The sequence below is a fragment of the Myotis yumanensis genome, unplaced genomic scaffold (genome assembly GCF_028538775.1).
Source record: "Myotis yumanensis isolate MYYU_CA2020_CCGP unplaced genomic scaffold, mMyoYum1.0.hap1 SCAF_3, whole genome shotgun sequence".
Lineage (NCBI taxonomy): Eukaryota > Metazoa > Chordata > Mammalia > Chiroptera > Vespertilionidae > Myotis > Myotis yumanensis.
The window spans coordinates 145,007,941-145,132,733 of record NW_027223754.1 but is presented as its reverse complement, the minus strand read 5'-3'; the positions used below and the strand labels follow the sequence as shown (position 1 = coordinate 145,132,733).

The 124,793-nt window shown below is 43.5% G+C and overlaps 1 protein-coding gene and 1 pseudogene across 1 annotated transcript; one reads left to right on the top strand and one right to left on the bottom strand.

Annotated features, from left to right (window-relative positions):
• Positions 1-8,023: 8,023 nt before the first annotated feature.
• LOC139005371 (non-histone chromosomal protein HMG-14 pseudogene) lies at positions 8,024-8,277 on the bottom strand (annotated as a pseudogene).
• Positions 8,278-10,763: 2,486 nt separating this feature from the next.
• Positions 10,764-108,548, top strand: TPH2 (tryptophan hydroxylase 2). Its single transcript, XM_070407634.1, has 11 exons — positions 10,764-10,868; positions 13,222-13,374; positions 16,085-16,268; positions 16,379-16,479; positions 21,923-21,990; positions 44,924-45,120; positions 48,631-48,766; positions 71,014-71,140; positions 98,567-98,662; positions 106,927-107,060; positions 107,194-108,548. The coding sequence occupies exons 1-11, from the start codon at positions 10,764-10,766 to the stop codon at positions 107,366-107,368; spliced, it is 1,476 nt and encodes a 491-aa protein (XP_070263735.1). The 3' UTR covers positions 107,369-108,548.
• The last annotated feature ends 16,245 nt before the right edge of the window (positions 108,549-124,793 follow it).

Genomic DNA, 124,793 nt, shown 5'->3' with positions numbered 1-124,793 from the left:
TGATACCTTATTTTGGTTTTGATTTGTATTTCCCTGATGATTAGTAATGTCCAGCATCTTTTTATGTGTCGATTGGCCATCTGTATGTCTTCTTTGGAAAAGTATTCAGATCCTCTGTCCATTTTTTTAATCCCTGTTCGTTGTATTTTTTATTTTTAAATCACCACCCAAGGATATTTTTCCATTGATTTTTAGAGAGAGAGGAAGAGAGGGAAAGAGAAATATCGACGTGGGAGGAACACATCGATTGGTTGCCTCCTGCACGAGCCCCAACCAGGGCCTAGTCCAGGGAGGAGCCTGCAACTGAGGTATGTGCCCTTGACTGGAATTGAACGCAGGACCTTTTGGTCCACAGGCCGATGCTCTATCCACTGAGACAAACTGGCTAGAGCTGTTTGTATTTATTTTTTTGATGTTGAGTAGTATGGGTTCTCTATATACAGGGTGTTCCCCAAAAATGTATATACACGTTGAATAATTATTAATTTCAGTGGGTTAAATCTGAAAAGAAAAAGTGAAATTAATAATTATTTGAACTGAGTACACATTTTGAGGGAACACCTTTTTTTGGATATTAACCCCTTATCTCATATGTCATTTGCAAATATCTTCTCCCATTTGGTGGGTTACCTTTTTCTTTTGATGGTTTCTTTCACCGTGCAAAGCTTTTTAGTTTGATGTAGTCTCATTTGTTTCTTTTGGCTTTTATTGTCCTCTGCTGAGGAGATTGCTTGATAAAATCTTAATCAGAGTTCACAAAAATCTAGTTAGCAAATATTTTGTAAACTTCAGCTATTGAGATTGCTGAAATAGTTCAGATAAATTTGTTAGTCTCACTTTTTAAAGATTTGTTTTTTAGTTTTAACAAGATGTTCTGTTCATACGTTGATAACATAAAATATATGCTGTGTTATGTGATGTTTAAAGTTGTTAAAGTTCAGGTAATGTCTAATTTTAAAAAGTCTTTTTACTTCTGATATAAGTCTATGGGAAACCTTTTTGCATTTAAGAACATCCCTAGTTTGATTGATTTATGTGTCTAGGATTCTTCATCTCTGTACCTTACGAACTTCAGCCTTGGTGATGACTGAAGTTTTTTTTTGAGTAAGGAAAACATTCTTTTGGGATAGATAGTGATTTTTGCTGAACCTGATTTTTCCAAGGTTTTTAATGGATGCCAACTAATTCTTATGGGAAATTCATGTAATTATGACCATTATTAAAGATAGTTTATACAAGTAACCCAAAATGTTTATTGAAGAACCTAGAATTTCACCTGATCCGCTTGCAACTATGTAACAAGGTAATGCTATTCTAGCTTGGATTCCTGTACTTGGGGTTTCCAGAAGATGCGTGAACTTCTTACCGGATGTGAAGTCTTGTGTGTATGCATGCATATTTTGGGGGAAAGGTCACATAATTTCTTAAAAGGTTCTCTGGTTTTCTCAAAAGTTGAGAACCAGTGTTACAAATATTTAATGTGAGAATAATATGGCTGATGCTAATAATTTTATATACTAAACCTCCATTAATTAAAATATCTTCAGAGTGCTCATTTCCAAACCCTTGATTTATATTAACAAAATTCATGCCCAGGCTCTACTTCAGATCTATGGAATCAGAATTTTTGGCAGGTCAAGGAACCTGCATTTTAACAGGCATTCAAGTGGTTCCCGAGCCTCCCCAATGAGAACTGCCATTATGTATTGTATTTTATAGGTTTGTGTTTTGGCTATGGTCAGGTAGTCAAGTCCCTAAGTTTTAAAAGTAGTTCCTTGGTTTTCTAAGGTGAATTTGCCCTAGTTCTGGTTTTTAGCAAAAAGTGATGTCAGTCATCTTAACCTGTTGCTTTATGTAGATCTCCCCTTTTCATTGTGAACATGAATTTTCAATGTCTCTTCTAAACATGAAACGATTAAGTTTGAAATGATTCTGAAAGGTTTTCATCAGTACCTAATGTCATTACGTGGTACTAAATATTTGTGCTTTTAATGTGAATGCACTGCCATTTGAATGATGCAGTGTATTTGGCCTGTTCTCTCCTTGGGTCCTTATAATGTGGGGATTTTCAATTGTAGTTTTTTGAAGATTGTTGATTACAAATATTTTTCATGCTGTTTTGTTATTAGACTTTTATTTTTCAGGCTATCCATCTTGTCATGGAGAAAAACTGTGTGTTGCCCTTAGATGCAAAGGTAGGGTCAGGTAGGGCAGTTAGACTGGACTGACTTCTATAACTCTTTTTGGCTACCCAAAGCACTCTCTCAGCCCATGGGAAATTACACTATTTATGAATGCACTGTAAAAAAAAATTAATATCTTTTGCTAAGAACTGCCAGAAATCAGAAATACCATATTTGCATAATGTAGTTCAATGCCTAAAGTTAGAATGTAATAGTTCAGCTATTCCTCTTCCTCTTCCTCAAATATCTATGTAGTATACTGCTTCTCACACATCTCTCTCTGTGTAAAAAGAGACAGAAGGAAAAGAACAAATTCCAGTAAGCTTAGCTATGATCAATGAGCAGTCCAGTTCTGGTTCAGCTTTTTTAATTAAAAAGACTTATTAACCTCAGGGATGGGCTTTTACTGTGACAGTAATAGATGTTTTCCAACACCACACTATTCTTATTGGAGGTATGCTAAACGACCCAGTGGGTTTGTGAACTGCTATAAAAACACAAATAGGGCCGTGTTTACATTGCTTTAGATGTCTGGCCTGGTTGTACAAGGGACCGGAATGTCTTCATGGTGATTGCAGGCTCACTTTGCAAAGTAATTTGCTCTAGAAACCGCTGACGTCATCCTGAGTGCTCAGCAGTTACTCTGCAAGCAGTTGCCAATGGTGGACACAGGATGCAGGATGCACCCAAAGAAAACCGGCCACATGCTTTTTGTTAGCTGAGTCAAGTGCTAAGTGTGCCAAAAGGAGTATTTGTGGACTAGAAAGTCATCAGTAGTTAATAGTATCTAACCCATTGATGATAAATAGATGATATAAAGACAAATCGTTCAGTTTTCTGAGTGAAATTGTACTTTTTGTACTCAATAGAAGTAATGCTATTAAAATACATAGATGGTCTTATAGCCTCACCACCTTTCTCCCCCCAAATGACAAAATTCAAGATAATGTTGTTCTTGTGTACATGTCAAGGTGTAAAGAAAGCAAGTTAGAAAACATTTTTGTTAAATTGCTCAGTTTAAATTCCATTTCTGGATAACTTTGGGACAGATATTCTTTTGATTTACAGAGCTTTTAAGGATTCTATATACAAGCTACTGGACTTTCCAAAGGAGGAGAAACTCAGCCTTGTGGTCCTCACTAGCTTCTTTCACATCCTATTAGCTAATAGTGTTTTTTAAATTAGCCTTTAACCATTTCAGTGTAGTATGATGTGCTGACGTTTCAATTGGCGAAGGTAGGGAAGAAAAGAAACCCTTTCATCGACATTTTATACCTAAGAGGGGTAACAAAAGAAACCTAGCTTCATAAACTATAACGTATGGAATGGATGGGTTAGTCCTGCCAGAGGCACATCTTAGGGAGGAAATTTAAGGAATAAGAATGCATCAACTGCCCAGCTGGCGTGGCTCAATGGTTGAGCTTAAATCTATGAAACAGGAGGTCATGGTTCAATTCCTAGTCACGGTATATGCCTGGGTCTGAGATCAATAGAAAAAAACAACCTTAAAAAAAAATGCATCAACTGAGGTCCAGAGGTTTGAATTAGATGGCAGAATCCTGGAGCCATTACTCAGCTTGAGCAGAATCCTTTTTCCTAATCTATTCGTGTGATCCTAACAGGACTGCAACTGAATCATTCCAGGTAGGAGAACTTATCTACCCTCTCCTTTTACAAAAAAAAATGATTCTTTACCACAGAAATTTCTTTTGGTTACTCTCTAAACTTGATTTTGTAATATTTTTCACATGTCTGGATTGCTGAGTTTTTCATCTCTCTCTTCAACTCAGTAGTTTGGAATTAGAATAAAAAGGAAAATTTACAAGAATGGAAGTTTATTCTGTGAGAGGGTTCAAATAATTGTGAGCATTTATGTCCCAAGTCTAATTTTTTGGGGTTGACTTTTGTGTATTGTGTAAGATAGTGGCTCCCAGTTTCATTCTTTTGCATGTGGGTATTTCATTTGAGAGTTTCACAGTGTGGAATGAATCCATGAAAGGCCATGGTCTAGGCCAGTGATGGCGAACCTTTTGAGCTCGGCGTGTCAGCATTTTGAAAAACCCTAACTTAACTCTGGTGCCGTGTCACATATAGAAATTTTTTGATATTTGCAACTATAGTAAAACAGATTTATGTTTTTGATATTTATTTTATATATTTAAATGCCATTTAACAAAAATCAACCAAAAAAATGAGTTCGAGTGTCACCTCTGACACGCATGTCATAGGTTCGCCATCACCGGTCTAGGCAGTGGTCGGCAAACTGTGGCTCAGCAAACCGCGGCTCGCGAGCCACATGCGACTCTTTGGCCCCTTCAGTGTGGCTCTTCCACAAAATACCGACTTCCGCGCAAGAGCCACAAAGTTTCCATCGCACTGTACGTGCACGTCCGCACGTGGTGTTTTGTGGAAGAGCCACACTGAAGGGGCCAAAGAGCCGCATGTGGCTCATGAGCCGCGGTTTGCTGACCATGGGTCTTGGGGGATCCCTCTTAGTCTCTTTTCTAAATTTATATTAAGGACTCTCACATCATCTGAGAGCATCACCATAGATTTAAAAATATATATCCTTTGTTAAACTTTTTAAAATCTTAGAAGCTTTGCATACTTTTTCTCCTCATTTACCTGCCGTCACTGCCTCAAAGTTTCTTGGTAACAATTCAGAGCTCCATACCTAGGTAAACATACATAATATGAGTTATGCTGATAGTGTAGCAGAGTGAAGTGCTTTATCAAGCCTGCTTTGTTCCCACTGCCTTCAGGCTAATAGCTTCTGCTTTAGACATGCTAGTCACTAGAGGAATTCTGCTTGGGGCTTGAGGTTTTAAAAGATAGCTCCTCCCATTTCCCCTCTTCTTGAAATAAAAGAAGCCTAAACTCTGTACTTTCTCTCCCCCCCCCCCCCCCGCGCCCCCCCCAATATGTTTTTAATGATTTTAGAGAGAAAGGGAGAAGGGGAGAGAGAGAGAAACATCAATGATGACAGAAACATTGATTGGCTGCCTCCTGCACACCCCGTACTGGGAATCGAGCCCACAACCCGGGCATGTGCCCTTGACCGGAATCGAACCTGAGACCCTTCAGTCCATAGGCAGATGCTCTATCCACTGAGCCAAACCAGCTAGGGCCCCTGTACTTTCTTAAGATGTATTTTAGGAACTACTAGGGCTCCCAGCTTTGTGATTGGTGCCTTCTTGATCAATAAAACTTGCCTTGTTGCAAATTCTGAGGTTCCTTTGAAGCCTCAGGCACACAGACTTAGGACTGGTAACAAGACGTGGTACTTCTGGATAAATAGTAATGGTAACTGGTAATAATAATAGTAACCGGAAACAAGTGGTGGCATTTCTGAACTAAAGAACAGTTTCTTTTACATTGTTTCCTCAAGGAGTTTGAGGTGGCTTAAGGTGGAGTGTGGATGCTTGGGTCACTTTATACTTTATGTTCTTGGCATAGAGGGAGAGTTTATTCTATGAGTTCCAGGAGTTAGATGTCGGGGGCAGGGACGGGGGGAATTCAGTCAAATTGATGGAACTGTTCATTACAGAAAATGTCCACTGTACTTATGAACGGGAAACAGAAGGGTTAAGCTATTTGGGTAAGGACACAGGTTATGGAGTCAGCTAGTCATGGATTTGACGACGTTGCTCCTTAGTTTTGTGATCATAACCATTCTCTGAGCCCCTGGTTTCTCATTTGTAGGTGGGAAAAATACTACCCTAGTTGAGAGGACTAAGTGGAGTACATATAAACTGTTTAATACGGGGTGCCTGGCATGATTAAACCTTAATAAATGCTATCATTATTATCTGATGGCAACCAAATAGATACTGCCACAGGCCATCTTTTTTAATCTAAAACTCTGTGGTTTGTTTTTCTTCCCCAAACATTCTATCCTACAGAAACAGCCTTGGGGCACCATTTGGTTTGTTTCCTGTTGACGGGGGTAATTTTGATTTCAAATCTGAACTGTATTCTGGTTTCATCTGAGCTACTGGCTCACTGATCCCAAAATACATCATTATCCTTTTTGTGCTTCAGTTTTATACCCTTCAAATTGGGCTTAAATATGCTGGCCTTTTATCAATCTCCCTTTATGAAAGTTGTTAGAAAGACAATGAGAACACTAGTATAAGATACATTTTGCTTATGAATGAAGTCTGATCATTCTCAAGTCAATTTTCTTGGTCAATATAGCAAATAATCATAAAAATTAAAATAATCACAAGCCATGTCTGCACTGAGCATTTTTAGTAGCATGGAAATTATAGTGACTATTAGTCCATGGACATTTAATCCCGTTACCTGGCTGGAGTCTAAATATGTGGCTCTCCTAAATACGAGGCCAGGCGTCTTCTCCTGGCTGGACTACTTCAAGTCCTAAGTGGTTTATGTCTCTCAGTCTTGTAGTCCTCCAGCCCACTACTTTTTAAAAATACCAATATGGTTATGCTATTGTCTTGCAGAAAACCCTTTCAATCATTCTTTTTCACTTGAAGAATGAGGTGAAGTGCAAAGCCCACCGATGCCATTCAAGGTTTATCAGGATATAGGCCCTGCTTTCCTCTTCAGCCTTATCTCTCACTGGACACCCCTGCCTCCAAACCATTCTCTACCATTGTTGAGTAAACACTGTGCTTTCCGTATTTTCTTTTTTCATAATTGAGATTTTATTGTTTGTTTTGAGGGTCAGTACACAAACATTTCAATTTGTACACGGTTCTGAACATGCGTACCAAAATTGTAAAGTCACCCAAGCTATTCATTTCTAAATAGTTACTCCAGTGACTTTCCAGCTTAAAATTTTTGAGGCTAATTTTCCTTAATAGAGTATCAAGTACCAATATCTTTAAATGTTGACACGCTATTACATCAAAGCCCCACTAATTTACAATTTAATATCATATATACTACATTATCAAATTTTCAATCTTTTGCAGCACATTAACAAAGTTACTAGGAAAATGACTACCACATTAAAGATACACAAAATTCTGGAAGGGAGAACCAAGATCAAGAAGTGTTTTGTTTGTTTTTAAGGAAACAATTCCAACCAAGACATGTGAATAGAAATAATTTAAAAATGTTCAAGACATAGCAAATGTACGACTGACTCTAAATTGCCATTTAGTATGCTTTGTAGTATAGGATATAGAACTTCCCCATCTATGGAAAGTTAAGCTGACACCCAAGACAGAGCCTCCCATGTTCAATTGAAGCATCCATCTTATATAAAAACTGCTGTTAGAAATTTTAAGCCTGCTATTTTGGCTTCTGTAAATACTTGCTTGCTTAAATAATAAGGAAATAAGACTACTCCCAACCTTCCCCAGACAAAGTTATCAGTGCTGGCGCCAGGCCAAGCCTTTGTTTGAGATCTCAAAGCCCCAGCACATAGGGCTCCTTAAGAACTTGCAAAAGGGAACTGGAAAAACCCCATATTTGGGAGACAAAGAGGGTAAAAAGGTATAAATACAGGAAACTTTCCTGTGTGACTTCACCCAGAATTCTACAGACATTTTTCTCTGGGCCCGCGTGTAATAATAATAATAAATGTAACTCCATCTCTCTAAGCGTTGCTTGGTTCTTCTTCGGTCTTCTGTAACACAATATCCCACTATTTTCTGGTTGTAGCAAAAAATAAACAACCAGCAAATGATTTCACCTGTTAAAATAGAAAAGCATTTACACTTAAAAAAATAGGATGAGGTGGAATTCCCGCCTTAAAAATGTTTCTAGGGCTACTAAAATATTTGCATTTGTAAAATAATTGATTAAAATATTGTTCTGGATTGACAAGAAGGGAGACGGGGACCACTGATAAGACATGGTCTATGACATTAATCAGACTTGGCTTCTCCTGCTTCATCTGAGGCGGGACTCTCCTCGTATTTAGTTCCTCCATTTTCTGCAGGTAGCTCTCCTTTTAGGTTCCTAGTCAGTCACTTTGGCCTGCTTTCCCTTTGCAGATTTACCCTTTCCTGCCACCTTTTTTGGGCTATGTTTCCACTTTTGCAGGAGTAGGTTTGGCTGTCCTCCTCTTGGGCTCCTCCTTGGCTGACCCTTTGGCAGAGCTGACCTTCCTCTTGGGCATTGTAGCAGTGGGGCGGGTATGAGCTGGGTGCCCGAGGGCCGCAGTGCACCTAGTGACTGCGAGAACCTGGGCTGCCTGGCTGCTGCCACTTTCCTGGCTGCCCAAGCTGCTCAGACCCCCATATTTTCTTATATTGTTTTCTGTAGATGAAATATGTCTCTGACCATTTCCCGTTCCCTTCTGACAACACAAACTCACTTTTATTTTTTAAAATATATTTTTATTGATTTCAGAGAGGAAGGGAGAGATAGAAACATCAATGATGAGAGGGAATCATTGATTGGCTGCCTCCTGCACGTTAGACTGAGCCCGCAACCCAGGCATGTGCCCTTGACCAGAATCGAACCTGGGACCCTTGAGTCTGCAGGCCAATGCTCTATCCCAGCGAGGGCACACCTCCTACAAGCCTCTTCTGACTCCCCTAAGGTAGCTTTAAGCACTCTCTCCCTTATTCTTTAATGTTTCCCTATGAAGTCAACATATTTTGTTCACTTATTTATTTGCATGTATGGTTTTTCAGCTAGTCTGTGATATTCTAGAAGGTAGGCACTGTATTTCATTCATCTTGCATCCTAGGATTCAGTTTCAATGCCGAACACAAAGTGAGTGCTTAACAAATCTTTGTTGAATTACACATCTTCCCAAAACCTGTTTTGCTGAAATAATCTATGTATGGTTTCCTGAGTTTAGTTTTTTTTTTTTTTTTAAATATATTTTTTATTGATTTTTTACAGAGAGGAAGGGAGAGAGATAGAGAGTTAGAAACATCGATGAGAGAGAAACATCGATCAGCTGCCTCCTGCACATCTCCCACTGGGGATGTGCCTGCAACCCAGGTACATGCCCTCGACCGGAATCGAACCTGGGACCTTTCAGTCCGCAGGCCGACGCTCTATCCACTGAGCCAAACCGGTTCCGGCTAGTTTTTTTTTTTTTTGTTAAGATGTTTTTCCTTGTTTGGAATATTCAAGAAGCTATCTAATGTAATAGTTGAGAGCAATGGATTTTGGAGCCAGACCACATGAATTTATATACTGCCTCAATTACTCTTTAATTGTATGAACCTAAATTCTTTGTGCCTTAGTTTCTTCATATGTGAAATGTAAATAATAGTTTCTGTCTTGTAGGTGCTTTTGTGATGGTGAATCTCTATTTTACCTAAAAATATGCTTAGAATAGAAATTAAAAAATGCTAAAAACTCAGGAATACTAGTTAATGTTACCATTATTTCAGTCGATGTATTTAAACTTGAATTTCCTCTTAGCTGGTCAGAAATAATTTTTAGAGAAAATGCAAGTCAAATAATATTTCCAAAATTAGATAAAATAATGTTTGCCCTCAAGACTCCAGGAACAATGAAAATTCAGTTAATATTAGTTCACCTATTTCTGTTTTGAAATGTTTAATATTCTTTTCTATGTCAACAAGCAGTGTCAGCCCCAGGCTTTGGTTAGTTTTGCAGTTAAACAACTGCATTTGGTCAAGAGTCATCCATCCACTCCTCAAGAAGGTGGCAATAAATGAATTTCATGACTTCTGAAAGTTTGAATAAGTATATCAATTGATATGCATTTCAAATTGAATTGTTGGATTTGATCTAGTTACAAGTGGAGAGGAAAAATTCACTAACCATATGTAATACCCTAATCAATAAAGAAAAAAATTTTAAAAACTCACTAACCATCAATAGCATCGAAAGAATGACTGAATGGGCATTTTTCTTCCTTTCCTTTTCACTTTGTGAGAAAGATTCTAGGGTTAGTGTCTCATATGGTTAGTCAAACATATGGCTAATCTATGTATGTGTGGCTAAATCAAAGCCTCACATTTTCTTTACAATTGCCTGACTATTACCACAAAATGGCATCACACAATTGCAAAGCAGTGCCTTTATGAAAGCCATCGCACATGCACATGTCCACACACAACACATCAGATCAGAAAATGCTTACTCATATAAAATAAAATGGCTTAGGGATTCAGCAGTGCTGATTTGTCTAAAAAATCTTTCCTTCTTTTGAAAAGAAAGCACAAAATCTTTGAATTCATAGTCACCTAAAGGCTGAGGTTAACTTGCCAGTAGTGGGTTTGAGAAATGAGAGCTAACATCAGGCGACAGATATTTTCTTTCACAAGTAACACCCTCTTATGTATTGTTCTCCATCACCCACGTCCAAACGGCTACTCGACCTATGAAACAAATCGCATCATGAGCACAGATAACCCCAGGCTTCAGGTCTGTAATCTGACCGTGGCCATCAACAGCCAGAAATGAGTTTCTTTCTAATCAGCCTTCCATCAGTCCCCAGTCACTCATATAAAGGAGCCCTGGGAGGGGAGGATTCACATTGCTCTTCAGCACCAGGGTTCTGGACAGCGCCCCGAGCCGGCTGCTGTTCTCAGGCTGCTTTCTCAACCTCCACCAGCGCAGCTGCTACCCCTCTAGTCCCCCCTGCTGCAGAGAAAGAAAATTACATCGGGATCCATGCAGCCGGCAATGATGATGTTTTCCAGTAAATACTGGGCAAGGAGAGGGTTTTCCCTGGATTCAGCGGTGCCCGAAGAGCATCAGCTACTTGGCAGCTTAACAGTGAGTACTGAGTATCTGGACTAGTCTAGAGAGTATTTTCTAGGGTAGCAATGGTCTCATCCTGCCATATTGTCATGTGGACACCTGGTGTAGAGTAAGCACACACACCTCAACTCCTTCCTCTATCTGTGCACCCTGCCTCCCTCCTGTCTGCCTCCAGTCTTCCTTCTCTCTCCATAAAGCAAAGCAGGTGTACTGATGGCTACATGCTAAACTTCTTTTCCTCAGAACGTATAAGTAGAAAGCAAAGAAGGTCCTGAACATCGACGAAAGGTTATATAGGCTAATGTTGTACACCCACACCCCCAAAAGTGTGTAGAATTTTGAAAGGCCATTTATTATGAGAAGAAACAGGGAGAAGAAATGAAATAGATTTTCAGGGTTCCTGAAAGATTACTGCATCTCCTATACCCCATTCCAACTACAGAGTCTTGACCTTCAAACACAGAAGTAATCTTTTCTACTTTACTCTATAGGTATTGGCTATTGGATTAAAAGAAAGATTGAGTTCCTTTCAACAGTTTTCCTGCATTGCTCAGTACTCCATTTTATTCAGTTTAATTGATGGACTATGAAAGCAACACACCACTTGTTTCATTATTTAAGATAGTTTTTATATTTAAAGATTAAGAGAATAAAAAAGTAATATTTTGCAGGATTTTAGATTCTGATTTGAGGTAATACCATGGAATTTAATTTAAAAAAAGACACTGAAAGAAAAATGTATTCATATTTCTAGTCATTAAAAATATTAAATGATATTTCATTATTGTACTATTAGACTTTATCAACCAATAAGAATTCAGTCTGTATCATAGAAAAATCTGTTTTAGTATTGTAGCTCCAACTCTGTGCCAGAGGGTTGTATTGTACTGGTGTATTATTACTGCTAAAAATGTTGAAAAGTAATCAGGGCAAGTTTTGTAGAACTATTTAAATCAATATGCAAAAATAAGACCAAAAAACTTAAACATAGATTTTCTAACATTTAAATATCATGAATATTTGGATGAGATATTGCATGGAGGAATTTTGAAGTTATACTGTAATGCTAGAAGGAAAACAAAGAAAACTCAGAGTTATGCTACTTAAATATCTAAGATCTCTGTGTTAGGTGGTGAGGAGGAGGCAGATGGTGAGAGTACTGCGACATTTGAACTTTTAATGGCAACATACTATCAAACTCCAATATCTGCATTAAACATTTTCTCCCTTAAGTCATAAGTAATAAAGTATTTGTACAGATATAAAAATCTAGTGAGTGAGACAATACTAACATGAGAAAATAAAGCCAGTAGAGAAAACAGAGGAAAACATGGCAAGTCACTATTCATTGGGTTCCATGTCTAAGGTACTTTCCTCAGTTTCATGAGGAACTAATAAATTGGTGAGATTGTATTGAATCCCTTTTTGTCAGGGATAAAGTTCTCTGTTTACCCAATTCCTCATTTGCATGTACAAAAGAGTACACCCTAGATTTGCTTTGTCAAATTAAAGTTTCCAGTTTTTTTTTATTCTGCATTTCTGACAATGTGACCTGAGTTTCTGGAATCTGCCATTTGTATCTTTAGCCAAAAGGACTAATAGTCATTACTTAGTCATATATATAGTCTCTTGAATGGCTAATAAAGTGTTAGTCTTTTTCAGTTTCTCAGATTCTACTCTTTGTGTCTAATGATTAGGTAGTGTTCTTCTCTCTCTCTCTCTCTCTCTCTCTGTCTCTCTCTCTTCCCCTCCGCTCTCTCCACACCCCTTTTCTGATTTTTTCCCTTTGTGCTGAACTTCTGTAGATAGATACCCATTGGCCATGTGGACCTAACTGCAGAAAGTGAGGTTATCAATGACAGTGCATGTCAGGACATATTTCAGAATAAAAGGAATACTTTGTTTTTAAGATTTAATCGAAACTAAAATTATTGTGAAAAATATACATTTGGTCTTCTTTGTGTTGTATTTAGTAATAATATAGTTTTCATATGGGTCAACTAGGCTAACAGTTCACATTTTATGCTGTAAAGTAAACTTAGAAAGGCAGGTGTTATTCATATATGAGATTTTTTTTACTTTATGATAGTCAGATGTTTGTTGCTCTTTAAGTGGATCAAATCTGGTCCCCCTTTTAATTGCAACCACTGGATGATGTCTTAGAGCTCTGGAAAATAGTTTCTTAGAGTCAATTAGACCAACATTTAGGATAAAAAGTTATGAACTGACATAGCACCTTCTTGAGTTTATATGATTCCTGGGGCTTCCAGCATATGAATGGAATCTCTGAAAAAAAAAAATACAGAGAAAGAGAACTCTGGAATCCTAACTAATATGTGTGCATGTGTGTGTTTCTACCTTCTTAAAGCTAAATAAAGCAAACTCTGGCAAGCATGATGATAAGAAAGGCAACAAGGGAAGCAGCAAAAGTGAAACTGCTACTGAAAGTGGCAAGACGGCGGTTGTATTCTCTTTGAAAAATGAAGTTGGTGGATTGGTCAAAGCGCTGAAACTCTTTCAGGTGAATGTACACTATCACTACATACCTTTAAAAGTGACTGTGTGCCTGGTTACAAATCTGTCGTCCGTTACAAAACATCACTGAGGCATTTCTGGATACTGTGTTGAAAGGTTCAAAGAAAACAAACTTCATAAGGCTCTACAAGGGGAGTTGGTCTGCCAAGCAATGGAATGAGCAGATTCGTGGGAACAATGTTTTATGAATTCAGAGTTAGCCTACTAGTAATTCTGCAGACTGTTGCCAGGTGAAGCAGTTAGTGATTAAAAAAATGTGAGCCTCACACCTGGAAATACAAACACAAAAAGAGCCAGGATCTCTTTAAATATTAAGAGCCTGCAGCCCGATTTGATTTGACATTTGAATCATGCCCATGTCTTGGAAGCACATTTACTGCATAAAACGAGATGCCTGAGTATAGGCATTTGGTATTCCCCTAAGCCTCCTTGTTTCATGAACTTGCCATTTGTAAAAAGATGAGTCACTTTCCTTATAGGTAAGTTCTCTCTTTCGCTTAAGGAAATGCAGTAGCCTTTTTTCCCCCCAGGCCTAAATGGGTGGTTTAAACACTGAAGAAAGAGCCTGGTTGAGAATGAGGTTAGAAAAATCCAGAAAAACTACTGCCTGCTTGCCAGGGCATACCCGATGGTTCCTCTACTCTTCAGAAGGCACCCTCCTTTACAAATGCATTATGGGGGTTGCTGATTAGATAAGATAGGGTGCCGATCTCTTTGAGGTGCCGGGGGCTCCTAGTGCAGTGAAAAGATGGAATTACAGTCAGAGGATTCAGACCTGTGTTCTCCTGGCTTGGCTAAATCATAGCTGCTTCCTATGTTCAATTTCTTCATTTGTGAAATAGCAATAATTCTTCCTACCTAACAAGGTTGTTGTGATGAAATAATATGAGTGAAAATGCTGGTCAAGTATACAGATATGAGGCATTATTGTAATGTCGCTTTGATGACTGTAGAGGGGGAATTAGCAGTCTGATTTGGCAAATATTTCCTTGTTCTCTTTTGACCTTGGAGAAAGGCTCAGGCACCATAAACAGTTGTAATGGAAATCTGGGGAAATATTTCACACATAATTATATCATCCAGCGCTGTCTGCATACAGTGCCCAATGGCAGGGCAATTCAATTAGACAGCTGGGTGCAGTGGAGAAAACCCTGGAGAAAAAGTTAGCAATCCTGCGTTTTCACTTGGCCATCAGCTAGTCATGGGGTCTTAGCTAAACCACTTAACCCATCTGGACCTCAGTTCCCTTGTCTACAAAATACCTACTCGGCTTCAAGCAGAGGACATTAAAAGTCCAAAGGGACACAATCTGCGTGAAGACTCTTGAACTTTGAACTTCATATTAGCCTCACCTTTATCATCGGCCAGTTTAGAGAATGTGGCATTAGCGCAAAGGTTAATCAAAACAGAATTATGGCATTTCGTTTCCTAGTCGCAGGACTGGTTTCTTTATACCGAGGAGGATGCTGTTTGACTGGCACTGGAAACCACCCCTCCTGCTCCTGTGCTGAGGATTCTGAGACCGCCCAGGACCGTGCCAGGAATCGTGCTGATAATCAGAGTACCATCTGGAGTGATGGGGAGGGGCCTGCTTATTTGGGGGTGGGTTAGAGTGAGAGGAGAACTTAAGTCTTCAGTTAACTCAGGGGAAAGGAAGACTACATCCCCGAGGAAATTTAAACCTGAGGTTCAAGTATTAAATTGCTGCCATCACTCAAACACCTTATTGTAAGGAGACTTTTACTCCTGAAATCCATCATGGGGTGGTGATTTCAACAAAGCGTTCTTGTATGAAGCTAGCCTGGAGGTTGCTGAGAGAACAGTTACTAAGTGGTCCCATTTAGGGTATTTTGTTTGCGGTTTGGTTTCTCTTGGCCTTCAGGGATCCACACTTGGCTGCTTTTCTTCCTTTTCTTTGCCTACACCGTGGGCTACACTTTGGCCCATGTTTCCCAAACTTCAGCCATTTCATAACACCATCCCCGTTTCTGCCTCTTGTACTATTTACTTATTTTTTTCAAAGATTATTTTATTTCTAAACGTTATAAAGTTCATTTTTAAACTTTAAATTACAGTGGAAACTTTATACCACTATAAAACCAGGGTTTTTAGTTTTAGTCATGTTTTTTTGGAAGCATATGAAAATAGAAATATAAATCTGGGCATTATATAACTTAATGCCCCTCCCGCTCCCCAAAGAATCAGTGGGATCTGGACTGCTCTGGGAAATGCCGATGTTTGTAATTTTATAGGGCCCTTTATATTAATGTCCTCCTCTTTATTATTGATTTCAGAGAGGAAGGGAGAGGGGGAGAGAGATAGAAACATCAATGATGAGAGAGAATCATTGATTGGCTGCCTCCTGCATGCCCCACACTGGGGATCGAGCCTGCAACCCTGACCGGGTCGAACTGTGACCTCCCCGTTCATAGGTCTACCGTCAACCACTGAGCCACGCCAGCTAGGCCCCCCCCCCTTTTTTTTAATGAGACAGGAAAACTGATTACAGTCTCTATTCCTATTAATAGAAACACTGGAGGAAACATATCCATGTTTTCATTAACCAAAGAGGGAGGAGGATGTCTCTTCTTCCTTTGTGGGTAGTGGGTGCCTTGTCTGAGTTGAAGGAGAGTAGCTGTGGCATTCCTTTCATTGTGCCTGGAGGTGATTCAGAGGTGTTGCTTATATCCCCACAGGAAAAACGTGTCAACATGGTTCATATTGAGTCCAGGAAATCCCGGCGGAGAAGTTCCGAGGTGGAGATCTTTGTGGACTTCGAGTGTGGCAAAACAGAATTCAATGAGCTCATTCAGTCGCTGAAATTTCAGACTACAATCCTGACGCTGAATCCGCCCGAGAACATTTGGACAGAGGAAGAAGGCAAGGCCAGTTTTTGCTTGTCGGGTGATTTTGCAATCTGACAAACGTTGCCAAGGGGAACACACAATCTGTGAGCTAACATGTTTGATTCTGCACTGTGTTTTCAACAGAGCTAGAGGATGTGCCCTGGTTCCCCCGGAAGATCTCTGAATTAGACAAATGCTCGCACAGAGTGCTCATGTATGGTTCTGAGCTCGATGCTGATCACCCAGTAAGTGTCCAGTAAAATCCATTCCACACCCGCTCTCCCAGTTCCCTCCACGTGCCAGGCACTGTGCCATGTTCTGTGCTGTCAATCCTGTACTGTAGAGCAATTTATTATTTATTCCCCATAACTGCGAGCAGACTTTTAGATGAGAAAGCTCCCCTGTAAATATGCGTTGGCTGGAAGCAGCTTAGAAAGATGGCATTTCCACAAAGCATTCATTTTTTAGAGGGTTGGACAGAGGCGGAGATTCTGAAGCTGGGAGATGATTTCTGTAGAATGAGACAGCCTGAAATATACGTGCAGATGGTGACCCTTGGAAGAATGACGAACTGAAATTGATCACTCTTTGGGGAAACTAGGGAGGACTTGGCATTATGGGGCTCAGTGAGAGCATAAAATTCTCCTTGCTATTTTCCTTGACGGGAGGTAGTTAGGAGTAGAGTAATGGAGTGGACCTCAGTCTCAATGGAAAGGCAGAGGCTATTAGAATAAGGCTGTGATGGAAGACGCATCTCTTCCCGCATCCGCCCGGAATCTATTTACCACCATCTCTCCCCTACGCCAATAAAAATGACCACCTGGAAAGAAATATGATACGTAGGTAAGCATTTCCCATGATTCCCTCCCCCCACACCTTTACATTCGTTTTTATTTAACACAAGAGACCGGGAACTTCTTTATGGTCAGAATGAAGTACAGTTAATAGTCTGGGAGAAATAAGCTATGTCCTCATTCGTTACAAGCATGTTTTCCCCCGGTGCCCCTTGTCTATAAACAGGCAGATAAAAGGGCGAAACCCAAGCAGATCGGTCATGCTTACAAGAGTGTTTGTGGTCTGAGGGCAATGGCTTATAGGTATTCATTTTATTTAAGCGGAGGAAGTCTGGAAATCTGATAGTGGGACTACAGGCAGCGGTTCTCAAGTGCGGTCCCGGGACCAGCTGCCTCAGGAGCTGTTGGTAACAAGCCCACACTCGAGTCTGGGAGCTCTGCTGTGAAGAAAACGATGACAACTTCAACAAGAGGAACATTTTCAATCAAACCATTTGGCATAATAGGCCCACTCAAACTAATTCATAACATATCGTCCAGACAAATGGTCAGACAGATCTAATTCAATTGCATTATTTGCATTTTTTCCCCCCAAAGTTGAATTCACTCAGACACAGAGTGTCATATCTGCCATCATAGCCTAAAGGTTCAGGATAATTCACAGGTAAGACTCCTGAACATTAAAAAAACACTCAAAAGCGCCTTTAGCCATCATCTATTTGTCATCTTCCCCCTCCCCACCTCCAGGGGAGTCGGAATTAGTACAGAGGTTTGATTTAAGAGCTTAGCAGTGAGATCACTGCCCAGACACCAGCTGTTCACTTGCAGGATGACCTTGGGCAAGTCTCTCTACCCCCTCTACCCCTGTGTCTCAAATTCCTTATGCAAAAGTGGAAATAAAATTCTTATTGACCTCAAAGGGGCATTTGAAAAGCATAGTTAATAAAACGAGTGGAAAGCATTTTGGCGAGTAAATACCCAATTCCAGGAAGGGAAGTGCTGCATTAAATCATCCAGATCAATGCCTGGGCAGTAAAGGATTTCTTGGTAACCTCTCTCCAAACGCTCCCCTCAGTCTAGTTTGAAAATTACTTACCTGGAGAAAGGGGGTCAGCCCTTTTGATGGAACAACCACAGGAACCACTGACCTTGCTGTGAAAAAATGTATTCAATACTCAGTGTACATTGTCCTGTGCTTAATTTTGTTCCATTACCCCTAATTACATCCACCTTATGATGCCTTTTCTTATTTTCTTTACAGCCACTTTAAATAATTGCAAGTAGTTAGCAACCTCCTACATCACTCATTTTTTTTTAACCACACATCTTTCTTTTATAAGCACACCAAATGTTCATTGTGCACACTTTGATATTGGCAAGTTGGTGTTTTTATGTTATTATTTGATGAGGACAGAAATGTTGTCCAAGGCCCTTTTGTGCTTCAGAAGAACCCCGGTCCTGAGAGGGGTTATTGCACGAGGATGGGCCCCCTCGTGCTGGCATGGCTCAGAAGGGGCTGGGGGTGTAAGAGTCAGCCACGGAGGCGCCCCGGAAAGGGTTAACTATCTCTCTAGGCCAGGGCCTCCCAAACACTAATGGACAAACAAGTCACCTGGAATATCTTCTCAAAATGCAGATGAGGTCCCGAGATTCTAGAGAGCTTCCTAGCATTTTCAGCGAGCTCCCATTCGAGGCGTATGCCGCAGGTTTGGGACCATACTCTGAGTAGCAAGGATCTAGACTGGTTCAAGGTCCACCCATAACATGCTTGTTCATGAGCTCTAACGTTTGAGAACGAATATCCTAGCTCAGTGCTTCTCAGCCTAGCTTTCCATTCAAATCATCTGTGGGGAATTAAAAAACAGACTGAAGCCAGGGCCTCATTTCAGGGTGCTTACATCAGAACGCCTGGGAATGCGCCTGGGGTTTGAGTCGTATTTAAAGCTCCCTGGTGCGTCTGAAATCCCACCAGGGTTGACTTACCTGGGGTAGCTCCTTGAGTGCCAGCGTACAGTTAGCTGAGCACTTCCGGCTGCCAGCCTGGCTTCAGTTTCCCTTGGCTGAAACTGAGAGAGGAAGGGTGGGTTGTCCAGCAACTACTTTCTGGGTGTTAGGGTTGCCAGATTTAGCAAATAAGTATACAGTGGGGCCTTGACTTACGAGTTTAATTTGTTCCAAGACCGAGCTCGTTAAGGAGCTAGTTAAGGAGCTCGTTAACTCAAATCACTCTGTCAACTCAATGCAAAAAAATCGGCCGAGAGGCAGCTGGTATCTCAAAAAACTCGTTAGCCGGGACACTTGTAAGTCAAGGCCCCACTGTATATAGGATGCCCATTTACATTTTCATTTCAAGTAAACAACACATAATTGTTTCTTAGAAGAATGCCCCAAATATTGCACGTGTCCCGTATCTCTATTTTATCTGGTACCCTTATCCCTGGCCTCACTCCTGGGTGATGGAATGCGGTGTCTCTGATCCCCAGGGTCGCCAGCATCCGGTTTGCTTTGCGGGCCCAGGATTCAGTCCTGGAAGCTGTGGATTGCCCACACGTTCATGTAATCGCCGCCACCCTGGGCTAATGAGGCGTGATGAGTGAATCACTCTCCGCATGCCTGGAAAAGGTGCAGGTGTTCGCTGAGGAGAGACAATCGAGAGTCTTCAGGAAGCCCAGCAGATTATGATGCTGTTACCATGGTGTCCGGTTTGGCAGGAACTGGGGAACAGATGCTGTGCTTTTCACACGGCTCTTTTCCTTTTGTCCTGGCCTGCTTTCTTTTTGAGTAATAAAGGTGCTTGGATCTCTTCAGTTTCGCCATCCCAGGTTGCCTGGCGTTCCCAGTGAGAGCTGAAACTCGCACTCTCTGTCTAGCAGGATCACATATCCCCTCTGCAGCAGGAGTTTTCTTTTGAGGACCCAGATCCATTTGTGAATGTGATAGCTCTGGTCACGAAATTTTGTATGCACTCATTTTAAGGCTTCCCACGCCAGCCTATGGGCCCCAGTTTAAAAACTCCCAATTCATAGCAAAAGGAAAAAAGTGCTGGCTTCCAGGGCGGGAAGCTTCGTGGCTGCAGGGGTCTGGGTGACCTCAGGGCCTTCATCTCCCTCCCCGTCAGTAACTCTCTTGTGCTTCCCGAGAGAAGGGCTGTTGGTGATTGAAGCTCTTCACTTCTGTCCAGCAGAGTCCTGGGAAGGTTTCTGGCTTGAAGGCCAGTTCTTCAGCCAGGAGAGAGAATGCAACGGTTTTCTATGCGTTTGAGTTACTGTTGAACAGCCCACCTTGCAGAAGTTGCAGCAGGCGGCGGCTGGGCCTGTGTGGGCCATGTGGGCCTTTGTGGGCCTGTGTGGGCCATGTGGGCTATGTGGGCCTGTGTGGGCCTGTGTGGGCCATGTGGGCCTTTGTGGGCCTGTGTGGGCCATGTGGGCTATGTGGGCCTGTGTGGGCCTGTGTGGGCCATGTGGGCTTATGTGGGCCTGTGTGGGACTGTGTTGGCTGTGTGGGCCTGTGTGGGCTGTGTGGGCTGTGTGGGCCTGTGTGGGCCATGTGGGCCGTGTGGGACTGTGTGGGCCGTGTGGGCCTGTGTGGGCCGTGTGGGCCTGTGTGGGCCATGTGGGCTGTGTGGGCCTGTGTGGGCCAAGTGGGCTGTGTGGGCCTGTGTGGGCCTGTGTGGGACTGTTTGGGCTGTGTGGGCCTGTGTGGGCCTGTGTGGGCCTATGTGGGACTGTTTGGGCTGTGTGGGCCTGTGTGGGCCTGTGTGGGCCTGTGTGGGCCATGTGGGCCTATGTGGGCCTGTGTGGGCCTATGTGGGACTGTTTGGGCTGTGTGGGCCTGTGTGGGCCTGTGTGGGCCTGTGTGGGACTGTTTGGGCTGTGTGGGCCTGTGTGGGCCTGTGTGGGCCTGTGTGGGCCATGTGGGCCTATGTGGGCCTGTGTGGGCCTGTGTGGGCCTCTATGGGCCTGCGTGGGCCTGTGGCAGCTCCCCTCTCAGACCCGTGATCTCAGTGGCCTGTCCTCTTGCCTGGCCTCCCTTCTCAGAGTGGCCACTGCTTCCTGCTTATCTTTTGGGGCTGCATCAATAGAAAGTTAAATTGAAATAATTCCTTCTGGGCTCCCAGCACTCAGAAGAAACACCTTCTAAAGGGAAAGAAAATGGAAAGCCTATTGACATGAGGGGAGATTTTCGAGTAAAACAAGAAGTCCTCTCAGAAGGATTCCACTTGACTGAAGAATGACAGACAGGATGTTTAATTTCCCAGGTGTTATGACAATGAATAAAAGCCTTGAAGTGGCTAAAAACTCATCAGACTCATGGGAACTCAGGATGGAATGGAGCGGACTCACTGTCCTGTGCATGAATCCCTTAAAATTGGTTTTGCATCGTGTGGCTTTACTCATAAGATACAGCAAAACCTCTTTAATCCATACTAATTTGGGGATTTGAATGAATGAGTTTTAAATAAATGAACACTTATTGATCATTTACACAAAGAAATTAAATTTAGATTAACTTACTGAATAATCAGGTTAAAGGGACCTGTTTTTATGGAAAGGATAATATTAATTTATGATGAAGATCAATTACATGCAAATGAAAACCAAAAGATATAGTCCACAGCATCAATTTGCTTAACTAAGCCACTCTGCCCACTTGGTGGAAAGGCAAACTTTAGCCTGAATTCCCGCACATCCCAAATTAGTACAGTCCCGGTTTAATGAGGTTTTACTGTGTGAGCACAGTTTGCTTCTGCCTGTGTCATAAAGATGTCATACAAGGATACACATTTACATTTGAATTGAGTAGTCAGTCAACACCACAGCAATTTTCTCTGAGGCCTTCTGCAGCTCACTTTTTGGCTCTCGGTTAAATAACGTCATCTCTTTTTCTGTTTAAGGGATTTAAGGACAATGTCTATCGACAGAGAAGAAAGTATTTTGTGGATGTGGCCATGAGTTATAAATAGTAAGTACCTGTGTAACTGTTTTTGGCAACTTGTCACTGGCTGGTTAGAAAAGCACATGCTATGTTAAACAGACCCACCTTCTCTTCGCTTTGACTTTTCTGAAGGCAGATAGGAACCATTTTAAACACTCTGCAACTCTGTGGGCATTAAATACCAACACTGATGTTTGACATCTGTGCACAACTGTGAAAGAATGAGACCTTTGGGCCTCATGTCAAGTGCTGAATTTTCACCATTGTGTTCACAGCTCCACGAAGGAGCCACTTTTGTCCACTCTGCAGGGCCCAGAAACTGTGTTTTCATTTTGCTTTTGATTTGAGTTTTCCGTAACCTCCCTCAATGTCTAGCGTCGCGTCCCTAATGAAAGTAGGGAATTCAGCAAGAATGGCGAGAGGGCTCATGTGAGCAGCTGAAATGAAAAGAGATGTGTTTGCTTTGTGTGGAAAGGGAAACTTCCTGGAAATTGGAGAGTTTCACACCCAATCCTGGCTCAGGGTGGGGAGGAAATGAAAGAACCTAAGGATTGTGGTGAGGACTGTGCATTGTGCATGGTATTAGATGGCCGTGACAGGGTACTGCGACAGGGTACTGTAGTGTGTTGACTGCAGGCCATGTCTAGAAAAATGGAGTATAAGATAGGCCTCTATGTATTCTGGTCACACCAATAAAACTTGTAGCCCATCATGGTGCTGCCTTTACTTTGTCTGGTATGTGATCAGCTACATAAATCTGTCATCAGGACAAAATATAAATCCTACCTGGCAGGAAAGATTCTTTTTTATTCTAGTTGAGACTAGGTGAGAAACTCAATTGTCCTGTGGGGCAAGTTTGTCCTTGGTGAGAAGTTAGGACATTACATGTGTTATACAAGGTATCAGTGTTTCCTTCCCTCCCTCCCTCCCTCCTTCCTGCCCTCCTTCCTTTCTTTCTTTTTAAGGAATATGACACATAGGCACTTAAGGCAAAAATGGGAGGATTTCATGCAACACCTCTGATTGGGCCAGTCATTTGCTCATTTCTAACTTCCCCGGATGCTCTGGTGCTCTTCCTTTCCTCCTACCAAACCCCATGCATCCTTCATTCTTCCTCTAGTATGTTTTTAATCCTGAAAACCAGGACTACTTGGCACATGCTTTTCCACACGTGTCTTCTCCATTCTCATCTCTTCTGTTCCACGCAGCTCCTTGACCCTTTTTTAACTACTGTGACCTTCTACCTCCTCGCAATGTCAGTGTGCTGATGGCTTGTCCAGGCCCAAGCCCAACCTCCTGCCCCCTTAAGCCCTCAGCACTGTCTCTCTCTAACCTTGTCTTCCAGTGTTTCCCCGTCAGGTTGCCAAGACAGCACTCTGATGGCCGTGCTCATTTTTTCAGATCAGGCCCTGATCAGTGGTCGTGAGTGTTAAGATGAGTTCCCCGCCCAGCGGCATGGCTCAGTGGTTGAGCAGTGACTTGTGAACCAGGAGGTCACCAGGTTCGATTACCAGTCAGGGCACATGTCCAGATTTCGGGCTCGATCCCCAGTGTGGGGTGTGCAGGAGGCAGTCGTTTAATGATTCTCCTCATCATTGATGTTTCTATCTCTCCCTCCCCTTTCCTCTCTGAAATCAATACAAAAATACTTAAAAAAAATAAAAAGACGAACTCCCCTAGGTTCACAGACCCTGCCTGTGGAACCAGGCCATGCCTGCAGAGGTGGGTCCTTAGAAAGGGGTTGGCAGGACATGCCTTTGGGACCTGAGGGGACACAGTCAAAGCTCAGGGCTTGGCAGAGCCTTTTCCTTCAGATAAAAGATAGATACAAATGTATTTCCTATGCAGTATATTATATATATGGTGGTATATAAAGGATTTTGTTAGCATAGTGATCAAGGAGCTAGCTCAAATGTCATTTATTTCTTCTTGACAGAGCCCACGCTGGACAAAGGCAAGCTGCTATTGTGATGACACTAATAGAATTGATATATATGCGTCAACCCGTTTTAAGAAGCATTGTTATGGGGGGTCCTTTGGCGTTAAAGGAAACATGTTTGTATAGAGAGGAGGGGAAACGGGCACATAGTAGAAATGATGGAGGACGAGGCTCTCAAAGTATTCACAAGTTTGCCTTTGCTGTTTTCCCTTAGCGCAAGAGGGACGCGGAGATGTGGTATCTATTGGAAACACAAGTCAAAATTGGAGGCTGGAAATGGTGGAGATTTTATACAAAGGTGGGCTGGCTGGGGCCGGAGGGAGTTGCAGTATTCCAGGGTCCAGCCCCAGCTTACAAAGTGGGGCTGTATTCAGGGTCCAGGGCCTGATTCTCCGGAACCGAAGGTTCAGGAGGCCGAGGTAGGCAGGGCACCGGGGAGTCATCATGTCACAGGGAGAAACTACTCCCATGGGACTCACGCCCGCTCCCTGTTGTCATGACACCAGAGAGGCCAGATGATAACCTGAAGGCTATTTTGGAGACACAGTCAAAGCAGAGGATATTAAGAGAGTTTGGGATCCAAGACCATTGCAACCCTCTCCCCTGGACAGTGCTGACTCAGGCTGAGTGCCCAGAATAACATGATGGGAAACTGGGCCATCGGAGCCAGACTATCTGGGGCTGGAGTCCTGATTCCATGGCTTCCTCCTGGGGTGATCAACATCACCTCGCCCCAGTTTCTTCATCGGGGAAGAGTGTCTAACAATAGAACCCGTCTTGCGGGGCTGGTGGAAGGACTATGAAAGAGAACCCATGGCTGTGCTTTGCACAGTGCCTAGGGCGTGATTTGTGATCATAACTGTCAGTTATTGTTCCATCCTCCCCTTTCCCTTGTCCACAGACTGTCTTCAGTTTCCAGGTGACCTACTGTTTAATTCCTTAGCTGTGTTAACACCATTGTTCTTGCTGCCACCTTAACAAATACTGTAGTTCAAGTGTCCCTGGAAGTAATCCTGGGAATAAAACTCCTTCCGTTTCCCACTTAAAGACTGTTGTGTCTACCGATGCATTTTGTGCTGACCGACATCCTTCTTTGTGGAGAGATTTCATAGCGAGCAGTTACGTTCCCATGTGTGTGTGTGTGGGAAGCTGCAAATACTGATAACAGATTGCCAGTTGCCTCGGGTGCTTCTTGTCGTGGACAGAGTGAGGAAGGTGGCAAGGGAGTGCTTCAGTCAGGGACTTGTGGGACGGAGAGAGAGAGAGCGGTCACTGCTTAGTGTCCACCATGCCATCACTGCTGTGGCTTCTCCGGGTATGAGTTAGGATGGATACGGGCCAGCCATTTCTGTGTGTGTAAATACATGTGTGTTTGTGTGCAAATACCTGTGTGTTTGCAAGCTGAGGGCAGGGCTCAGGCTTGTATTCTGGTGCTGGTGGGGGTGGGGCACAGGTACTAGCAAGTCCCTAGTGGGGCCTGGGTCACCATCTCCAGCTTGCCACGCGGTAAGTGAGGTTTTTATTTTATTTTTTATTTTATTGATTTTTTACAGAGAGGAAGGGAGAGGGATGGAGAGCCAGAAACATCGATGAGAGAGAAACATCAACCAGCTGCCTCCTGCACACCCCCTACTGAGGATGTGCCCGCAACCCAGGCACATGCCCTTGACCGGAATCGAACCCGGGACCCTCCAGTCCCCAGGCCGACACTCTATCCACTGAGCCAAACCGGTCAGGGCGAGGGTTTTTTTTTTTTTTTTTTTTTTTTGAGGTTTGCTTTTATTTGACAAAAAATAAAGCTACAGTTTCTGGTTGAAATAGATCTTTTTTCCAGTGCTAATGGCTTTCTGAGTGAGCAAAGGAAAAAGATGTCGATACAATAATTACTTAAAATAAGCGCGTTTGAGTGGCTTCTGGCCGAGTGCTGGAATCTGATTTCCAAGCCAAAGCTTGAACCACAGGTCTGAAAAGCAGATCATTTGAAACTGGGTGGTGCTGGAAACCCCCAGCGCGTGGGGTCCCTGCAAACATAGTTTGGTGATAAAATTAGAGACCAGTCTGACACGGGGAGACCAATTCAACTTCCTGTTGATAGTTCGTTAAGGCTTTCAGGACACAGAGAAGAAGTCAAATATATGGTCGGAAATATAGACAAAGACGGAGCAGAGGTGGTTTGGGGGTGCCGCAGGGATTGGCGGGATGTCGTCTGAGGGGTGCACAGGGGAGGGGAAGGAAAAGATATGAAGTACCGAATCATATCTATTGAAACATGGCCAGGAAGCCCTCGGGGGCATTTGTGTTGAATACTATATTTTCTGTGATAGTCTTGGAAGGATAAAGCAGGGGGGAAGAATCAACACATGCAGAGGAAAATGAAACAATTCCACTCTATGATGAGAAAACAGCAGGCTCGAAGTCCGTATGACCATGAGCCTGAGAGAGGAGAGGGCCTGGGGACCGTGCCAGCACACTGAGAACTGTCCATAGGTGCCACTCAGGTGCGTCCCTGATTGACAGCGCTGCCGAGAAACATGATTGATTACCCAGAGGTCCGCGCCGCCTGCAGACATGCCTGAGCGCTGTGGCCACGCGTGTCAGGAAGACCTAGCTGCCTCCCCAATAACGGCGGAGGAAGCATTCATTAGTGCAAATATCAGTCTCCCTAGAAGCCCTGAGAATGAAGGCCCTGGAATGACAGGGCAGTGTTTTAATATCATGTGTAATGGATGCGGGTCGCAGCCTGTCCTCCCCAACCCAAAGGAAAGAAATCGGAGTGTAAACAAGCACAGAGGACCCCGGGAGGAGATATGTGAAGCGCATACAGACTCGCAGTCACTGGCAATGGAAGTGCGTGGGGGGCAGACGGCATGTGGAGGAGGGGAAATGATGACTGTGGTGTTGGAGCTGTAGGTTTGTGTGATACTCTCCAGGTTTCTGTCATTGGCACCTTCATATTTTAAGCTTGACATTAGCTTTCCTGCATTTCTGTGGGTTTCACAATTCCTATATTGTTGGAGGAAAAATGAGTAATAGAGGTGTTTTTTTTTTTCTGGTTGATTAGAAATAAACAGATTTTTCTTTGGGGGCTATTATAATGATTATTCTCCAACAATATGCATGCATATTTAATTTAATTATATTAGTGGTGGTGGTGGTGGTGGGGTAGTTATTTCAATCTATCGTACTCTCTTGGAAAGAGGCCCCGAGCTCTGACTTTAATATGCCCCTCTTGTTTGCTTAAATTGATTTTGAATATTACTGTGATTGTGTTTGGTTACGAATGTGCTTTCTCCTCGTTGAAATTAAGGTGGTACGTGAACCTCATATTCTTCTCATGGGGCTGCCTCCTTTTTGCTTTCCTTATTTATTTTTTTGAGTCCATGGAATCTGAAATGCAAATAAGTAAAAGCAAATGTCAGTGGGTAAGGTAAACAGGGAGTTTCAACATGTCATAATTTGCTTTAATTAAAGTTGGAAAATTCCCCAATTTTCCAAGGAAACTCATTTGATTTCAATTCCAGGGAATCCACCCTAGCTGGTTGGGGCATGGACCTCAGTTACAGGCTTGATCCTCAGCGCTGGTTGGGCGCATGCGGGAGGCAACCGATTGATGTATCTTTCACATCGATGTCTCTCTCTCTCTCTCTCTCTCTCTCTCTCTCTCCTCCTTCCACTCTCTCTAAAAGTCAATGGAGCCCACCGGCATGGTTCAGTGGTTGAGTGTCGACCTATGAACCTGTAGGTCATGTTCGATTCCTGGTCAGAGCACATGCCTGGGTTGGGGGCTCCATCCCCAGTGTGGGGTGTGCAGGAGGCAGCCAATCAATGATTCTCTCTCTCATTGATGTTTCTATCTCTCTCTCCTTCCCTTCCTCTCTGAAATCAATAAAAAAATATATTTAAAAGAAAGGTCAATGGAAAAATATCCTCGGGTGAGGATTAGCAAAAAACCAAAACAGAACAAAAAACAAACCTAGGGATCCAAATGGTTCCTGGACACCTCTCAGCCTCAGTGTTCTCCTCTGTAAAACAGAGATAACAGTGTCTCTGTGCCTCTCCCCTGGGAGAGTTTTAAGGATTAAATGAAATCGATGGAGCATTGCCATGCAATGCACTTTACTAATAACTTTATCAAAACAATAATCAACACCTCCAGGCCAGAAGCCTGGGGTTTACTCAGACCCCTGACCTGCTTGCAAGGCTTCAGTTACTTTCTCCAATTTCTCTTTCAATCTGAGAGGCTGTGCCTGGAGTAATTAAGAGTTGTAGAAGTTACAGCTGGACTGCCTGGGGTGAATTCCAGCTTTATCACTGCCAGCCAAGGGACACCTGCAAGTTATTTGTCTTCTGTGCCTCAGTTTCCTCTCTCTCCTCTCTCTCTCTCTCTCTCTCTCTCTCTCTCTCTCTCTCTCTCTCTCCCCCTCTCCCCCTCTCCCTCTCCCTCTCCCCCTCTCCCTCTCCCTCTCTCCCTCTCCCTCTCCCCCCCCCTCTCTCTCCCTCTCTCCCCCCTCCACTAAGGAGAGCGATGAGATAAAATTAGAGACCAGTCTGACATGGGGAGACCCAGAGCCACCGGTGTCCTGCCTACGTCGGCCTCCTGAACCTTCGGTTATGGAGAATCAGGCCCTGGACCCTGAGTACAGCCCCACTTTGTAAGCTGGGGCCAGACCCTGGAATACTGCAGCTCCCTCCGGCCCCAGCCAGCCTACCTTTGTATAAAATCTCCACCATTTCCAGCCTCCAATTTTGACTTGTGTTTCCAGGTCGAGCCTGCTGTTTTCTCATCATAGGATAACCCTACTTCTGCTTTAGAAAATTATTGTAAGGGTTAAATGAGCTAATATACTAACAACACTTAGAATACTGCATAGGAAATGCTACTTTAAGTATTTGCTAATATTTTTATAACATTCGTTTTCTCACTTCAACCGATCTCGCCTTTTCCTCTAACATCTCCCAATCTTTTTATTACCTTTAATACCCTTCTCCACCACCTTGGCCAAGACTTTCTATAAGCCCTGAAGTCCGTCTGATTATTACACTGTATTTGTTATTCATCGCTGTGTAACAAACTACCCCCAAATTGAGCAGTTTAAAACAGCAAATACTCGCCGAAACCGGTTTGGCTCAGTGGATAGAGCGTCGGCCTGCGGACTGAAGGGTCCCGGGTTCGATTCCAGTCAAGGGCATGTACCTGGGTTGCGGGCACATCCCCAGTGGGAGATGTGCAGGAGGCAGCTGATTGATGTTTCTCTCTCATCGATGTTTCTAACTCTCTATCTCTCTCCCTTCCTCTCTGTAAAAAATCAATAAAATATATATATATATAAAAAAAAACAAAAAACAAAAAAAACAGCAAATACTTATTATCTCACGAAGTTTCTCAGGGTCAGGAATCGGGGAGCAGCGTGGCTGGGTGGCTCTGGGTCAGGGTTTCTCAGGAGGCTGGAGTCAGAGTGTTGACCAGAGAAGCAGTCATGTGAGGGCTGGACTGGGCTGGGGCTGGGAGACCTTTCCAATTTGGTCACGCACATGGCTATGGCAGGAGGCCACAGTTTCTGGCAACGTGGGCCTCTCCACAGGGCTGCCCTCAAGTGACCCAAAGAGATCGAGGAAGAATCCATCTAAACTCAGAATTGATATTCCATCACTCCTGATGAATTCTATTGGTTTCATAGCCCAACCCTGATATACTGTGTAAGGGGACTGCACCTGGGCATGAATACCAGCAGGTGGGGCTCACTGGGAACTGTCTTGGAAATTGGTGAAGACATACATTTAATTTGTGTTTGATATTATTTCTTTAAGACCCTCCCTAACTGCTCTTCCACAATGGGTGCTCATGCACTGTCTTTAGAACTAGACTACAGAAGGCAGGGCAGCATGGTGCAGCAGAAGGTGGGGCAGAATGTATAGGTGTTGGAGCTAGACAGAACTGGGTTTGAATTCCTGCCCTCCTCACAAGCTCTGCGGCCATGAGCATTGACCTAATCTCTCTGAGTCTCAGCGCTCTCATCTTAATGTGTACCTGGTATCATTGGGAGGATTAGCAATGATTACAGAGCCCAAATGCTGACTGGTGCAAGCGGGTGTGGAATCTATGATAATGTGATGATTATCATCACGGTTAAGTTGCTAATGGTTCCTTAGTTCCATATAACCATTTGTTAAGCTCATTTATACTGAGTAAAGGACTTTAAGGAGTGAATGAATTAAGGAATTTTTGGCTCCATGGTGGACTGGGTTAAAAAGGAGCTTTTCAAAAAATCTGTGTGTGTGTGTGTGTGTGCGTGCGCATGCAGTTTCAGTTTCACGTAACTCATGTACACAGCTTGCTTCTTCAACCTACAAAGTGACCCTCTGCAAGGCCTTCCCAGGTCAGCGAGTCTCAGCTACAGTTAGAGGGTCCAGGTGGGGGCTGCGCTGTGTGGGAGGCATCCCTGAATGGCTGATGGTGGTAGAAATGTTCACCACACTCGGAGCTCTTAGCTGGCTTATTTGGATAGCTTCCCTCAGTTAAATTCTGTCCCCATGCTGGACCCGTGTTAAATGCATTGCTTATGTTCTCTCATTTAACCTCACAGTGAGCCTCGGTGACAGGCGGCATTATCGTAACTTGGTTTGAAGGTGAGGAATCTGAGGTTTGGCGACATTAAGAGACTTGCAAAAGGTGACACAGCTGATTGTCATCCACATAAACACCAGTTGTTATTCCTTTAACTTCTCCAAAATCGAGCAGTAAATTGAACACTAGAACCAAAGCAAATATCTATAGTCCCAGGTTTATTTCCCAGATGACCAGAACAGTTTCAGAACAAGGTCGCTCTCGGGGGTTTCCAGTGTGCCTCTCTGATGGGATCTAAACCTCTCCTTAGCGCAAGAAGCCAGATTGTTTTTCTTTCTTTTCTTTTCTTTTTTTGGAAGTGGCTGTAACACTTCACTTGCCATATGTGTTTTCATACACAAGTTGAAAATAACACTGAAACAACTAAGTCAGTGACTTGGAATTTTAAAGAGTCATTCTCTACACAGAATTCTCAGCATATTTGAGATGCATCGTTCTTTTTAAAAATATATATATATTTTATTGTTTTTTTTACAGAGAGGAAGGGAGAGGGATAGAGAGTTAGAAACATCGATGAGAGAGAAACATTGATTAGCTGGCTCCTGCACACCCCCTACTGGAGATAGGCGTGCAACCAAGGTACATGCCCTTGACTGGAATCGAACCTGGGACCCTTCAGTCCGCAGGCCGACTCTATCTACTGAGCCAAACTGGTTAGGGCAGTGGTCGGCAAACTGCGGCCCCTTGAGTGTAGCTCTTCCGCAAAATACCACGTGTGGGCGAGCACGTACAGTGCGATTGAAACCTCGTGGCCACACTCAAGGGGCCAAAGAGCCGCATGTGGCTCGTAAGCCGCAGTTTGCCGACCACTGGGTTAGGGCAAGAGATGCATCAGTCTTGTATGTATTTAATACACTTGAGATATTATGCAGCCAGGACGCACACCAGCCCTGTCTGGCTCCAAGACCAAGTGCTGTCTCTCGTGGAGTGCGTGGGACATCTGCCTGGCCCTGGCAGGCGGCCCACCTCCTCGCCCTGCGCAGCAATTGTGTGCTCCCCTCTCAGGCCCTGTGCTCCCCGCCTGCTGGAAGCCTGACCCTCGTGGGGTATATCATGGATGGAAATAAACACAGCTGGGCCGAGGCTTGAAAAACAATGTTAGAGATTTGTCTTTCTCTGGCTTTTTCTAGTTGCTAGCCTATTTATTTCTTGATTTTTTGATTGACAAAATTGCACCCTTTGAGATTCATTTGCTCTGAGGGTAGGTACACAGCTAAACAGAGACTAAAACAAAACAGCCCCAAATGGAGACTAGCGTATTTGAAAAGTGCAATCACCAGCCCAGCAGGCTCATTCAATTTGGGTGAGCTTGTGAATATTCCACTCAGCGCCATTACAGAGGGAGCATTCTCTCATTCATCAGGGAATGGTGATGAGAATCTAACCTCCTCTCCCCATCAAAGCAGAGAAGGGCATTTTCCCCCTGCTACCCGCCTTCCTTTCCCCACAGCCCCACAGACCACATGCTGTCATAACAGAGCCCTCTGGGACTGAGATTCAGCAATATGCCATGCATTTTAAGATGCCGGATAGACACGAATGATGGAATGGATGAGCCTTGGAATAAACGTATTGGGCTCCTAAGCCAGCGCCTCACTTCTCAGGAGATCTTCTCAGTTTCCTCTTTTCCTTAGATGACTCGGCAGGAGTCAGCCACAGGTTGACAAAGGAAAGGAAGGAGGTGGGTGATCAGAGACAAAGGTAGGCTCCCTGGAGTAGAAGCGTTGGGCAGATATTGGGTAGAGCTGTTTGCTGCTCTGTCAATGACCTCCCAACGCTCAGCGTTAAAACAACTCTCACAGCTGGAAGGTTTTCTGAGGGAAAGGGGGTCTGGAGGCCTACGCTGGCCAGGAAAGGACCAGGTGCTGGGGCCTGCGGACTGAACCAGCAGCCGCAGGGCACCACGGACAGGCAACGTGCGCCCTGAGCTGGAGTTGACGGGCACTTTCATACGTTAGGTTTGGGGAAGGAAGATGTAAGTTCTGAAAGATTTACATTGGCTACAGATGAGGAGGGTGGGCGGGAAAAGGGGAAGCGGGGCAGTTCTAGGCTGGATGCATGGTCTGTAACAAGGAAACATTTGCTACTTTTGATGGCTGGTAGGCAGCAGTCCTGACCGTTCACCCGCAAGCAGGGTCCGGCGTCTAGTGGGCGGCTAATAGGCGGCCCGGCGGGTGACACAGAACTCCCACAGGCATTCGGGAGTGTGAGCAGTCTTTTGTCAGTTGTTCCACAGCTACTGACTGGTTAGCAATTCTTGTCTGTTTCTTACCCTCCGCCATGCTGTAATTTAATGTAGGACGCCTCAGAATTTTTCTCTTGTTACCAGTTCTGCGCATATTGGGGCTTCCAGGTAGCTGTGACGATTTAGCTTTTGTTTGGGCTGCAGGATTACCATTCATTGCGGAGTTTTTCCTAGGAGGCATTTGCAATTATTGCAACTTGCAGAAAAATAACTGGGGTGGCTCCACCTCTGCACCTTTCCAGAAATTTTCGTTGACCTTAGCATTTCTCATTTCATGCGAGAAGAGGCATGATTTATGGGTCCTGCTTGGTTTCAGAATGTAGCTTAAAGGAATACATTACTAACAGGAGTCCTGAGTGCTACATTGCCTATTTTTAGATAGGCGAATCTTAATTGGAAACAAAACAAATAGAAGGCAGAGGAAGAACGAAAGGGAAAAGTTATGCTTTCTTAACAGGGAAAAAAAAACTTAACTGGGGCGGGGGGGGTGGTGGTTGCAAGTTTTTATCTTTAATGTCATTTTCCTCATCCGTTTCTTGAATTGTGGGCTTTATTGTGTTGTGGGTCCAAGGTTTAATTTTTTATCTTCTCTGTCTTTTTGAGAAGAGGCACCTTAGAAGGCAAATATGTTTTCTTCTCGACCGAGCTAATTTTATCCCATTTCATTATCCTCCATTGATTTGCTTTCCCTGGTTTTGAATGAAGCTGAGATATATGTGGCTGTTTGGGTACTTTGTGACTCCTGCGTAAACACTAGCTGTTGATACTTTAATTTCTTTGAAATGGAGCGGTAAATTGAAAAGTAGAACAAAACCAAATAGTTGTAGTATTGGGGTCATTTCCCAGACGACTAGAATAGTTTCCGAAGAAGGTCACATTAGGGGTTCTAAGAGAATCTAAATATCGTTCTCTGCCCAAGGCCACACCTTTCTTTCTTAAAAAAAATAAAAATAAAATCGGCATAGCAACTTCTATTTGACACAGGTGGAATCAATCAAGTTGAAAACAAGAGCAACAGAATTAAATGGCTTGGGTTTTTAAAAAGTTATTCTGCTCCACAGAATTCTCGGTGTACATGAGTTCTTGTAAGTATTTAAACGAACAGGCTTTATGGGAGAACCATTTTCATGCCGAGCGTTTCTCACTACCCGAGGTTCAGCTCAATGGCGGGAAGGCAGGGGGCCTGAGAGTCGCAAAGAAAAACAAAGGGGAAAATTGGTTTGGAAAAGGTTTCTCCTTTTCATGTTGGGGGCTTGATGGGTTTGTTAGATGTGCATAAATGCCTTCGTGGGATGTTGTCTGACGACAGCATGGCTCCCACAGCTGTGAGAAGCATGAACACAGTAAGGACGGGTATTACTGACAAGGCCAGAAGCTGCACCAAATTCTAATGTTTCACGGGGAACGAGGTCTGAGTATTTTTACGGTAGAATGATTTCCACGAACTTGAAAGATTAAAATTACTTCCACAAGTCCTGTCCAAGACCTGAGTGGATTTACCCGAAAGACTGCTGCTTTGTCATCTCCAGACCTATTTCTGGCCCTGCAGGGAAGTGATGACATTTTATTCATTTCTGTACACCCGGAGGAAGAGACCCAATTATACTGAGAACCCGTTAGCTACTGGCCCAGGTGCTTTACTGAGGACATGTCTTTGGATCTGCTCAGTGTTGTGCAGTTGTCTTATTCTCCTCTGTGTCAAATGAGGAAGCAGAGGCCAAACTCCATGCAGGATACCATTAGGTACTCAGTCCCTGGCAGGGAGGCGTATTGGTTGAGTGGGATCCCTAGAGCTAGCCTTCTGAATTCTGAGTCCTTGCTATGCCAGTTACTAGCTGATTGATCTTGGGGAGATTACCAAGCCTCAGTTTCCCAACCATAAAATGGGGATGCACACAGTCATTTAATCCGCCTAGAAGGTGAGCAGCATATGCCATAATCCATGTCCTGTGCTATTATATTATTGTTGTTATAGTTAAATGGATGAATGAATGAGTGAGTGGATGCTATTGTTAGGCCATGAACTGTAGAATAACTGCATTCACACATCCACCCCACATCCTCAGTTAGTAACATTCTGTCCCTGTGTGTCCAGATGCACGATGTATGGGATTGGAAGTGGGCTCTGGGAGAACCTCACCTGGGTCTCTTCATCTTCGTGGCCTGAGACTGTTGACTATGGGGCGTGGCTACAGTGTTTGGACAGGTTCAAGCCTTGGACTGAGGGGAGGGCACAGTCCTCTCGTTGCCACTTGCAAGTCCCAGCTTGGAGGGCAGAGCCTTCCCAGCACAATTATAGCCAACAGCTGTAGTTGTAAGTTTGAACCTGTGGTCTGAACACTTGGCCCCATGTGCCTGTGTGATAGAGTTCAGGTGCATGTAGCTGAGTAGGGTTGAAACCAATGAGAATGTTGTAAACATCTTGGTCATGCCCTTACTTTGCCTCGTGGCATCAGCTATAAAATAAAGACACGGCTTGTGGGTGCTGGCGCTGTCCATCAGAGGGGCAGCATCCCACCGAGACCCAGCTTTCATTCTCTTGTCTGTCTTTTCTAAGCCTTTCATCGCCCCCACTCAGGGTTACTGAACCAGGCTGAGCTGGCATGAGTATGCCATGGCCGTGCTGGCTCCCCACATATGGCGCCCGACCAGGGACTGAGTTCTGAGAACAGGGCCTGAGTTCTGAGAACAGGGACTGAATTCTAGGACCAGGGACTGAGTTCTGGGACCAGGGACTGAGTTCTGGGACCAGGGACTGAGTTCTGAGACCAGGGACTGAGTTATGAGGAACAGGGACTGAGTTATGAAGAACAGGGCCTGAGTTCGGGCTCCCCACAGTTGATTGCTATTGAATTTAAACTTTTTTTTGGATGGTCTTTGAGTTTGTTGAGCATGCACATTTTAATGGCTGCTTGACCCATTGTTGTTGCTGTTGATGTTTAATTTCATGGTAGTTTTGGCAGGAGAAAATCACTCCTCTTGAATGTGCAGAGGGCTTTCTGCAAGGTGAGAAAATGGTGGGAAGCCCTATCCTGGGGCACAGGATAAATAAAAACAAACAATTTCCCGGAGTTAAAGCTCCTCTCTCCCCGAGGCTCCCTGGGTACAGTAGTTTGTTTTCATTATGTCTCTTACAAAGGCAGCACCAATATTAACAATAGGAACAAAACAGACGCACATTTTTTGCTTTCTAACATTGGAAAGTTCCTTAGGGCCCATAGACTCATTTAGGAAAATTCATGTGTGCAAAACTCATTTGCAAAAGCAAATAAAATATGTGATCACAAATGCTCTTTCCCCGACTGGCCTAGGGGGCCCGCTGGAAATGAGTATGCGCCTTGACAGTTCCTCACGTAGCTGAGCTGACGCAGGCCGCCAGTCTCCTCATCGAATGAACCCTATTGAGCCACTTTATGTCAGACAACTTGAATGATTGGAAAGCTTGGTATGGCTCAGCTGGTTGTTAAGTCACTGTAGTGATTCGTGAGTTTCCTTTTTGAAAAATAATATTCAATCCTCATGCCCTATGGCTTTGAACATATCTTTGGAAGTTCATTCATTAAGATGTCCAGCCAAGGAAACATGTCTGGGTTTAGTTAGGCTTGGCTTTTATGTCCCTTTGGATTGGTAGATGCTGCTTTCTTTCCCGATAAAATTTTTTGGCTGCAAGTGTGATGGGTGACAGTGCCTAGGAAACCGGAGTTGAGATCATTAGAAAAAAGGAAACGTTACTTGTAAACTATGTATACATAAGGATAAATGAAGCTACCAGCAATCTGATTAAAACCTCAAAGTCTTTGAGCTGCTTTTTCCATAGCAATTAAACTATATGAAGCAGAGATGAAGTAAGATGAGTACCTATCTTCAAGATTGTCTGATGAACAACTACAATTTTTCTCAACCTTTTAATCTGTGGCTTGTTTTGGCCTAATTGGTTGATTTACTTATTCCACAAACATTATTTACTGAACAGCTATGTATTCCAGGCTCTTCTCTGGGTGGCAGAGATATAAAAATGAGCAAAGCAAACAAAAATCCCTGTTTTCAAGAAGCATATATTGTAATGGGGCAATAGATTTAGCAGAGTAATATTTTAAGAAATTTTACTTCTTTTTTACCCTCAGGTATTACTGATAGTATTTTGTTATAAACTTACTAGAGGCCCAGTGCATGGATTTGTGCACATTGAAAGGAAATTAGTTAAAAGGTGGCCGGTGGGGTGGTATTGGATGAGATGGGCTGGACGTGCCCTGGAGCCAACCTCCCCGGTCCCTCCCTGGCTGGCTGCACCTGAGGCAGCTCCAGGGTTCAAAGGCCGTATGTAGAGTGAGTGGGATCCCTCCGGCAGGTGGAGGTCCCTCAGCCTGGCCTGTGGGGATCGGGCCAAAATCGGCAGTCTGACATCCCCGGAGGGGTCCCGAAGTGCGAGAGGGCACTTTGCAAAGTTGCTGTCACTCAGCAGCTCCTGCGTTGAGAATCTGCCCCCTGGTGGTTAGTTCATGTCATACCTACCAGCGGGTCAGATGGTTGGCTGGTCACTTAGCCTTTTATATATATAGATTGAGTATCCATTATGGTCTGAATTCTGAAGTGTAATTTTATCAAATGTGGGAACCTTAGAGTTTTCTCATGGACTCTTAGAAATCAGTAGGGAAAAAAAGGCATTTGCTTTATGGTATAACTATAATGGAATGCATCCATTCCACTTAGGATATATATATATATATATATATATATATATATATATTCCCCCCCCCCCCCCCCCCCCCCCGGCTTGTGGCCACATTTAAAAAACCCCCACATATATTTTTATTGATTTTAGAAAGGAAAGGAGAGGGAGGGGGAGATAGAAACATCAACGATGAGTGACAATCATTGATTGGCTACCTCCTGCACGCCCCACACTGGGGATGCAGCCTGCAACTCGGGCATGAGCTCTTGGTGGGAATCGAACCTGGAACCCTTCAGTCCGCAGGCTGATGCTCTATTCACTGAGCCAAACAGGCTAGGGTGTGGCCACATTTTTCCCAGTCTCAGGGACATAAGCCATCTTCCTGTTGAACACTCACTGACTACATGGCTCCACTCTGGAGATGCCTGGCTGCAGAGTACTGGGTCGCACTATAGTTCCCAGCTAGAGTAAGAGTCATAAGAACTGACTGACATTTCTGCACACTGCTGTGTCACCTCAGTTGTGAGACATGTAACAAACAGCAAATTTTGTGAATGCTAAATGTTTCTTTTAAATTAAATTAGGCCAAAATAAAGATTATTCTATAATAATGTTAGAATAACACCAATGTCGCTGTTCTATACTCTTCTGTGCTTTCTTGAATGGGCAGGGAAGACGATGAATTACAGATAGCTCCTTGGGGTTGGTGTAGAATTCAGGGTATGCTCATTGAGGAGCGCGGTACATTCGTCTCATAGTTCAAGGAGCAACAAAGATAGAGACCTCCTGCCTTCCTTTCCCCATAATCTTTCTCCAAAGGCTCTAGCAGACTAGAGCCTTGGAGGACCTGCTGATTGTTAATGAGTTGCGAAGTTGATGGAACTTCACATTCACCTCCTCTCCATTTCCTGCTGCAATCCCCAGGTGGAAATGTCAATCAAGAGAGAAATGTCTAAGATGGGGAAGGAGAGAAAAGATGAGGCAGCGATGAGAGAGACAGTCTATTCCAGGCAGATGAGCAGCTTTTGAATAAGTCAGGCGTCTCCTGCCCCTAGGAACACAAAATGAAATAAAACAGAAAATGAGTTCACTCCTAACTATTTCTATCAGATTCACCCGTCCCCTTAACCAATTCTCTGTTTACCTTCTGCTCTGTTTGGTCCTAGCCGCCAAGGAAATCCAGCTGTTTTCAAAGAACACAATTCACGTTGTGTTTCAGCCAGTCTTATCATCTTGATGTAAATACTATCAATTGCAGCCTGTCACATCTTCCTCCACTGAATAAGTGCATTGCTTGTCGACACCGGAGCTTCTCTAAAGATAACACAAGCAGAGAAATTGCATCTCACATTAGGCATGCTCACAGCAAGGGCTCCAGGAGGCAGCCAGGACACACCCCATAATCACATCTTTCCCAACCCCACCAAATTAGAAGAGACACATAGAAGGAAAAGAGCTTGCTGTTGGACCTGCTGGGGAAGAGGATCAAACAAATAGTCAAATCAAATGAAAGCATTGTTGCTTATTCACCTGGCTGTGTACAAAGCCCCAGCACTTCCGCCTCAGCAGGGTACGTGTCCCTGGATTCCAGTGTCAGAATGGCTTTGTTGAACAGCTCTGCTCTAACAAGCTCAGGGCTTCCATAGCAGAACTATCTGTACCTGCTCCCGCGCGCCCCCCCCCCCCCCCCATGAGGTTTGTCTGTGCACTTTCCAGTCTCTCCTCGCTGTAGGGACAAGACAGGTGTTTCAGAATCACCCCTCTGCCTCTAGGAAGAGTGAGGTTTAACCTTCCAGGCAGAAAGGGGCCTCCCACGGCCTGTAGTGTCTTCTTAGAGAGTTCTTCGTCATCTCTGAGTAACATCAGGCACCAGGGAGATTTCCCCATTGTCAAGCCGCAATCCCCACCGTGACCGCCTTCGTCCTCTTCCTGGTACATCTTGGTGAGCACTGGTTCCCTGTGGTGTCTGTAAGGCCTTCGCCTTCCTTGGCCAGGGGGCAGGATTGGCCGTGAGCAGAAACCTCTGAGAGTGACATCTGTTTTTCTCTGGTGACTTAGAGATCTGTGACTAATAATTGTGGTAGTTGTTGAGAATTCCAGATCCCAACGAATTCCATTTAAATGGAGGAACTCCCTAGGGACCTGATGATAATGTTTAGGTATAATGAGTTTCTTGAAGAGTCTCATCTTGTTGGGGTTTATACTGACATCAGATGGTTTTATTTTCCCTGCTCACTGCGCTCCACTGTATTGTGTTGAATCCTACTTTCCTGCTGGGGAGCTAGTTTCCTAGCAACGTCTAATTTCCTGTCATTTTCAATTATTAGTGCAGTCTCATTTGGGTATTTAAGACCTAGTCCCGTTCATTTAAAAAAAGATTAATATCAAACTTGATTCAACGTGTATCCACTCCCCACCTCTTCCCCTTGTTATTGGTAGTGTGTGTGTGCGCTCTGCTACCGAGACACCTTTTCCTTTCTTCCAGGACCTAGTTCCTCTGGAGCGGGGGTTCAGGAGGAAGGGGGGCAGTTGAGGGGTTTTTATCGGATTGTTAGAATGTCATAGGCGGGCAGGCCGGAGTCCACATCACCCTGGTTCAGACAGACTCTTTCCGATGGGGTGATCTCTGTTGAAATGGTCTCTGCACAGTGTTCTATGCAGTTTTCTTGGGGCGAGACCATTCCCTCCACCCCCACCCCTGCAGCTACGCACCCCCTTGACCTTGCCAGTGGTCACACCTCCAGCCCCTCTCCAAGGCGGGCACCACAGCTGGGCACACGCCTGCCCATCAGTGCCTCTTCTTCAGGGGTGATGGGACCCCTGGGCATTCTGCCTCCTAAGAACTTAGCAAACTGGAGGGGTGAGGCTTCCCCATCTTCCTTCTGGTACACCACAATGGATCCCATGGAAATCTCTAGATTTTGCTGGGCAGCAGGCTCCATGTTTACAGGAACCTCAAATTTCAGATGACACGCGGCAGGGATCCCTCCTCCTCCCCACAGCCTGCCAGACTCCCAGGCTTCCAGACACACCCCCAGGACTGGCTCTCTACTGCTCCCCTCTGCGGCAGCACCAGGGCCCGCCTGTGCCTCTGCCGCTCAGCAGGAGTCCAGTGGGCCGTGTGATGCCAGACTCCACTTCTAGGGCATCTGCAGTCCTTGTAAAGGGTTCTCATGGCGCAGCCCGCCCTCCTCACGCAGGGAAGGGGAAAGAACCGGCGTTTCCCTCGACCCCTGGCCTCCTCACCACCCTACACATCCCTGGTTCTCTGTTAAGACTGGTGGGTGGGGTCTGGCGCGGGCAGGGTGATGGAGAGGACTTTGTGGGCGATAGGGCCATTTCTGCTGCTGCTTACCAAGACCTCCAGGGAGATGGTTGGCTCCAGCTGCTGGGGCTTTCTCTAGAACGTGGAGTATTGACGTGACTTTAGTTTTGGACCAGAGGAGTGTTTTAGGACATTGAAATATATGCATTATAATGTTTATCTGCAGACAAGTACGTAATGATACATGGGTGTGTATCCTAGGCCCTAAAAAGGCCAGGACACTGCTCTGTCATCTTTTTCACATACGAGTCACAAAACCCCATGAATCCAAAGTACAAGCCAGTGCCATAAATTCTGATTTTCTCCATGACTACAAATCTCAAAGTGTAGAGGAAAGAACACAGGTGTTCCTCCATTCCTTGTTCTCTAAGCACAGGGTTATTCTGCAGGGGAACCCAGCACTACATCCCTGTCTTACTGAGAAGGTTCAATGAGTGAATAAATAGGAAAGTATCTACAGAATTATGTGATCTCCAAATATACACGAGCATCATGATTACATATCATTGTATATGCGATTTTTACATATGAACACACATACCCACAAACCTTGTTTTAGTTGGTGCCTGGAGTACCTTTTTTTTTTAAAAAAAAAAAAAATATTTTATTGATTTTTTTGCAGAGAGGAAGGGAGAGGGATAGAGAGTTAGAAACGTTGATGAGAGAGAAACATCAATCAGCTGCCTCCTGCACACTCCCTACTGGGGATGTGCCTGCAACCAAGGTACATGCCCTTGACCAGAATCGAACCCGGGACCCTTGAGTCCACAGGCCGACGCTCTATCCACTGAGCCAAACCGGTTAGGGCTGGAATGCCTTTTTTATTTCATTGGTATGTACTTGTCAATCAAGTCTCCAGCCAGACTGACTGAGTGGTAAACTTGACACTATGATTCTAGGCAAATAGCTTAATCTCTCTGAGTCTCAATTTCCTCATCTGCAGATAGAGATAATAATAGTGTCTACCTCATGGAGTTGCTGGAGAGTCTAATGGGTTAATTCATATAAAAACACTTAGCCTTACAAAATTGTCTGGCACCACAGTCAGCTCTCAAAGATGAGCTAATATTATATCCCTGTATTAACTCCCTAGAGAAACAGGAAATTTCTTATTTTTTCCTGTATTTTGGATATTTTAAATAGAAATTAAATGGATAAAACTAGCCTTTACTTTGTGGTGAAGCTGATTTTTAAACATTTCCCTTAATGACCTGGGGGAGGGTGGGGTCAGAGCAGTGTGAGCAATCTCATGATGGGACGGGCAGTCAGACCTACCTGAGGTCGGTCCAGGTAGCAGTGTGATTCGGCATCAGCCATTCACTCAGAAGAGCAGGCTAGTTAGCTACGCAGGCAGGACAAACAAGCAGCAACAAATGAGAATATGCATGACCATCTGCATGTCCAAGATTGCAACACCAGGCATTCATTACTGAGTGACAGATCTGTGCGCCTTTCTTTCTCCCCTGACTCACACTTGTTTTCCTTCTGCTGCTTCCTGTGGGACATAGCCCGCTCCCCTCTGAAAGGTGGCATGTTTGCAGATTGGTGTCAAAGGGAAAAGTTTGACCTAACGATTCTTTTCAAATGGCTTCTCAATATTTCATTTATCGTTTCAGCCTCATCGCTTTCTTACCTTCCCACTGTGCACAGCTCTGATTAGCTGTATTGGCTTACCCGACTCAAATTGATTTTGTTGAATTTTCTGGACCGTTTATATATTTATTTCCTATGTCCTTTCTATTTTTTTTTATCTGTCCATTTCAACCTTTCATTCTAAACTCATCCAGATGCTAAGTCTTAGCAGTCTTGACCTTCTCAGCCAATATTCGCCAGGTTATAATTTATTTGCTATCAGCAACCAAATTTAAACAATGCTAATCTTGTTCTAATTTGGTTTGTATCAGCCCTCCTCTTGGTAGTTAGAAAAAGCAAATGTTAATGTCTGGTTCTCTCTTCTATGGGTGTTATTCCCTCATCCTTCATGTACTGCAGTTAATAAAAAAGAGAAATTGGGGCCCTGGTTGGTGTTTCTTAGTGGTTAGATAATCAGACTGTGCACCAAAGGGTCTTGGGTTTGATTCCTGGTCAAGGACACATACCTGGGTTACAGGTTTGCTCCCCTGCCCCTGGTCAGGGAGCATGCAGGAGTCAACCAATTGATGTGTCTCTCTCACATCGATTTTTTGCCTCTCTCTCTCCCCCCTCCTCCCTTCTTCCCACTCTCTCTAGAAAGCAATGGAAAAAAATATCCTCAGGTGAGGATTAAAAAAAAAAATTGGGGCAGTGGGAACCACAATTTTACCTGAATTTTAAACAGAAAGCATTTTGGCAAGAACACGGAGTATGTAGAGGGTGGGGGGCAGGGGGCAGTTTGCAAGCCTTCTCTGGCTATGGTTCTCTTTCCCCATTTTACCTCTGGGCAGGGGCTGGAGTGGTGGGAAGTGGGGGTGGTCTCAGCTGGTGGAAGATGCCCCACAGCATCCCTGAGTGCCTGCCGCTGCCTGGGCACAGGCTCCTGTGGTGGCTGCTGCCACAGGCGGGATTATGTGGCCTGCTGGGGTAGAATTCCTAGTTTTCTGTGTATATGTTTGGGCTTCCATTCATTGTGTGCGTATATTTGCTGACTTCAGGGGCTGAATTTCTGAAAAGTGGCCAGGGTAGGCAGAGGGGAGCGCTGCAGGTGGCTGTTGAGCATGTCGTGAGAGGTTTTCTCAAACCCTAATTTCACTTTCCAAGCAGGTATTTTAATCAGAGGCTAAATTCAGATTCTGGACCCTCAAGCAATAGTTTGCAAAAGCTCACGTCTGTGTTCCCTTCCAGGTTGCAGCAGGAGCTATGCTCCCTCCTCATGGCTGCTGGCTCCTGTTAGAACAGCATTTCTTTCCCTCCTTTCTTCCTGTTGTGAACTCGCAGGTCATACCCGGCCAACAAGGCTCAGCTTACGTTGTGCCTCCTCCAGGAAGCTCTCCCTGACCACTCCAGTCAAGGGCCACCTCTCAATAGTCTAAACCAGGCATCAGCACATGCTGTTTGTGGGCCAGGTCTAGCCCACTGCCTGTTTTTGTAAAGAAAGTTTTATTAGAACATAGAGCTATGTACCTGAGACTAATACAAACTAATATTGCATGTAAACTGCAACTGAAAAATAAAATGCAAAAAAAACATGGATAATATGTAAGAAAACATATAGCTACATTCATTTGTTTATGTACTGTCTACGGCTGCTCTCAAGATGCAATGGTAGAATTGATCAATCGTGACAGAGACTATATGGCTCACAACCCTAAAATATTTACTTTCTGGCCCTTTACAGAAAAAGTTTGCTGACCCCTCTCCTCCACTGAGGGGCTTAATGTCTCTCAGCATGATGTGTAATAAATGCTCCTTTTTTACAGTTTGCAAAACTCCTAGTTTTAAACTTAGCATAGTCTTTTAGTATTTATCAGATGTTTTTCTCACTGGACAAATATCCTTAAAATTACACTTGGAGATTGGGGTGAGTTCCCCACACGGGACAGAGAACCCACAGGCAATTTTATTTTCAAGTGACAACATTCATTTGTTATTGTTGTCAGGCGATTGCCGATAAGGCTCTCAGAGCATAGCTTTGTACCGAAACCATTCCTTCCAACCCAGAACTCTTATTTGTTACTGATCTCAGAGTAAGAACATAAATCTTATCAAATTTCCATAAGGACAGGGGAAGCTGTAACTTAATCAAACCATTCATATGGAAGTCTGAAAGCACACGCAATTTTAGAAGGTTAGCACTTAACTCTAAAAAATAATACTGATGGGCCCGGCTGGCGTGGCTCAGTGGTTGAGCGTCGACTTATGAACCAGGAGGCCATGGTTCCATTCCCGGTCAGGGCATATGCCTGGGTTGCAAGCTTGGTCCCCAGTGGGGGGTATGCAGGAGGCAGCTGATTGATGATTCTCTCTCATCATTGATGTTTCTGTGTTTCTCCCTCTCCCTTCCTCTCTGAGGTCAATAAAAACATATTAAAAAATAATAATAATACTGATGGGATCCTCTTAGACACTCAGGTGTCCCACTTTGTAAGAATCTGACTTGTGCTAGGTATGAAGGCGAGCATACACTTAAGTCAGTGACCCAGAGCTCGAGTCATCCATTCATCTTCTCTCCTGCCTAGCGGCCAGCCCATCCCCAGGGTGGAGTACACAGAGGAAGAAACGAAAACTTGGGGCGTTGTATTCCGGGAGCTCTCCAAACTCTATCCCACCCACGCCTGCCGGGAGTATTTGAAAAACTTCCCTCTGCTGACTAAATACTGTGGCTACAGGGAGGACAACGTGCCTCAGCTTGAGGATGTCTCCGTGTTTCTGAAAGGTAAGGCTTCACACAGGCTTCCATCCCGGCCAGCATCCTCATTTGCCCTCCAAGGACACCCATGTCCTCCTCTGACTCGGACAGTCCCACCTCCCTCTTATAAGAAGGACCCTGGTGACTATATCAGCTTGACCTGAATAACCCAGGGTGAGCTCTGCATGTCAGGGTCCTTAACTTAGCACATCTGCAAAGTCCACTTTGCCTCGTAAGGAAACGTCTTCACAGGTTCAGGGGATTAAGGGCCATGGATGTTTTTTGAGGGCCATTACTCAGCTTACCATGGCCTCTTAAGTATTGCCACTCGAGCTTTGTGACCCATTGTGAACGCTCTTTTCTTCCCACTCCAATGCCACCACTCAAGTTGAAGTCCCCTTCACTTTATAACCTTGACGCCCGTGTCCTCTCCCCTCTGCTCCCCTGTCCACTGTTTCCAGATAAAGCGCCCTATCGCATGACTTTCTTCCTGGCATCTCTGCTCAGAAATATCAGTGCCTCTCCTTTGTTTTATTGGGGTTGGCAAACTTTTTTTTTTTTCCCCTGTAAAAGGCCAGATGGTAAATATTTTAGGCTTTGTGGGCCGAGAGGCAAAATGAAGGCTCCTATTTAGGTACTTCTATAACCATTTAAATATGACTGTTAAAGAATGTAAGAACTGTTTCTAGCTCATGGGTGTACAGAAACAGGCTGCCAGCGGGATTTGGACTACAGGCCATAGTGTGCTGGGTCTGGTTTACACGGTCAAGTTCTGAATTGCTCAGCCTCAATTCAAGGCCCTGACCCAGCTTTCCCAGTTTGTCTCCTGCTATGACTGAGCTGCTCACAGCCCTCTGTTCCAGCTGTGGGCCCTCACACCTTTGCTCAGGCTCTGCCCCTGGCTAGACAAGTCAGCCCATTTCCACCTACTCAGATTCTACCTACTCTTTGAGGCTCAGGACAAATCCTGCTCCTCTACGAATCCTGATCGTAACAGCCTTGCTGAGCTCTCCTAGATCACGTGAGTATCAGGAGGGAGGTGGGTGTGGTCTGACAGCTGGTACGCTGAGCACCACACCCGGCACCAGGGAGGGTGAGCACCACCCACGGTGTGTGTTACTGAGGGACAGAGATGGAGAATCAGCTTCTGTTATATTGTTTAACTAGATTACATTTCCCCCAAAGCCCTGCCTCTCTTTGTTTCCCACAGAGCTATGTGCATGTTACATATTTACCATGGGCCTGATTGCTCACCTACGGGGTTTGCTTCTTACTGCATTGTTTCTCAAGCCCCTGGAATTAGAACACCATCCCACGAGTTTTGCCACATCTGTCTCCCAACTTAGCATTTGTGTTATGAGAGGTGGAATAGCATATAGCACGGATTCTGGAGGAGCCTGCGTGCTGCCGGCTCCTAGCTCTGTGGCCTTAGATGAGTTACATTACCCGCTCTGTGCCTCTGGGTTTCTTCTCTGTGAATGAAGATAATACTATTATCTAGCTCATGAGGGTTGGGAGGGGAAACTCACCGATATAACTTAAAGCCCTAACATTATTGCTTGACACACATTAAATGTAGCGGAGTCTTAGTGATTATTACTATTATTGTTGTTGTTATTGTTTTTATTGCTGTTTCTCACGACCCTTGGTGAACTGGATACTGGGAGTGTGGTTTGCATCACTCATTGGTTCATAGCAAGCACAGTGTCAGTGTTTTTATTGCTTTTAATAGACTGACTTTTAAAATATCTAATTTGTTTTAAAAGAACACTTTTTTTTAAAAAATATATTCCATTGATCTTTCACAGAGAGGAAGGGAGAGAGACAGAGAGTCAGAAACATCGACAAGAGAGAAACATCGATCAGCTGCCTCCTGCACATCTCCCACTGGGGATATGCCCGCAACCCAGGGACATGGCCTTGACCGGAATCGAACCTGGGACCTTTCAGTCCGCAGGCCAATGCTCTATCCACTGAGCCAAACCGGTTTCGGCTAAAAGAACACTTTTTAAGCAATGGTATCCACAAATTCAAAGTTCTTGCCGTGGTAGGTACATCTTTTAAAAAATTTATATAAAAATAAAGTACATAACTATTAAAATAGAGACTGTTCCTCTGTGTACCACATTCATGTCCCCCATGAGCGGGACACACTGGCTTAATGGATACAAAATAGAAAAAGGAGAAAATACACTTCATCTTTCTGATATCCAGTGGGGAGCAACCCAAAGCGGAAGCTTTAGCATGAGCATAATATGTTAGAATGAGGGGTCTGAGGAGGCCTGAGGACAGGGTAATGTCCACGCAGACACCAGGAACTCCACGGAGACTGGTTTTATAAGCTTAATTGCTTTTTGTCCTTATAAACCATTTCGGGACATTCTAAGGTACTCTTCTAACGTGGGGAGGTTTTCAGAACGGGAGCCTTTGGTGTGCTGGTGTCCAAGGGAAGACGGGCCTTCCTGTGGTAAACGCTCTGGGCCTTGACCAGGAAGAAGCAGGAGGCAGCCCTTAACCGAGACGCTGATGATCCATCCACAGCCTAAGTGAGCTGGCAGCATAGAGCAGTTTCATAGATTTTATTATATTCTGCTTATTTGATTCCCTCTTACTATAAACCAATAAAGCATGTAGGGCTTTCATGTCCCTCTTCAAATTGGAGTAATTGATGTGACTGTTTTCATAATATCACAGAAACAATGATACAGAATGAAGGAGTTAGGTGGTATTGACAGTAGGAAGCTGGGATGTGAATTGATTCCATGAAGCTAGTGAAGGGAGTAAATGAGCTGTTAACTGACCACATACCCGAAGGAGGGATCCCTACCTGGGGGACGAAGGGGGGAGAATGGGGGTGGGGTGTGGGGGGGGTGGGGGTGGGGGGTGGTGGTTTAGAAAGATACCAGGTAACATCACTTTAGATTGTAATCCTCCCCTGTGTATTTAAGCCTTCTGGTCCTAAATTGGCTTCTGTATTTAAATCCTTCAATCTTTTTTCACCTTTTCTTTCCATTTTCATAGATGTCTTGTTCCCCTGGAAACCATCACTCGACAGTGTAGTTTAGTAATCAGAAGCCACTGACGTGATAGCTGTTAGCAATATAGTTGACCCTTGAGCAATCCAGGGGCACCCTGCACAGTCGAAAATCACATGTAACTTGACTCTACAGTTGGCCCTTCCCATCCCGGATTCGAACAACTGTAGATCAAACAGGATTTTTGATCTGCGGTTGGGAAAACACGGCGGGGACTGTGACAATAGTTTTTTTGATCGCAGTTAGTGGAATCTGTGAGTGTGAAACCTGCGGATAGAAAGGGCTGACTGTATTTATTGAAAAAAACCTACATGTAAATGAACCTGGGCACTCAAACCCGTGTTGTTCAAGGGTCAACTGTGTATGTCATTCAATTGTCAAGAGGTGTAGGACCTTGATTACTTTGTTTCCAGAACACCCTTATAAATAACAGAAAGCCCTGGTTGGCCCAGCAAGTCCTGTTGGTTTAGCATTTAGTTGGCTCTTTCTGTTGCCTCTTTAGAAAGATCTGGCTTCACCGTGAGGCCGGTGGCTGGATACCTGAGTCCGAGAGACTTCCTGGCGGGACTGGCCTACAGGGTGTTCCACTGCACCCAGTACATCCGGCACGGCTCGGACCCCCTCTACACCCCGGAACCGTGAGTACCCACATGGGAAGCCTGGGCTGGCGGGAGACACCACACTGTGAAGTGACCAGGCCCTCTTTCCCCCCTGACTTCACCCTTTGGCCAGTGAGGGGCACAGCACTCACCCCGAGAAGGAAGAGCTTACTGGATGCTCAGGCTCCTCAGCTGGGCACACGGGGCCTCTGAGAGTCACGTGTAGCTTTCATAAAGCCATGGTCCATATAGACAACATTTCACTGAAAGAAACGCGGAAATTCCAATAATCGGGACAATTCCTACCTTGCAGGCTCTGCTCTCATCAACTCATTTAAAAAAATGTATATTTTTAAATTGATTTCAGAGAGGAAGGGAGAGGGAGAGAGCGATAGAAGCATCAATGATGGGAGAGAATCATTGATCGCCTGCCTCCTGCATGTCCCCCTGAGGATCGAGCATGACCTCCTGGTTCATAGGCCGACGCTCAACCACTGAGCCACACCAGTCGGGCTCATCCACTCATTTAATCCACATGGCAACCCTATGGAGTAGGTACTGTTATCTCCACTTTTACTGATGAGAAGACACAGGCAGGAGAGGCAAAGCTAACGTTGACATGCGTGCCTCTTGCAGGAGCAGGCTCCTCTCACACTCACCCCTCCTTTGTGGTCCTCACATCACCCCCAAACTCAGAACTCTGTGCCATGCTCTCTCTGCTGTCCTAGTTTTCTGCACGCTCCTCCGCCCTACCCACCCCGCTTTAGATTCATATGGCGTTTGTGATTCTTCTTGGGCTCTGTCAGGTTTCCTCAAGGGAATTCGTCTTTGGGACTTTTATCCTATCTCTCCTGGACAGTGGGTGGGCTAGGTGTGCAGAGAGAAGTGAGTGTGTGGGCTAGGTGTGCAGTGGGTGGGCTAGGTGTGCAGAGAGAAGCGAGTGTGTGGGCTAGGTGTGCAGTGGGTGGGCTAGGTGTGTAGTGTGTGGACTAGGTGTGTAGTGGGTGGAATAGGTATGCAGTGGGTGGGCTAGGTGTGCAGTGGGTGGGCTAGGTGTGCAGTGTGTGGGCTAGGTGTGCAGTGGGTGGGCTAGGTATGTAATGTGTGGGCTAGGTGTGTAGTGTGTGGGCTAGGTGTGCAGTGTGTGGGCTAGGTGTACAGTGTGTGGGCTAGGTGTGTAGTGGGTGGGCTAGGTGTGCAGTGTATGGGCTAGGTGTACAGTGTGTGGGCTAGGTGTGTAGTGGGTGGGCTAGGTGTGCAGTGGGTGGGCTAGGTGTACAATGTGTGGGCTAGGTGTGTAGTGGGTGGGCTAGGTGTGCAGTGGGTGGGCTAGGTGTGCAGTGGGTGGGCTAGGTGTGCAGTGTGTGGGCTAGGTATGCAGTGGGTGGGCTAGGTGTGCAGTGGGTGGGCTAGGTGTGCATTGTGTGGGCTAGGTGTGCATTGTGTGGGCTAGGTGTGCAGTGGGTGGGCTAGGTGTGCAGTGTGTGGGCTAGGTGTGCAGTGGGTGGGCTAGGTGTGCAGTGTGTGGGCTAGGTGTGCAGAGAGAAGCGAGTGATGATGTTATGCTGCTCTATCATGGGGACCCGAGGGCAAGCTGTGAACCTCTTCTTGTTAATGACTTGGCCTCATGACACATGGCGTTGTATAGTCTCTCAGTATAAAACACCGTAGGTCCTTTTCTCGAACTTTCTGAAATTTCCACTGCCTTCAAGGTGAACAGTGTTTGTCTTCTCTGGCAAACACTCTCTCACCATCCTGTGCACAATCACTCCTTCAGAAAATTTGTCATTCATTCTCCTTATTACCCACCTGTTCCATGTATTTAACCATGCTAGCTTTTAACATGTTAAACTGTGTCTTACTGCTTCCTGGAAAGTGTAAAGTACTCGAGTGCTCTGAATTATACTTCTTTTTGTGCTTCCAACAAACATTTATTGGAAGACTACTATGTGCTTGGGTAGTCTGGGGACAAGACAAGGTCCCTGCCCTCCTGGAAGGATGGGAGACAGCATATACTAGTAAAGAGAGCAACGATTTTCCACCCTTTCTACCTCATGCACACGTAAACTAATTATTAAAATTCTGCGGCACACCAGAAAATATATTTTTTGCTGATATGACAAAAAATAGGTATATTTTTTGATTTGTTCACAGAGAATGGCTATTGTTGTATTGGCTGTCGTCAGTTTTTAAAGTTGACAATCAACGGGAAGAGAGGTTGGTGCCCTTGACTAAATAGTCAGGTATTGCATGTTTTAAAAATTCTTGTGGCACACTGGTTGAAAATTGCTGAGCTAGGTAGATAATATAGTAGCAGGTAAAAGTGTGGTGATGTGCTAAAAATGCTATGAAGACAAATAAAGCAGGTGATGTGAGATGCTTTTTTGGATTGAGTCATTAGGGCAGCCTCTTGGGAGGTGACATTTGAGTAGAGACCACACGGTATCATGGGGAACGTTCCAGATGGAGAGAGAAGAGCAAAAGCAAAGACCGAGGTTGGGAGCTGTCACTGCCCCCCTGTGCTCCATTCAAATGAGTGCCTCATCCTAATTTTAATCTAATTTGTTACCCATTTGTAATAATGTGATTTCTAGTAAGAAATGCATATTTGGTCTTTGCCCCCATTTCTAGTACAGAGCTTCTAAAACCTTTGAAAATTTCCTTCGTGAGAGAGAGAATGTCACATGTTATATTCATGAGGTAGCTTTTGGAAAATCCTTAGGTCATCTAACAAAGTAAGCTGGTTGTCAGGGGAACCAACCCTGATTGAAGGGTTGGAACTTTAAGACCCACTCTCCTGGCCTCGGGGAGTGAAGAGGGTTTGGAGGTTGACACTGTTGCCAATGGCCAATGATTTAACCGGTCATACCTGTGTAATAACCCAACAGGATGGTGTTCAGAGAGCTTCTGGGAAGCTCTTCACCCCACCCACATACATGCCCCACATGTTGCTTCAACTGGATGCTATCTGTATTTTTTATCATATTTTAAAAGATAATATACCAGTAATCTAGTAAATAAAATGTTTCTCTGAGTTCTGTGAGCTTTTCTAGCAAATTAATCGAACCTGAGGAGGAGTTCAAGGAAATTTCTGGCTTATAGCCAGTCAGTCAGAAGCATAGGTAACAATACGACTGGTGTCTGAGGCCCAAGGCAGTGGTTATTGGAGCCTCCAACCTAAAGCAGGTTGGGCTAGAGCACCAGCGACAACCTGGACTTGTGTGACTGGGGTCTGAAGTGGGTGGGGAGGGCAGGCTGGTAGGACTGAGCCTTTACCCTGTGGAACCCAACGCTAACTCTGGGTAGATAGTGTCAGCATGGAGTTAAATTGTAGGACACCCAGCTGGTGTCTGAGAATTGCTCCTTGTTTGCGGGAGTGGCCCCTCTCCAATGTTGGGATTGGGGCCAGGAATCCAAACGACCACTGTTGTTCAGGCCACTGCGGTTGTCACTTTACTTATGATGCTGTTTTACTTCAATAATCTTGTGATTAATGGACTGCCATGGTCTCACTGGGAGCAGAGAGCCCTTGGAGGTTTAAGCAGTTAAGTAGCTGATGGCGGAGGGAGTGGGCAGAGATTGGAGTTGAGCCTGCGAAGTCCCCTCCTCCTTTTAGGTGGGCATGGAGCTCACTGACCAGGTGGGTCCCTACAGAGTCTACATTGTTTTTTTTTTAAAGCTCCTTTCAGCTTCCCTGAAAGTGTTTTCAGGGTAAACAAAGGTTACTTATAGGACTCCAGACACTTGGAAAAGAAATGCTTCTTAGAGTGGAGTGAGGGCTCAAAGGAGTGTTGTCAGAGTTGGAAAGGCAATCTCTAAATCTAGCCCAGAGGGTTTACAAATGGCCCTGTTTACAAATAGTAGGCACTTTGTTAGTTCCCTTTGAATACCTGGCCCTCCTGAGACCAGTGATAGCGTGCCAATTGGTCTGTGTGCGAGTGAGAGGGCAAAGAAATGAGATTTTAGCCACAGAGGTCTATAAAATTTTGGGATAATGTGTTACATTTTTATTGAAGTACTTTTAGCCAATTCATTCAGCAAACATTTATGTGCAATGCTAGCAGGGAGGTGCAGTGGATTCAGCGATGAATAAAATATAGCAGGTGTTTTTTAAAGCAGCCCACATTCTGGCAGAGGAGATAGAAGCATAAATAATTATAAGAGAGTGTGGCGAGGGCTATAATGGGCTGTGTACAAAGTCTTAGAGGAGCACAGAGGAGAGAGCTGTCCCGAAAGGCTTTTCACAAGAGGTATCAACTGAGTGGGGGTGGGGGTGGGGGATCTGGAAAGGGAGATAGGAAATTCTTTTTTGGACAAGGCAGGGTGTGAAGGGAAGGGAAAACTTTCAAGTCAAGGAAACAGTAAGTGCAAAGTTGTAAAGGCACGCAGAGGCATAAATGATCGAGGCTCGTTAGACCAGAGAGGCCAGAGCACAGGTTATGTATGAGGGATGAAATGTTTCTTCAGGCCTCAGTGTAAATGGTTATTTGTCAAACTAGGCCCTTTGGGTTTATTTATGTAGACAGGAGGGAGCTATCCAAGGTTCTTAGGCATGATTGGATAATCTTGTTTGAGAAGAATGAGGTGGTGTTGGTGGTGGTGGTGGGGAGGGGAGCGGGGTGTGCGGGGAGGGAAGTATGGAGAATGAACGGGATGGAAAAACAGACAGGGAACTCACATTCCACTGAAAGGATCTAGTTTATAAGGTGTTGAACTAGAAAGGGTCAGTGGGGTAGGACAAGAGGGCACCTGTGTGCAAAGAATCACTGAGATGGAATGAACAATATTGGATGACTGTAATAGGGGTGAGCAGAGGGGAGGGTCCCTAAGGTAATGCTGAAGTTTTTGGATTGGGAAGCTAAATGGGTAGTTATTGCTAATAGTGACTGAGAATATTGGAGGAGGATCCTCCTTGGAGGGAAGAGGGAAGGAAGAGGGAAAGGAGGAAGTGGGATTGGGGCATGTTGTTTTTGAGGTGCTCTCCAGATGTTCTGAGAAGCTTCTGGCAGCTGGAAATACTGGTTGAAATTCAGAAGTAAATTTAAAGCGCTCACTATAGATTTGAGTGTTTTCCTCTTCTATGACACAGATGAGCAGAGTTTTGGGATTTGCTAAGTTAGGGCTGTTTTTTGGAATTGGTGGGCTCAAATACCATTCTTTAAAAAATATTATTATTTTATGAATAGGTAACCCATGTAGATGATTCAGAATTCAAAGCTACAAAAGGGTACACACTATGAACACTGAGTTTCTTTCTCTCCTCTGCCCCCTTGACACCCACTTGCTCCTCCCTAGAGGAGCTGCCACCAGTTGCCAGGGCATCCTTCCAGAAACATGCTACGCAGACAGAATCCTCAGTACCGGACCCTTGAATCCTTATGTGTTGCAAAGTCCTAAGTGCCTCAGCAGCCACAGTTTGCATCGATGGGACAGTATACTGGAAGCGCCGTTTCCTGCCCAAGCACTTCCACAGGCATTGTTCTGCAATGAAATCCCATTTCCTCGATTGAAAACCAACAAGAGGGCAGATTCTCCAATTTGTGAAGTGCAGCTTGGCTAATGCCTTTGGTGCTTGTACTCTGTTTCCAAACAACTGCCTTCAATTGCCGAGCTGTTGCCGTGGAGGCAGCGCTAATGAGACAAAGTTGACCCTTGGAGATGCAGGTAGAAAGGAGAGTGAAAGCAACAAAAGACATTATCTGAAAGAGGAATTTTTCTTTTTCCCTTTCAGTCTGTGTAGAATGCATTTTGGTGTCATAGCTTTCAACACACGTTGGGTTTTAAACATGTCTTTGGCCTGCGTTTGCATTTTAGACTCTGGATTCTCTCAATCTGGCCAGAGGATGGAACTTGAATTTAAGAAATGATGCCAGGTTGGATTGGTTTCCTGGGGGAAAGTTTTCTGGCCTGGAGGACAATAGAGGAAGTCCTGGAGAGTCAGGGACTCCTGCTTTTCTTGGTGGGAGGAGGGGCTTTCTGTGTGCTTCTCCCTGGATTGAAGGTGCTGCTGCTGGTGGAAGTAGGGACATCCTCTTGCTCTTTCTCTCTTTAAGCAGCATCCGAGGCAGTGGTTCTGCACTTGGCTGTTGCATAGCTGCAGGCTTTGATCAGCTGTGATCACAAGCAACTTTGTCACTAATTGAGTATTGAAATTTGCAAATGATTTCCTTAAAAAAAATCAATTGGGTCAAATTCAAGGTTATTCCAATAATAGCATCCCTCTCACTCAGTGGAATGAGAGGGAAAGATCTAGAGTTCCTAGGTGTATGGGTGTGTGAGCATCACCCAGCATGTGGGTAGTGGCAGAGCAAAAGTTTGAGAAGCCCCATTATCTCCTGGCTTCCTTTTTGCCTCTCTGTGCCATATTGCATTCTCTGGCCTCCTCATCTTCCCTTAGGGCATGGTTTCCCAACCTCGGCACGATTGATATTTTGGGCCAGACAATTCTTTGCTGTGGGGAGCTGTCCTAGGATATTTGCCAGCATCTCTGGCTTCTACCCACTAGATGTCCTGCAGATATGACAACCAAAAATGTCTCCAGATATTGCCTAATGTCCCCTGGGGGTCAACATGGCTCCCAGTGAGAACCACTGTTCTAGAAGAAAAAATCTGACAGGTCACATTAACACTGCTGCGCTGTCTGCTGATTATTACACTTCTTCCTCTTAGAAGCAATTTCTAGACATTGTTTCCTTCTAAAACACAAATCTGAATGTAGCTTTCCCTTGTTTAACCCTGTTGGTTCCCTGTTAATACAGGGAAAACATCTGATCTCATTAAACCATGTCTTCTGCTTCTCTTTCTGCCTCTTCTAAACCTTATGCTCCCGCCACACTGACTTCTCAACATCCCCACGAGCCTGCTGATTCATGCCTCCATCCCTCGCACAGGTGGCTCCTTCTGCTTGAATACTCTGGTAAAATCCTTTCATTCTCTAGGATTAAAGCGCAGCCTCGACCTTCTCTGTGAAGACTTTTGTAGGCAGAGTTAGATATTCCTGTAGCACTTGGCCTTACTTCTATTTCAGTGCTTACAACACTGCATGGTGATTGTTCATGCGTCAGTCTCCTTCCTAAGGCTGTCATTAGCTCAAGGCCAGCTGGCGAAGGCAATACAGAAACAAGTAAAAGCTGAGTCCAACGTGGGCTGGAGCCATGAGCAGCACCACCACCGGGATGTGCCAGGTTCGAGATATCCTCAGATCCCAGATCCTCCTGAAATCTGTGGAGTGAGGAGCGTGGGGAGTCCTGGGGACACAGTATGTGGCAGTCGGGCCTCTTTCTGGAGGGCTACAGCCCTATATTGGTGAGTGTCCTCCACTCACTCCAATAGCTTTACTCTAACTTCGGGGATCGATCCTGGACATCCCTCTATGAATAAGGCACTTTTGCACTTCAGTGTCTTCAGGCAAAATCACGAACCTCTAGTGGTGGAAATGTAGATACCAGTTGAAGCTATTGGACCACTGTTTGGAGAACAGCCTTCTTTCCAAATCACGCCCAGCAACGGGAAACCTGTTTTGCTCATCTATTTTGTTTTTGGGATAAAGTTAGTTTCAGAATGAAAAAGTTGTTATTCATTGTGAAGCTGAAGAAGAGTTGGGAAAAGCAACGGGAAGATTCCCCCCACCTCCTCTTATTAAAATGAGAGAGAGAGAAGGAGAGAGGGAGGGAGATAAAGAAAAAAGAAAGCCCCCCAACCACACCTTACATGGTGCTAAAAAATGTCTATTTTCTTCTCTTTTGGGTAACTAACCTTGAATATGATCTCACCCGAAAGGCAGGGAAGCTCACCTTTAAAGCCAATGCCACTCTGTGACACGATCTAAGTTATATTTGAACTATTCAAAATCCTGTGTCACGAGGTAATTCTACGAGATTGGCAACTTCTGCCCAACATTAGAGCAGGTCCCTACAGGACTGTCAGGTGGATGGATGTGCTGTCCGTGTCTGACGTGGGTGGGTGCCCCTCCCTCAGGGAGGAGAGTGGATCAGACGTTTGGGAACATGGTCCTCATTTGTCTGTAGAAGCTTCTTGCTGGAGGGTGGTGATGTTTCAGTTTAGGAAAGTCTTGGGCATCCTGGGAAGAGAAGCAAGTTGTAGGCTAGGCTCTTTCTCTCACTCCCTGGTCTGTTGGGGCCTGGTCTGGCCTCTCACACCAAGCTCTGGTCCTAAGGGGGATGCTTTGAATTTCAGATGCTCTATTTATCCTACTCTTCCTAGCTCTGCCTTGGTTCATTTGCCTTTTCTTCCCTTGGCACTTCCTTCTAGGGGATCTGTGGTCTCTCATCTTTGTGGTTCCTACAGACTTGTGTTTTGTGTGAGGTGGATGTTAAATAGTTGCCAACTGAATGTTCATTGTGCACACGTACTTGGGTATACTCTTTGCAATTATAACTGGAGTCCTGATGGTCAGTGGTATCTTAGCAATGCAGCTCTTTAATTAGAAACACAGTTTAATGAAACCATATTTTCCTAGGGCCAAATTTCATGCTTTCCTTCAAAGCTTAATGGACTGACTGAGGTCTCTGAAATGAAGGGGGTAGGACAAGAAGACGCTGTTTTCTAATGTATTACATATATATATATATATATAGGAAACTCCAGCCTTGTTCTCTTCAATACAGGTCAAACCCACTCTGATCTAGATTTCTGGTTGGAGACCAGAGGTTACCAGATGCCTATGATTCTCTACTGATGCCCTTTGGAACATAAAACATTGCCCAAGGCAGTGTTGAAATATACATCCATACCACAACCCCTTACCCCTCATCTGTTGTTCAGGGAGAAGCAACTGGGAATTTAAATATAAAATATGCTTTTTGACATCAATTCTCTGAGGTTGAGTCAGTACAATATTTGTCTTTCCAAAAGAGCTATTGCAATTTTGCACTAGAAATCCCTTTTTAAAAATGCTTTAATGAAAACATTTTAAAATATTCATTCCAGTTTACATATCAGATGTTGAGCTTAACATACTAGTAACAAAAATACTAGTGTACTTGGCTCAACATAGCATAAACTTACTTCATTGAGGAGTTCTAAATTCAAGGCTGCAGTGGGATGCCTGGTTATTCAGCCCATCTGATGTGGGCGAATCGTCTGCTCATTCCTGGTGGGTCACTTTTCAAACCAAAGAGTAAACTAAGTCTACCCTTAGGAAATAATTCAGGACACTAGTGACTAATATGGCAATGTTTATTGCATAGTGCAACTAAATGCCTTTGCATCAAGGAAAACCTTTCTTGCTGCAGTTAGTGTTTTTAGGGCAATTAATGTTACTTTATTAAATATAACTTTTAAAGTTTAAAAAAGGGTTTGCAGTCAGGTGCTTTTTCTTATAATTGCCACCATGTTTCAATTTTACAAGAAAAAGAAAAGTGAATTATTTCTGACACTATTTTTCATCTCTTTTTGAAATAAATTAGACGAGTTTTATGCCTAGCCCTGCTCATTAGAACAGAAGACCTTCTAAGACTGGCAGGCGGTGCCATTTCCTTCCTTTTCTTGCGGCTCAGACCTTAGTCCTCATTTGTTAAGTAACAATATCAGCAGGTAAAGACACAGGCTTTCACATTTATAAGGGTTAGCTGCTCCTCTGTTGATCGAACAGATGCCTTGCACTAGGTCTATAATGAGAGGAAAACATAGGATCTTTCCTTTCCCAACTTTCCCTGCGTGTTGACATCTGAGACTGGGTCTGTGAACTTGTCTGATTTAAGCCCTGGCTGTCCTGGGTGTTTTTAGAATCAGGCCTGGCTGGCTGAGGTCAAGGCTGGGCAAGGTCTTACTGCAGAGCCGGGAAGATAAGCCAGAGCTTCATAGACTTTAACCTTCATTCCTAGGAGCTCTGTTCAGCTTAAACCTGCTCCTTCCCGTGGGACACCCGAGCCCGAGCCAAGCTTCCTGCCCATCCAACTGGCTCCCTCCACAGCGCTACTTTCATTGTTGCTGCTCAGGATTGCAAGCAGCATTCCTACCACGATTCTCAGAAAATGGCATGTTCCCTAAAAGCCAATCCCATCTGGCCTCTCTTTCCTGCATTTTAGCCCCAAACTCATAACCCCAGTATCACAGCCATCTTCTCCCTCAGGAGAAGTTTGGTTGGGGCTACACCCAGGGTCAGTTAAGATGTTTAAGGCCCTAAGGCCTAAAAATACTGTCATCTCTTCTATCTTTCAAATTAGATAATTTCAACAACAGCAACAGCAGCAGCAATATATTTTTATTGATTTCAGAGAGGAAGGCAGAGGGAGAAACACAGAAACATCAATGATGAGAGAGAATCATCAATCAGCTGTCTCCTGCATATCCCCCACTAGGGACCAAGCTTGCAAACTGGACATATGCCCTGACCGGGAATCGAACCGTGGCCTCCTGGTTCATGACCTCCTGACTCAACCTCTGAGTCACGCCGGCCAGGCAGCAATATATATTTTTTACTATTAATAACAAACATGCATATATCAACTATTATGTGCTAGGCACTATTTTAAGTGCTATAGGTGGATGAACTCAATATAACAACCATTTAAACTGTTACTATTATTATTGTGGATAATATTATTGTTTATGGATGAGGAAACCATAAGAAAGGTTAAGTAACTTGCCCAAGGTCACACAGCTGGTAAGTGACAAAGTCAGGATTTGAATTTAGGAGGTAGTGCCCACATCTGTGGGAATAAGCACTGATATATCTGACACAGTAGTACTAAACAGAAAAACTCAAAACTCCTATGTGTGCTGAAGCTAAATAGCTCCTTTCTTGGTTTTCTAATTACCAATTCTGTATAAGATAGTAAAGTGACACTTTCTTACTTTAATTTAAGTGGCCCTGCCTTGCCAGAACCCCAAAGACTGCCTGTGCCCACGGGGTGGTCTAGCGCTATGCTGACCTGTCCAGTCTTTGGTCCAACTACTCATCTTGCTAGAAGCATACCCTCTCCTTTGACCTTCACAGGGCCCTGTTAACTTGCCCCATTTACAAAGAGGGGGCATCTCCTGTTTCACTGGGAAGAAGGAGGGGCAAGTGCGTCACTACCATGTAGTAACCCTGAGGGGAGGCTGCTGTGTCCTCGTCCTTGGGCAGAAGGACCTAGGACTTCATGCCCCCAGACCCAGGCCCCTCTATCAGCTCTCTGTATGATTGGCAGCAAATCACTTAACCTCCCAGCGAGAGAGATGATGAAAGAACGCTTTGATCTCTGGAGAGGAAAAGCTTTGGATTAATACCAAGGTGGTCCACTCTTACTTGGCACCTAAATTCACGTGGCGGCTGATGTGCCTCAGACATTCCAGTGCATCCTCAGTTACAAGCCACGTTCCTAGCCCAGGACTCCTGTTTTCAGTCATAATATCGTGTCTAGTTTTGCCAAGTGCCTAAAAGCAAAAACAAGACTTTTTACAGAGACTTTTGTCTCAAGAGCTCCAAGCAATCTAACAATGGACATTCTATAAAAACAAAACAAAACAAACACCCTATACATTTTTAAAAACCTATGCATTTTTCAAACCAAATTTGTGTCCTACGTGCCTGCTGGAGTCCTGTTTTTGTTCTTTTAGGACTAATTGGGAGTGGCTTGGGATAAAGCTTTCAAATAATGTTTAAAATTTTTATTTCTTGACAGATTCAAGGCAGGTTTCCTTTTTCCTGCTGTTCCAAAGATTTGCCTTCCTTGTGTGATGCCTGTAATCCAAAATTAGCTCTTGTAAGCACCCACACCTATGTCATAATTCACAGTCCCTCAGTGTTACGCTGTGGGGGAGGAGCTCACTTATCTACCTTCAGATGTGGGAGACAGAGATGACCGGAAGAAATATTTTCAGGAATATTTGCATTAAAAAACCCCCCCACCCGAGGATATTTTTCCATTGATTTTTAGAGAGAGTGGAAGAGAGAGGAAAAGACAGAGAAACATCGATGTGAGAGAAACAGATTAGTTGCCTCCTGCATGCACCCCGACCAGGGCCTGGGCTGGGGAGGAGCCAGCAACCGAGGTACGTGCCCTTGACTGGAATTGAACCCGGGACTTTTTAGTCTGCAGGCCAACGCTCTATCCATTGAGCCAAACCGGCCAGGGCAGGAATATTTGCATTTTTAAATTGCAAGTTCAGAAGAAGCAATTCAAAATGATTGATTTTTTAAAATATATTTTATTGATTTTTTACAGAGAGGAAGGGAGAGAGACAGAGTTAGAAGCGTCAATGAGAGAGAAACATTGATCAGCTGCCTCCTGCACACCTCCCACTGGGGATGTGCCCGCAACCAAGGTACACGCCCTTGACCGGAATCGAACCTGGGACCTTTCAGTCCACAGGCTGACACTCTATCCACTGAGCCAAACCGGTTAGGGCTGATTTTTTTTTTTTTAGGCAAGGAAGCGGTAGCCACTGTTCATCCCCTTCACTACTGTGTAGAGAATGACATCTATTGACAGGCACAGGAGCTACCACAAGAGAGAAGGAAAAAGGGACCTGATATTTCCCACACACATTCTGTCCGTTCAGTGGGACTGTCACCATTTTACAGATGGCAACTCCAAAGTCCATAGAAGTCAGGTGTCTTCCCTGTGGTCACACAACTAGGAGATGGCAAAACCAAGGTAGAGCCCAAACTCCTGTGCGACACTGAGAATTAGGAACACTATAGTTGGGTTTCACTTTACCTCTATAGGGAGCAGCAGAACCCTGCCATCACTGCTCTATTCAGTTGAGTTCAAAATGTAGACCTTGGGCATCTATGATGTGCCAGGCTTTTCTGAGCACTGGGAACCACAAGATGAACATGGCATGACCTCTCTCCCAGAGAAGTTTACTGCTTCTTGTTTAAGCGATAAAATATCCCCCCAAAGAGCAAAACTTAGGGCAGTACAGTAGACTTCGGTGTAAGTATAATTGAATGTAATATGATGAATAATATATAACTTGTTGGGAGCTTATGTTTAATGCATTATCTTACTACACTGTTTAAGAACTCCAGGAGATAGCGACCCTTACAGTCTCCACTGTATACTTGAGAATGCAGTACACTATGGTAGAGAAGTGGCTATTTAAAATGATTAATTAAAATGAAATAAAACTATAAATGTAGTTCCTCAGTAGTGCTAGCCACCTTTCAAGTGCTCAGTAGCCACCTTTGCCAAGTGGCTACCATACTGGACGATAGAGATGCAGAATATTTCCATCATAGAGGAGATGCTGTGCCCATGTCCTCAGCAGGAGGTCCTATTGCACAGCCACCTCTGAGTCATTTGCCTTGGGAGGGATGGACTTAAGTCTGACTCCAGGGTATTAGCTTTTAACCATTATGTTATATTGCCTCCTTAATACAGGGAATACAGGGTGTCCCCCCAAATGTATACACACTTTGAATAATTATTAATTCCAGTGGGTTAAATCTGAAAAGAAAGAAACATCAATTGAGCTGTCAGCTGTTACGTGTGTATACATTTTTTGGGGACACCCTGTATGTTGTGAAATTTAGGAGGGGCAGGGAGAGTATTAAAAGTCTCTTATTTCTTTAAGAAATAAGAAATAGCTGAGATGGTAGGGAACTAGAGACATTGAAAGTTTTCCTTGCAATGTTTTCTTTTTTTAGTGTGTGTGTGTGTGTGTGTGTGTGTGTGTGTGGTACTTGCAAGAACTGGAAACTTTCTTTCACTGGTCAGGAAAGTTAGGACTTGCTGTTTGAGCTTTTATGGAAACACTAGAGGCGCCATGCACGAAATTTGTGCATGGGGGGGGGGGTTTCCCCTCAGCCCAGCCTGCAACCTCTCCAATCTGGGACCCCTTGGGGGATGTCTGACTGCCAGTTTAGGCCCAATCCCGGGACTGGGCCTACACCAGCAGTCGGACATCCTTCTCACAATCCTGGACTGCTGGCTTCTAACTGCTCACCTGTCTGCCTGCATGGTCGCCCCTAACTGCCCCCCCCCCTGCCAGCTTGATCCCTCCTAATTGCCTCTGCCGGTTGGCCTGATCACTCCTAACTGCCCGCCCCCACTGGCCTGGTTGCCCCCAACTGCCCCTCTGCTGGCCTGGTCGCCCCTAATTGCCCTTTCTGCTGGCCTGGTCACCCCTTACTGCGCCCCCCTGCTGGCCTGGTTGTCCCATGCACCTTGCTGTTCAGTGTTTGGTTGTCCCTCACTAACCCCCCTGCTGGCCCAGTCGCCCCACGCAGCCTGCTGTTTGGTCATCTGTCTGGTTGTTTCAGTCGTGACAGCCCCTGGCTTTTTATATATTAGGATAAGGTGACTTTTGCTAAGAGTTACATTCAGAAATGCCTTATTTCCTGTTAAGCCTCAGCTCCTAACATAGTACCTGGTCCATAATAGTCACACAGTAAATGCTCTTGAACTAAATTTCAAGAAAGACAACTATAGTATTTTCTGCCAGTCTCAAAAGAATTATAGTGCAGAAGAGTAACATCAGTGGCCTTACTTACAATTCCTAAAGGGAAAAAAGTAAATAAGACTTTCTCCGGGGCAGTATTCAGGTGCTCGGATTCATAAAAAGAGGGTCACATAGGTGTTTATCTACACTGTGATAAGGATAAAAGAAGGGATGATCATAAGGGCTGCCTATAAACTGGCTTGGATTACATAGTGCGGTATTTTAAACCTAAGCCAGGGATGGGCAAACTTTTTGACTCGAGGGCCACAATGGGTTCTTAAACTGGACCGGAGAGCCGGAACAAAAGCATGGATGGAGTGTTTGTGTGAACTAACATAAATTCAAAGTAAACATCATTACATAAAAGGATACGGTCTTTTTTTTTTTGAGTTTTATTCATTTCAAACCGGCTGGATCCAGCCCATGGGCCGTAGTTTGCCCATGGCTGGCCTAAGCTAAAGAATCTCTGTATACGGCTCCAAAGCAAACACTGAAAAAATTTTTCTCAATACGAAATGAATTTCTGTTATCATCTCCTTAGTGCAGTGAAAACAAACCAAGTCACCCCCTTCCCAATGCATCCGGGTGTGTTATCCCAGATGACTTGCATTTACCCACCAAATGTTGTGTGACAGCTGAGAAAAGTACCCTATTTTGGCTCCCAGCTCATCTTCTTTCTTTTCATCACCGTGAACGCCCCACCCCTTGCACCCCTCTTCCTTTTTTTCTCTTTGTGACGTAGCTACGTGTTGGCTTCCGTGTCATTTAGAAGAAACAAAACCTGTAGAAATGTGGCTTAAAAGACAGTTGCACAGATTTGGGATTGGCAGCCAATGTTGGATGCGCACTCATGGCTTCTTAAAGGTTTTAATTTACGGCAGGAATTGAAAGGTGTTCAACACATCCTCCGTAGCTGGGGGAGTCAGCTTTGGAAAGCGATAAGAAGGAAAAAATGCCAGGCTCGTTTTGAATTTAACAACCAGGACCCTTGTTTCCCGATGCAGCAAAAATGACGGCAGCTTTCTGAGAATGACTTAAGGATTCCCTGCAGGCCCATTTCAGCAGGCTTTAGAGTCCTTCTGAAGGGCTTATCAGAGAAGATTCCAATTTAGAGCAGCCAAAGTTTAGTGTCTGATATCAGCTCTAGCTTTTCGTTCTTTTTCTTTTCTTTTTTTTTTGGTCAAAGGAGACATGATGTTTTATAGTGTTAACAGTTTTGAAAGGCCCTACATTTTCAGTGAACAGAGCGCTATTGTGTAAAGGGCTCTGACAAGCATTATTCAGGCGAAAATACATCAAAGGAATGTGAGTTAAAAAGAGAAAAAGTTTGCCGATGTAGAGATTGGAGGCAGCATGTGCTGACAGGTGCAATTATGGCCAAATAATTGGACCTTTTAAGAAGGATCTGGTGAGATAAGGCAAGAGCTGTGGACTCACATCAGAAACCTGTTCATAATTAGACACTCAGGGGTCCAGCTGTGGATGCCGTAACCGAGGCAGGGAACTACTTTACCTGCAGGACATGAAAGCTGTCGCACTTTGTAAAATAGGGTGAAATAGCATGATTCAGCCCAGCGGAACTGAACTGAGGTGAAGGCTGGAGAGAAGGCTTGGTCTCCCCGCTCAGGCTCCCAATAGTCTGGAACCTCTTTCAGCCCCGGAGAGTTGTTGTCAACCTAGCGTCTAAGTCCTTCAGTCTCAAAGACATTCAAGAAAATGTCAACTTCTCAAAGTTAATGAATTGCTTTTATTAGTTAACATCAAAGATCTTTCCACTGCAGTTTCCTTGGTCTACACCCCAAAAATTATCAGAAGACACTGGGATAGAGAATAACCTGGTGTTTCTTTCTGAGAAAGTTCCACTAATGTCGGAATAGGTAATCACCTTCTTTCTGGTGTTAAAATGTGGTGCTCACAGCCTGGCTCAAGGACAAGCTGGTTCCTGTACGTACCGCCTCTCCACTGGCTGGGGGATCCCAGCGGCAGTTCTTCGCCGGGTCTCCGCCTGGACACGGGGCTGAGAGAGGGCACAGAGGATCAAAGTCCTGAGCGATCATTTCTGCTTCTAATGGGGCAGAGGGCTCCCCTCACGTGCCATTAAAGCTTCTGTTAGACATCTTGCTTCCCAAACCATGGCCAGGAATTGAATCTGAAACCTAGGCATGTGCCTGACTGGGAATCGAACTCGTGACCTTTTGGTGTAAGGGTTGATGCTCCTACAAACTGTGAGCCACACTGCCCAGGGCCAGGCTTTCACTCTCAGTGAAACAATAGAACTTAAACATTGAGAATGCAGTACACTATGGTAGAGAAGTGGTGGTGGTACTTGCGAGAACTGGAAACTTTCTTTCACTGGTCAGGAAAGTTAGGACTTGCTGTTTGAGCTTTTATGGAAACACTAGAGGCCCCATGCACGAAATTTGTGTATAATTTTTCTTTCTTTCAAGTTTATAATTCCTCTTCTAGGTATAGTTGGATTACCTTGCCATTGTAATGCTATTAAAGATGTCTAAATTGGCTGTGTGTTACAGGTTTCTGATAATGGCGCGTTAACTTTAAATCCAGGTGACAGCTCTCTTTCTACCACAGAGAACTAACTCCTTAATGTCTCGGGATCTCTTGTATGTCCCTTGTTCTCTCCTTTCCAATCACCAGCTTTTCACTTTCCTTCCTACCTTTAGACTCCATTAGGATCTAGGTCAGTGATGGCGAACCTATGACACGCGTGTCAGAGGTGACACGCGAACTCATTTTCTTGGTTGATTTTTCTTTGTTAAATGGCATTTAAATATATAAAATAAATATCAAAAATATAAGTCTTTGTTTTACTATGGTTGCAAATATCAAAAAATTTCTATATGTGACACGGCACCAGAGTTAAGTTCGGGTTTTTCAAAATGCTGACATGCCGAGCTCAAAAGGTTCGCCATCACTGATCTAGGTAGATGGAAGGCTGCTTGCTGCAGCAGCTTCCTCAAGTACATAACGAGCTCAAAAGTAAATCCTGTACCGCACCAAGAATTCACCAGCGCAGTAAGCACAACCTCTCCTATGCTCACATTATGAGCACAGCTCTGTGCCTGACCCACAGCAAGCATTTAATATGTGTTGGCCGCAAAAGTTAGTTTTGTTTCTGCTCACTTTGCTTATTTATACCGTGAGCTAATACCAGTATCAGTATGTCCCTGGAGTTTGACATCTGTCTAATTTTGGAGTTATTGTTGTCACATTTTCCTGCCTGGATCAGTGGGATGCTTTAGTATTTACAGTGGGGAATTCAGATTTATCCGGGGGTGGGGGGGGTGGGGTGGGGGGCGGGGGAGGGCACTTGGTCCTATTTCCAACAGTGGTGCAGACAGCATGACCTTTTAAAAAACTGATCACAGGTGTGAGTCTATGGGGTCCACTCCTAGCATGGAAGTATTAGACATTTAACTGAATCAAATACACACAAAGGAATAATTAGCTACCTGGTGACCTTTCTGTCACCTCCTTTCATTATTCTCCAGTATTAATGATGTGGTTCTAGTGAAATTAAATTTGGGCGGCTCAAAAGTACATCCTCACATTCAGCTTCAATTTCAAGTACTAGTTGCTTGAAGCTTACTAGCAGAGCTCCTAGCATCATCAGCTATGAATTGGGTCTCCACTCTGGCTGTGTCTCATTATCATCCAGAAAATTAAAAAAAAAATGTAGATGTTCAGGCCTGGCTGGTGTGGCTCAGTTGGTTTGAGTGTTGTCCTGTACACCAAAAGGTTGCAGGTTCAATTCCCGGTCAGGGCACATACCTAGGTTGCAGGTTTGATTCCCCATTGGGGTGCGTATGGGAGGCAACTGATCCATGTTTCTCTTTCTCTTCCTCTTCATTCATTTCTCTCTAAAGTCAATAAAAAACATATCCTTGGGTGAGAATTTAAAAAAATACAGAGGCTCAGGTCCCAAAGAGTCGGCCTGAATTGGTGTTAGGTGGGACCCATTCACTGGCATCTTTAAAAAGGCTCCTCAAGTAATTGGGAGGGTTGAAGACTACTGAATAGTTGTACAGTGGGGCCTTGACTTACGAGTTTAATTCGTTCTGAGACCGAGCTCGTTAAGGAGCTCGTTAAGGAGCTCGTTAACTCAAATTACTCTATTAACTCAATGCAAAAAATCGGCCGAGAGACAGCTGGTATCTCAAAAAACTCGTTAGTCGGGACACTTGTAAGTCAAGGCCCCACTGTACAAGAGACTTTGGATATACTGACTACATTTTTACTTGTGCTAACTAACTTGGTTTAACTCTCCTCCTCACAAACTAAGGCCCACCTCCCTTCTCATTTACTGTACAAATACAAGTTAGAATGATAGGACAGAAAGAGCACAGCTTTAAGGCAGATGATTTCAAATCTTGTCTCTGTCTTTTATGAACAGAGTGACCTTGCAAAGATGCTTTCATTTACTGACTTTTAGCTTCCCCATTTGTTAGGTGGGAATAATAAGACTTCTTTGTAAGTGAAGGTTAAAGTAATAATGTGATAGAAAAACATTTCGTACAGTACCCAGCACACAGTAAGATCTCAATATATGCTATCTTTCCTTTTATTTCTTTCTGTTTTTATTTTCTTTATGGGTAAAACGAGAGGCTTGGTCCCCAATTCTTTGCCTTAAGCATTGTGATTAGAGAAAAAAACAACACAAATTATTCTCCACACATCCAGCTTATGTGCAAGAAGAAAGCTTTTGGCACACAGTTGACAAAGAATGAATTTGGAGTTTCTTTTAGTATCATGTCCACATATGTCAATTGGCTGCCCTTTCACTTGATGTGTCTATGAAGTGGCTGGCCAGTAGGGATGTGGTTTCAGTTGTGGGAACAAGATTTTTTGATTGAGTAATGCCATCTGTTTTATGTGGGCATCAATCTTGTGTCTTTGACTACCATTCGCTTGCTTCAACCGCATAACCACCCTACCTACTTTATACTTGTAATATGGTGGTTGCACCTGGCATTTATATTATGGCACCTGTTTGATGTGATACACTTCAGAGGAGCCCAGGTGAAATCAGGAAACATCTTTCAATTACTACCTGGCTAATTGGTTTTTGTAAAGAAAATAAAATATTGCTGCCTCTTGATCCATTTTCAGAGAGGCATGGGGGACTTTGTTCCAATATAGTGTGGTTTTAGGAAACAGTCTGTGATTCATGGAGATGACTCAGTAAGTCATCTGCCTTGATAAATTGTGACACATACTGCCTTTGCCTGGTCATTTGGCTCCAAATGGAAGCTCAGGCAAATGAGCAAGGCTCTAAGCTTCTTTTATTACTTAGATCAGGTGAGCCAAAGCAGAGGGCTAGGAGGGTCTTGCATTCTGCAGGCTCAAGGCAATTGCTTGTGTTATAGGCAGATAAATTGACTATGGGGAAAGCCACTCTGATGACGACAATATGATCCTCTGCTGTTTCACAGAGCCTGGCAAAATGTAACATGAGATGCAGTGCAACTGAAGGGTTAGGAGCAAGAATTTGGAAATCATAACAAGCTGGATAAAACCATATTTTGGTTTTATCACTACCTATTGCAAGTGTCAGCAAGCTTTTTTTCTGTAAAGGGCCAGCTAGTAAATATTTCAGGCTTTGTGGGCCATATGATCTCAGTCACAACTACTCAACTCTGCTGTTTTAGTCAAAAGGGGTCACAGACAATACATAAATGAATGAACATGACTGTTTTCTAATAAAACTTTATTTACAAAAACAAGCAGTGGGCCAGATTTGGTCTATGGCTGTAGTTGGCTCACCCCTGAGCTACAGGATCTTGTACTAATAAGTTACTTTAATCCTCTAAGTTTCTCTTGAGGATTAAATACACACACACACACACACACACACACACACACTAGAGGCCCGGTGCATGAAATTTGTGCGGGGGGGGGAGGACCCTCAGCCCAGCCTGCACCCTCTCCAATCAGGGACCCCTCAGGAGATGTCCAACTGCTGGTTAGGCCCAATCCTGTAAACCGGCAGTTGGACATCCCTCTTACAATCCAGGACTGCTGGCTCCTAACTGCTAACCTGCCTGCCTACCTGATCGCCTTGGGCCCCCTGCTGGCCTGGTCACCCCCAACTGCCCCCCCTACCAACCTGGTTGCCCCAAACAGCTCCCCCTCTCTGCCGACCTGGTCGCCCCTAACTGCTCCCCTCGCCAGCCTGGTTGCCCCTCACTGCCCCCCCCCCCCCCACTGGCCTGGTCAAACCCCAACTGCCCCCCCTACCAGCCTGATTACCGCCAACTGCGCCCCTTGCTGGCCTGGTTGCCCCTCACTGCGCCCCCCTGATGGCCTGGCCACCCCACACAGCCTGCTGCTCAGTCGTTTGGTTGCCCCTCACTAACCCCCTGCTGGCCTGGTTGCTCCACATGCCTGTTCGGTCATCCATTTGGTTGTTTCAGATATGACGGCCCCTGGTTGTTTCAGATATATACACACACACACATACACACACACACTAGAGGCCCGGTGCACAAAAATTTGTGTACTCGGGCAGGGGGGAAGGTCCCTCAGCCCAGCCTGTGCCCTCTCGCAGTCTGACACCCCTCACGGGATGACCACCTGCTGGCTTAGGCCTGCTCCCCAGGGGATTGGGCCAAAGCTGGCAATCAGACATCCCTCTGGCAGCCCAGCAGCCCTGGGGGATGTCCACTTGCCAGCGGGGAGCAGACCTAAGCTGCAGTTGAACATCCTTAGTGCTGCTGAGGAGGCAGGAGAGGCTCCCACCACCACCGCTGTACTGGCAGCCATCAGCCTGGCTTGTGGCTGAGCAGAGCTCCCCATGTGGGAGCTCACTGACCACCAGAGGGCAGCTCCGGCATTGAGCGTCTGCCCTCTGGTGGTTAGTGTGTGTCATAGTGGCCAATCATTCACAGTCTTTCTGCTGTTAGGGTCAGTTTGCATATTACCCTTTTACTATATAGGATAGAGGCCTGGTGCATGGGTGGGGGCCAGCTGGTTTGCCCTGAAGGGTGTCCCCGATCAGGGTGGGGGTCCCCCAGCCTGGGTGAGGGGCTGATGGGTGTTTGCAGCTGGTCACACCCCCTTCAGGGTGGGGGTCCCCACTGGGGTGCCTGGCCAGCCTGGATGAGGGGCTGATGGCTGTTTTCAGGCTGCCCGCACCCCCTTCAGGGTGGGGGTCCCCACTGGGGTGCCTGGCCAGTCTGGATGAGTGGCTGAGGGTTTTCAGGCTGGCCAAGCCTGCTGGCGACTGAAGCTCTCAGCCTCTCCTTTTTTTCTTTTATTTTTTATTCTGGGATTTATTTACCTTCTATAATTGAAAGTTTGTTGCCGCTCCAGCTCCAAGACCTGCTGAAAGCAGGTATCTAGGGTTTGTTTAGCTTCTATAATTGCAACTTTGTTGCTTAGAGTGGAGCTCAGAGCCCAGCCACAGCAGGAAGGAAGCTTGGCTTCCTCCATCACTGGAGCAAGCAAGCTTCCTGCTCACTTCAGCTGCATGGCTGCTGGCCGCCATCTTTGTTGGCAGTTAATTTGCATATCTCGTTGAATAGCCAATGGGAAGCGTAGCAGAGGTACGGTTAATTTTAAACTTTGTCTATTATTAGATAGGATATATATATATATTAAAACACTTATGTGCTTGATATAAAGTAAGCACTTGTAAATAGTGGTCGCTAATATTTTACTAAAAATATTATATATCATAATTTAAGATGCCATTAACTGTAAGGTACATCTGGATTTCAGAGTTGCTAAAATGTGATAAAAGTCTTAGAATTGATGAAATTAACAGAAATTAATTAGAGTAACCATATCAAGGTTATGTTTAGAATTTTAAGTCTTGTTCTACCAGTGATAGGTAAAGCTTCTAGCATAACATTTCTTTGTGATGTTTTTCTTGTCAGAGACACGTGTCATGAACTTCTGGGACATGTTCCACTACTAGCGGACCCCAAGTTTGCTCAATTTTCACAAGAAATAGGCCTGGCATCTCTGGGAGCATCAGATGAAGATGTTCAGAAACTAGCCACGGTCAGTTTATTTTCAACTTAAAAACCTGTTCTACTTTTTGCTCATTTGTAAGGTAAGGAAAGCTTTAGAGTGATCAGCTATGGATTTTAAGGCAAAGATGCTGGGTAGGGCATGGTGACTTTATCTTCTCCCGTGTTGTGTTCTTTTGAAGCAGTGTGCTTATTAATCATCCACATACTTGTGTTTGATTCCTCTTATTCAGGCTTTGGCTAAGTAGTAAATCTTTTAGTTTTGCAGGTCATGCATAAGGTCTCTGTCACAACTACTCAGCTCAACCACTATGGTGCAGAGGCAGCCACAGTATGTCAATGAGCGAGAATGGCTATATTCCAAGAAAACGTCATTCACAAAAGCTGGTGGTGGGCCAGGCTTGCTCTGTGTGCTGTATTTTTCTGACTCTCATTTTCAATGTTGATTTCCTAGAAATATTAATAATAGTAAAAGGTATACATTTATGGTGAAGCAGGGGTTGTGCTTGGGATTATGTCTTTGATTAGTTGCTATGGTTGTACTCAGACACAATTTGAGTCAGCAATTAGAAGCTCAGGCTAAACAATTATTATATGTACAAAACCAGAAAATTTTTATAGATGCTATGGTCTCAGCAAGGTTCTTCTCAAAACATGCAATATGAGAGGGAAGGTGTAGTATTGGCAGCTATCTTGAAGATGCTGATGAGCCAGATCTGACAAGTTCATGTGACTTATTTTAGCCCCATTTCAAAGAGCCCATAAGAAAGAGCAAGCGTGGCAAACTCACTTACCTACAGGGACTAGTCAGGTAGTCTAAATGAGCAAAGCTCCAAGAGAAAGAAAAAAAATGGGATCTTAAGTTGTGTGTATTTGATACAGACACACATGTAGGGCATATTTGACATGCAAGAATATTCTTCACTTCCACTAAGAAATTAGTTTTTTCTTAGACTTCTTAAGACACACAGCCCTTTCAGTATATCTTTTGTTTCCTACTTTTGATAGAGATATGGGAGCTGGCAAATACTTCTCTACTAAAAGAGGAACAGCACTGCAAAAGCCACACAGTTGGTGTAGTGTAGACATGAACAGGGGTTAGTGAAGACTCCAGTGCACTTCGGGAGAGCATGCATCTTCTACAGCAGAAGGCTGGTCCTCTTCCCGCTCATGGCTGCCGCATGGAAATGCAGACTTTTGTGTTGCCAGATCTCCACATTTTTGAGCGAGACTGGCAATCTAGATTTGTAAATAGAATTGAATGATTTTTAAAATTTGGCTCATAAAAAATCTACCATTTTGAGCTGAGAAAAATATATTTGTAGACCAAATCAGGTACGTAACTTTCCAATTTGTCACCTTTGCCCTAGGGCAGTGGTCGGCAAACTGCGGCTCTTTGGCCCCTTGAGTGTGGCTCTTCCACAAAATACCGACTTCTGCGCATGGGCCACGAAGTTTCAATTGCACTGTACGTGCACGCCCGCACATGGTATTTTGTGGAAGAGCCACACTCAAGGGGCCAAAGAGCTGCATGTGGCTCACGAGCCGCAGTTTGCCGACCATGGCCCTAGGGAATGTATCTCATTTATATTGACTATCTGTTTTGCTGCATAACAACCCCCAAACTTAGTGGCTTCAAACAATGAACATTTATTATCTCACTGTGTTTGTTGTTGGGACTTTGGGAACAGCTCAGCTGAGTGGTTCCGGCTCAGGGTCTCCCCTCTGGTTGCTGTCAAGATGTGGGCCTGCGATTGCCTGAAGGTTTGGGATCTCAGGCCAAGATGGGTCACTCATGTGGCTAGGAAGTTGTAATGCCTTTTTTGACTTGATCTTATGCTGTTCACATCAGCCATATTATATTCATTAGCAGGGACTCACTCCTGCCCACACTCAAGGGAGGGGAACTTAGGCTTCACATTTTTGGAAAAGGAGTGTCAAAATGTTTGTGGATATATTTTAAAAACTATCACACATGAGTCCTGTTATTTAATTCTCAAATCTTGGATCTGGGTTTAAATTCCACATTTTGGAATCTTTTCCCTGCCTTTTAAATTTTCCTTGAAATTTTCTGCTTTCAGCCTTTGACCTCCAACAGCTCTTTTTTTATTTTTTTTTAACAGCTCCTTTTTTTGATCAGGGATCAATGTATTGCTTACTCGTCTGACTCTAAACAGCCACAAACTGGGAACTGGGATTTAACTGCCAGGTTGTGTGTGTGTGTGTGTGTGTGTGTGTGTGTCTAAAGAAAGGAGGAGAAAGACTAAGGTAGGACTTGATGAATGTCAATGAAAGTGGATCCTAGTGAGTGAGTGATCTTTTTTCTTAAAAGCAGTGACAAGAAAGCAGTTTGATTGTTCCTTATTTTTTACACTCCATCAAATGATGATTAATTAATTCCATCCTTCAAACTAACATGTACAAAGAACATGACATGGTCCCCAGTTTTCAGACCTTTATAGCCTATATAGAAAAAAAAACCACAAGATTTTTCAGAGGAGAGAAAGTTTGTACTGAGTCTTGAAAGATGAGAAAAAGCCAGCCAAGTGGTAGAGAGGAAAAAGGGGGAATCCTATATAATAAGAGAGAAATATGCAAATTAGTTCGGGACATCATGACCAGCTCAGGAAGCTGTGTCACGACCAGCTCAGAGCACGCCCCCAGCCACAGTGGACACACAGCACACACCAGGGCTGCAGGTGGGCTCTGAGCAGCTCGGAGCCCGCCCCCAGACCTGGCGCTACCCAGCTCCAAGGCCACTCCTGCCGGGGGTTTGCAGGCAGGCATGCTGCACCGCCTGCCCTGGGACCAAGGCCCCCAGCGGACCCGCCCAGGGGGGCGTGCTCCAATCCGCCATGGCCAGACTGTTGCTTAGGTCCGCTCCCCGTGGGGAGCAGGGCTAAGCTGTCAGTAGGACAACCCCTGAAGTCTCCCAGACTGTGAGAGGGGGCAGGCTGGGCTGAGAGACACCCACCCAGTGCACGAATTTCATGCACCAGGCCTTTAGTAGAAGGATAGTTTCAGCTGGAATAAGAAATCTCTCTGGTTTGGGGGCTCAGCAGGGAATGCCTGCTCCCCAGTTTTGAGGGCCATACTGAAGCCCAGGGTAGCCTTTTGTGTTCACTTCCTTTTGCTGCTGTAACCAATTATGCATGGCTTAAAACGATAGAAGTTTATTTTACACTTTCATAAGGTTAGAATTCCAATATAGTTTTCACTGGGCTGAAGTCAGGGTGTTGGCAGGACTGTGTTCCCTTTGAAGGCTCCAGGGGAGAATCTGTTTCCTTGCTTTTTCTGGCTTCTGGATGTTGCCCACATTCCTTGGCTCATGGACCTCTTCTTCCACCTTCCAAGCCAGCATGTTGCATCTTTTCTGCCTTTTCTTCCATTGTCACATCTCTCTCCCACTGACTATTGCTGGGAATGGCCTTTTCCTTGTAAAGACTGATATGACACATTGGGCCTATTGGATAATTCATGCTGCCCTTATCATATCTACAAAGTTAACATATGTACAGATTCTGGGGATTAGGGCATGGACATCTTTGGGGGGCATTAGTCTTCATTTCTATTTTGATATTTATAAGAAAAAAGCTAATACATGTACCTTGAAAAGTATTTATTAGAGCCAGTAAATCTGTCGGATGATCAAGTTTCTTTTGGAACTTACCTTTCTTAGCATGATTCCAATACCCTTGGCTGTGGATCGCCCTGCCTCTAATAGCTGAAAACACTTTCTTCTGTTAGAGAGCATTAGGTCATTAATCATGCTTCGCTCTCTCTCTCTCTCTTTTTTCATTATCCTTTCCCTGGAATGTACCTGCCTTTCTGAAATAGCCAATCAAGTCAACAGACATTCTTTAAGAGGTTAAAGAATCTCAGGTACCACAAAAAAGGGATTAAAAAAAAAAAACCCTGAAAGGTAGTACTTGCTTCAAAGAACTAACACTCTAGTACACAGAAATACAGAACACTCCAAGTCAGTGTCAACTTTTATTGAGATACATGAGCAGATATGTAGGAGAAGTGGATTTAAGGTAAATCTTCTAAGTTTGTGTGAGTTCTGAGATTGGAGAATGGAATTCAGAATGGGAGCAGGGGCCAGCAGAGAGGGTCTTCACTGTATAGGAAGTGACTGGTGACAGGTGAGGGAGGATCAACGATCTCCCAAGGGAGCCAACCTGCCCAGAATCTTGCAGTTTTTTTTAAAAAAAGCAATCAGAGTGTAAACTTGCAAAAGACTTTCACCTGAAGGACTTTGGGTCTCTTCTAAATGCAGTGGAGATTTGGGGTGGAGAGGTGTTGTCTCACCATGGTTTTGCCTGATCTTGCTGGTATTTCTCGTTTCCCCATATTGCATGAGCCCCAGCCAACTCTCTTTGGTTTCCTCTCTCACAAGCTTCACAGTTCTTATCCTTTCCAATTTTAGAGATTGCCCACTTACTTTGAACAGTGTTTTGCAGACCAAAGAGAAATTTGGAAAGCCCTTTCAGTGTGACTGAAGCCTCTGGAGCAGCGGTTCTCAACCTGTGGGTCGCAACCCCTTTGGGGGTCGAACGACCCTTTCACAGGGGTCGCCTAAGACCATCGGAAAACACATATATAATTACATATTGTTTTTGTGATTAATCACTATGCTTTAATTATGTTCAATTTGTGACAATGAAAATACATCCTGCATATCAGATATTTACATTACGATTCATAACAGTAGCAAAATGACAGTTATGAAGTAGCAACGAAAATAATTTTTTTTTAAAAATATATTTTATTGATTTTTTACAGAGAGGAAGGGAGAGAGATAGATAGTTAGAAACATCGATCAGCTGCCTCCTGCACATCTCCCACTGGGGATGTGCCCGCAACCCAGGTACATGCCCTTGACCGGAATCGAACCCGGGACCCTTCAGTCCGCAGGCCGACGCTCTATCCACTGAGCCAAACCGGTTTCGGCCGAACATAATTTTATGGTTGGGGGTCACCACAACATGAGGAACTGTATTAAAGGGTCGCGGCATTAGGAAGGTTGAGAACCACTGCTCTAGAGGATAGACTCACAATTGAGGGGGTCAGGACGATTTTTCCTGAAATGATGCTAAAACTTCCTTTGACTTCTCGAACCACATGCCATCCCTCAGTTAGAACCAAAGTGAATAAAAAACTGCTGGAACGTGGTCTGAAAAGAAAACACAGATTTCAGGCAGGCAATTTCAAAGTAAACCCCCGGAATAAATAACCTATCCAATGACATGCATATTAATGACCCTCAAGCCATAGGCGAAGCTAGAAGCCCAATTTAATGACCCAATTGCAAAGACTAAGAGATTAGAGCTAAGGTCTCACTAGGAGGGGTACAATGTCCAGTGGTGGGGGATAGTGGTGGCTAGCAAGCCCTCTTAGCTGTCCAGATGAGAAATGGAGGTATTATTAGCCAATTTCCTCAAAGTTGTTCTCATTAAGGCTCCTGAAGAAATCCTAGAATAAAATGAGATGAGATGTACCAAAGAAGAGAAATCCATAGAGAGGGCAAATGGAAAACTGTGGAAATCATTTTATGCAGACCAATGAGACAGGCCATATTACTCTCTTACTCTAGGTGAGATTTATATTATTAATGACTTTGTTTATATTGTGTCTGCTTTTCCTTGTTTCGTGAATTTAAGCACTGATGAAAAAGAGAGTCATGCCTGGTGAAAGCAGACACTTAATAACTTTCTGTGATGTGCTGTCAACGAATCTACCTAAGGAAGAAAACAACCCCCACTAGGACTAATTGGCATCGCCAAACTCTGTCTTGTCCCGCTGCTTTTGAACTTCTGGGTCTGGTTTCAGAGGGACCAGGCTATTGCCTGGAGCTACTGCCTTCCGTTGCTATATTTCTGCCTGTTATTTATTTTGACATTTTAATAATGCTCAGCTTTGAGAATGAAGCTATCTCCGCTGTTTTATGTGGGCAATGGTTTCTACGCCCTGAGAACCATTTAAATGAAACTCTTTTGTATCAGAAGAAATTGATGCTGCTGCTTGGTAAATGTATTTCAAATGAATTGTTATACATGTAAATAATTTGCCCTCTGGTGGGTAATGAATAAGGCCACTGGTTTCGGCAGCTGCACTCTTTTCATGCTCTTCATAGCAGTCCGGGGTCTGTGTGTGACAGATATGCAAAAATCCTCTCAATAAGGGCTGTGTAGAGTGTGCTATAATTTTGAGACCAGCCATTTCCCACTGTAGTGCTGGCTTAAGTGGATTTAATAGATTAGTGTCTTCTCTAAAGGTTGTAAATGTAAATGCCTTAGGGACCAGATGGGTAGCAAACACGTGTGAAACAGCCTGATATAAGATGAGAAGGAGTATTGGAGCCTGTGGAGAACTGGGGAAGGCCCATTACACCTTCCAATTCAAAAATTAAAACAAGACTAAAGCTCTTTGGCTACACATTATGTCTGCAAGCTGAAACATATAGGCTCTCAGTTGCCAGCCCTTGTATCTAGAGCTAGATTATATGCTAGACTACCAGCCCGCCCTAGATTCATCTTCATATCATATTGAACATTCTCAGTGCCTTTTTGCTGGACAATGGCAATTTTTTCCTTAGGAAAAGATAGCTAATACAGTGTTCACTAAAAATAAGTATCTCAGTGTTGTTTGAATTATAATTTATACTTTTAAGCAGTTGTAAGCAAGACTGTCATACATATATGTTGAGCACGTGTCAAAGATTTGATTTAACTCAATAATGAGAGAAAAGCAGGGTGGTCAATCCAGCTCTGAGAGGAACTTGGGGGATTGAGACTATCTAGTCGCTGAAAGAAAGAATCCTGGAATAAGGTGCAAAATGGCTTCTGTTTTACAGGACAAGAAACCGTAACCTTGAAGTTATCTTTTCTATCAGGCAGAGATCATTTACGTGTCTAGTGAATTAAAATAACGTGCAACTTATCAATCTTCACAAGGTAGCATCTAACTCACAGCATGTGGGCCCTGATCATCAGTAAACAGGAAGTCAGACAAAGGTTATGTAGCTCCTAGATCAGTACTTTTTTTCTGTAATATAAAGTAACCTAGGGATCTTGTGGAAATGCAGATCCTGGGCGCACAGAATGCAGCCTGAGGTATGATGGCATTTCTGACGAGACCTCAGGTAATGCTGATGCTGCTGGTCCAAGAGGAGCCGGAGACCTGTTAGACAGGTGGGCCGGTTGGACAATGCTCACGTATGTCTTTGAATAGGCACATGGTAATCTTTTATTTTTTTTAATTATTTTAAAAAAATATATTTTTTTATTTCAGAGAGGAAGGGGGGGGGGAGAGAGAGAGAGAGAGAGAGAGGAAAGAGAGAAACATCAATGACGAAAGAGACTCATTACTTGGCTGTCTCCTGCACGACCCTACTGGGGATCAAGCTGTAATCCAGGCATATACCCTGACTGGGAATTGAACCGTGACTTTCTGGTTCATAGGTTGATGCTCAACCACTGAACCACACTGGCTGGGCAATCTTTTAAACTTATTTTCATATTTGATACTTTCTTCTAAGGACTGGACTAATAGGGTATCAGCAGCTAAATTCTGTGGGGCGTGAGATGAGTGTATTAGGACTTATTCTGGGCCTGAAGATGGACCCTGGAATCTAGGAGTGCCGTGTCATTGGTTCTGTTTTACGTGTCTGCTCTCACACTCTCCCGCCTCCTGCTATTTTGCCATATGTCTTCTATCATTGAATTGTTCAGGAATTCACAAACAGAAACTTGCTGATAAGGTAAACTGAGGAGCTAGTCCTAGGAAAATATTGATTTCTCTTCTCCCAAATGTTAGGAAATGTAAGGGGCTCCGTTCACCAGACGGTGAATCCCATCCTATGATGCAGATGGCTTCAATTCAGTCTATTCATTTCTCACATCAGAAAGGCATTTAAACAGAAAAAAACTGTTCATCACTCTTAGGAGAAAGCAATCAGTGTGAATACACCACAGATGTTTCCCAAGCAGAACAAATCAGCCCGTGGCCCAGTTGGAATTTTCCCTGGATTGAGAGTTTTAGGTCATCTGTTCAGTTCTGTTGACCCCGACACATGTTTCTGTTCACTTTCTGATGGAAGGAATTCTGCCGCTGGGTCTTCCTAAGTTGGTGAGAGAGGTGTCTTGGCCAAGGGTAATGAAGGAATAAGCAGACTTTCCCAGAATCTGTTCTCAGAACTCTAGTCTAATGAAATGATATTATGAGTTCTGTAAAAGGAGGGATCCATGGAAAAATAGATTTGGGAAACACTGAGTTAAAGTGACAAGCTTTGTTTATAAAGTGCAGGACTTTTCAGAACCCTTAATAAGATAAGGTGCAGAACAAATCTCCACAAGTGATAAAAAAATTATTTTCCCAAGTTTACCATGCTTTCTCCATTTTAAGATGGAATTGGTTGTAAAACACACCCTTCACTTAATAGTTTTATTTTTTAAGGGGGAAAAAAGATTCAGCTAGCATTTATTTATTTATTTATTTATATTTTATTGATTTCAGAAAGGAAGAGAAAGGGAGATAGAAACATCAATGATGCCTCCTGCACTCCCCCTACTAGGGACTGAGCCCGAAACCCAGGCATGTGTCCTTGACTGGAATCTAACCTGGTACAGTTCAGTCCTCAGGCCGATGCTCTATTCACTGAGCCAAACCAGCATTTTTTTTTTCCCTTGTAAAATGAGGCTCCATTTTGGAAATGTTAAATAAAGGTTAAAAAGTAAAAAAAAGTGAACTTGAGAATTGAGAAACTACATTATATGGTCATAGAAGTCTATTTTTTATGAATGTGTATTAGCATCCCAGACTATTAATACTTCAAGGAGCACAGTTTAGGAGATACAAGTCTAGCATACTTTTTGAAAGGGTTGACTTCATTGTGAGTAGAGACCAGTTAATTTTTATTTTATTTTATTTTTTTGCAGGAAAGAAATGTCATAAAATCAGTAATACAGGATTCTGTTTATACTTTATCAAAACAAATAATTTATCTGTTCCAAGTGAAGTTGTTTGCATTGATTGGGGCTTTTGATGGCCATGAATCAAGTGTGTTTGAATTTTCAGGTATAACCGGTACTTTCCCATGCTGAGAGTGGCAATAAAATGTACATTCAGCCTTAAACTAATAATCAACTGTAATTCATAGTAGAAGTGTAACTGTAAAGGCAGCCCTAGTTTGTGAATTGCCCATTAATGTTTTCCTGCCTGCCTGCCGAGGACATCAGCTTGTTTCCCGGTCTCTCATGTCTTTGCCTACTTGGCTGGAGGTGGGAACTTTCAGATGTTTTTAAAAGAAAGCTCTAGCCCTGGCCAGTGTGGCTCACTTGGTTGGAGCATTGTCCTGTACGCCAAAAGGTGGCAGTTTCGATTTCTGATCAGGGCACATACCCAGGTTTCAGGTTCGATCCCCAGTCAGGCCATCTATAGGAGGCAACTGATCAATATTTCTCTCTCACATTAATCTCTCTCTCTCTTTGTTTCTCCATTCCTTTCTCTAAAAAAATAGAAATAAAAATGAATTAAAATAAAAACCTTGGGACTTCTTTCCAATCTAAAAAAATAAAAGAAAGCTCTAGTTCCTTCTGAAGAAGGATGACATTAGGAGTGATCATTTCAGTTTCTCTGCAGAGAGCTTGAGTTAATAAGCCCCGGGCTTATTTAGTGCATGTAGCACCTTTGAAGTAGTTCAAGTGTTTGGATCATTTGATACAAAGCTAACAAAAGGCTGGAAGGAATGTACTTATATATATATTTAATTGAGATGTCTGGGTAGATGCTCAGTTTGTGTGTTATTTCCAAGAGTAACTTAACTAAAAGTTAATATCCCAACTCATTGCTTTCACTTTTATATCGTCTATGCATATAGGAAAGTAGTAACACTCGTAAAGAACGCTGTATTTCTTTAACTAGCTCCACAGAGCTTATTCAGGTCTTTTTCAGTTTTCCCCATTTGCTTCTCTTGGTCTCTTTCCACTAGGGTGCTCCAAGGCCACACCTCCTTCTGACGATAGCTGTCTTCTGAGAATTTTGATAGAGGAGCTAAGACTATTTTGCTCTATCTCTTTGTGTATTTTTCATGTATGATCTTCATCGTTGCCATTATGAGGTGTGTGCCATCTATTCACATCATGATGAGAACACCACCATTATTTGGAATTTAAAAAATGAGCTCTAGCCCGGCTGGCGTGGCTCAGTGATTGAGCGTCCATCCATGAACTAGGAGGTTATGGTTTGATTTCTGGTTAGGGCATATGCCTGGGTTCCAGGCTCGATCCTCAGTGTGGGGCATGCAGGAGGCAGCTGATAGATGACTCTCTGTCATCATTGATGTTTCTCTTTCTCTCTCTCCCTTCTTCTCTAAAATCCATGAAAATATATATTTAAAAAGAGCTATAGATTGCCCACTGTGTTTAGAAACAAATCCATTTGCAATCAAGTATAGCTGTATATTTTTGCAACTCAGTTCTTTCTTCATCATTTATAACTATGTCCTAGGGGCTTCAGAGAGCTATTATATAACTGCAGATGAAAAAACAAAACAAAACAAATAAAACAAAACCCCACAACCTACTTTAGGTATTTGGAAACTCATAAAAATGGAGCTGCTTTGGTAACTGTTCATTCTCTGTGTGCTGAGTGAGCTCTGTGCCCACTTAATTTTATCCACGTAAATGCCACAAGTCAGCAGTGGGGGTTCCCTCAGCACTTGATGAAGCTGCTATTCAGGATGTTTGATTGGCAGTGTGTGGTGTGGTGTGATCTGGGTGGAAAGGGTCTGAATCTGAAGTTCGCTCAATGGGGCTCAAGTGCCAGATTTTTTATCTCCAGATTTATTGACATACTGGAGGCCCAGTGCACAGATTTGTGCACCGGTGGGGTCCCTCTTGCAATCTGGGACCCCCGAGGGATGTAGTAGTGCTCAAAGTGGCAGGCGGCTGGGGAGGAGCCTGAGCCCGGGCCAGGTGCTGCTCCCGCTCATCCTGGCCCTGCTGTGCCTGCCGCTACTGCTCGGTAGCGCTGCATGGAGGCGGGAGAGGCTCATGCAGCCACAGTTGTGCTCGCTAGCTGTGGGCCCGGCATCTGGCACCATAAGTCAACTGAGTGGCACTCCTGCTGTGGGAGTGCACTGACCACCAGGGGGCAGCTCCTGTGTTGAGCATCTGCCCCCCTGGTGGTCAGTGCACGTCATAGTGACTGGTCAAATGGTCGCCCGGTCGCTTAGGGTTTTAATTATATAGATAATGGACACATAACAATATGCACGTTTAAGGTAAACAACTTGATATAATACACTTACATATTGCAAAATGATTAGTTAGCGAACACCTGTATCATGTCACATAATTGCCATTTCTTTTTCTGTGGTGAGACATTTAAGATCTACTCGTTTAGAGACTTTCAAGTATATAATATAGTATTATAATCACCATGCTGTGCATTAGATGCCCCAGAACTGATTTTGGGGAATTATTTTTTTTTAAAATATATTTTATTGATTTTTTACAGAGAGAAAGGGAAAGAGATAGAGAGTTAGAAACATCGATGAGAGAGAAACATCGATCAGCTGCCTCCTGCACATCTCCTGCTGGGGATGTGCCCGCAACCCAGGTACATGCCCTTGACCGGAATCGAACCTGGGACCTTTCAGTCCGCAGGCCGATGCTCTATTCACTGAGCCAAACCGGTTTCGGCTATTTTGGGGAATTATTATTGGAGACTTGTACCCTTTGACCAATTCTTCCTTTTATGAGTTTGGCATTTGAGATTCTACATACAAGTAATATCATACAGTAGTTGTCTAGTTGTCTTCCTCTGTCTGACTTATTTCACTTAGCATAATGCCCTCTAGATCCATTCTTGTTATTGAAAATGGCAGAATTCCTTCTTATGACCAAATAACACACACACACACACACACACACACACACACACTAACACACATCATTGATGGACACTTAGTTTGTTTCCATATCTTGACTATTTGAATAGTTCTGCAATAAACATGGGTAAACATGGGAGTGCAGATATCTCTTTGAGATCCTCTTTTTATTTCCTTGAATATATACTCAGAAGTGGAATTGCTAGATTGTATGGTAGTTCTATTTTTTATTTTTTTGGGATAAACCTCCATATTGTTTTCCATAGTGGCTGTACCAATTTATATCCTTACCAACAGTGTAAAGGGTTCCTTTTTCTCCACATCCTCATTAATATTTGTTATCTCTTGTTGGTTTTTTTTGATGATGTTAGTGCCAGCTTTGTTACTTCCTAACCTTGTACTCAGGGACAAATTATGTGATCTCTTTGTGCCTGAAATGTCTTCTTAAAATGGTGATGTTCTCCCATAGAGTGCTGAATGAAGAGCAAATGAGATGAAATATTTTAGTGATGTATGCCATGCCATTATCTACCTCATACCCAAGTATGATAGTACTTGATCTTACCTTACCCAAGAAATCCTAACCGCACCAAAGGAACTGTATTATAATTTAAGTAAATTTAAAGTCATTTTAAGACCTGAAATCCACTAGGTCTTCATCTAGAGCTAACTTCTCCCTGTGATTTGAAAGCCCTGACATTGAGCCTTTCTTATTTTTTCTTCTTAAAGTAAGCCAGAACGCATTCATCAAGCACAGAAGACTTTTGCAGTCATTTCAATTTCCATAAAGATGTACAAAAGAAGGAGTCTTCTGGTTTAACTACAATGGAGCAGGCTCTCAAAATCATGCACTTGTATTAACAGAAATATCTGTGGTGTAATTCCATTTCTAGCAAAAGCAGAGAGAAGATGGTTGGGATTTTTTTCTTTTTATGAGCTAGAATAGCAGAGGTAACATTATATTAAACTATAGGAATTTAATTACCCCATTCCACAAATGTAGTTTTCATATAAAAGAGTCAAAAGGATTTTCAGAGCTATTCTTCTGAACTGTGATATAAAAACCCAGAATGCTTTCAGCAGATGTAAAATGTATTACTGTACATTATGAGCCACCACAATGCATGGAAGCACAAAGGGGAACACGGCATGACATTGAACACACAGCGATTAAAAATCTCTTTGCTCCCTTCTCAGAAATATTGTGAGTTGCTTAGAGTTTTATATGCTTGCCACTGTAAGGATGGCATGTTTGGGATATTTCTGATGGGTGGATTTCATACTGAGGAAAGGTTTCACAGAAAATGGAAATGCTGTCATTTGAGGGCTTAAATCCAGAGTAGGTGTGAGTAAGAATGCTGGGAGGGTGGGGAGGAATCAGTCACCCAGGGGGCCTCATCATTCTTCCCAGGGTCTGCAAGTCTGTCTTTATAGTGTCCGTAAACAGTCAGTCCCTGAGCACTGAAGGGAAGGCTGAGGCAGGGCGACTGGGGAGCTCCTTTACTGAAAAGTCTGTACAAAAACCATTGTTTCTCCTCCTTATTACAAAAGTGAAGGATATTCATTGTAGAAAAAATGTTTAAATGAATAAGGAAAAGGATATAAAGATCATTTGCAACATCATGGTAGTGATCACACTGTTAACATTTTGGCCCATAGCCTTCTAGTTTTCCGGCAAAGTCAGTTTGCCAAGTCAAGTAAGAACTAAGTCAAAGCGAGTCCTGGCTTTGGGAAAAGGAGCAACGAGGTGTTCATCCATTTACCAAAGACCGGTGCTGTCAGGAGAGGCTTTATCTTTTACATCAACAGATTAAAGAACAAGTTGGAAGTACTCTTTAGAAATATGGGGTTTATGACTTTGGCTCACATAAGTTGCAGTGTTTTAGTGAACATCATATGTGGCTAATGAGTTTCATTTGCTTTTTCTTTTTTTTTTTTTTAAGGAGTTGTCCAATACAACTTTTAAAAAAATATATTTTATTGATTTTTTACAGAGAGGAAGGGAGAGGGATAGAGAGTTGGAAACATCGATGAGAGAGAAACATCGATCAGCTGCCTCCTGCACACCCCCTTCTGGGGATGTGCCCGCAACCAAGGTACATGCCCTTGACCGGAATCGAACCTGGGACTCTTCAGTCCACAGGCCGACGCTCTAGCCACTGAGCCAAACTGGTCAGGGCACAACTTTTTTTTATTTTAAATTAAAAAGTTGGTTTCCATATATATTTTAATCTTCGGTCTTGAAATGTTGCATTAGTCTTGTCACCATTAGTGAGTGCTACTTTCATCAATATTCACCTTCCTTTTGTTCTCTTTTTGAGTAAGATCATAAACCTCTTTCCTCATAGCACTTGATCTCAGATAATCATACCGTAGGGAGTACAAGAGAAAACTGGAATAAAATAGAGTGAACCCCACGGTATACTACACTTTTGGTTTTCCTTGAGCCTCTGTATCTGAGGGAACTGCTAGTGAGGCAGTATGTGTAGTGGGTAATTCAGAGTGCAGACTTTACAGTCAAATGACTTAGGTTCACATTTAGGCTCTATCATTTACTGGCTGGGTAACCTTGGTTAAGTTAATTAACCTCTCTGTGCCTTAGTTTCTTCATCTTCAAAATGAGAACAACGATGCTATCAAGTCTTGTAGATCTGTTGGGGATTAATGAGATAATGCATTGTAAAGCTGCTTAGCACAGTGCGAAGTGTCCAATAAATGCTAGCTAGTGAATATGACATGACTGTGCTCTTCGGTATCTAGGTGGCCACATCAGTAAGACTCAAGTACAGGAAAGGCCTCTGTAGAGAATTTCTACTCTTCCGTGTGACCTTGGGTAATTCTCTAACTTTCAAGAACTCAGGGTTTCTCTTCTGAAATGCAGACTGTGCAGTTGATAATACAAAGGGGTTTTAGATGGAGACGGCATGCTACCTTGCAATGGGAAGGGCTTTAACCATACATAATAAAGGGAAGCCCTCCTTTAAAAGATGTCAAGTTTCTCCCTGGAGATGGAGGAGGCCTCCCCTGACTTAATTAGCACACCTCCCTTGAGTGAACATAAAGAAAGGCAAGTCGCAGAAAACAGCCTGGGAAAAACAAATGAATAAATATTGTTTGTGCCAGAGAAAGCACATGAAATATGAAACGCTGACTAAACTTTTCAAGCAGATTAGGAGTGATGCTGTTCATTGATACATGCAACCCTCCCTTAATAACTAAAGAAAGCAATAAATTTGGGTTTCAGACCTTGGCTGCTCCTCCTCATGAATTTGTTTCTGAGAATTCAAGCCAGGTGTTTGCACTTTGGCTGTAAGATGGCTGCATTAACGTAGAAGCATGCAAAGAAGCTATTGGAAGAGTTCCAAACGATGTCGTTTGCTCTCGTTTCGATGCATTTTCTGGATGTGTCTCCCTCCATGTTGGTAACAGGGGTCCTATGTTGGTGTCTAATTAGCAAGGTCTCAGAGTTCTCTGTGATAAAACAAGGGTACATACCTTAAAATGGCATGCTTTAGAAACATTTAAGTGCTTAGCTTTCGCAGAAACTTTTTTTGGGATGCTCACCTATTCCTTCCTCAAATATAATTGGGAAGACTTAGTTCTCCCAAGATCAAAGTCAAGGCTATCATCGGTAGGAAGAGCATTGGATTCTGCTTCTTTGCCAAGGTGATCTAGCAAAGGTATGACCTTGTTGGATTCCTGCTAAATATCGTTTTTACAACTCTGATAGAATCAATTATGGCCCATTCACTTACTCATTTGTTAATATTTACCGAGCCTCTACTATGTGTCAGGCAATGGTAATTCAACTGTGAAACAGGTAGACATGGTCCGCTTCTTGGGGACTTAGAGTCTAGTGAAGGATACTGGTGGGGTTTAAATATAATGTGATAAGTGCAAAGATGGGGGAAGGAGGGCACTTCCATCTGTTTCAGGATATGGGATGGATGATCAAAGGTAGTTTCCTAGGGGAAGACTTTTTCAGCAGGCAAATTGGTAATTTTAAATTTTCTGTTATATGTACTTACTGATAGAGCAGAGGTTAATAGTTTAGGAAAATTTTACATCGCAATGAATTACCTGCATATTGGAGAGCTCCTTAGATTGGGTTTCAGGAACTGTCGAGTTGTAATTAAGCCCATAATCTTCTACCCAGAGGAATTTCTCTATAGAATTTGAGCCAGAGACAAGATGAGTCAGCCACGAAGACAACTATGGTCTTAATCACCTCAGAGCAGGAAACTGTCGCCTACGTTATAGCTCTTACACCGACTTAGCGTTTGAGTCTCCTAATGCCCCTTCAAGATAAGCAGGACTCATATGATGGTCCCCTAACACAGTCCCTGGTAGCCACAGGGTGCTGGACACACAATTGGGGCTCAGTAAACATTTGGCAAGGAAGGGGCTCCTCATTTTATAAATGAATAAATGGAGGTTTGGACAAGTGAGAAGACTTGCTCAAGACCATACAGTAAATAGTGGCAGGGATGGAGTGATTAGGTTTTCTAAGTCCCAATCTCTTATACCAAACCACTCCCCAGGAGTGTAGGATGTCAGGGCAAGGTGTGACCAGGTGAGGCAGCAAAGACAGGCGCTCGGTGTCCTGGAGGCCGGTTATGGTTACAGAAGTGGGATTCAGACTCTTTTAAGTCTTGCTATCCCCTGGGATTACAAATCAGTGCCTTCTGTTCTCACTAATGCCTCTGGGGACAAAATAATTACATATTCAGCCTATGCTGTGTTACTTGGCCGATCCAGAGGCCACAAAGGCAATGAAGACACTTTCCCAGGGCAAGCTATAGAAGGATGGTTTCAGGCAAGCTAGACAGACCCCTGTCTTTCCCGACACACAGCTCAACTGTCAAGAACAAGGCATAAATTCCAGGGGTCTGCAGTGTCCAAGTCACTGAGGGGTCTGAGAAGAGAGGGAGAACAGTGTGGTGTAGTACAAACAAGATAGATATTGGGGGTCAGGCACAACTGATTCCAATCCAGCTCTATCAGCCCTAAACTTGCCCAAGTTACTCAATCAAGTCTCAGTTATCCTATCTGTAAAATGAGGGATTTACATAGTGAGCATTTCATACATGTTAGTTATTCATTCATTTTATGGACAAAGGAACCTAAGACTGAGAAAGGCTAAATAACTTTCCTAAGGTGAAGTCAATGGCAGAGCCTGCCCTTGAACCCTCGTTCTTTCACTCCACAGTCAATGCGCCGAAACCACCATATTATATCACCTTCATAGCACCTGCCTCTCGAGGCGTGAGCATGAGGTCAAGTGCTTTGCACTGTGCAAGCGTGTAGGTTTCAGTAACTGGCAGTGATTATTGTTAGAGACGGAAGCTCAACAGAGCCGAAATGCTGTTTGGCGGTTGAATCACCCATGGACCCCCATTGTGACAGGGACCCCAGTTTACAGGTAAATCTTTCAGCTCCATTTATACATATAGACGGTAGTGTCGACTCCGAGTGTGAGAGATGATGATGGTAGTGGTGATGGTTAGTGACTAGAAAAGAAACATGACTTCATTAATAAAAACTTCAAATAGAAGACGGCTCAGTGCAGTGGAGCAGTGAGAATGGCTCTCCCGCTGAACATACCTTTCTTGTCAGTTTTCAGACATATGATCATCCTCTAGAATTCCTGGTCTTGCCTGGAAAGAAATAGCTGAGAACGTTCAAGCTCTGTAGCCCAAGTGTCGAGGAGGGCGTTGCTTATCGTAAGGCAGAGATAAAAATAAAACGACCCTTTCAAGGCAGTGGTGACTACCCACAGTTTACTAGGGAGTCAGTAAAAACCTCATTTTTCATACCAGCATTCAAGAGCTGACCTTTAAAATCACCACATCTGGGGAGAATGTGTGATTTGATGCAGAACATTTTAGGGCATGCCGAAAAATGAATGGCCAGGAATGCACTCATCAGTTTTCTTCTCTTTCAAGGAGCGCAGAATTGCTTAGGTCATAAAAGTCAGTTCTTGGGCACTTCTGAATCTATAGCATTTGCTTAAGTAGGTCTTCTGTGCAAAGTAGATTAAGCACATATATAAAAATGGAATGCTAATCCATGCACCTGGTATGAAATGATGGGCGTGTGTGTGCGTGTGTCCTCAGAGGGAAGTTTAGCCATTTCAAGGTGCTTAATTATATAAGTTCAGCAAAGGGTCGTTTGGAAGAAGATGGAATTGCTTTAAAAGAAGAGACACACTATGTGAATTGTTTTGTTATGGAGATGTCGCATTGAGGCTCGTGTACTACATCTAGGGTCCAAGGAATAATACTGATGAATAGAAAACCAGCTTTTGATTTGTGAAACTCAAAGTACCTGCAGGTCCAGAAGGCATTAGCAAGAAGCCTATTTGTATTCATAATACCCTTTTTAAAGAGGCACAAAATTATGTGGAAGACAGAATTGGAAGGATGGTCATCGCACAAATTCATCTCCAGGTGAAATAGCGTTTGTCTGATCTTGTGTGTCATCATCTGCTCAGTGAAGGTCTGGGCAGTGATGCTGACAGAAATTCCTTGTAGCTGCTAATTCTGAGCAGCCTGGGCTGTGAGGCACTTCAGGGCCTGGATCTATCACAGTCAGACTTCGCTATACCTTGACCGAGCAGTGAGTATTTTCCCTGGCTAGTCTCCAGCTGGCTCCCACGTTCAGAAACAGCAAACTGAAAATCTCTCCCCCCATAGCCCTCCCCCCCCCCCACCCTGCCCCATCTTCTGATGAGGATCCAGATGTCGGAATCAGTGGGTTTTCAGAGTCGCAGCTTGTAGTAATGAAGGAGGCTAGAAGCCACTTAACCACAGACAGCTGAGTTTTCACAGGAGTTACCTGCCAATCAACCTCCTGGTTCCTGACAGCCTGAGAGGAGGCCAGCTCCTGCCTTCTTCCTGCATGGAGGGCATTGGCTGTTATTGAGGTGGCCAATGAGAGAGAGGTCAAGGCACAGATGTATTTCTGAAGCCATAAGTGAAAACTGATTTGATGGGTACAGTAGAAAGGTTTTCATCTTTTCAGAGCCTGTAATATTAGAAAATTTGCTGATGGTAATAACTACGGGTCTGGAATATCAGCACTGACCCTGTTGTCTTAGCCACTGGGAAACTCTTCTTGTTTAACCATTTCCTCCCTTCCTTCAATATTTGCAGAGTATCTGCCACATGTCAGGCAGGGTGCTATCAACCAGACATTAAACAATAACAAAAAACCCAAGTCAAACACTGTCCCCGACCTCAGGGAGTTCAGAGTCTGGTGGGAAGAGAGGCAAGAAGACAGGCGATTTCAGTTTGGATCCATAGGCTACACCATGGGTGAGAGGAGGACTACCTACCCTGGTGCACAGGCAGGGATTGGGCAAAGGTGACGGTCAGTGACAAGAGCACTCCAGGCAGAAGGAAGCTGTGTGCAAAGGCCTAGGTGGGAAGCTGAAGAGAGTGCCCTCAGCTGCACAGTTGCAAATAGTCCCTGAGTGGTGGGCAGTAGGGAGGAAGAGGCTGAGAGATAGGTCTGGAGGAGGGAGGGGCTAGGTCCTGGTATTGTAGGCAGTGGGAAGGGCACCAGGTGCCTGACCGGTGGGGTCAGACCAAACCTGGGTTCAGCAACATTGGTACTTGGGTTCTGGCTAGGAAAGAATTCAGAGCAAGGCCCAAACTGTAAGAGAACATTTACTGGGTAAATTGTGCAGGTAGAAAAAGTAATTCCTAGAAGAAATGGGCTTAGGACACAAGTTATAGAGGTAAAGGAAGTGCCCTTGCAGCTTGGGAGGGAGGAAGCTGATGGTAACGTGGTTGGGGATGGGGGAGGGAGAGGGTGAAAGGCAAGGGTGTGCTTCTGGGAGGAGAGCATACTGGGTCCTCTGTTTTAAGGATTTTAAGGACAGATTTAGGGGAGGTCCTAGGGCGGTGATGGCGAACCTTTTGAGCTCGGCGTGTCAGCATTTTGAAAAACCCTAACTTAACTCTGGTGCCGTGTCACATATAGAAATTTTTTGATATTTGCAACCATAGTAAAACAAAGATTTATATTTTTGATATTTATTTTATATATTTAAATGCCATTTAACAAAGAAAAATCAACCAAAAAAATGAGTTCGCGTGTCACCTCTGACACGCGTGTCATAGGTTCGCCATCACTGTCCTAGGGAAAGTTCCTAACAGAATATTCAGCAGTTTTCCAGGTGTATCTTTTCAGGGTTGTGGTCTCCACTGATTGATTGGCCTGCACCAGGGCAGAGGGTCATTATTCAATGCATGCTTCAGTTCTGACCTCAGCAGTGGCTGGTTTTGTTGCTTATCTGGGCCTGGAGCTGAAATACAGTTGAGGCAAAGATGTTATTTCTAGGGAGGAAAGGTCAAGGGGTCCAAACCTCATGGAGTGATATGCTAGGGGCGGAAAAGTCACCCTGGGGGCAAGTCTTCTCACCCTACAATTGATTGTCCATTGCTAGGCCCCTGGGACTTTCCATGCTGGCGACCTTCTGTACCTGGCCCATCGTCCTTGCTCTGCTCATGTCTGTCTAACTGCCTACAACAATGGAGGGTCTTTTCTGCCATATGAAGAAGCTTGGACCTTTACACTAGGGACTTGGGGACAGTGAAGTTTTGTGATTGGCATTGTGACCTGCCGGTCAGCCATGGGGATGAAGTGTCTTGCAGTGGGTCTTGTCAGGGTTTTAGAGGTGGACCAACTGCTGGGTGTCACTGATGGTAAGTGATTGTTTGTTACTCCTGTTAGTCCATGAGTGGGAGGAAGAGAATGAGGGATATTTCTTTTTTTTTTTTTCTTTTAGATAAAAAAATACCATAAAAATCTAGTAAATGTTAAATGATAATAAGTCAGGTGATCTCCTTTGAAATTGAAAATGCTCTCAGATAAGCTGAAGAAGGGGCAATAAAACTGAAATGGCCGGAGGGCATTTAAACAAAATCCATTTGTTCTTGAAAGCAACCTGAGAGATATAGGAAAGAGTATTAAGAACCACAGAGAAACCCCGACTAACACAGTACTGCTGGAAATTGCCTATGTCGATGTATTCTTCAATAAAAGTTGTTTTCTGCTGACGCTTTTTTTTTCTCCTATGGACGATCCTCTTATATTTGATGATCAATTTTCCACAAGGTTTGCCATAATGTTTCCTCAGAGCTTAGGTTTTTACATTTTAATTCACTTGATGGCTGTTCTTAACCTAAGACAATATATGCTGTTTGCACAATTCAGGTCATTGTTTTCTAGCTGACAAGACAAGTTGCTCAAATCCCAGCCCTCTTCTTTTTCTCTACTTGTTTTTGTCTGTCTTGCTTTGAGGAGAATCACTGTCCAGAGGGGCAGTCTCGGCCAGTTCAAGTGGAGCTTGATGGGATATCCCATCACTTGACTTACCTCTACCTCCCCATGACGCACACTTCGGGCTCTCTTACATCACCTCCTCCCCCAACCCCTTCACCTTATTATTTCCAGTCACTTTCCCTCTTTCCAAAGCCCTCCCAACATTCCATTTATCTTTCAAAGTCCAACACAAGCTTCATCATCTTTGTGTTCTGAGACTGATAAGCACACCGTGATTTCAAGACAGAGAATTTTGTGGTGGGGTAAAAAGAGCAGCGTTCAATTATTAGTGTTATATTAATAAGACTCTGGTCTTCCCACCCATAATGGCAGGTTTCTCGAGCATAGAACCATATCTTTAGGTACTTTTGTAATGTTAACTAGAGCTGAGCACAGAATTTAATAAATGTAAATTTAAAATGTATTTTGAATATGTTGTGACTTGGCAAGAGCTATGGTGATTTTCATTTAGAGGCTCATGGTAAAATACGAGTCTAGATATCTAGGCGTAGCTGCAGTGGCTCAAGGCATTCAGACGGTGGGACCTGGAATCCGTGCAGTGACGGGCCCTCATATCTGCGAACACGCGAGGAGTGGCTTCCTTGTGCCCAGGGGAGGCTCCGAGAGTGGGGGGAGTGGTCCGTGGTGACAGAGCAGCTGCAGCCCTAGGCCTGCAGATGACTAGTGTCTTTCAGCATTTCTTACGCTCTTATTTCACACAGGACTAACGCAGGGAAAAATCATGAAGCATGCAAACTCTCCCTTTCTGCTCCCTCTCTAAGTCCGTCCCAGGGAGCTTTCCCGGCCAGGAACCCTTGTTCTGCTGCAGATAACATGTGGGGGTCGTCATTGTACTTAATGTGATCTGGCTTCATGCGTGACTCTTGGGAGTATTTGCAGTTTACATAGTTAGTGTGGTGAAGGCCGGGGGAGGGGGACGGGTTGCATGACTCTATAGGTTATATAGTTATTCCCTGGACTCAGGGAGTGGGGAAAAGTGGGAGGCAAAAGGACCTTTTAAGAGGGAAATTGGAACAGTAAATTTCTTTTCCATCAAGAGTTCTTTGAAAAAAAACACCAACCTGTTCATCTCTTTACCTGGAATATGTGTCTTAGCCAAAACTTCAGGTACCTCACACCAAACGTAAGAAGGACGTTGCATTGTGGGCTTCTGTAAGTCACCATGTGGGACCAGTGGTGTTGTGTTGGTGTGTTCAGTCTCTATGAACTGTGTTCTCTTAAGCTCTCTCTCATCAGGACTGCTCATTTGGCTCCCGGAACTGCTGCAGAAGTGCTGTGCTACCGGCAGTGACCTGACGGTGGCAGCATTGGGCGACCTATCGCATTCCCTCAGCACCTGCTCTGTGGAAGCACTGCCAGCAGCCTGTTCCACAGCAGGGTTTGGATTTCAGACTGTCACTCAGACTTTCTTTTGCTTAATGACTCTGTGTATGTAAATGACTCTGCTTTCTTTCTGTGGAAGAGGTCCAGTCTATCATTCCTGTTTTGGTTTTTGGTTAATGATTATATGTAATTATATTCAAATGAAATATTTATAAATAATTACATATAATTAGTGGCATGTAAAACTCGGAATTCATGAACTTCAGCTTTGATGAAAGATAACCTTCAATTTGGGAGGTGCTACTCTTAGTATTATTATTTGTTTCTGTTTAAAGGACATTAGTGGCCAAGAATCTGTAATTCTCTTTTACTGGTTTTATAAGGCTCAAGGGTTTTTTTGTTGTTGTTTATTTGTTTTTTAAATAATAGGTAGGCTAATTATTTGGTAAATCTCTAGGGGATATATTATAGATCCACATCTGGAGAATTCTCTGAGAAAAACAAATGATAGTTTCTTAACCGTTTCAGAAGCAATTAGTTCTTGGATTCTGAAAGGTCGTCAAGGGGTCACCCAGTTCAATGCTACACAGGCCTTGCATTTAACATCAGACGAAAGAAATGTGCAGTCGCCCCTCTTCCCCATTAGGACCATGACCAACCAGGACAGCCTGCATTTTGAGGGCTCTATTGCTACTGGAACAGAAAAAGAAAATTATTCTGAGCCAGTCCGTCATTGAAATGTTGCCAACAGCAAAGGTTCAGGTACATTTTACCATTTCTCTTTACCTGGTAGCCACATGTGGAGCTACAAATGGAAAACTGTCTCAGAGCAAAAGGTCTTAATTCTGCGGGGAGAGTGGGCTGTGGAAGCAGCATGTAGGTACCTTTCATGGTTGAGGACAATAGGAAACCAAAGGGAAAGGTGGATAAAAGAAAAGAGCAGACGGAGCTGTGTAAGGCCAGGGTTTCTGGAAGGACCCCCAGAAGAGGTCTGGGGCCTGAGAGTGTTCCTGGTGATGGGAAGAGAACACACTCTCTCCTCTGAGGTTGCCCTGATTCTAGAAGCACAAGGACTAAAGACACACGGATAGGTGTAGCTTTGAATCTTTAGTTGAGTTGATGCAGACCTTTTAATTTCTCTTAAAATTAGATGGGATGCCAAATCCATCTGAAGACTGTGTGCACAGTACACCGTATTTTCTCAGGGGCTCCCTCAGCCTGTTTTGGTTTAGGCCATAACCATGAACATGCAGTATGTATGCAATGATGTAGCATAAGGAAAATGGAAGATGCTCTTTTTTTTTTTTAAAAGTATATTTCTTTATTGATTTCAGAGAGGAAGGGAGAGGGAGAGAGAGCTAGAAACATCCATGATGAGAGAGAATATTGAACGGCTGCCTCCTGCACATCCCCTACTGGGGATCGAGCCTACAACCCGGCATGTGTCCTTGGCCAGAATTGAACCTGGGACCCTTTAATCTGCTCTATCCACTGAACCAAACCAGCCAGGGCGGTAAATGCTCTTAATAGGTTGACTGAAAGGCTCCATATGTGTATTTTGGAGGCTTTAGAACATGACAGCACATTTTTTATTTTATTTTACAAATACTTCTGTATGCAGTGTTAAGATTCCAAGGATTTCACATCATGTGCAATATACATTAGAGAAGTCATCTTAAAGACACACTAAGAAGATGCTATGAGATTCTAATTTTCCTGTTTGACTTTTATTTCTCCATTTTTTGGTTGTCAGGGAAAATCATGCATTTATTAATCTTTTACCTAGAAACTTTAAAATACTGAGCTCTAGATCTCTTAAATGTCACCATGTAGACTGGTCCTGGGCAAATCACTTAATCTCCTTAGACGTGAGTTTCCTTTTGATAAAATAGGAGGGTGAACTTTCAGTCTTCTTGTTTTATGAGTATATATGATCATTTCTCTTCATTGTACCCAGTATTGTGTAATCTGACACGTTACATGATTTTACTTATATGTATAGCATATTCTACCTGAAATTATCCTGTGTATTCCAACTTTTCAAAACATATTCACAGCTCTTATTTTGGTTCTTCTCATGAGAGGCCTATGTGATATTGCCTTCTCCCAACCCCCTGCTACCCCTTGCCCAAGTAAGTCTATTCAAGTCATTCAACTTCCTTGTCTCTTGGCTGCCACTTCCTTCTATCAGCGGTTCTCAACCTGTGGGTCGCGAACAATGAAAATACATCCTGCATATCAGATATTTACATTACGATTCATAACAGTAGCAAAATTACAGTTATGAAGTAGCAACGAAAATAATTTTATGGTTGGGGGTCACCACAACATGAGGAACTGTATTAAAGGGTCACAGCATTAGGAAGGTTGAGAATCTAACTGGTCTCTTTGCTTTCATTCTTGCCCCTCTGCAATCTATTCTTAACCCAGCACCAGCATGATCGTTTGAAAATTAAATTAGAGCATCTCTCTCCAGGCCTAAAACCTTTCAATGACTTCCCATTGTCCTTCGAAATACAAGTCTGTTCCCGCCACAGGGCCTTTGCACTTCCTCTGCTGGGAATACTCTTTTCCCTAGACCAGGAGTGGGAAACCTTTTTCTGCCAAGGGCCATCTGGATATTTATAACATTGTTGGAGGGCCATACAAAATTATCAGCTTAAAAATTAGCCTGCTATATTTGGTTAAACACTTAATTAACTCACCCCTGAGGCCTTGGCAGGGCCAGACCAAGGGATTTTGCGGGCCTTACACGGCTTGGATGTGCTCCATTCCTGCCCTAGATCTTTGCACAGAAGGCTGTTTTTCAAGCAGGTTGCAGTTTAAATATTTCTCCCTCAGGGAGGCCTTCCCTGACCTCTCCACCTAAAATAGCCATGTCTTTTGCTTAATATCTGACACATTACATGGTTTTATTTATACAGCATATTCTACCTGAAATTACCCTGCGTATTGATTTTTGTGGTTGTTATTGTTGCCTGTCTCATCTCAGCATAGCATATATGCTTTATGGGGATGGGGACTTTGTTGCTTTGTTCATTGCATATCCTTAACAGCTAAAGCAGAGTCTGGCACATAGGTACTCAAGGAGTGTTTATAGAATAAATGAATGAATGAATGGATGCCACGGGCAGAAAAACTATATGCTAGAGAGGTTGTGGTCACATAACTAATTAAAAGCAGGGCTTACACTTGAACGCAGGCCTCATTATGTTTCTTTCCTCCAGGTCATACCGCCACACAACAAGCCTAATTAACTTAGAGATAATTCACCAAATATTTATGGAGCTCTTATTGTGTTTTAGACACTATTCCATATTAATGTTCTCAACCAAGAGTGATGTTCCTCCTGTGGGAACATATTTCAATGTCTAGTGACATTTGTGGTGGTTATAACTGGGGCGGGGGTGCTACTGGCATCTAGTGAGTAGAGGCCCATAAACATTCCACCATATGCAGGACACCCACCCACCCATCCACCCAATAGAGAATTATTCAACCTAACCTGTCAGTAGTGCTGAGCTTGGGAAACCCTGTTCTAGGTGAACAGACAGATCCCTGTTCTCATAGAGTTTATAATCCAGGGTGGGGAGACAGATGACAAATGGTACAGGCAAAACATAAATAAAGTGAAGACCATGGCGGAACAGTGGTGTGATGGGAAAGAAAGAAAAGTCAGAACACAGGAGGGTGCCCGTGGGCACGATGGGTGATGGGGGTAGGAAGGGCTATCATCTTAGCTTTCTTGGGAGGTGAACCAGGAAAAGAAAATGTGCTTCTAGAGGTTCAGCTCCGTGACCTGGACTGACCAGTCCTTTGGGTCCAGCCCAGAGCTGCCGGGCATTAGCCCATGCAACTTCAGATCATCCTCACACTGAAGAAACAGAAAACCTTCCTGAACCAAGGGGCACGTTCACCTCCAAATAAAAATAGAGCAACTGGCATGGGCTAGAAATATTATTTTCTGCCCCTTTCAGGAGTGTTGAAATTCTCCTCTTTCTCAGCACCTTCAGCACCCTGTCATCACTAATGCAGGACGGTGTTAATTTGATGCAAGTTTTATTGCTCATTGTCAGCTTCTCACTTTTTTCTCAAAGCAAAAATAGTGTGATTTCAGCTTCTCTCAAGAGCATTGTGAATTTTTGGTTGTACAGAGGTTCCTGTCTGTCTAGGTTAATTTCCTCAACTCAACAGAACCAATTGTAGATTTTAATATCTTGGGAAAGCTGTAGTAGTTGGTGCTGATATACTGCAGGTCAATGAAATGGTTCTTACTATATATATTTAAATATATATATGTGTACATACACTTAAGTTATCACTAAAAACATACTAAAGTTGTGGTTTTGGTAATTTAGTTGTCATGTACTTGCTTTATTGGTCTCTCTCTTGTTTCTTTACCAATCATTGGCATCCCGAAGGTACTCAACAAATGTTTGTTGAATTAATAAACAAACTGCAAACATCAGTTTGGGATCATTAGATTCTATATTATGTTTTCACATATGCATGAACTTATTAGTATCACTAAAACACAACCTAGTAAACATAATAGCATATTCTTACAACATTATCATGATAACATATTCATTTATTTTGTAATCTGTTTTTTTTTTTTTTTTTTACTTTTAAAATTATTGCATGGGATCTGTATGACTCACAGGGTTTCTGAACCTAGCAAGCATAAGACTTCTAGTGGTTGATACCTTTTCTGTATACCTCTAACCTAGGAAGGGATTATTAAACAAGAAAGTAGATTTCAATAAATATTTTTGATTGTAAATTGACATGGTTGAAGAAATTACGCACAGTGCACCATTTTATTCTAAGAAAGAACTTGTTGACCAGTTTACTGGATGTGTGTTGATTTTTTTTTTTTTTTTTTTTTAGTGCTATTTCTTTACAATTGAGTTTGGCCTTTGCAAGCAAGAAGGGCAACTGCGGGCATATGGAGCAGGACTGCTTTCTTCCATTGGAGAATTAAAGGTATGAAGCTGTGAACGAAAGTATCCTTCCCAAGCAAACTGGTTCAAGGTCATGGAAAATATTGATTTGTTTGTCTGCGCATTTCTACTTGCAGATACTCCATAAATATTTAACACAGAGGAGTTGGCACCTCAACGTGGGTGCTAACCTAACTTTTTGCACTTCTGAAAATGGGTCATGCCTTTCTGGGTTTGTGGCGTGACTCAAATGGAGGAGCAGCTATGTGCACAATCAACAGGAATGACAAATGTATGCTAAAACGTCGGCTAACAAATGACTGCCCTAAATTTAGTGCTGCAAAGTGGGCAATGAGCTAGCGGTGCTTCCACTGATGGAAATTTGCTTGTAAGGGTGCCTTGGCTGCTCTCACTTCTGTCACCCCCATGGCTCCACCGGACACCCCGGCATTTATTCCCAAAGGGGAATTTGACATTATTTTAACTTCTTCAAAATTGATGTGTATTAAAACATATGTGGAACATATATAATTTAGAAAAAGACTAAATACACATATGGTTATTTTACTGAGTGGTATCTAAAATGTGTAATGCTGCCTAAGGAATGCTATTTTTTTTTGGCCTTAAAATACAGTAAATTATCATTTATTCAGAAAAGTTGGGGCCTGGGGCATCTGATAATTTAAATATTCTGGTTCCTTCAGTATTACTATTGGGGTGGAGTAAGTTTTGATGCATTTAGAATGAAATGTGAAATATAATCTAGAAATGGTACTGAAAATAATTTAATCTTTCTTTGATTATTCAGACTAAAATCAGGATTATGGACTATCTTAGGGTTTTTATTTTGAGTATTGATTATCCTTATATAATTAGGAAATATATGATAATTGGAAGTGTTTGGTTGTTTCTGTTCTTGAAAGATGCAATTTAACTATAATTTTATCAAGTCCTCTCAATTTATGACCCCATTCCTTCATCCTTCAAACATTTGGTTGAGCACCTACTATGTACCCTGTACGGTGCCAGTCACTGGAAGATACAGATACAAATAATGAGGAAGAATAAGAATAAGAAGAAAATAACAACTACCTCAATGGACACTTAAATAGACCTTAGTGTTTTAGATACTTTAGCCATTCAAACCCATTTAATTCTCATAACAACATAATGAGGTAAGCATTACAGATGAGAAAACTGAGGTATAAAGACGTAGGAACTTGCCCAAGGTCACACAGCTAATACGTGTTGGAGCTGGACGCAACCACGTCCAGGCAGTCTGGGCTCCAGACTCTGAACCCTTAACCACGAGGCTACACTGCCTGGGATCCCTGTTATTAAGGAGTTTACATTCTAGTGCAGGAGATACCCAATCAGATAATACAGACAGTGTGGCAAATGGGCCTGCACAGAGTGGGCCATGCCTGGGAAGGCTTCCTGAGAAGGGCCCAGCCGCCCAAGCTGATTCCTGAGGAACGGAAAGGGTGAATACAAGGAGGAGGAGATTTAGGGGGCTGCCTGAGGCTTAGCATGGCTGGGATTGAGGATAATATTTAGCATAACAAAAGCCTGATGTAATGTGGTGAAATTTTTTTTACTAAATTCTCAACAAAAATAGTCCATTTGGGGTTAATCTCAGCGCAGTGGCCAGAGCCCACAGCCATAGTGTGATGTCATATACCTGAAAGACTTAGGCCTGCTATAGAGTGCTTTTTGATTTCCCCGAAAAAAGATGAGCCAGAAAACCACGTAGCTCTTGAGCTACATCTATTTACATTCTCCTCAGAGGGTTTATAAATCACGCCAGAAACAAAAGAAACAAATCTCTCTTATTGCCTCAACTTTCGACAGGGTCCTCTGATCTGGTTAATGAGGCATGTGTAGGCAGCATTGGAGTGAATCTGTTGTTTTTGTTTCTATTGGTGTGGATGGAACCGTCTGGAAATGGAAATCAGCCAGAAGCATGTACACCGACGAAGGGCATTGTCAGCCATGAATCTTCCTGTTCTGGTCCATCACCTCTGGTCATTAGCATTCTTCCATTCTCAAATTTCAACACTCCAACATCCCTATGATTGCTACTTTGGACCATTTTTACAATTCAGGCATTCTTTCTACAAGAAAAATCTTCTGATAGTGCACAGAGAATACATAACGTGATGCAGATGCTCTCGTAGCAGCCCTCCCTCACCCCATCCCTGCCCACTCTGTCCCATGCACAACCCTCTCACACACTTCTCAACACTTCAGTCTAACTTTTACTTAGATGATCAATACTAGCCCTTGATCCAAGCAGGGTTAACTTTATTAATAGCATTATAATAATTCCAATGTAAACACGCTTACAGTTTGGGATCCAGTTACCTTATGTGGTAAAATATTTTTGTGATCCAACTGCAGCCCAAATGTAGGTCCTAAGTTGTTGGAGGTTTTGGTGTCTTTATAATTTTTACATAAATATCTACAACTCACCTTCTCTGCTTGAATAGACACGTTTTAAACTTTGTGCTTTAAGAGGCTAGATTTTCCTGGGCGTAGATGTTGTACTTCAGAACTGAGCAAGTATTTCCAGGTGGTATATCTATGGTTTGGAGGATAACTTTCATTATTCTGTCTTATTTTGTTGATAACAACATTGCCTTTTTTTTTTTTTTTACAATTTTGATAATGCTTATTTTTATCTTTAAAGGCAGAAACAAAAATATGAAAAAGCTTGTAAAAGTTAACATTAATCTGATAGCCATAAAGGCTGTTTTGTTTTTTTTTAAATTTCAGCAGTGGTTCATCTCTCTTTTGTTCTAGTTATCTGTTTTGTCATGAGCTTTCAGAAAGTCTAAAAGTTTGTTTATCAGAGAAAGATAAGTGCCATATGACTTCACGCTCATGTGGAATTTAATGAACTACCAAGCAAAATAGAGACAGACTCATAGACAGAGAGCAGGTGGGCAGCTCTGGTGGGGTGGGGTGTTAGCGGGATAGAGGGATTGAGCAAAAAAGAAAAAAAGAGAGAACTTATGGACATGGACAACAGTGTGGTGATTGTGTGGGAGGGGGAGGAGGTTGGGAGAAGGTGGAGGCGGCATAGAGGGGATAAAAGGTGATGCAAAAAAAAAAGTGTGTTTATGTAGGGCCTTTTCTTACCGTCATCACTTTGGAGAGCAGTTAATGTCAGCTAAGTCATCTGGAAAACTGACTTAAAAACAGGTTGAAAATAGGATAATTGACTGCCATTCAACCACAGTCTAGGAAGTGTCTTTCCTTTCATGCCCCTTTCCCCTCTCTTTATCCCAGAGTATAAATACATCTGTTCTGATTTGCAGGTTTTGATAAAGCTGATGGTTTGAATTTTTTTTAATAATTATTACTTTGGCTTTGGTTTTAGGATATCATTGCACAGTAAATTTATTGTACTGCTTTTAAAAAAAATACATATTTTTTAAAATTAATTTCAGAGAGGAAGGGAGAGAGAGAGAGAGAGAGAGAGAGAGAGAGAGAGAGAGAGAAAGAAACATCAATGGTGAGAATCATTGATCAGCTTCCTCCTGCACACCCCACACTGGGGATCGAGCCTGCAACCCTGTATATGCCCTTACCAGGAATTGAATGGTGACCTCCTGGTTCATAGGTCGATGCTCAGCCACTGAGCCACACCGGCCGGGCTGTACTGCTTTTTATAGCTGTTAATCAGCATTCACAGAACAGGTTCATATTTATTACAGTCATTTGTATTTACTGCCATGTACTCTGTGAGGTGGTCAGGATTACTGCCAGGCTGTAGAGAAGAGGGTTCTCTGAGGTCATCTGGTATAATAGTGGGGAGAGATAGAGCTAGAGTTAGGACTCACTGCTTCTGAGCTCCCACACCTGTACCCTGCTCAGCTGGCTCACACCTCCCATCTTCTTCCTCCTTCCTTTCCCTTCCCGAATCCAGCACTCTTAACAGTAATGACAGAGCAAATGCCGGAGCATTGGAAGCTGGAAACTGATCTTCGGCCTTTATGAGAGGATTGCTTGAAGAGAGAGTTGATTCCCTCACCCCTGCAGCTTATTCAAACTGAAGAAACTTTCAACATCACGGACACACACACAAAAAAAGTGTGATACCATCATCCCCAAATTTGGCAATAGGGGTGTCAGTGCCAAGTTGTGCTTGGTTAGCAGGAGGAGCATTAGAGAGAGGTTAAAAAATATAGTATACCTACATATGTGCATATAAAAATGTATATATTTGTTATTCTGATGTGAGAGAAGATGATTGTAGTGTGAGTGTAAAGGCATTTACAAATTTATTTTATTCACAATCTAAGGCCAACGCCTACCTGTAATCCCGACTTCACACTGTGTTTCCCCCAGCTTTAACCAGTCCTAATAGAGAGGGTGAGGATCACAGGGTTTCCATCTAGAATAGTAGAGATAATAACTCTGTGTCATTACAAAGGCAGGTGGCTGGGAGGGAGGGAGATTTTACATTGAGGAACCCAGGGCAAGCACTGCTGCAGTGTGGGCCTGGAAGCCTCATAGCTGGGGCCATGGGTCTTTACCTGTGGGTTCCAGAGCCCTGGGGGAGAGGGGGCCGGTGGTGGCAGCTGTGGCTGAATGCACACGCACACCAAACATCATCTCAAGACTAGCTGAGCGATGATAAACAAATATATCGAGCACTTCCTCTGTGCCAGGTACTTTGCATGCATTGCCTTGTTCAATTCTTACCACAGCCCTGGGTTGCAGTTACTATTAGTACAGTATTTCCATTTCCGGGAATGCAGACTGAAATAGGCTTACAGAGGTGGGATAAGTTGTCCAAAGTCATGTAGGAACTTTAGGTAACAATTGGATTCTAGGAAGTTTTTGATGTTGAAAAGAGATGTTTTCATTGAAAAGGCCGGAATCGCAAATAAGTCTTAATTTGTACACAAAAGTCAATTAAATAGTAATGTCCATCTCTGCTGGGAAAGGTGGGAAGGTCATGCCAAGGCTCAGTGGGAAAGGCTGCTACGAGCAGTTCATGCTGGCAGAGGTGGAGGGAGGGGTTGGTGGTATGAGTGCAGGCCCTGTTCAAACTGCATTGCAAGAAGAGCTTCAGAATTCATGGAGTTGCTCAAAGAGGAAACTGTGCCCCAACCTGGGGGTTTTTCACCCACGTAATACTGTGCTTCTGGGACAGTTCTGTTTAGAATCCAGGTCTCCTGGCTCCCAGTCCTATGCCCTAGTCTTTAGCATTATGGGTAAATCCAAAACAGTCCTTTTAGAAGAGGGGAGCTGATTATCAAGCTTTCCTGGGCTTTTAAAATGGCTTGAGAATAAAGGACTGTCAACCAGATCCTGTCAGCATTACCAGGCCCCTCTCTACAGGAAGCTGGGTTAATTCTTGCAGACTTCAGCGCACCTGAAGAACACTTCAGGAAGGACTCACCACGGAGTTCCCTGGGACATGGAGCAGTCTGGCTTGATGTTTACAGAGAACCCACTGGGCACCGAGGAGAGGGAGTGATAGCTGTTCTCCAAGGCCCAGCAGCTGAGAGAGGGATATGGATAGTGGCTGAGGAGCAAACTCAGTAGGACCTCACTTCAGTGGGCAGTGGGCTTTAGAATCAACGAGATATGGATACTTGCTCTGGACAACAGAACTCACCAGAACTCTTGTATTCAGAACAGGGGACCTTATGGGCTGCATGGATATTCCTGGCAGTCATCACACAGGGAGCTCCCCGGCAGGTGAAGGAGACCACTTAAAGGTGTGTCACATCTTCATTTGTCGTCCCCTCTCCCTGGCTGCTCCCCCAACTCCAGGCTCTTGTCATTCTCCAGGCTGGTCCTGGGTACCATTATCGGCCCCATGTTCCTAACAGCCCAGGAGCAGCACTGGTCCCCTTCCCCATGGATAGACAGGTCCTCAGCAGGTAACCAGCACATTGGACACCACAGGCTCCTGCGGATGGGCTGCATTTTTGAGATCATAGACCAACCATCTTCCAGTGTTTCCTTGAATATGACTCGAGGCAGTCATGATACATATTGTCTAGTGGTCTTTCCTCAAATTATATGCTGTGAGTCCACTGACTTTTCTTGAATTCTGGGGCAGAGCACCCTGTGCCTCTGGAATTTTTCTTGGTGTCCTCTCATCCTCTTTACCAGTTAAAATGGCTAAACAAGCTCATCTGAGTGTCCAGCGAAGTCGTCCCATGATACATTTCTCTAAAACTATGCTGATTCCAGTCCCTAGTATGGCCTACATATTTTCTGGAGGCATTCTCTACACGTAGTGACTGTTATGGTTGTTAATTTCCTATGAAAGCATTGCAGACCCTAGTAGATGAGTTTCACCCCCTTTTTGTGCTTATCTTAGACCCAATGAAACGTCCTTCTGTTGGTTCAGTAGGGATACCCCAGGGGAGCTGTGGCTTAAATGTTCTTATAGGCTGCTCTGCCTTGACTCTTCCCGTGCTCCTGAATGTGGGGCTGAGAGAAAGACCAACAACACTGTGTCAGCCACATTCCTTCCTTTCGTATGTCCTGATGGGTGGGTGGGCTACGAGAGCAACACACTGAATTAAAATGCTCCCAGATATGGCTGCAAAGAAAGCAACTTCTAATTCTGAAACCGGTGGCGACCCAACAGGAGGCCTGTCCTTTGCAGAGGAGCAACAGCTCTCATAACAGGACATTTTATTTCCTGAAGCTGAGGTTGTTTTAAAAATGTGGACAGAATTATTAGTCACGGGGAACCCAAATCCCCTGATATTCGCTGCACCGCACTGAATCTGGCACACGTGCATTTGCAGGTTTAGTGACCTTCTGCTTATGACGAAGCTGTTTGTGGGCCAAAAAAAACTTCCCCTGACTCACGTATGCACTGCTCTGGACAACAGAACTCGCCAGAAAGCAGATCACGGCGGAGGGCCATGTGCCCTTTCTCTCGAGTGTCAGTCCTCTGGTTCACAATTACATTTTCAAACGTAGGGAACCACAGCCTTCTTCAGGCTGCAAATCATTCCACGTGTTTTGAAATTGTTGGGGGAATGCACCAAGAATACTGAACAGGAAAGGTTTTTCAGCATTTCTCTCAGAAACCATAGCAGTTAGAGATGGAGAAGGTGGAAGAGTGCTTTGGGTGGAATCCAGAGGCTGGATGAGAAATCACAGAGCCCAAGCCTCTCTTTACAGCTGAGGAGACTGAGGCCCAGGGAGGTGAAGTAATTTGCCAACGTTACCCGCTCAGACAGCACCACCTGGATTGGAGCCCCAGTTGCCCAACTCCCAGTTCAAGGCAGTTACTGCTTCCCCTTTTCTTTCTCTCTCAACCAATTTACCCTGGAAATTAAGAGACAGAATCTAGTGGAGTGTTTATCAAAATATACTTCGCAACCACTTATGTCTGAGTCACCTTGGATGCCTTTAAAATGCAGACTTCTGGGATTCATCCAGACCTACCAAATAAAATCGAGGCCTGGGTATCTGCATTTTCATGAGCTCCTTAGTGATTCTATGCCCACTCCGTGTGAGAATCATTGATGCAGGGTCTATAAATAGGCAGGTGGTCCGTGGCAGGAAGTGACCATGAACTTTTAGCATCGCTGAACTTATCTGCAGAATCCAGTCCTTCATTGTTCCCTGCTGTTCCTCGGCCAGCCGTGTAGTGAGCCGAATGGAGCTAATGAAGGCTCAGAGAGTAATTGCCCTGGCTCTCCTGTTTTCCTAATGCCTGCTCTGGGCATACCTATAAACTATTAATATTAGCTCTTTTGTTCCCACCCGGAAATATTTATCTGCTGTGTATTGCTCTGCTGTACTGGGTGGAAGGTAAATGAATGCTTTGTAAATTTTCTCAAATTGGCAGGCCCACTCTAGACTCTGTTGATACCTGGCCTCAAAGTGTCTCTCAATGAGTCCACAAATAGTTTATTCAGAGCCCCTGTTACCTCTCCATGCAGGTAATTATTACTTCTGCCATTTAAGTGAAATTCCAGTACATTGCTTAGAGCAGTAAATTTAGGACCATATTTATGCTACCCCTGCTTCTATTCATAGCATAGATTTACAATTCCATTTCTGTTGGGATACAGCTCTGAACTCTTTTGCCGTATGTATTTGGTAGATAATAAATAAAATAATACCATCATCTCATTTCTCCTCTTAAAATCAACAACACCGACAGCTACAAAACCCCCTAACACTCAGTTGACCCCACGACGGACTGGTAACTGAGCGGTGCTGTAAAATGATGGAGCTGGGTTGTAGAAATGTGACGTCATGGCACTTTGGAAACCTGACCGTGGAGTTTCACGGGTCCTGCGGTATGTTTTGCAGCATGCTCTTTCTGACAAGGCTTGTGTGAAAGCCTTTGACCCGAAGACAACGTGCCTACAGGAATGCCTTATCACCACCTTCCAGGAGGCCTACTTTGTTTCTGAGAGTTTTGAAGAAGCCAAAGAAAAGATGAGGTAAGCTTGTTTTTTCTCCATACAGAGAAAATAAAAAAAAATATTTTTTTTCTGGCTCTGTTTCTTCCCTCTAGCTATCTTGTATACCAATGAGGGCCGATCGCATACGCTTCTGTGTCTGTTTATTTTGCAGGGATTTTGCAAAGTCAATTACCCGTCCCTTCTCAGTATACTTCAATCCCTACACACAGAGTGTTGAGATTCTGAAAGACACCAGAAGTATTGAGAACGTGGTGCAGGATCTCCGCAGCGATTTGAACACCGTGTGTGATGCCTTGAACAAAATGAACCAGTACCTGGGGATTTGATGCCCAGGACCAGTGTGGTTGCCAGCATGATCTTTCGGGTTTCAGCAGCCAATGTCATATAACACCAATAGCTTTCTGTGCCATGGCTTGGCTAGTAGGCATGCAATTATGTATATCTCTACCTGCTTGTAACTTACTGTGCTAATGTGTGGAACACCATTAAGAACCCAGTGACAGGTAACCACTCATTGTATGAAAGATTGTAATATGTTTAAATATCTTTAACCAATTCGACATCCCTGCTTGGTGTCTTTAACCAAACTGCATCTATATAAACTTTGTAGCAAATAGCCCTTTATGATTCTAGGTTTTGACCTTTTCTTTCTCAGATCTGAGCCTTTCCTCTGTGTTCATTAGATAAAATGAAAACAGCAGCGAACCTGTTTCTACTTTCCATAGAGTCAGTACTTCCACAGCATTACTTGAGATAAACGCAGAATTGTATTAAACTTCCCGTCACATTAACAAGGATTCAATATTCTGTTTCAAAAATTGTTGTGCTAACACACCAGTTGGAGTGACTTGTAGGTTGAGTATTTATACGATGGAAGGAAAGAAAGCTTTTTAGAAATGGGATAGACAGGTTGCACTGACCTTGTAGAAACGGGGTTGTGGCATGCTTCCCAAAGCATTTCGGAAGGAAACACTTCCAGAAAGGACACTAGGAAAGACTAAACAATGGGTAATAAATCTTGGGACTATTAATTTTATGCTGGAATAAAGTGAATTATCATGCTCAGGTGTTTAACCCATTTCTTTTAGAGGGCAATAAAATCAGAGAGCTTTGCTTTCAAAGATGTGGAAATTGAATCTCAGAGAGGTTAAGTGATTTGGTTGAAGTAGCATAGTTAGTTGTGCACCAACGTTTATAGCCCATTGCATATTGCTTTTGAATTGCTAAGAAGCTTACCTTGGTGTATGCATGTATTTATGTGTAGTCAGAGAAGGGAAACTAATGCTTATCAAAACTAATGTTCATCACTAAATTGGGATTGGTTTGAGATTTATTGCCAACAGTACAGATGTTTCCTCTCATACGCCCACACCAAGCCAGATCTCTGGGAGTCTGTCTATGTGCCCAAAATTTGGGCACATTCGGACAAAAAATAGTGATAACACCACAAATCTCTGGTCATGCTTGCCATAAGAGGTGTAATCAGGTGATTAAGTGAAAAAATAAAAAAACCCCTGCGGAATAAGTGAATGAATTTCATCTTCTTCTGATTTCTTCAACAAGCACAACACTGTTCTCCTCATTCTGCTTTGGGTACAGAATCCTGGGGGTGGGGGGTGGGGGGAGGAGTAGGTGGGGAGGAGGAAAGGGGAGACGAGAAAAAGTAGAGAAGGAAAAGATGATGAAATGACTTTTAAGTTAACAATTCTAAAATATTGACTGGAGCAATTTCCTAGGATGTTCTCTTAATAGGAAATTATATATATAATTTCAAAATCTTCTATGGGTCCATGATGAGACAGACTATTTTGGACTAAATATGTTCAGGAAGAACACAAGGGAGAGTTAAAACATGCATTAGAGAGAGGGAAAATTAAGACAAAAAAGTCAGAGGTTTGAATATTGGTTATCTTAGCTATTGAGAATCTTTCGTTTCTGCAGGATTCTAGGAATAACTGAATTTTTGAGAAAGGATTTGGTGCATAGAATGTGAAGATCATGCAATTTAAATGCTATTCTAAGTGAAAGACATAGTAAGTTAAAAAAATATTGGGGGTGGAGAAATTATGAGTAAGCTGAACCAAATTAAAAGGATCTAGAAAGATCAAGTAGTTGTATTTTCAGTAGTTTTATAGATCCATAATGCCTAGTTTCTTAGACCTTGCTTTGCTAAGTCTAGATAATCCTGAGTAATTATTTACTTATAAATATTAATCCAGAAATTTCCAGAACAAGTTGCTGAATTTTCTCAGAGGAGGAAATTGGTTAAGAAACTCTTAATGTCTGCCTTTTATATTGTTTCCATAATTTGGTATTCCTTTAGGCACCATTAAAAAAATCCCATAAGTAGCCATCAAACTTTTCCCTTCTAGCCCCATAAAAAGGGGAACTGCTTATTTAAATGTGCTGAAGGAAGAATTATATTTAATTATAAACAAATTCCCTCAACAAAAGTAACATTTGAGCAGTCTTCTGATTGGGTTAGAGTGGCATCTTTAGTTTTCTTACATGTGCAAAAATCTATGTTGTCTCAAAAGCAGAAGGGTCACAACGTAAGTCAGCTTTCCCACAGAGCTTCTATAGGTATCACACAAGCAGGAGGAATTACTGACTCGATTCTCTTCAGATTTGTTCTCCATTTGGAATAGCAGTTACCATGGTTTTCACCCTGGGAAAGAATGGGGTCCTGGTTTTCATTTGTTGTAAGCATTTAACATGCAAATGCCATTACACATAATGGTGGGAATAATCCTATAAAATTTAATAGCCATCATAGGAAAATTGTTGGTAGGAAAAGTTCCCAAATGAAAACAGTATAACAAAACAATCACAGCCAGTTTCTTGTCATCGCTGATACCTGTTCAGTGGAACCATTTATCTCAATTATGACTCATGACTTAAAGCTAAATTAAATAGATCCAAGGGCAATTATAAATTTAAATGCACGTGTTCACAGTCATCTCATATGAATCGCTACTTCATTTTGGCTTTGCTGCTGACTTCAGTAATCAGCTCATCGGAAATCAACCCAAGGTTCCTAGCAAGACCAGATTTCTCACCTATCACACTTTGCCAAAGACAGCCAGAATCTGATTAGTCCAGTTTTCTTTTAGGACCATTTTTGTCTGTTATGAGTTAGACTAAGAGCATAATAGATTGTTCATAAGTTGCATCTTTTACAAGTAGGGAACTTTGATCCAAGATGGTTAAAGAAAAATTTTTTACAATATATTTTTATTGATTTCAGAGAGGAAGGAAGAGGAAGAGAGAGATAGAAACAATAATGATGAGAGAGAATCATTGATTGGCTGCTGCCTGCACGCCCTTCACTGGGGATCGAGCCCACAACTCAGCCCGACCAGGAATTGAACCGTGATCTACTGGCTCGTAGGTCGAGGCTCAACCACTGAGCCACACAGGCCGGGCAAGAATTTTTTTTAAAATATATTTTATTGATTTTTTACAGAGAGGAAGGGAGAGGGATAGAGAGCTAGAAACATCAATGAGAGAGAAACATCAATCAGCTGCCTCCTGCACACCCCCCACTGGGTATATGCCCACAACCAAGGTACATGCCCTTGACCGGAATCGAACCTGGGACCCTTGAGTCTGCAGGCCAACCCTCTATCCACTGAGCCAAACTGGTCAGGGCAGAAATTTTTTTAAACTATAGTGGTAAGGGTTGTGAAAGTTGGGTTTCTCGCTTAGTACTTACTCACTGTGTAATTTAGAAATGATGCTTTATGGGGATGACATATCTGTGCTTGTCTCACTTGCACATGGTAAATGGGCCTGAGCCTAATGAATGTAAAGCATTGCAACATTTACCAACGTGAAAAGTCTAAAATGGAAAACAGTGAGCTTTAATGTGCAGGCAAATAGAAATACAAAGTTTCATTTTCAAATAGAGTCATGGCTCACATCATCTCATTTTCTTCCTTTGAGGAGGAAAACATTAACACGAGATGTAGTTGCCCTCCAATTCATTTGATCTAATTTTCAACTTCTGAAGAACCCGTGCTGGTGCTCACTCTCATGAACCTTGTCTTACTTATAATGAAAAAGAAGGCAGCCCAGAGTGTTCCAGTGTGTCTGAGTTTTTTTTTTTTTTATCTTCGTCTACAGTTTCTAAAGACATTCTCTTATTTTGGGACATGCTTCTTATGCAGATTGTCATATTCTGGGAAGTAGTAATGGGATACAGCTTCTAATATTACATTTGTATTCAATAAACCAGTTCTGGAACATGAAATGGTGATTTAAAAAATAATGTTATTTGGGGTCATAGCATTCATTCAGTGGTTAGGCACTATCAGGAACTGTATCAGGCACTGTTCTAGACACTGAGGATATAGTGGTGAATAAGACAGAGGAAGTTTATGCCCATTTCAAACTTAACATTCTAGTGGAGAGATACAGGCAAAAAAACCTAGATTATTTTATTGAGATCCTGGTGACTTTTATGGAGAAAACAATCAGGGTAATGTGGTAAAGAAAGTGGGGGAGGGAGTAAGGTGGCTAAGAAAGACCTTCCTGAACAGATGGTATTTGATGAAGAAGGACAGGATGAGAAGAAGCCAGAAGCCAGGTATGAAGAGAGATGTGGAGAGGTTGTTCCTAGAAGAGGGAACAGCAAGATCAAAGTCTAGAAGGCAGAAATGAGGTTGAGGTTTCTGAGGAAGACATCGATTGCCAGTGGGCTGGAGAGGCAGGATAAGAGAGCAGCATGGCGCAAGGATGGATGATACAGGGGTCCAGAGGGGTCAGGCATACTCTAAACGCAGTGGGAAGTCTTGGAGGGCTGTAAGCAAGAGAGTTACAAGATCTAGTTTACATTTTTAAGGGATTATTCAGGGTCCAGGGTGGAAATGAATTGTAGGGGGCAGGGTTGAAAGGTGTGTTGTGTGGACAGAGTAGAAGAGGTAAAACCAAGTAGGAGCCATCACAATACTGGGGATCTGCAAGGTCACTATCTTGCTGGTTCATGGTGGAGATTATTAGAAAGAGTTGTAGTTACATAGGTTACAAAATTAAATGGGTAGGTCATAACTGTCAGATGAAGCACTGAGGGAAGCTGGAATAATCAGGGTTGGTAATCATTTGGCTGGAGAAGCAGACATGCAATGATAGCAGTGTCTTTCACAAATACTTAAAGCTTTCTTTGACAAAACAACATCATGCTAAAGTTGCCCTCGTCATCTTTTAAGGACAAAAAGCCAGACTGAAAGCAAATGAAACTGAATGCAGTTTTGGCTGCCTACCATAATGAGAGCCAAACTCATGAGACAAGTGCTGGTGAGAAGGAAAGTTAATTCAATTGCCAGCGATGTGAGAAGATAGAGGATTCCTGTCCTAATAACCACATTAACATCTCTTATAAATCCAGATTGTTTTATAAGGGGGGAGGGCAAGTGTGGATGTGCAGGGAAAGGGGTAGATGTGCAGTCAGTGTTCTGGTCAGTTTCAACAAGGATCTTGGTGTTAGCTAATTTCTTGTGACCAGACTGCCCCAGGCCCAGGCAGGATCTAGAACAGTTGGTTCCTGCAATTCACTTAAAAAAAAAAAAAAGCTGTTGGCATGCTATAGGCATGACAAACCAAGCCTTTATTTTAAGGCATACATCCCGTTTCCTGATCTGGGGAGAAGCATTGCTCATTATGTGTTATCTAATCAAGAAGATTATATTATTGATTAGTATAAGATTTCATACATCCTTTGTAGCACAAATGCATTTTTTTTTCTTGTGACTCTCAGATATTAACTACATAAGCAAAAATGAAGTAGAGAATAGGGTGTTTTGGGTGAAAGCTGGTAGTGCTGACATATAGGGTGATTCAGAACAAAAAAAGCTTCCTCACTTCTAGGCAAACTAAATAGTTGTGTTCACTCTGGCCATTTCTGTAGGAATAGGCCACATAAATGTAAGTAAATCAGTTAAATCTATTTCCATTCTTCTAGCTGCCTCTCATCTCACCAAATGCACATTTCAGATACCCCAGAAAGGTTCACTTCCTGTGACTTCTCTCCAAGAAGGATGGGTCTGGTGCAGCAGCTGGAAATATATTCCCTCTTTGGGAAGATTGTAGTGAGCCTGATGTTCAACCCAAGGCATCTGCAGTTACGGTGCCTGCAAACAGCATTCTCATAATCCAGTCTGGATGCAGTTTTTATAATTGAACAACAAAAACATCTGACAGATGCATGAGGGTAATTTGAAAGCTGGATGGCACAAAGAAATCACGTTCATTTTCTGTCAATATCAAATCTTTAAAAAGGTGCAAAGCTCGTTCTCACTTTATAGGCAAAGAAAGATAATATTAATATAGGAAGGTGATAGGAGTTTCCCAGCCTCTCCTGAACTTCTCCCAGATCTTTTGCAATCTCCTTACCCTTTAGCTTGTTAATTTCCAGAGAACTAGAATAATGCTGATTCAGTAAGTCTATTATTCCCAAAGGTTTGCAAACCACTGAACACATCTAATGTACAGCTTGCCCAATTTTAGTGAACAGCTAACTTCACAGGCGTTAATGAGGCCAATTATTGGCAAGTGAGTTTGAAGTGAAGAACACATTAGGTTTGCCACTATAGCAGTTATTTGTTTATTGGGATTGATTGAGGCAAACTTCCTTTTGATCATTACATCTGATTGATCACTGCACATGGCATCATGAGAGAATGAGGTTCCCAAATCAGACAGTGACTTGGAAGAAAAATCTCCACCTTGCAAGGACAGAACCTGTTCCCTTATCCATTTCAGTGTGAAAGCCTAGCCATTAAGTTGGAATGGATCCTAATTAGCCTCCTCACAAATCTCTAAAACTTTTTGGTCTTTCCTGTTAAGCAGAACTTAAAAGGAACCTATTAAAAAAAAATAAAAAGAAGCCTAAATTTCCGCCTTGCCCACGTATAGTCAATATCAAAGAAAATAACTTGCCGGGGAATGCTTACTGCTGAACATGAGTGCAGACATAGCAATCCTGATTTGAAGTGGCGTTGGAAAGCATAATTTGATTCACCCAGCCAAATGATTACTGCAAGTACAGATCATCAGCACGGCCCACTCCAGCACATTTGAATTGGTGATCAGCTGACAGCTAATTGCCAGACTGAGTCTGTCTCTTGAGCTTCTGCCTGGGAACCGAGGGAAAAATCCTCATGACTCCTACCAAGGCTGGACAGAGGTGTTTTGTTTTTTTCTTTTGAGAGTGGGTGTCATGTTGCTTACATGGGTAGCTTTTATTTGCCCAGCATCCATACCCTCTTTGTCTAGTAACTGTATCCCCCTTCTCCTTTTGTGAATCACTGCCCACTATTCTTTGTTTATAGCTTGGGTGAGACTGACTCCACCTCTCAGTTGCAGAGGTGGACTTATGAGAGCCAAACTATATGTGCTGGTGAGAAGGAAAGAAGTTAATTTGATTGCCAGTGATGTGAGAAGGTAGCAGATTCCTGTCCTAATAACCACATTAGCATCTCTTATAAATCCAGATTGTTTTATAAGGGAGAGGGCAAGTGTGGATGTGCAGGGAAAGGGGTAGATGTGCAGTCAGTGTTCTGGTCAATTTCAACAAGGATCTTGGTGTCAGCCAATGAGATGTATATGGCCCTGCCTGCAGTGATTGCTGCAGGGGCTGGGGGAAGATGCTGTGAGGTGGGCCAATGAAGGTCAAATCCTGGACCTTTCTGGAACCAGTGGGAAAGAGGTGTGCTGCTTTTTTCTGTGACTGAAAGGCAATAGTATGAGAGTCTGGAATTTCCGGGGGCCACCATGTAGAGACAGGGACAAGAGTAAGAGAGAGGCAATATCTTTTTTAAAAAAATTTTTTTTAGGAGAATGAGTGACATTTATTTGTATGGAGTTAAATCCATGAGTTTCCAAAGGTCCCATTTCTTTCTGTCCCCCCCCTCACCCCACCCCACCCCAAAAGAAGTCCAGCTATGCCTTCAGCAGGGCTAGGATTAAAGCCATTGTCCAGAGTTTCTGTTCCACGTTGGAGCACAGTCCAATCCAGCATCATGCTAGGTGAGTTTGTGTTCCCAGCTGCAGTCCATTGGTCCACTGGGTGTGATGTCAGCAGGGCCACATGGTTGCAGAGGCAACATGAGCAGGAGTAAAAACAGAGGAACAAGAGAGCCACAAGAGAGCCAAGAGCCTCCTTAGTCTTGGGGATTATGTATTCCCAAATTTTCACAGGCTTGTAGTGGCCCCACCCACTATGGCCAATGATTTCTGTTCCCAGATTTGATTGACAGGCACCTTCCCTATGTCACCCTTTGTTGGACTCCTTTCCCCAGTGGTCTACAGGGAATGGGCTGGGGAGTGTTGAATTGCAGGTTCCATCTTCACCAATCCTGGTGAAGATGCCCAAATGGCCATCTATAATACTAAAAGCGTAATATGCTAATTAGATTGGACAGCTGGATGACCTTCCGGACGAAGCCAAGGCTGCAGGGGCTGAGCCCTTTGCATGAATTTCATGCATCGGGCCTCTAGTCTATCTATATAAAACCCTAATATACAAATTGACCAAACAGCAGAACAACCTGCAGAACGACTGGTCGGCAGGGGGTGGGGCCTGTTAGCAGGAGGTGCCAGGCCAGCCAAGGTGGGTGTCAGCAGGCAGAGGGAGGCAACTGGTAGTGACAAGGGGTGGGGCTGGTGAGCAGACAGCACCAGGCCACCAGCCAAGGCAGGTGCCAGCAGTAGCCCCCCAATTGCCCAGCAGTAGCCCCCCAAATTGGCCCTGATTGCCAGCCAGGCCTAGGGACCCTAGCCTATATATTGGGAACAGTCTCTTAGATTTAAAAATTAAAACCTGGCAAGGCTACTCTAACACTGAAAAAACAGGATGATGCAGCGATGACATGCGTGGACTCTGTCTTGCACATTTTGTGGTCAGCCCTGATTCTGACACTTATAACTGTGTGACAAAGCCAATTACTTAATTTCTCTCTGCTTCAGTTTTTCCACCCATAAGATGGGAAAAATGGTACTACTGCCTCAGAAGGATCACTTTATGTACTACTTCTTATAATCAGGGCCAAAAAATATAGCTGCCATACAACAGCAAGATGCCTTTCACTTATATGAAAAGTATGATCACTGGGGCATGCAGTGTTCTGGATTGTGAGAGGGATGTCCGATTGCCGGTTTAGGCCCGTAAACCTGCAATCAGACATCCCCTGAGGGGTCCTGGATTGTGAGAGGGCACAGGCCGGGCTGAGGGACACCCCCCTGTGCACAAATTATGTGCACTGGGCCTCTAGTCTATATATATAAAAGCCTAAGTGACCGTTACGACAGAACAACCGGAATGACCAGTCGACCAGTCGCTATGATGCACACTGACCACTAGGGGGCAGACGCTCAATGCAGGAGCTGCCCCCTGGTGGTCAGTCAGTGTGCTCCCAGAGCCAACCTCCTGAGGCCCCTCCCACCGGCTGGCCAGCCACCCTGATAGCTCTGATTGGGGGGGCAAGCTGACCAACCTTCCCCTCGGCCGACCCCCCCCCCCCACCCCCCCCCCCCCTGGAGGCCTCAATTGCTGGTCAGTCTGAGGGATGCCACCCGTGCACAAATTTGAGCACCAGGCCTCTAGTACTTATAATATCTGGCCTTCCTTTTGCTCCTCTTCTATTAATAGTTAGCTAATTACAATGGTATCAATTGGACAAAGAGTAAAATGGATGGACACATACTTCTTTTACATTGGTGGGTATAGGATAGTTAACAGTTAGCAACATGACAGCAGCCAATGTGCTCAGTGGTTGAGTGTCGACCCATGTGGCAATATCTTAACAACATTGTCAAGCTCATGGGTTTAGCTGTTCATGAAGCTAGATGTACCTTTGGACTTTCCAGATCTGTGAACTGATAAATGCCCACTTCCCCTGCTCTTATTTTCCTGCTGCAGTCACTGACACCCAAAGACTGCTAACACCCAGGATGAAAGCCCAAGAGGAGAGGCAGGAGAGTTTACATTTGCGGAAATCACAACTTCCTGAAGAAGTAAGAGTTACATTTTTTTGGCTTCGTCTGTGCCATAGAAATATGGGATACCTGACCCTGATCTGTTAATCTTCCTCTAATGCTGGAAACTGTGTGACTTCTTCCATGAGATATGGCCAGCAAACGTGTTCAATAGAAGTGTTTAATTGGGTTCTAGGTGACTACTTGAGATTCAATCTATAGGCCACCAATTTGTTTCATGGAAAAAGAAGATTAATCAAAATTAAAGTTAGGATAACTGGGTAAGGCTTTTTCTGTTGTAGTTTTTCTTTTTCTTTTTTATCTGTAATTTTCAGAAGGATCTCGTTTTCTTTAGGATTGGGTACCTTCAAAAAAAAATTCTTATAGTAAAGAGAACATTGGCTTTGGAATTGGGTAAACAGAAATACATTCTCATTTTTTGCTTACTAGGTGGATGATCTCTTATTGATACTCTCTGAGCTTCAGTTTTATTTTCTGTAAATGGGTATGAGAATACCTCATTTACAGAATTATCATGAGAATTAAATATTACATATATGTCCAATCTCAAAATTATTTTAAAAATGTTAATTTCCTCCTCTTGTTTTTAAATCTATCAACTCTTAAATATTCCCAGCTTTTCCCACACTTTTAGACGATGAAATCATTGTAACTTAATGGCCCAAAGAAGTACTATATCAGTGTTATGGGTCATTGTTTTTATTTCTGTGACCTTTCATGCTTTTATTGGGTGATTTTGGTAAAACTGACTGAATCTCATTCAGATGTAAATCTGTAGGCTTGTGGTCATTTGCATGATGGCCTTAAATCACTACCTGAAAATTCAAACGCAATGGATACGAACCGATTCAGTGACCTCGGAGATGCTTTGCATTTCTCTCTGGACATCAAAATTTATATCTATGAAATGGGAAGAAAGACCTATTCAAATCAATGAAACAATATAAAGGTTGGAACTTTCTGGAAGAAAGACACTAAGCAAATCAAACTATTATTCATAGTTCGTTGAATTGTGGCAAGATGGCTTTGAGCCATTGCACACTGTCTAGCTCAGAAAAACTGAAATAGAGGGCAGAGTGGTTGGTGGGTATATGTTCCAGTCACCAGTCCACCTGCTGAAAGGCAGGCCCAACCAACCTCCTTTATGTCCGAGGTACTGCATTCCCCAGGCTCCATTTCAGAGAGCAATTGCTTAGGGTTGTCTCTGATGAAAGTAAAGTCCTGGTCAAAGGGAGCAAATTAAGGGCAGAATAGAAATGCCTTTTATTTGCAGAGCAGAAAAAGGAAGTGCTAAGTGAAAATAGGAAAATGGAATATTATGTGTTGGGAGAGCAATTCCTTTCATCCTGGCAGCTTAAGGGGCTGAACAAAAAGTGAACAATTTGTTTCATGTGATGATTCACTAACTGACAAACTTTCCATTTCTGAATCTCCTCCCACAGTCAGCTGCTTATCTGTCTATCTATTGCACAAACAGGACAGCTGAAATGTATGTGAGGAATAACCATCACTTACATCCTTCCTGTTAGAGGAAGGAGTGAGGGAAAGGCAGCGTGGAGTGTCTCCTACTTGCTCCCACGGAAATAACCATCTGTTTCCTTTGTGAGGTCCTCTCCTTTGAAGATTTCACTTTGAGGAAAATATTCTGATATAGGAAGGGAAAGAGAGGCTGGATTCAGTTTTACTTTGACTTTATTCTTGCCTCCTTTTCACCGGGGTTGTAAGTTAAACAACTTTGAATGGAGTGCTCATTCTAATCACAAGCCTAAACACAGAGCAATGACCCTTGTGGCTTTTTTTTTTTTTTTTAAAATATATTTTATTGATTTTTTACAGAGAGGAAGGGAGAGAGATAGAAAGTTAGAAACATCGATGAGAGAGAAACATCGATCAGCTGCCTCCTGCACATCTCCCACCGGGGATGTGCCCGCAACCCAGGTACATGCCCTTGACCGGAATCGAACCCGGAACCCTTCAGTCCGCAGGCCGACGCTCTATCCACTGAGCCAAACCGGTTTCGGCTTGTGGCTTTCTTTTATGTGAGGACCTAGGTTAGGCATGAGGAGAACTGACATTTCACATGTGATCTGAAAACAGATACTCATTTCAGGAAGGATTATAATCAAAGATCAACCAACTAGTAGCTTTATTCCCCATTCTTTACTTTGTTGACTTTTATTTTTGTAGTATTTGTATAATTGGAGTTAGCTTGGCAGACAATGGGGAACTTTATTACATATGACTCATTGCAGCCCAAGAGCAGGGATGTAGTGGGCCTCCAAAAGGGACTAGAGCTAGGAAGTAGAAAGACTTCAGAATTTTCTCTCTGCTTTTACCTTTGCCTTCTCTGCACATTTGTTTCGTTCTACTTTCCGGGACTCTCATCTTCTTTTATTTCTCTGCAGATGAGATTTTTCTACTCACCTATCTGCATGGTGGAATATGGTGACTCTAAAATTTCTGAGTTTTACATGCTATAGTGTTAGCCAAAGAAGATTCCATTGCCTCTGAATTCAAATTCTTAGGAAAGAGAGTCTGATTGACCCAGTGTGGGTCAGTTGTCCAGTCCTGGTCCAGCTGACTGCGGTCAGAGTGGAGAGGTAAGGGGGTATAAATAGGATTGCAAAAACCCTTTTCTGCAGGCAGGAGGCAGTTAAGGGAGAACACAGGTGGGGCAGAAACCCAAATAGATGTTTATAGTCCAGACTATAACTATTGTCCCACTTTAAAATCATCATGCTTGCCCTAATCAGTTTGGCTCAGTGGATAGAGCCTTGGCCTGTGGACTGAAGGGTCCCAGGTTTGATTCAGGTCAAGGGCATGTACCTTGGCTGCAGGCACATCCCAGTAGGAGGTATGCAGGAGGCAGCTGATTGATGTTTCTAACTCTCTATCCCTCTCCCTTCCTCTCTGTAAAAAAATCAATAAAATATATTTTAAAAAAATCATCATGCTTAATGGAGTTTAATCCTTAGATCCCAATGATCAGATTTGGGGTGGGCCTGTACCTCCTTTTTCTCATTTCTATCATTCCCTTTTGGACTTGCTAGCTTCTCATACAAATGTCCCTTTCTCCACTCCCTACCTTGTATCTGATATCATTTCACGTGGGGGCTAGAAAGGTGACTTGGGGGGCTCTGACAGTAGTGGGCAGAGAGGAGAGACAGTGAAAACAGAAGCATCCAGAAAGGGAGGAGTGTCAGGAATGTGTGGTCCTGGAAGAAAAAGGAGAAGAGCTTTAAGGGTTAAGGAACTATGGACTCCAAAGAACTGAGCCTCCAGCGCTAGGGATGTGGATGGGGCACCTGTGCACAGGATGTATCACGAGGATGGCCAGACAAGTTCTCTGCATACGGACTCTGTGGTCCTACTGGGATTCCTGCCTCATTTGGGGAGTTGTGTTTTACTTTCTTTGGAAAGTGAGGTTTATTTATTTATTTATTTTTTGTGGCTTAATTTTTATCAAGACACTACCTGGAAGGCAGGCCGACATAGTGGATTGACTCCCTACTTTACTCCTGAGATGCCATGTAAGTGAGAGGTTTGTGGTACCTACTATGGGAAGATTTGGTCCTGTTTTTTTTTGTTTTTGTTTTCTGTCTCAGAGTTTTCCAGGATTATTTTCCCCTTGGTATATGTGACCTTTTGGCTGTGATAATTTGAGCTGTATAACCTAGAAAACTAAGGTCAGACGCTCAAGCCCAGGAGGTCTGTATAGTGTCAGATGCCTCCTTTAACCTGAGAGAGAAGTTGCTCATTAGTTTCAGAGTGGAAGCCTCTGACTTTATGAAAAATGTTATCTTCAGAGTTAAAACATGGGAGAAACCAAGATGATGGCATAGGTAAACACCTGAAATTGCTGCCTCACACAACCACTTCAAAAATACAACTAAAAGACAAAACGGACATCATCCAGAACCACAGGAAGGCTGGCTGAGTGGAAATTCTACAACTAGAAGGAAAGAGAAAAGCACACTGAGACTCAGAGAAGGTGCGGAAGTAAAGTGCAGAGGTACAGAGGAACATGCGGAAAGGGCTAGCAACTGAGGACGCGCTTGTCTTTTTCAATCGGGAGGGAGTCTCAAGCTCCCAACTGCTCAACTCCAGTTCCGGGCGAGTCTCTGGGGACCCAGACTCATACTGGGAGAAACTGGACTGTCTGGTATTGGGCAGAACTCGAGGGCGGCTTTCTCTCAGAGGTGCTTGCAACGATTACCACGGGACACTGAGACCCGGGGCCTCTTAGGGCAGGACTGAGGATCAGCCATAGCTGTTTGCTCTGCCTTGTTGACTCCCTGAGACCCCACCTCACCCAAGCTGTGAGCAGAGGCTTTTGCATATGAATGGCCTGGCCCTTTGCAATCTAAAATTACCTAACAAACTGTAGCTGGGTCAGAGAGACCCAGAACTTCTAAAAGAAGGCCCAAGGCCCCACAGCAGCTTGCATTGCTTCACAGCTGGGCCTCATCTGGGCACCTCCAAACCCCAAACAAAGAAGAGGAATCTGCAGATCTCTCTGTAGCTCCTGCTGGTAGCCTCAGGCAGAGGCTAAATTAGCACCTCCCTAGAGATCCAAGAGCCAGTGTACCCAGTGGTCAGAGTGGGACCATCCAGATTACAACTCCTCAGATCCATAAGGGACACACTCAGGGGGCAGACTCAGTGAGCACCAAAGCCCCACTGAAGCAAGTCTTGCCCCAGAAGGGTGTCTCCGGCACAGAAGTTCTCCCACCATAGATACAGCTGATTCTCACAGCCAATTGGCCTGGAGGCCAATTCCTCCCAGTGATACCAAGAACAATTAAGGCTTAACTACAACAAGACTGTGCACACAACCCACAAAGGGGTTCACCAAGAGTGTCCACCTCAGGTAATAGGGGAGGCTGAGCCACTGGGCCCTATAGGACACCTAACACAGAAAGTCATTCTATCAACACAGGAAGCAGCCAAAATGTGGAGACAAAGAAACAGGTCACAAATGACAGAAATGGGAGGAAAGCAAACTACTGGATATAGAGTTCAAAACCACACTTATAAGGTTTTTCAAGAATTTTTTAGAATCAGCCGATAAATTTAGTGAGACCTCAATAAATCTAGTGAGACCCTCGAGGTTATCAAAAAGGACCAACTAGAAATTAAGCATACACTAACTGAAATAAAGAATATTATACAGAGATCCAACAGCAGACTAGAGGATCACAAGAATCAAGTCAAAATTTGAAATATGAAGAAGCAAAAAACACCCAAATGGAAAAGCAAAAAGCAAAAAGAAAAAAATATGAAGATAGTGTAAGGAGCTTCTGGGACAACTTCAAGCATACCAACATCTGAATTATAGGGGTGCCAGAAGAAGAGAGAGAGAGCAAGATATTGAAAACCTATTTGAAGAAATAATGACAGAAAACTTCCCCTACCTGGTGAAAGAAATAGACTTACAAGTCCAGGAAGCGCAGAGATCCCCAAACAAAAGGAATCCAAAGAGGACCACACCAAGACACATCATAATTAAAATGCCAAGAGCAAAAGATAAAGAGAGAATCTTAAAAGCAGCAAGAGAAAAGCAGTTAGTTACCTATAAGGGAGTACCCATAAGATTGTCAGCTGATTTCTTAACAGAAACTATGCAGGCCAGAAGGGAGTGGCAAGAAATATTCAAAGTGATGAATAGCAAGAACCTATAACCAAGATTACTTTACCCAGCAAAGCTATCATTCAGAATTGAAGGTCAGATAAAGAGCTTCACAGACAAGAAAAAGCTAAAGGAGTTCATCACCACCAAACCAGTATTATATGAAATGCTGAAAGGTATTCTTTAAGAAGAAGAGGAAGAAGAAGAAAAAGGTAAAGATACAAATTATGAACAACAAATACATATCTATCAACAAGTGAATCTAAAAATCAAGTGAATAAAAAATCTGATGGACAGAATAAACTGGTGAATATAATAGAATCAGGGACATAGAAAGGGAGTGGACTGACAATTCTCTGGGGGAAAGGGGTGTGGGGGCTTGTAGGAAGAGACTGGACAAAAATCATACACCTATGGATGAGGACAGTGGTGGGGGGGCGGCGTAAGGGCAGAAGGTGGGGTGGGAACCAGGTGGAGGGGAGCTATAGGGGGAAAAAAAGAGGAACAACTGTAATAATCTGAACAATAAAGATTTAATAAAAAAAAAAAGTCCTCTTCAAATGACCACATTCAATGTTTAGAGATATTCAAATATATTTATAGCTTTCCTGTCTCTTTTTTGAGATGTATGTTATTTCTTAAAAATAAGTTGATTCATGTGCTAATCATAGTTTATACCTATCTCCATCCAGGAAAAATGAGATAACTGTGCACTAATGAGAATTAGCTTGTTTTGTCAGGATTTAATATCCATTATTTTTAGTATGATTGCTACACATAAAATGAATCAAAGAGAACATAATGGTGGATTTGTCTGAACACAACATCATGTTCTCTATATTTTAGAGGCACATACACAAAAAGTTAAAAATGTCTCTCTTTTATCTGATAATGTTTCTGGTTCTTTTTTTCTAGTCAGGTTTAAAGCTTATAAAGCAGGGAAGGTGGGGGTGGGTGGGTAAAGATTAACCAAAGAATTTATATGCATATGTATAACCCATGGACACAGACAATAGTGTGGTTAAGGGCTTGGGAGTGGGGGGATGGGTGAGGGGTGAAGGGGGTCAATGGGAAAAAAAGGAGACATCTGTAATACTTATAGCAATAAAGATAAAACTTAAAAAAGCTTATAAAGCAGCCAGTATTCTCCAAGTGTAGAGGAGGGAATGCATTTGCTTTGGCCAGCTGATGTGTAGATTTTCTTTCCTCTCTATGTTGTAGTGGCTACGAGTGTAGAGGCTGGGGTTGGATAACCTAGTTGAGTACCCAGTTCTGCTATTAACTAGGATAGCTGGCTTCATCACTCTATTTTACCTGTGAAATAGGAACTAATAATAGTGATCTCACAGCGTGGCTGTGAACATTAAATGTGGTGATATATTTAAAGCACACAGAATAACATCTCTCACATCTCTCACAGACTTCTTGAGAACGGAAAAATACATGAAAAGCATTTGGCCCAGTGTCTGCCACATGACATTTGTAAACAAGTGATAAATGTGGGCTGTTATTATTCCATCCACTGTTCTTAGTTAACCATATGGTTCTATTCGTCAGAACTTTTCTTTTTTTATACAACTAATACATCAGTACACTTTTTAAATTGAGAAGGTCAAGAGTGCAAAGAAGTGGGAAACACAATATGAACATTCCTCCTTGCTCCCCACCCACGTCATTGCCCTCCACAAACGCAGCGACTGTCAGCTTTTGGTGAGGGAGGTTCGGTCCTCTCATAATCTATCCGCCCTCCCACACTGTATTTTGCTGGTGACATTTTCTATTTTTTCAATTTATGCTGAGTTCCAAGCAGACATAACTTGGAACTCAATAATACTTTCTGATGGAAGGTCAGGATAAAGCAAGTTCTGGAAACTAGCGTCTTATGAGCAGTACCCGAAGGAAAAGGGAGGTTTATGAAAAAAAAAAAAAAAATCTGGTGGGCGAGAGACCTGCCTTCAGCCATCTGAGTGATTTCTCTGGATTGCTGACCTTAATACACTCCTATATTCATTCATAAAACCTGTATTTTGTGAGTTCCTTTCCAAGTTCTTTTGCTAGTTTTACCAAATTATAGCCTGGCTTCTTTGATAAGGTTTAGGGGAGTCGAACTTCTTTGAATGATATATTTT

Bases quoted from the DNA above. Each gene is read 5' to 3' on its own strand.
- TPH2 (XM_070407634.1), top strand. From the start codon at position 10,764: ATGCAGCCGGCAATGATGATGTTTTCCAGTAAATACTGGGCAAGGAGA. The intron at 45,121-48,630 runs GTAAGGCTTCAC...TTGCCTCTTTAG, and splicing joins TGTCTCCGTGTTTCTGAAAG to AAAGATCTGGCTTCACCGTG. The intron at 48,767-71,013 runs GTGAGTACCCAC...TTTTCTTGTCAG, and splicing joins CCCCTCTACACCCCGGAACC to AGACACGTGTCATGAACTTC.